Source organism: Antedon mediterranea, chromosome 7, assembly GCF_964355755.1.
Source record: "Antedon mediterranea chromosome 7, ecAntMedi1.1, whole genome shotgun sequence".
NCBI lineage: Eukaryota > Metazoa > Echinodermata > Crinoidea > Comatulida > Antedonidae > Antedon > Antedon mediterranea.
The window spans coordinates 4,174,064-4,318,242 of NC_092676.1; the positions used below are offsets into that span (position 1 = coordinate 4,174,064).

A 144,179-nucleotide genomic window follows, 5' to 3' on the forward strand; every position below is an offset into this window, starting at 1 on the left:
CAAAATCATAATTTGTTTAAGAAATGTATTATCCATTTAAACATATTCATTCATCATTTAATTTTATATCTGTTTATTTCAGTTCATTCAATTTTTACAAAACAGTAGACATAAATGTAAAAAGGTAACAGAAAATAATAAACTAATAATGAAGATAATGTTATTTTAGTGATGAAAGCTTAAAATGTTAAAAATATTTCTAAGGGCAGATATTATCTCATATTAAGATATACCTCATCATTTAAATATCCTTTTTATTGAACAGGTTTTAAATTTAGGAATAAACTGTTTAATAGCAGTAATTAATAATACTATATTAGGTACCCTTACAATGGACGGGCGCCATCTTATGATTATTTTAAGGTTCGGGAATCAAAAACATAGTACAGTAATATAATGTAATGTCCTGAGTTACTAGTGTGTCAGATTTACGTCAGCTGTTCAAATAGACTTAACGAGAGTATAGCTTCACAGTGAGAGATATATCAATATAAAGAAATGATTTTAACTTGTACATTTGTTTCATTTAGTAAACATTAGACTTGTGAATGGCAGCAATATTTATGAGGGACGAGTTGAAGTTTACGATGGCACAGAATGGGGTACAATATGTGATAATAGCTGGGACATCAACGACGCTCAAGTTGTATGTCGACAATTAAGACTAGGACCAGCTATCCAAGCTCCAAGACAAGCTTATTTTGGTCAAGGGATTGGTCCGATTATGTTTGATAATGTTCAGTGTTCAGGAAATGAGACATCTATCACAGACTGTCCTAAAAGAGGAATGAGGGTACACTATTGTGGACATTCTGAGGATGCTAGTGTTGTTTGTGGTAAGTAAAATAGTAACTGTAGAAAAAGGATTAATAAATGCAGACAACAACAATACTGTAAGGCCAACACACTTTTTAAACTAGGAAATGTTAATATGTTTATCTCAGTTTAAAAGGAAAATGTCTTTTTTTTTCATATTTTTGTTCATTGCCACCATTCACACTTTGTATCCATGTCCCAATTATATTACTCATTAAATGTTAAAATAAAAACGTTAAGCAATTTCAAGTTGCTTCTCATCTTATAAAATACTAGGCAGTTTGTCACAGTTGGAAAACAGAACCAGTTAATTTTTTATTTAGTTGCAATCTCAAAATCATAATTTGGTTAAGAAATTTATTATCCATTTACACATTTTCATTCATCATTTCATTTTATATCTGTTTATTTCAGTTCATTCAATTTTTACAAAACAGTAGACATAAATGTAAAAAGGTACCAGAAAATAATAAATAAACTAATAATGAAGATGGCATTATTTAGAGATGAAAGCTTAAAATACAAAAAATAGTATTTTTCTATGGGCAGATATTATCTCATATTAAGATATACCTCATCGTTTAATCATCCTCTATTGAACAGGTTTTAAATTTAGTTTTAAACTGTTTAATAGCAGTAATTAATAATACTATATTAGGTACCCTTACAATGGACGGGCGCCATCTTATGATTATTTTAAGGTTCGGGAATCAAAAAGATATTACAGTAATATAATGTAATGTCCTGAGATACTTGTGTCAGATTTACATTAGCTATTCAAATAGACTTAACGAGAGTATAGCTTCACAGTGAGAGATATATCAATATAAAGAACTGATTTTAACTTGTACATTTGTTTCATTTAGTAAACATTAGACTTGTGGATGGCAGCAATATCTTTGAGGGACGAGTTGAAGTTTACGATGGCACAGAATGGGGTACAATATGTGATAATGGCTGGGACATCAACGACGCTCAAGTTGTATGTCGACAATTAAGACTAGGACCAGCTATCCAAGCTCCAAGACAAGCTTATTTTGGTCAAGGGACTGGTCCGATTATGCTTGATGATGTTCAGTGTTCAGGAACTGAGACATCCATCACAGACTGTCCTAATAGAGGAATGAGGGTACACGATTGTGGACATTATGAGGATGCCAGTGTTATTTGTCAAGGTAGGAAAATTTGACACTAAATACAAACTTCAGTACTAACAGACGGTATTACAATACACTATTGACTAAGAGGGAGTGTTTTGTTTTATAAATTATATAAAAATAAGTTCTATTTTCAATAGTTTTACCCATTTAGAGAAAAAAGAGATTAAAGCTACATTTGGCGTCGTTTATTCTCCTTATATAATATTCCATTGTTTAACACGACGAAATGAACAATACCATTAAATTAAACAGTGTAATAATGAAGCTTAAATATAATATGTTTTTATTTCACCTGTATCGAATTATAAGAATTTATGTTCATGTTTAAATTACTCATTGTTATCACACCACCAGTCAGGGGTGGCGCCAGGATCTTCCCGACGCGGGGGCTACATTCCCCGACGAGGGGGCTATGCGAGCGAAGCGAGCATCACTAGGCTGGGGGACAGGGGGCCGCCAAGGGCCCCCGGTGGGGGTCCAGGGGGCGAAGCCTCCGGAAGCAACGCGTTCTAGCGTCATTTGAGGTCATTTTAATCAGATTTAGGGTAGCCATTTTTTTCCATTTTTTATAATGCATAAATAAAATACTAAAATACTGCGTGCAAAAAAACGATGCGCGATGACTGTTTCAATCTATATTTTTCAATTTAAAAAATAAAAGTTCAAAGAAAATTTAGAAAAATAGAGTTTTGGAGGTCCCGGAAATTGAACTTATTATACTTCAAAACATGAAACAAAATATATAAGTCCCTATAAAGGTTGTGACTGAGCTAAGAAATGTTGAAAAATAGAGATGTTAGGTCCCGGAAAATGCACTTCCTTGTACTTCGAAATATGACCAGCTTTATTGTTGGGGCTGAGCTAAGAAACTGTTTAAAACTAGAGCTGCAGGTCTTCAAAAAATTGCATTTTATACTTCGGAAAAATCAGGCCTAGAGGCTTAAAAAAAGCAAGCGTAGACCTTTTTCAGTCGGGGAAATAAGTTTATTCCTCCCAAGTGTATGCGTGCGTACCATCTGGACTCCCGAGTGGTGAGAAATTCATGACATACAGGACATTGAAAATGTAATAACTTAGCTATAATAAGATGTTGGCTAAGCGAAAATGGCATGTTTTTTTGTTTAGTAATGGATGAAAAATGTTTTTTAGGTGCCCCACGGTACAGAAGGTTACTTGTAAAAAATTGGTGAACATACGAACAATTAACATAATTCGTTTTTGCTGTAGTGTAGCGTACGTCGACGCAGTACACGATGTAACCGTCAGTAAACTTCGCCTGGAAAATAACTACAGTACACATTTTGGTCCCTGGATGGAACATGATATCACGCGTCTCGACCCAACGTTGAACGATTCGTACAAAGGGATACCGCCAGACAAGTGCGAACCTAGCTATTGTTTAGTAGTAAGTTAGATCGCTGGCAATAATGAATGCATATAAAGTGCATAATATCACTCTGACGTGCTCTCACGGTCAATGAAACGTCGCGGTTTTCTAGGCGCTGAAGCTAGCTACGAAGTGAACGCGAACGCTTTTTACTGTATATTATATTCCCCGACAAAAAGTACCCGTGTTCCCTTCGGTAACCGTCGGTAAACTTCGCCTAGAAAATAACTACATTACACATTTTGGTCCCTGGATGGAACTTGATATCACGCGTCTCGACCCAACGTTGAACGATTCGTACTGAGGGATACCGCCAGACAAGTGCGTACCTAGCTAATGTTTAGTAGTAAGTTAGATCGCTGGCAATAAATGAATGCATAAAAGTGCATAATAGCCCTCTGACGTACTCTCACGGTCAATGGAACGTCGTGGTTTTCTAGGCGCTGAAGCTATATGAAGTGAACGCGAACGTTTTTTACTGTATATTATATTCCCCGACAAAAAGTACCCGTGTTCCCCGACGGGGGGGGGCTAGGCTCCCGACGAGGGGGTTAGAGCCCCCGTAGCCCCCCCGCTGGCGCCACCACTGCCACCAGTATTCATCATTATCGTAGTGTTCTACTATGTAAGATAGAAATAAAGTACTTGGTAATGCTGTTGTTTTACATGAATTACTGAATTGTATTATTTACTGCTTGTGTTTTTTTTTAACAAAATCATTGTAGTCAGATGCCCAACATATTGCACCTGTAATGTCCAGACGTGTTACTTAGCAAGTTGTTATAATAACACTAGATGTACTCAATGGAATGCAAATATACATACAGAACTTGTTGACTACAATGTATATGATCCAATAACAAGATTGTAAGTAGAACTAAGTTTATGTCATACTGTGAGCAAAATAAACAATTTATATTTCTTTGATAATATAGGTCCATGCTATTTATACAGCAGAATCATGATAATATTGAACAGATGGGGAGTGGGTGGATTTTGTTAATGTGGAACTACTGGTCTTGTGGCGGTCTACAGTATATTTAGGTCGTTTCAATCAGTTTACGGGCTCATCAGTAATCTGGTCATTTTCCGTATACGACATTTTACGTAAGAATGTGATAGTAGACTAAAAATAACATTTTTTATTTTAACATAGTATATTGTGACATCACTAAAGTACATACAATAGAGTACATGCAGTATAACTACTGTATAATGTACAGGAAATGTAGAAATTTCAACATTTGAGGTGACAGAAAAACTAAAATAATTTAAAAACAGCTTGGATATTGTGATTTACTTACACTGTGCATTCTTTGGGATTTGACCTATAACCAAATTAAGTACATGTTGGTTAAACAATGATAATGGTTTAATATTATATTGATTTCACAATTTGTGATCTTATAAAAATAACTTTAAAAATCAAGTTTTTTGTTCATCCACCATGTAATGAACTTTATTTTTTTTATATATAATAATTCAAAATCAATTTTTATTGTAAATATCACAATATAAATATAATTATATTTATATATATCATCATAACAAATGTTACTAAATAATTAAAATTTGTTTATGTATTAATTTTGTCTTATGAGAAAAAATGTTTCAAAATATAAATATATATTTTATATTTTGACATTAAAATGTTTATGCAATACAGTGAATGCATTGTAGGATCAATTGTAATATTGGACTAATATGCTATACATTATGACTATTTACAGTAAAAAGAATTTTAAAATAAACATTTTTTAAATGTATCCACCATGATTGAACTATTTATTTTGGTAAGATCTAACAATTGAAACTAAATCTGTATTACATATAGATAATACATTTATTATATGGTTGCTAACGAACAATTTGAAATTGGTGTAGAAATTTTGTTTTAATAAAATAAGTTATCAAAATAAATTTACCACATTTTTATTTTAACATAGTATATTTTGACATCACTAAAGTACATACAATATAGTACATGCAATATAACTACTGTATAATGTAGCCTACAGGAATGTAGACATTTCAACATTTGAGGTGACAGAAAAACTAAAATAATTTAAAAACAGCTTGGATATTGTGATTTACTTATACTGTGCATTCTTTTTACTTTTAAGGTCTTTGTACGATAACCAAATAAGTACATTGCAAGCCAATGCATTTGCTGGTTTGACAGCATTGGAAACACTGTAAGTGTATTGCTTATGTTTGCTAACTTTTATCAGTTTGGTTTTAATCTAGAAATTAAATTACAAATTATTTTGAATTGTTGATTAAGCAATTATAATGGATTAATATTATTACATAATTGCACAATTTGTGATCGTATAAAAAATATCTTTATAAATCACAAGTTTTTAGTTCATCCACCATGAATGAACTTTATTTTTGTGTAATACATAATAATTCTGAATTAATCTTAAATGTAAAATTTCACAATATAAATATCATTATAATGATTGTTATACTAATTAATTAGTATTTGTTTATGTAGTGATTTTGTTTTATGATAATAAAAATTATTAAAATATAAATATATATTTTATATTTTGACATCATTAAAATATTGATACAATACAGTGCATGTATTGTAGGATCAATTGTAATAATGGACTAATAATATTTACCTTATGATTTCATGATTATTCACAGTAAAACAAATTTAAAAAGCAACAATTTTGTAATTTATCCACCATGATTGAATTATTTATTTTTGTAATATATAACAATTGAAACTGAATTTACATTACATATTAGATAATACATTTATTATATGGTTGCTATCAAACAATTTGAATTTGTTGACATTTTGTTTTAAGAAAATATGTTATTCAAATAAATTTACCATATTTGTATTTTAACATAGTATATTTTGACATCACTAAAGTACATACAATAGAGTACATGCAGTATAACTACTGTATAATGCACAGGAATGTAGACATTTCAACATTTGAGGTGACAAGAAAAACTAAAATAATTTAAAAACAGCTTCGATATTGTGATTTACTTATACTGTGCATTCTTTTTACTTTTAAGGGATTTGGGCAGTAACCAAATAAGTACATTACAAGCCAATGCATTTGCTGGTTTGACAGCATTGGAAACACTGTAAGTGTATTGCTTATGTTTGCTTACAGTTACTAATTTGGTTTTATATTATAAATTAAATTATAAATTATTTTATATTGTTGGTTAAACAATGAAAATGGATTAATATTATTCTATAATTTCACAATTTGTGACCTTATAAAAAATATCTTTATAAATCACTAGTTTTTACTTCATCCACCATGAATGAACTTTATTTTTGTGTAATACATAATAATTTTAAAAATAATATTAATTGTAAAATTTCACAATATAAATATCATTATAATGATTGTTATACTAAATAATTAGTATTTGTTTATGTAGTGATTTTGTTTTATGATAATACAAATTATTAAAATATAAATATATATTTTATATTTTGACATCATTAAAATGTTGATACAATACAATGCATGTATTGTAGGATCAATTGTAATAATGGACTAATAATATGTATCAACATTTTTAAAATGTATCCACCATGATTGAACTATTTATTTTTGTAAGATATAACAAAACTGAATCTGTATTACATATTAGATAATACATTAATTATATGGTTGTTAACAAACAATTTGAATTTGTTGTAGACATTTTATTTTTAATAAAATAAGTTATTAAAATATATATACATTTTTACTTTAACATAGTATATTTTGACATCACTAAAGTACATACAATATAGTACATGCAATATAACTACTGTATAATGTACAGGAATGTAGACATTTCAACATTTGAGGTGACAGAAAAACTAAAATAATTTAAAAACAGCTTGGATATTGTGATTTACTTATAATGTGCATTCTTTTTACTTTTAAGGAATTTGTACAGTAACCAAATAAGTACATTACAAGCCAATGCATTTGCTGGTTTGACAGCATTGAAAACACTGTAAGTGTATTGCTTATGTTTGCTTACTTTTACCAATTTGGTTTTAATTTAGAAATTAACAAACTTTATTTTTTTGAATAATATTATAATAATTCAAAATACATTTTTATTGTAACTGTCACAATATAAATATTATTATAACAAATGTTACTAAATAATTAGTATTTGTTTATTTAGTGATTTTGTTTTATGAGAATAAAAATTATTGAAATATAAATATATATTTTATATTTTGACATTAAAATATTGATACAATACAGTGCATGTATTGTAGGTTTGATTGTAATAAGGGAGTAATAATATGTACTTTATGATTTCATGATTATTTATAGTAAAAATAATTTTAAAGTGAACATTTTAAAAATGTATTCACCATGATTGAACTATTTATTTTTGTAAGATATAACAATTGAACTGAATCTGTATTACATATAGATAATACATTTATTATGGTTGCTATCAAACAATTTTTAATTTGTTGTAGACATTTTATTTTAATAAAATAAGTTATTAAAATATACATTTTTACTTTAACATAGTATATTTTGACATCACTAAAGTACATACAATAGAGTACATGCAGTATAACTACTGTATAATGTACAGGAATGTAGACATTTCAACATTTGAGGTGACAGAAAAATTAAAATAATTTTAAAACAGCTTGGATATTGTGATTTACTTATACTGTGCATTCTTTTTACTTTTAAGGGATTTGAGGGGTAACCAAATAAGTACATTACCAGCCAATGCATTTGCTGGTTTGACAGCATTGAAAACACTGTAAGTGTATTGCTTATGTTTGCTAACTTTTAACAATTTGGTTTTAATTTCGAAATTAAATGAAAAATTATTTTACAAAGTTGGTTAAACAATGATAATGGATTAATATTATTATATAATTTCACAATTTGTGATCTTATAAAAAATAACTTAAAAAATCAGTAGTTTTTTGCTCATCCACCATGAACAAATTTTAATTTTTTAAATATTATATAATAATTCAAAATAAATTTTTATTGTAAATGTCACAATAAAAATATCATTATAACAAATAATACTAAAACTAAATAATTAGTATTTGTTTATGTAGTGATTTTGTTTTATGAGAATAACAATTATTAAAATAGGAATATATTTTATATTTTAACATTAAAATATTGATACAATACAATGCATGCATTGTAGGATCAATTGTAATAATGGACTAATCATATGTACCTTATGATTTCATGATTATTTACAGTAAAAAGAATTTTAAAGTCAACATTATTTTTATTTGTAATTTATCCACCATGATTGAAGTATATATTTTTGTAAGATATAACAATTGAAAGTGAATCTGTATTTAATACATAATAGATAATACATTTATTATATGGTTGCTATCAAACAATTACATTTGGTGAAGACATTTTATTTTAAGAAATTAAGTTATTAAATTATATTTACCACATTTTTATAAAACTGACAAAATGTTTCTAAGTAGGCCTAATCAATATTTGTTTATGTACATTTTTGTTTATTTTAACAAAATAAGTTATTAAAATATACATTTGTATTTTAACATAGTATATTTTGACATAACTAAAGTACATACAATAGAGTACATGCAGTATAACTACCGGTACTGTATAATGTACAGGAATGTAGACATTTCAACATTTGAGGTGACAGAAAAACTAAAATAATTTAAAAACAGCTTGGATATTGTGATTTACTTATACTGTGCATTCTTTTTACTTTTAAGGAATTTGAGATGGAACCGAATAAGTACATTACAAGCCAATGCATTTGCTGGTTTGACAGCATTGGAAAAACTGTAAGTGTATTGCTTATGTTTGCTACTTTTACAATTTGGTTTTAATCTAGAAATTAAATTACAAATTATTTTGAATTGTTGATTAAGCAATTATAATGGATTAATATTATTACATAATTTCACAATTTGTGATTGTATAAAAAAATATCTTTATAAATCACTAGTTTTTAGTTCATCCACCATGAATGAACTTTATTTTTGTGTACATAATAATTCTGAATTAATCTTAAATGTAAAATTTCACGATGTAAATATCATTATAATGATTGTTATGCTAAATAATTATTATTTGTTTATGTAGTGATTTTGTTTTATGAGAATAAAAATTATTAAAATATAAATATATATTTTATATTTTGACATTAAAATGTTGATACAACACAATGCATCCATTGTAGGATCAATTGTAATAATGGAGTAATATGTACTTTATGATTTTCTATAATTTCACAATTTGTGATCTTATAAAAAAACTTTAAAAATCAATAGTTTTTTGCTCGTCCAACATTAACAAACTTTATTTTTTTGAATAATATTATAATAATTCAAAATACATTTTTATTGTAACTGTCACAATATAAATATTATTATAACAAATGTTACTAAATAATTAGTATTTGTTTATTTAGTGATTTTGTTTTATGATAATAAAAATTAATAAAATAAAAATATATATTTTGACATTAAATATTGATACAATACAGTGCATGTATTATAGGATCAATTGTAATAATGGACTAATAATATGTACTTTATGATTTCATGATTATTTACAGTAAAACCAATTTTAAAATCAACATTTTTAAAATGTATCCACCATGATTGAACTATTTATTTTTGTAAGATCTAACAATTGAAACTGAATCTGAATTACATATAGATAATACATTTATTATATGGTTGCTATCAAACAATTTGAATTTGTTGACATTTTGTTTTCAGAAAATATGTTAATCAAATAAATTTACAACATTTTTATTTTAACATAGTATATTTTGACATAACTAAAGTACATACAATAGAGTACATGCAGTATAACTACTGTATAATGTACAGGAATGTAGACATTTCAACATTTGAGGTGACAGAAAAACTAAAATAATTTTAAAACAGCTTGGATATATTGTGATTTACTTATATTTATTACCAGCCAATGCATTTGCTGGTTTGACAGCATTGAAAACACTGTAAGTGTATTGCTTATGTTTGCTTACTTTTATCAATTTGGTTTTAATTTAGAAATTAAATGAAAAATTATTTTACATTGTTGGTTAAACAATGATAATGGATTAATATTATTTATAAAATTTCACAATTTGTGATCTTGTAAAAACAAACTTAAAAAATCAATAGTTTTTTGCTCATCCAACATGAATGAACTTTTTATAATATATAATATTTCAAAATGATTTTTTATTGTAAATGTCACAATATAAATATATTTTTGTAAATCAACAATTTCAGCCGTCGGGCTGCATGTTTTTTATTATATAAACCTGAATAAATAAATAAATAAATTATTACAATTGATCCTACAATACATGCACTGTATTGTATAAACATTTTAATGTCAAAATATAAAATATGTAATCACTACATAACAAATACTAATTATTTAGTATAACAATCATTATAATGATATTTATTGTGAAATTTTACAATTAATATTATTTTTAATTATTATGTATTACAGAAAAATAAATTTCATTCATGTTGGATGAATTAAAAACTAGTGATTTATAAATTTATTTTTTATAAGATCACAAATTGTAAAATTATGTAAATTATGTAATAATATTAATCCATTATCATTATACAGTTGTTGTACTGCATGTACTCTATTGTATGTACTAGTGATGTCACAATATGATATGGGTAAATAAAAATGTATATTTTAATAACTTATTTTATCAAAATAAAATGTCTACAAAAAATTAAAATGTTTTGATAGCAACCATATAATAAATGTATTATCTATATGTAATACAGATTCGGTTTCAATTGCTATGTCATGGTGGATAAATTTAAAAATTGTTGATTTTAAAATTAGTTTTACTGTAAATAATCATGAAATCATAAGGTACATATTATTAGTCCATTATTACAATTGATCCTACAATGCATTCACTGTATTGTATAAACATTTTAATGTCAAAATATAAAATATATATTTATATTTTAATAATTTTTATTCTCATAAAAAAAATCACTACATAAACAAAATACTAATTATTTAGTAACATTTGTTATAATGGTATATATATATATATGGAAACACAAATATTTAAAAAAATACCAAAATTTATACAAAATATAAAAAAATTTGAAAAATTCAGTTAAAAAAATAAAATTATGTTAAAAAAATTACAAAATTTATATACAAATGCATAGGCCTATATATGTAAATATTTATAACATAGCCATCTTCAGCGTGATCAGTTTAGGTACTGTTTAAATTAAGGATTCTACTTATAGTAAGGGCAGGCGAGGTCTTAAGACGGTTAGTTCTACAAACAGGTATATTAATTAGGGGTTTATGGACTAATATGTACTTTATGATTCCATGATAATTATTTACAGTAATTTTGTTTTAAGAAAATAAGAAATAAGTTATGAAAATATATTTACAAAAGTATATTTTGACATACTAAAGTATACAATAGATGGATTACATGCAGTATAGTGTATTTACTGTACTACAATTTAGTTTTAATTAAAAAGGTAAATTAGAAATTGTATTTTACATTGTAGAACAATTATAACAAAATATTTAATATATAATTTCATTATTATGTGATTATAAGTTTAAACCCCACCTCACCAAAAAAAACCACAAACAACTGGTTTTTCGTATATGATAATATAGGCCTAATAAATCAAATATCAATTTTCAGTTGTTATTTTACAATATAAATATCATTTAAAATATCATTTAAGTTAATTTTACTACATTTAGTATTTGTTTACTTTAACCAGAAAACAAACAAAAATAAAAGGGATAAATGCAGTGTTTATATTACCGTAAATCAATAGATAATTGGCAACTAACTTAATTAACTGCTAAAGCCCAAACTAGCAAGACCATAATGTGCATTATTTATCATATACTGTGTATTTTTTATCATTTAAGGTGGTTCATGAATGGTAACCAAATACACACATTGGAAGCCTATGCATTTGCCGGTTTGGAATCATTGACAGAACTGTGAGTATTTTTTCAATACTTGTACAAACTTCCTTATTTTTAAAAGAAACTTTATTTATTGTTGTTTTAGAACTATTCTAATTACTAGATGGTACGCTTGCTTCGCTCGCGTACCATCTAGGTCGTGCCCACAGATGGTTCTCGAATACATAATAATTTCAGCGTTAAAAAACTGGCGATTTCAAATGTACGTACCGCAGGACAATAATGTCGTTTACAGGAACGGATAAATAGACACTGTGATTTATGTACTAAACTAAAATTAGCACCCTGGGATTTACTTCCGAAAGAGAAACTTGTCACAAAATGAGACCAATTGTTTAAGTCAAATTTAAACAAACTTAATTTGTGTTTTATATGTAACATTAGGGTTGAGGGATGGAAGAGGAACAATTTTTAAATATATTCTTTATCCATTTAGTAACGAAATATTAATTGTTTTCATGTTTTACAAATAATGTACCACTAAACCATGGAGGTATTTATACCCCCATGACTAAACACAAGTAAAACATTGCGATGTAATACTTTGTTGAAACTATCACCGTCCTAGTCGATTGAAAAGTACAGTACGTATAACGATACATCACTACGACGTGTATATGTTTATATAATGTAAAACAATTTGTGAAAACCACCTCTATTCGGGGCAAATCATAAATTCGATTTAATCGTCAATAAATATTAAATTATCTAACTCAACTTAATTAGTAGGCCTAATGGTTTTCAATTGTTTCTTAGAGCTAATTCATACTTAAGTTGGTTCCTACCCTACCCACCAAAGTTGTTCTGCGTTTAGGGCATGTGATGCACTGTAGGCCTATCCTCTACTAAACATTCTAGAAATAACGCGCTATTTACCGAATTTTGCCCTTACGTAAATTTATATATAGATTCCAGTTGATACTGTATGTCATACTGCCCTAATATTGCTGTAACACCGGTGCCAATCAATTTACATCTAACAACATGAATTATATTATTGTTTATATACATGAAAATTTTATTCAAAGATCTCTTTTGTCAATACATTTTTTATTAATGAAAATTTACAATCATACAGTATCAAAACAACTTGGATGTATATGATTTTAATTACTATGAATCATTTTATTTTGAAGACGTTTGAATGGTCACAAAATCAGTACATTGCCAGCTAATGCATTTAATGGTTTGACAGCATTGACAACACTGTAAGTGTTTTATTTAGTTCATAATACTTTTATAATTATTTTTTTTAATTATACATTTTAAAATAAAATTTAATGAGAAAAAAGATAGATGCTGTTAATTTTACTCATTTGTTCTTTAGAATGGTTCCGAAACGTTGATCTTTTTTTGTCATTACATTTTATTTTAAAGTTATGTAGTAAACGTCTCTTAATTTGTAATTATGAATTCCTTTTTAAATTATAGTTAAATGTAAATCATGCAATTTTCTAAATGCAAATTTTAATGTAATGGTCCTATAGAGTAATTGTTTCACTTCATTTAATAATTAATATTTGATTAAAACTCCGAACAATGGGTCTTGATGTCCCCTTAAGGAGGTCCAGTAATATCATTTTCAGTATTTCTATCAAAATTATATTTACTGTCAAAAAGTATTTAGGTAACCGGTTACGGGATTATAAATACATGAAAAACCCCTTATTGTCAAAAATTGTCTGTGTGCCTATGGTACAGTAATATACGTTTATACAAATGTATTGATTTGCAATGAATGGAACATTCCAAATTATTTGGTTTAACCATACTTGCATACCTCTATGGTTTAACACAAGTAGGTAAATTGATAGACCCTTGGAGAATAAACAGAAATAGTACTGTAATGCTATACAATACTGCAAATAGGTATTAACCACTTTTGATCGCCATTTGAATCAAAAGTGTGTTGTACTGTTAGATATAATATAAACAAATATACTAATAAACTTTATCACTTATTATAAACACATAATAATATAATACTTTATTACTGTCAGTTGTTTCTCAACGTTTGTATTAATTAATAATTACAAAAATATAAACGTATTAGTGGTCTTTAAATGTACTTTACTATTTCAATCGACCATGAGACAGTGACAGTTTATAAAGTATTAAATCGGAAATGTTTTACTCTAATTAGTGGTATATTATTTATAGTATTAAGTAATGAAGGAAGAAAGTTTGTGGAAACAAACATATTGAATTTGAATTTAAATAATAGGTGTTTAAGACTATCTTCTGTTAGTTGAGGAACATAGATTTAAGTATTTTTAAAAATTGTATTTATTTTGTTAATGCAAATTTTTAGAATTGTTAATTATACAAAAAAAATTGTTTTTTTTTCCTGTCCTCTTTTGGAAGTCTGTTTAATAAAAGGCCAAGTAATTAAATAGAAAAGACACACAAAGACTTTTGGGCGAGTGTCCGTTATGAGAGTTGTCCATTTACGAATGGTGTCCACACAGGGAGTTTTGGACCATTACTTAGGAAAGATAAAGCATCAAACTTTACAGTTTATTCTTTATTCTTTGTAGAAGGTTGGACGATAACCAAATAAGGAAATTGCCAGCAAATGCATTTAATGGTTTGACAGCATTAAAAAAACTGTGAGTGTATCTCAAATTTATCCCAATTCATTAATTTACGTTTTAGAATAATGACAGATTCATATTATTTAGTTTATCATTTCATAATGTGATCTTGTAACAAACAATTAATGAGAGGCAATGATCACCCAAGATCCATGAAATAACACCTTTGTACCAATAGGGTTACATGCTCTAGCATAATTTTAAAGGAAAAAAATTCACAAGAAAAGTTTAAGACTAATTAGCCGTGGATGGAAGAAGAAATATAATCAGAAAAATAAAGGGGTAAACACAGTGTTTATATACGGTAAGGTGTAGAAATCAATAGATAATTCACAACTAACTTAACTGCTCAAGCGTAAGCTAGCAAGACTATATACTATGCATTATTTATTATTTAAGGCGAATGAATGGTAACCAAATACACACATTGGAAGCCTATGCATTTTCTGGTTTGGAATCATTGACAGAACTGTGAGTATTTTTTCAATACTTCACTTTACCAACTTTCTAATTTCAAAAGAAATTGATTATTGTTTAGAACCATTATAATGTCAAATTATTCCAGTTAATACTGAATGTCATATAGACTGCCCTAACAAACATTGAGTAAACAGTGTCAGTCAATGGAATTACAATGAACAACATGAATTATATTGTGATCCTTTTGATTCCAAGATATTTTTTGTCACAAAAAAAGAAATAATGACATTTTACCATAATACTGTATCAAACAACTACTATATATATATATATATATGATGTATATATTATATGATTTTCCTTAGTATGAATTATTTTATGTTGTAGTCAGTTAAGAAAATAATATCATAAAGTAGTTAAGTGTACTGTAGATTTGAATCCAATTTGTTTGCTAAATATAAACGAAATATTTAACAAAGACACTAAGTTAGGGAAGGGCCGGACATATTGATAACCTTTGTAAAAATACAAAGAAAACAAATAGGTGTTTTATATAAACTAAGATATTTGGTTTCTTTTAAAATAAATATTAATTTTAATATATAACTTCTTTATTTTACCGTTATTATTTATGGTATAGAAGTCTGGGGAAACACTCATATAATGTTACATTTTCTGATTTCATTTTATATAATTGTTTAAACAACTTAATATTATAGATGTTTAAAAGTTATGTTATATGTTTTGTGTTTTAATTATTATCATTTGTATTTATTATTTATATGCTATATTCATTTAATAACTATATCGGCGTCTATTAAAAAATTATTTATGTGTTACATTTCGAAGGCCAAATCTCGCCAACCGAAAGCTTTTTATTTAGTCGTTTTGTCAAATAAGTAAATCATGTAATTATTATTATTTTACATTTTGTAAAAAAAGTCAAAAAGACTATGCATTATATTAAATAAAATAAACAGAAGGGCGTGAAAGATTACTGCAATTTTTGACTAAAAATCATGATCCTAATACATTAAAAGTTTTAATTTCTTTTGTGAGTTGTTGAAGCTTCCATAACATGAACAAGTGTTCGTTGCTATAGGTGTTTAGACAATCTCCTGTTAGTTGAGCAACATAGATTTAAGTAGTTTTAAAAACTGTATTCATTGTGATAATGCAAGTTTTTAGAAGTTAATAATACAACAAAAAATGTTTTTTTCCTGTCCTCTCTTGAAAGTCTGTTTCAATTATTAAATAATAAATTATTTTACATTGTTGGTTAAGCAATGACAATGGATTAATCACAATTTGTGGCTTATAAAAGATAATTTTTAAAAATCACAGTTTTTAGTTCATCTATCATGAATGAACTTAATTTTTTTTTTAATTATTCCAAATCATTTATCCCCAAGTCAATTACAGTTTTCAACAACACCATTACTAGATACTTTGGTTCTGTTTAAGTAAATTGTTGTGTACTAGATGGTACGCTCGCTTCGCTCGCGTACCATCTAGGTCGTGCCCACAGATGGTTCTCGAATACATAATAATTTCAGCATTAAAAAACTGGCGATTTCAAATGTACGTACCGCAGGACAAATACATGTCGTTTACAGGAACGAATAAATAGACAATTTGATTTATGTACTCAACTAAAATTAGCACCCTGGGAATTACTTCCGAAAGAGAAACTTTTCACAAAATGAGACCAATTGTTTAAGTCAAATTTAAACAAACTTAATTTGTGTTTTGTATGTAACATTAGGGTTGAGGGATGGGGAAGAGGATGGGTGCAAAGAGGAACAATTTTTAAATATATTCTTTATCTATTTAGTAACGAAATATTAATTGTTTTCATGTTTTACAAATAATATACCACTAAACACAGTAAAACATTGCGATGTAATACTTTGTTGAAACTATCACCGTCCAAGTCGATTGAAATAGTACAGTACATGTAACGATACATCACTACGACGTGTATATGTTTATATAATGTAAAACAATTTGTGAAAACCACCTCTATTCGGGGAAAATCATAAATTCGATTTAATCGTCAATAAATATTAAATTATCTAACTCAACTTAATAAGTAGGCCTAATGGTTTTCAATTGTTTCTTAGAGCCAATTCATACTTAAGTTGGTTCCTACCCTACCCACCAAAGTTGTTCTGCGTTTAGGGCATGTGATGTACCGTAGGCCTATCCTCTACTGGTTTTACAACGCTACTCATGCCAGTGAGAGAAGGGTGATGATGTGGGTGGTTTAATTGCAATAATAAAGATTTGTACATAATATACGGCGAGTGAAAACTCTAGCTCATTATCCGTTTAAAAAAAAATGTATATCCAACCACTGCAGCACAGATTGAAAAAAAAAATGGATCGAATTTCTGTTATGAGTATACAGTACTTGCCTTTACGACGCCTGAGGGAATAGACACTTGAGGAACAGAGATTGGAATGTTCCATTCATCGCAAATCAATACATTTGTATAAACGTATATTAAATCTATCAAAATAATATTTTTTAAAGAAAATCGGCCTTTCTTCAACATTATGATGCTGTACTCGAGCTGTTCAACCGGTTTTCAGCTATTAAAAACAATTATCGTAGGAGGAAATAGGAAAATGCGAAGCATCCTCGTATTATTGTGTGCGGGTATTTTTCAAGACGGAAATCCATTAGACAGTGTATACCACGATCGAAAAACACCCCTATTTGGGGCAAATCGTTGAACCTAAATTCGTTTTAATCGTCAATAACTAATTATCGAACTCAATTTAATTAGTAAACAGGGTTACATCAAGTGGTTAAAATCAGTACCGAAAGTACGAACCAACTTTATATACCATCGAGTAAACATTCTAGAAATAACGCGCGATTTACCAAATTTTGCCCTTACGTAAATTTATATATAGATAACGTTTATGTGTAGTTTGTATAGCGTGTATAATGTTCTCATATATTTATTCATTTCTTAAAATAGTGTACAAAAAAAAACAGATTTCTGATTTGTTTTATTGAATCCAATTAATGCTGTGAGAGCAGCGAATTATTAATGTTATTATAAAGCAATATGTAGAGACAGCAGACTTTCTTCATCGGCATAATACTACTACTGTAGTTGGAAGCAGGAGTACTTGTTACTCAGTATAACATTTTGATTTTCAATCATTCTGGAAGTATCCATTCATAATGTAATAATAATTTTACATTGCAGGTTAAACAACTATAACAATAGATTTAATATTATTATATAATTTTATTATGTGATTTTATAACAAATTAGTTACAAAAAAAAAACCCAAAAACAACCGGTTTTTAATTAATTCATAATGAATTATTTTTATTTTTTTGTAAGATAGGCCTAATATAAATATAATTTAAGTGAGATTTTCTACATTTAGTATTTGCTTATGTAGTGATTTTGTTATCAAATTATAAATATATTTTTTTAATATTAACAATTACTTTGTATTTCTCTTACTTTGAAGGATATTGCACATCGGGCAAGTCATTGGATATCGGTATTTTTTTTAAAAATTATTCTTATGAATTTCTTTTGATTAATAATTCATTAGTTCAATATATGTACTGCAAAAATGAATTCATATATGCCATGCAGTTGTTTGAAATGTTTAATTTTGATAACACATCTAAGTATAGCATTTAAATATTTCCATTCCGTTCAGGGTTAAGTGGTACTACTATCACTACAGTTTTCCTTAAAACAAATTAGTTTACGGCCATTGCGGCTCTTCTCCACGTTCAAACATTTGAGAGACATCTATTTATTTCCTTTGAGACTTATTATAGGCTAACATTGGCAGAATTGTAAATTGTTATAGAAATTTGTCTTGCGACATCAACATAAAGTCTAAAAAAAGCACAAAAAAAATAAGTGTAATGACAAATATGCTTAATTTTGTATAAAATTTAAAGTAATTGAGTAAACAATTTTTTCTTTCCTTTTCACAACATAATTTAGGTGGCTCTGAGAACAAATTTGTAATTGTTTACTTATAATATTAAATATCAATGAATAAATGAATGTGAACAAAACAAGGCTATCAAATTAAATTAATGAAATCACTTTTTCTAAACCTTAAACCTATTCTTAAAAAAACAAGGCCAACATCCATTAAGTCGCGTGCTACAATGCATAGTGATACCGGACCGACCGACAGACCGACCGACCGGCATAGTGAACAATAGAGTCGCGTCCACGCGACTAAAAAGGCATAATTTTGACGAATTTTTGAACTTTTTCATCAAAAACGTGCGCAAATTATCCAATTCGACGTGCTCGTATGACGTAATTTTAAGTCAAAACTGTTTAAAAGTTGGTAAAATTATTAGAAAAGGCTGCAAAAACATAAATCCCGCGAAAAAAGTATGTATTTAACGCTACGTGCGCACCGCGCGCGTAAACATTTGCGCGCGTATGGGAATTTTTGACATGCTCAAAATGACAAGAAACGCGTAGAAAGTTGATTAAAAATTAATTTTGCGCATTTTAAAATTTTAAATGCGCGCGCGCGCGTAACTTTGTGTAAAACACACATTTTTTTTCAACAGAAAGTTAGCGCCTGATATGAATTAAACTTTTGCAAAGCTTCAATTTAAAATGTTATTTGGTTTTTGCCCTATGTTTAATACGAGAAAATCGTTAAATCGCGCGTAAATCACGTTGCGCAACTCTAACGTCATTCAAAATAGGATGTCCACAATTTCACGTAAATGCCCACATGTTGACAGTTCAAAAAGTACAGAAAAGCAATAAAACCCATAGTAATACCGGACCGACAGACCGACCGACATAGTGAACTATAGAGTCGCGTCTACGCGACTAATAAACTTGCCTAACATTATTCAAATTGCTTCTTATACTTCTACCTTTTTACTAATTCATTTCTTATACTAATGTATAATCTTGTTCCAATAAGCATGATTATTTTGTGTAATCTTCATAATGAAACTTCATTCAGTACCATTTTTTTGTAAAGACCTGTTTCATTTATTGAGTTGCAGGCTGCATTGCAGCGGTGATAACTAATGGTTTTAATATATTGTAGTTGAAAACATATAATTTACATCAAAAATTAAATACTGCAATTTTTAGTCGCGTGGACGCGACTCCATAGTTCACTATGTCGGTCGGTCGGTCTGTCTGTCGGTCCGGTATCACTATGCGTTTTATCGCTTTCTGACCTTATCTTGATATCAGTTTAATCTAGCTAAGTCAATTTTTCACAGTATATTCCTTATGGCCAGGAATCGATGTGGTTATGTTTTCCCGGTGCGCAATAACAAATTACGCGGTCTACGCACGACGATTTAACGAAATCACGTTTGTAATCATATCTTCAAAACCATGAATCACAATTAAATAAAATTTGGTACTTGTAAATTACAGGGCATAAATCATCATATGGCAATACAATTACATGCGTAGCGCATGTAACGCATGCGTACGCGCGCTTACAATTTTCAAAATTTATTTTCGATGAAATAAGAGTACGTTTCAGGCAATTTTAAGCGTTTACAAAATTGCCATGAGTGCGCAGATTTTTGCGCGTTAAATGTTATTGCGCACTCTATTTGCCCGATTTCTGTTTTCTTGACTTACTTTTCAACTCGAAATTATGTTATACGAGCACGTCAAAAGTGTCAGGCTACGCACGTGTAAATTAAAAAAATATAAATGTTTTTAAACATTTCAACATTTTTAAACATGTTCAGTAATTTCGGTCAGTTGGTAGGTTGGTCGGTCGGTAAACACTAATGAGCACGCGACTGCAGCCATCTATATGGCCTTGTTAATTCATACTGAACTTTTTCTTCAGGCCTGGCGTGTGGGACTCTAATCAAATACCTACAATAGAAGCCAATTCATTTAATGGTTTGACATCACTGCTACAACTGTGAGTATTTTTTCAATTTGTATACTTCTACAAACTTCCTAGATTTTTCAAATACAACATGTCATTTTAGAATATTTTTCAGTAGATTTTGTATCAAACAAAAATCAGCAAAACATGGCCAATCACAAGATGGTATATAAAACATCAACATCATCCATGGGTTACCAATGACATCAATCAATTTATCAATATAAAGCATAGACTGTTCAGAAAAGCCAAACGTATTGGTTCTGTATCTGCATGGGATGACTATAAGTCTATTTGTAATAAGGTTAAGCGTCTATGCAATAAGTCGTATTATTCATATGTCAACAAATTATTTACAAGTGACTCTACTCGTAAAGCTTTCTGGCGTTTTGTTAGAGAACGTAGAAGATCACCAGAACCCGTTATCTTTTAATATTAACGGTGTGAATGTTTTGTCACACCCTGTAATTGCTAGTTCATTTAATTAGGTTATATGCATGATATGCATATAACCTCTTGATTCTGTCAAAATCTTTATTTATTTATTTATTTATTTATTTATTTATTTATTTATTCTTTCCTTAGCACTATTTGTCCGTGAATTATCTTGGCATCAGTTTCATCTATCTAAGTCAATTTTTCAGAGTATATTCCTTATGGCCAGGAATCGATGTGGTTATGTTTTCACGATGCGCAATCAAAAATTACGCGGTCTACGCGCGATTTAACGAAATCACGTTTGTAATCATATCTTCACAAACATGAATCACTTTTAAACAAAATTTGGTACTCATAAATTTCAGGTCATATTTCATCATATGGCAATACAATTACGTGCGTAGCGCATATAACGCATGCGTACGCGCGCTTAAAATGTTGAAAATTGTCAGAATTTATTTTCGATGAAATTAGAGTACGTTTCAGGCAATTTTAAGCGTTTAAAAAATTGCCATGAGTGCGCATATTTTTGCACGCGCACTGCGCGTCAAACGTTAATGCGCACTGTTTGTGTCCGATTACTGTTGTATAACCTTTCTTTAATAATATCATCATATTTTATTCACTTTTCAACGCGAAACAGCGTTATACGAGCACGTCAAAAGTGACGGGCTACGCACGTGTAAGTTAACAAAATGGTGAAAATATGCTAAATTTTAAAATTAATATATATCGTTAGAATGCTCGGGAACACCTATTTTTTATTTAATTTTCTTGAAGTGTATGTACCGTATATTTCGGTGTATAAGTCGCACCTGTGTATAAGACGCACCCCCAACTGAGAGTAAAATATCGGTATTTTTTATATCGTCGATGTATAAGACGCACCTTATATTTCATCAAAACAATGTTTTTTTAAATTGTAATCAATATTATTGTAATTATATATTTTGTTATATCTACAACGGCGTCCTTTATTTAGGTTTTTTCTTACCTAGGCTCGGCCGCGCCCAGCCTCAACAAGTTCTTTCTAACTTGTTATTCATGAGTTTCGCCGCAACATCGAGTGCATGACCGTGTGTGTAACACGCACGTGTGTGGGCTAGCCTCGCTCGATCATTTCGAGAGGGCGCACGTTTTCACGGACAATCGTATTCGATTAGTATCTATGTATCCGAGAAGTGTGTACGCTAGGTCCATGCTATAATCACCTGGAGAATATACTAGTCGAATACCGTACACCATGTGCCACCAAAAGAAGGGCTTGCGCTTGGGGTACGGCGATCGTGCGTATAACTACTGTATAAATAAATACTATTCCAATCGTACGACGTAAACGTTTACAAATGAAATTTTATCGGAGCGCCATAATGAACAAATCTTTTCATCATATTTAGTATAACATCATGCTAAAATGACTTGAAAACTAGGCCTAGGCAGAAGCAGGTTGCCGTTACGTTAGTTAGTTACTGTAGCTAGGCCTAGCCTACTCAGGCCTAGCAAACGAGGTGACGATAGCCTAGGCCTATGTACAATTTGTGTGGTGAGGCATTTATGTTCGGTGTATAAGACGCACCCTTAATTTAGAGGTCAAATTTGCGTGTCAAAAGTGCGACTTATACACCGAAATATACGGTATCATATGTATGATTTATTATGAAATTAGAAGAACAAAAGTTGATTAAGTCATCATTAATGGCATATTAAATTTAACAAAATTAATTTCGACAATCAAACAAATTATAACATTTTCTTAGGCCAAAATAACAAACTTAACGTTAACTTTCTTCCTTAAGAATTTCATATATTAAAGTTAAAAGTATATAGTTTGACAGTGCATCATTTTTTTAAATTTTTAAAGATGTCATCATAGTAAAACATTATAATTCATTGCGGTATGTAATAATCTATCTGCACCAAAGTGGTTACTGCATAGTAAATACACGGTGGAATTTTTCTCCAACTTTTAGTCAGTTGTGTATGGCTCGATGGTCTGTGCTCGTGTCAATGGCATTCAAGGTACCGAGTTCAAGTCTCACCTTGGGAAACGAAATAAGATTTTTTTTTTATTATCCGTATTGTTCAAATTTATTTCTTAGTGTATAGATTATACACATGATTTATAATGAAATCTAGATAAAAAGTTACTTTATGTCTTTATTATTATGTAACAACAAATGCGGTTTATGACATTATACGCAGAGGGATCTTTGATCGGATTGTGATACCGGCTATGGTGTTCGCGTTAGCAAGGTCCTATCATATATTATAAATAATTAAAGATTCTGAGAAAATCAATCAATCAATATATCTTTTAAAAATCAATTATCTTTATTTAAATCAATGCATATAACCTATAATTCGTCATAGTGACGAATTAAATCTAGTTATTTTTTTGTTTCTGTTTTTAACCCACCCATAATTCCCAACTGTGAACCTCCGGTTTGTAATGTCCCAATCCCTGAACTTTCTCAACTTAACTTTAACGTCTACAATGTTGAGAAGGTGATTAATGGACTTTCGTCTAATAAATCTCCAGGTCCTGATTCCGTGCATCCATACATGAAATCTGCTTCCGAATTTATTGCTCCACCATTATTTAATTTGTTTAACTTGTCCCTGCGTATGGGAGAAATCCCCGCTAAGTGGAAAATGTCCCATATTACTCCTATATTTAAATCTGGTGATACAAATGCAATTTGTAATTACAGACCAATATCCCTTACCCTATATGTTCGAAACTGCTTGAAAAAATACTGTTTTCAAGTATATCTGATCACGTTGCTTATAATTGTCCAATTACAGAAGCCCAGCACGGTTTTTTTCCCTCCCGTTCCTGTGTACCCAACTTACCAACCTAACACCAGAATTGATGTTATCTTTCTCGACTACGCCAAAGCGTTTAATAAACTGCCCCACCATATTATTTTAAATAAGCTGGCTAGTCACTTCAATATCAGAGACAATGTCTGGAAATGGATCAAGTCATTTCTATTGGGACGTTCCCAAAGAGTCTTGTATCAAGGATCCATTAGCCCATCATCCCCAGTTACCTCTGGAATACCACAGGGCAGCGTACTTAGACCCCTTCTTTTTAACTTGTTTATAAATGACCTTCCCTCATCTATTATTTCTCAATGTGCATTGTTTGCCGATGACCCGATAATTTATAGAAATATATTTACTGTAGACGATGAAGTTGTTCTTCAGTGCGATCTGATCAGGCTTTCCTCTTGGTGTGATCTAAATGAAATGGAGCTTAACTTAAATAAAACCAAGGTTCTCCACATTACAAGATCAAGGAAAGAGTATAGACATGTTTATCGTATAAATGACTTGCCTATTAAATCCGTATCTAGTCATTGTCATTGTCATCTGGGGGTCACGATTAATAGTGAACTTACTGGGGATGACCATGTAAACTTAATTATTTCTCGTTCAAATCGAATGTTGGGTTTTATTACTAGTATTGCAGGAGGATCATCCCCTTCAGCTATTTTCTCACTCTATAAAGCTCTCATTGTCCCCATCCTTGAATATGGTGTCCCTGCGTGGTTGGGTGTCACGAAACCTAAAACCACGAAAGCTAAGACCCCCTAAGACCTAAGATCACGAAAGCTAAGACCCAAGACCTAAGATTACAAATATTTATCTTTCGCACCTGCCTTGTATTTTAACTCCCAACATTTATTCTGAATACCACACCTTAGAATTGGCACTTTTATGAAAAAGAATCACATAAAAAGTAACAAATACATTTTTAAATTGATGATTTTACAGACGTTTTTCTCGCACACAAACTGTTTGCGAATTTCGCATGACTAGCCTACAGTACAGTAGCAGTAGGCCTTCCACCATGTTCAATGTTTTTGTTTCTATGGAACGTCAAAAGAGCAAAAATTATATAGAGGGCTGAAAACTCTGTGGAGTCCATCTACAGTGTGGATGGAACAATGTAATATTAAAATTGTAATGATAATAATATAATCATGCAAGTACGAAGAAATAAATACTGGCAAATAAATTTTAATTTAAAAATCATGATTTGTTTCGTTTTTCTTTCTGTTTTTATACTTGTACTATTATTGTAGCTCTTTTGGCGCTCCATAGAAACAAAAACATTGAGCATGGGGGGAGCTCGAGGAGTTACAGTATACAAAGAAACATGTCTGTAAAATCATCAATTTAAAGGATTTATTATTTTTTTTTTATGTGTTTCTCCGTCTGAAAGTACTTATAAATCCTAATTTTAAAGTGTGGTATTCAGGATAAAGTTCGTCAACAAATTTGGAGTCAAAATACAAGAAAGGCAGGTGCGTAAGAAAAACATCCTCTGAACCAACACAATGGAGTAAATATATACCAACAAACAACCCGTCAAGTTTGTTTGTTGTAAAGAAAAAAATATACATTTACTCAACGGGCGAAAATAATGTGAGTTTATCTATGTTTTGCGGTAGTATTTAATTATATTTATGGTAATAAATGAAACCTACTGTGTTTAAAATTATGTATGGATAAACAAGTATTGTTTTTAAGCTGTAGTATATCTTAGAATTTGTAATCTTAGGTCTTGGGTCTTAGCTTTCGTGATCTTAGGTCTTAGGGGTCTTAGCTTTCGTGGTCTTAGGTTTTGTGACACCCCTGCGTGGTTGCCTCGAACCAAAAAACTTACGGAACGTATCGAGGCAGTCCAGCGAAGGGCTACTAGGCTTGTCCTTAAACAAACAAGAGGTGAAATGGAATACGAGGAACGTCTCACTAAGCTAAATTGACCAACAGTACTCTCTAATCGAAGAAATTATCTTCTGTTATCCTTTGTTTGTAAATCACTTATGGAACGGTTGATTGTAGTAGGCTAGTATTCGTCAATCTGTAGTTGTTAATGGCCGTCATCTTGATACACTTAAGTTCATTCATCACTATGCTCGAACCAATTGTCTTCATCATTCCGCTATTAACATATTCCCTAGGTTATGGGAAGAAATTCTTTAATTTTAGACAGTTTTCCAACATTTTTAAATTCACTTAAATCCCATGTTTTATATTGACTTTGTTGAATCGACTATAAAGTATTTTATCCTTTTATTTTATATTGACACTGTTGATTCGTCTATTTGTTATATAAATATTTTTATATAGTTTTTTATATATCATTGTTGTTACATTTGGGAGTAGGTACGGAACCTGAACTCTTATTATAGTGATTAGGTTCACTTTTAGGTTCCTGCCTACTCCCTTAGTTTCTGTGTTTTTGTATGTTTGTAACTGGTTTTTGGCAATAAATAATAATAATAATAATAATAATATTTCTTAATACATGGTCTGCTACTTGCTTAATACTACATTGTTTTACCTTGAAGGTGGTTGAGAGATTTCAAGATAAGTACATTGCCAGCAAATGCATTTTTTGGTTTAACTGCATTGACATTACTGTGAGTATTTTTTCATGTTATATACTTTATAATTATAATTGAATTACTTCATAACATTTTAATTTATGTTATAAGTAAATTTAATATAGTGCTGTAACAAATAATGTATAACATCTAATTCCTTGATATAAAGACTATTTTAACGTAACAAAGATTTCTGTATTTAAAAAATTGTATTTTATACAAACAAAATGTTTTCCTGTCCTCTTATGGAAATATTTGAGATGATTTAAGATGGTACCAGTACAGGGAAAGTAATTTCAATCTTCCCTAATGGTACATACCAATGCACTATATTGAATAAAAAGGACGCACAGACTTTTACGTGAGTATCCGTTATGAGGTGTCAATTTACAGGTGGTGTCCACAGAACGTTTTAACTGTATTATGGACCATATCTGAATAAGGCATAGGAAAAGTAAAGCGGACACAATTTCTTGGATATTTTAATTTCTTTTTGACTGCGTATTCTTTATTGTAGGAGGTTGGACAATAACCAAATAAGGAAATTGCCAGCAAATGTATTTAATGGTTTGACAGCGTTAACAGAACTGTGAGTATAATATCTTAACCAATTTATCCCAAATCACTACATTGTACAATAAACATGCATGTAGTTTATCATTTTATAATGTGATCTTGTAACAAAGTGTAATTGAATTTTAATGAGAGATGATGAACCTGGAACCACTGGTCAACTTGCCTGAAATCACACTTTTTACTATAAAAGGGTTAATATTCTCTAGCATAAAGGCTAACATTTACATGGTGGGCAAGTAAAGCTTAAAACTACTTAGCGTAGTGGTTTTGGTTGCCAACAAAGCTGTAAATGGAAATTGAACTTATAAAAACTTTAACCTGAACCAAAAATAAAAGGGGTAAATGCAGTGTTTATATTAAATAATTAGATAATTTGCAACTAACTTAATTAACTGCTCAAGCCCAAACTAGCAATACCATACTGTGCATTATTTATCATTTAAGGTGGATGGACGGTAACCAAATAAGTACATTGGAAGCCTATGCATTTGCCGGTTTGGAATCGTTGACGGAACTGTGAGTATTTTTCAATACATTCTAATTTCAAAAGAAATTGATTGTGGTTGTAGAAGCATTTTAATTATTCCAATTAATATTGAATGTCATATGGACTGCCCTAACAAACATTGAGTAAACACCAGTGTCAGTCAATGGAATTACAATGAACAACATGAATTATGTTGTGATCATTTTGATTCCAAGATATTTTTTGTCACAAAAAAAAGAATGAGATCTTACCATATACTGAATCAAACAAATTATATAAAAAAATTCTTTTAATTGTCACATAAATATTTAAATTCAATTTGACCAAAATATATATATATATATATATATATATATATATATATATATAAGCAAAAAAAAATTTGTCTTTTTATAAAGTGAAAACATTATTTTTTTTCACTTTTTTTTCCTACAGAAGTGAATAACTTTATTAAAATTACAAAATGGCCTATTCAAAGACTGATATAGGGGACAATTACATCTTTAAACAAAACATATTTTTCAATAAACAAATATATAATTAATTGTCTATTTATTCATCTTTTAACAGGAACTTAGAGAACAACGCTATAACTATCATAGATGCTGAGGCATTCTCTTCTTTTGCTTCATCACTTTTAATTTTGTAAGTTAACATTATGTAATATATAATTTGCATGTTATTGCCTTCCTGAATGTCCACAACACATAATTACGATGACTTGGTTTGTATCAGGATCAGGGGGACATTCCCCTTTGACTGCCTCAGTTGAATTATTTTTAACAATATTGGTGCGTGTGATTTACCACTAAATTAAAAAATGTTCCCCATTCCATATATCATACAGTAGATGCACACCTGAGAACACATGACTCCGCTACATGCTTATATAATCAGAGCAATGTGTAACTATTAAGCAATAGTAGAATTATAGAAGAAAGGATAATTGTAAAGCTTGGCACTCTTGCCCCTACCGGCATAAATGTACAATTTAGATCTTTTAAACATTAATTTTGCCAGAGACATTCACATATTAACAAAATTCACACTTGAAGTTTTTGTCTTTGTTTAAATGTCCTGCTTTATAAGCAACTATTTCTGCTTTGTACCCCAAAGCTTTTGGAGGCTTGCATTTATAACTATGCCTTTTGTTTTGTTAACATCTTTGATTGGCTGATTTGTTTTATTATGTAATTTTGTGAGTTATATATGTTATCCTTTGTTACAATTCTCTTCGCTATGCCCGAAACATGTCGTAAAAATAAACTTATATTGAGGCAGTTTTAGCTTACTTGATCTTGATTTTTTTCTATATCCTGCCTATATACAGCTCTTTGATTTATATTAAGCAATAGTGTTAGTTATCTTTACATGGTCATGTGACAAAACACCTTTCAAACTACTGAAGCTACCAAAAACTAAAACTCTGTCTACACTATCAAACTAGTTCAAGAACAAAATGTGTCATGTGCCCAAATATGGTAGTAATATGACATAATCGTGTCCACATGGGCACATCAAATTGTTTTCACATAAAGTTTGATAGTTTAGCTTTAACCTATTTTGTGTTGTTCACCCACACAAATCTAAATTATTATTCGCTCTGAATAGTATTATAATATTAATATGTACATCATATATTAAGTAATGAAGGAATTAAAAAGTGTGAAAACAAACTTATTGAGTTTGAATTTATTGGTTTTTTTTTAGAAACTTAAAAGGTAACAAGTTACAGGTTTACAGGGACAGGACCTTTCAACAATTGATAAGCTTAAACGAATTGTAAGTAATGATTTATTAAAATTTGGGCAACCCAAGTAACTCCCTTGTAAAAATAAATTAATTTATAAAAAAAAAATATTTTACTAATCCCAAAACCATCTGTGAAAGACGGTTACCACACTCACTAGTTATACAATCAACATGATGATTGTGGAAACTTACGATGATAAAGATCTGTCTTGTTTTTCAAAATTTAATTTTGCATGTTTTTTAAATTCACAAATGCGCCACTAAATTTGTGCTTAAGTCACATGAGCATTCTGTTAATCTAGTCGCAGTGCAGGACTGGAAAAGAAAAGGGAGATACATAAACTTGAATTAGTTGCGTGTGGGTATTTCAAGAATGCAGGTGGTTGACTAAAAAATGTGCACAAATTTCAAACCTTGAGAATGTTGGTTCTTGAGTATTTAAAAATTTCCCAAAATATAATAACATTTTCTTTTAAGATACAACAAAATAATAACTTGGCACTTATTATGTTGCTATATTTGATTCTTTTAGGTACTCGGAATACTCTAGTCTCTGTTGCCTCGTTGGCGCCATCGATGTCTGCGAGCCTTCAGATGCATTTGCATCGTGTGAAGACTTGCTAAAAAATGAACTTCTCCGTGTGTTGATGATGATTATCGGGTTATCTTCGGTTATTGGGAATGTTGTTGTTATCGTTTCACGAAAGTTTAAAAAAGATAATGATATTAACAATGTTAACAAAGTCCAAACTACACTTATCACCAACCTCGCCGTGTCTGACCTGCTGATGGCAGTCTACCTGATCATCATTGCCAGTGTGGATATACATTACAGAGGAAGATACGGAAAGGTTTCCAGAGTTTGGAGAAATAGTGTCCTTTGCAGTTTTGCAGGGGCTATTTCTACACTCTCTGGGCAATGTTCAGTGTTTACACTGATGCTGCTTAGTGTGGATCGAGCTATTAACATTGTTAATCCATTTAGTACGAAACGCCTCAATCGTACAAAATGTCGAATCATTATCAGCTTCGGATGGCTATTCTGGATTGTGCTGAGTTTTCTTCCAGTGACAGCCAATGAATTAAGCTTATCGTATTTTGGTGACAATTATTATGGAAAGGAAAGTGTGTGCCTTGCACTACCTTTAACCAGAAGTCGGTGGCCAGGTTGGGAGTATGCTGTTGCCATTTTTGTTGCCTTTAATGGCGTCGGCTTTTTTGTAATTGTACTTAGTTATCTGACAATTTTCTTGTCAGTGAAGAGATCGGGGGCCACTGTCAACAGAAGACAGCAGAGAAAAGAACAGTTAAAAATGGCGAGAAAACTAGGCCTGATAGTTTTCACTGATTTCTGTTGCTGGGCCCCGATTATAGTAATGGCAATTGGTTCCGAGACGGGTTGGATGACGATTCCTGATGAAATATATGTTTGGGCAGCGACATTCATCATACCCATCAACTCCTCAGTCAATCCGTATCTTTACACAATTGCTTATATGTTTAAGTGCAAAGTGCGTCAACCGGCACCTGTACAGATTCCACTTAATACATTGTAATTTGGCTATTTATTGAATTCAATCTTTGATCAGAGAGTTTCAATTAATTAACTCTCTGCTTTGATCTTGTTTTATTCACATTTTTATCTACTGTAGACCTGTAAACTTTTTACTAATATCATTTAAAATCATTTTCTTGTACAATTCATATTTTTGTTTGCGCTAAAAAAGAATTTATTTATGTCAAGATTGTAGAAAGTTAATGAATTCATCAATGTAGTTTGATAATTTTAATAAGATTTCAGTATATTTATATGCCCATTTAAATTATTCATCAATGTATTTTGGTAATTTTTTTTATAATTGTCAAGATTTTAGTATATAATTCATTCAATTTATTTTTAAGTTTTGCCATGATTATATTATATATTATTTGTAATTTCATTATTGATATGTGGATGTTTCATAGATTCAAACTAATTTATTCATTAATAGTTGTAAATTATTGTTAATTGGTAACTAGTTTGGTGAATAACGCGAGTTTTATCTAAACCATCTATGGTAATTTGGTTTTTATAAATATTTTTTGTCTGAAAAACTTTTAGTATCTTCTAAATACATAAGTCAATCTAGTCAAGTTTTAGTTTAAACAATGTTAGGAGTTAAGTACTCCATTAAACATGGTTAAAGTTGTCTAACATTGTTTGAAACATGAAAAGAAATCTGATTTTATCAATAAAGTAAAATTAAATAATATTTGTTGAATCCCAGTATTTCATTTTTGTTTGGGAATTTATAAATGCGACAGCCAATTCGTAAACTTCCATTGGTGACAATATGACCAACTTTTACTTTCAAAACTTTAAAATATTAATACTGGAAATGAATGTTTCATGAGGACTACTTCTAAAAGCAAAATTTATATGGCTACGACCTATGACAGACAATTTTGAAAGACTTGATTTGGTGTTTTATACAGATAAGAAAATGGCAGCCATTTTGAAGTATATTTTAACCCATCTTGGATTTTAAAAAGTTGATCAATTTATTTTTTAAACATCTCCAGTGATTTTCTTGCAAAATATATGTTTTAATGACTATAGTTGAACAAGCATTTGCCAAAATCGGATGCTTTAATACTGATATTTGGGTAAAATTGAGAGAAAACGGCTATATTAGTTATCTGCAAATTAGCAATTTTTCTTCCTTTTCTCCTTGATATATGGTTCAGATGGGTCTTACTGTTAGGAGCACAACAAAAATAAATTCTGTTCTAATTTTGTCTAGGTCAAACCGTAGTTTGACCGGACTAATGAAAGGTCTTTCACACCTTCTCCAGTCTGGTGTGGCAAATTAAACCATGTCTCAATGTTTCATTTTCACGACGAAAACGCGATCAGTGCGTAGTCGCATGTCTCGTGTAAACGAATCATGCATGGAAAGCAGCCAGCAGAACATGATGAAAAGGAATTACAATATTACATTATTATACTAACATTTTAAAATGAAAATTGTGTTTAAATAGAAAAATTAAGAATTAGTCACAAAGGTTAACAATTGAGGCTTAAACATTGTATACATATGCCAGTCCTCAGTTGCTGTTAAATCTATTGAGTTGATTGTTTTATACATATTAATTGCTGGTTTATTCCAACCCAGCACTGCCCACTGCATTCTCTGGCAACCTTTCTCTAAACCAATCTGAAAAAATAAGAATGTTGTTATATGAGTTAGAAATTATTTATATTATTATTTATTTATATTTTGCAGTCTGGCTTGCTCTATGTGTGTGTGTGTCAGACTGAGAATGAAACACAATAGATGATATAATGATTTGGATAAATATTTATTCTGAAAAGTCCCGTGAGCACGGATCACGGCAAAATAGAAAATATACCTATTGGGATAAGTGATTAAGTAGAAAATACTGGGATGCTACAAAAGCCAATGGATGCCACTGAAATGGCATCCAGCTGCCCAGCAAGTGAGGCGTGGTATCGGGACTTTTCAGAACAAAAAATGTGTTGAGCTATAATGCGCACAATAATGATTATAATGCGCCTACAAGTGTAGAGCGCGTAATTGCACTGGTGGTCTATTTGGTATAAAATACTTTAGAAAATAAAAGCTACGATGCAACTATAAGTGTAGAGCGCGCAATGACACTGGTGGTGTCTGTTATAAAATAATTCGGACAATAACACTATAATTCGCCTACAAACATAGAAGGCGTAATGACACTGGTGGGCTATTTGATATAAACTAGGTCAAGATAAAGTCATTAACAATATGAGAAAGCTGCTGTTGTGCTGACGCATAAAGATCTCCTGTGGCCTGACCCATGTCATTTGATTCTACGTCTACTATAATGAATGTGTGGTTTATTTATTACTCGCTTAAACAGTATGGGTAGGTCAGAAATGTGTATACCCTGTTTGCCTACAATAACCACATCAGTGTTAGGCTAGTCAATCTAGCAAAAAAAAAACAGCCCAAAGTGAAACAAATTGCAAACAGAGATTTTTCTTTTTTAAATGGTCATATATGATGAGGAGATCAAAATTTGAGCATCACACCTCTGTCACTCATTCCGATGATATGCAAATTAGCTTAAATATGCAAATTAGGGTGAAATTACAGGGTTACCATATCTCAAAAACTACTAGTCCGAGAGAGTTGATTTTTTCACTGATCTATTCACAATGTATATATTTATATTTACTCTAATGAAACATTTTACGAAAAAATGACCGGAAGTACAACATTTGACCTTCGACCCCATTTCTCAATGTTTGCATATACAATGTGACTAAAATGTCTGTAGAGACTTTATTTTGCCCTCAAATGACCCAGACATGGGTTCCTAATAGCCAGCATAGGATCTCTTTGTAATTCCCAAAATCACACCTTTGTCACACACCTCGAAAGTATGCAAATTAGTAGTACAATTTAAATAAAATATGCAAATAAGGGGAAAAAATTACAGTTGTCCTATATCTCGAAAACCACTAAATGCTAGAGAGCTGATTTTTTCACAGCAGTATTCAGAATGAACATATTTCTATTTGCTCCAATGAAACATTTTACAAAACATTGACCGGAAGTATGACATTTGACCCTCGACCCCATTTCTCAATATTGCATATAAATGAAACTAAAATGTCTGTAGAGACTTTGTTTTTCCCTCAAATGACTCCGATACAGGTTTCTAATAGCCAACATAGGACTGTTTAGTAGATCTCAAAATCACACCTGTATCACTCACCTCCAAAGTATGCAAATTATTAGTACAAGTTACATGAAATATGCAAATTAGAGGGTGAAATTAAAGGTTCCTATATATCGAAAACCACTAAGGCTAGAGAGTTGATTTTTTTCAATAACTTGTTCAGAATGTACATATTTATATTTACTCTAATGAAACATTTTACGAAAAAATGACCGGAAATACAACAATTGACCCTCGACCCCATTTATCAATGTTTGCATACATAATGCGACTAAAATTTCTGTAGAGACTTTGTTTTGGACTCAAATAACTCGGATACATGTTTCCTATAGTCAGCATTCGTGAGGTTAATTTCCCGATTGATCGAAATCAAAACGGTACTGGGTATGGTCTACTAGTTTTTCTGCTCCCAACCAGTACATCCATTCATAGAAGCTTTGATGAAGTAAGCCTACCTGGTGGTAACCATAGAACGGTTCCGAGATAACGACTATACTTCGGCTTTAGTCGACAGAAGTTTGAAAAAATTGTTAGAGATAGCAGGCCCGTAGCCAGGGGGGGTTTTTATGGTTCGGGCGAACCCCCCCTTTACAGCGAACCCCCCTTAACCGACTGCGAACCCCCATCCCCGACATGCCCAATACCTCACCCTCATCTCCGAAAATCGTCCAAATACGTGCCCCACAGTACAAAAAGTTGTTCGTAAATTAAAAAATTCGTAAACTCGTTCGGAATAACTCATACAGTACCTTCTTCCCTGTATGAGCGTACTTCGAGCGATATAGTCTGTAAAGAGTTGCAAATGAATTGCGGATTTTAACCTGAAAAATAAATGTTTGGTCCCTGCATGTAACATGATATTGACGCGTCTCACAGCGAGCTGGGGGACGAACGATTCGTACAAAGGACACCGCCAGACAACTGCGTACCAATTGTTTAGATCACTGGCAGTCAGGCAGCATGCATAAAGTATATAGCCTTCCGACATACATCAGTATTTATGTGTGGCTATGAAGTATAATTATATCATAGAGGATTATAGTGAATATTAATATTTTACACTATAATATCTATGGTATCATGTACTGTAGTTCACATTATGGCATCCGATTATTTTTTTCTAGACCACCAGCCGATACGTAGGCCTACTCAAATGTATCAATATCACCTATTTACATTGGCATATTTAATTTCCTCAACAAATTGCTGTAAATAAATATTATAGATAGAGCTGTAATAAGAATTGCATTTGCCTTCACCCAGTGTGCTTTTTTCGGGGCTTCTCCTAGACGTACGTTCGCATTGAACTTGAACGCAAAACAAAATATCGAGTAAATGATCAAACAATCGGCGGTTCCGCACAGAGCACGCGCATCTAACGAGTCCAAGTACGATCGATCGTTTTGCTCATTGGTAGCATGCTGCATGAGAGTGTCTTTTCCGGCCATCTAGGGGTGTCATTTAACAAAATTTGCTTCGCCTCAGGCTCCACCCCAGGTGGGGGAGGGGGGGGGGGGGAGGTGGGTAGGGGTAGGTATGGGGGTGGGGGTGACCCAAATACTTAGTGTGCGAACCCCCCCTTGACAGATCCTGGCTACGGCCCTGGATAGAGTATACGATGTTTGATTACGTACGTGTAGATGTGTGATTTGTTCTTTTTATTCAAATGATGTTATGTATTTAATAATATTCGTGAGGTTAATTTCCCGATTGATCGAAATCAAAACGGTACTGGGTATGGTCTACTAGTTTTTCTGTTCCCAACCAGTACATCCATTCATAGAAGCTTTGATGAAGTAAGCCTACCTGGTGGTAACCATAGAACGGTTCCGCGATAACGACTATACTTCGGCTTTAGTCGACAGAAGTTTGAAAAAATTGTTAGAGATAGAGTATACGATGTTTGATTACGTACGTGTAGATGTGTGATTTGTTCTTTTTATTCAAATGATGTTATGTATTACTTTTTTAAAGCAAAAATGTATAATTTTGGCAAAAAAATCAGCAAAATCTGTGATATGCAATATTTATTATGTTAATTAAGACAAGAAGCCATAATTATTTTTTTTTTACCCAATATATACTAGAAATAATGTGTAAACTACATGTGCTTGTGAAAAGGCAAACATAAGTTATTAACGATTACGTTTGGGTACTTGTAGCAGGGATTTAATAATGTTTAGTAAAATTGTGAAGTTGAGGGCGCTATTTATGTAAGATACAGGTACTCTATTTTCGGTTGTAACTCATTAAATACATAACCGTTTATGATGAAAATTGATTTATTTTATAGATAATTAAACCTTCTTTCTTATTAATTATTTAAAAGTTATGTTAGATAATAAATACCTATGAAAAATGTGCAAAAATCAACAAAAAAATTGAGCCTCATTTCTAAAGAACAATATCATACTCAAACTCAGAACATGGTGTAGTTGGGGAGCCAGAAAGGGGTTACCTGCAACCTCTAGCAAACTATGCCAACAATTTTTTTTGCTTCCTTATATCAAAACAATTTTTTGCTATTGGCCGAAAAAAATTGGGATGCTTGGTCAGTACAGGGGCCAAAATGTCAATATGGTCAAAGTTAAGACTGTGCGTAACTTGGTAAGTACTGGGTGTATTGGAATATTACGGGTCTGTGAGATCCAAGGAGGTGTCTCATGCTCGCCCCTAGCCCATGTTTGAGGGTAAATGAGTCCGCCAAACCGCTGAACTATGGCCTATAATTTCTTATTTTTGGCGGCAATGTTTCTGCCTTAGGCGTAGCCATAATGGTGGTCAATCAGTCAGAATATAATGTATGAATATATATTTCTGTAAATCAATTTTTAAGATACTTTATTAGCCTACTTATACCATGAACATTAAGTGTTAAAGTAAAATTTGTGACGAAAAACTATTGTCGGGTATAATTTAAAAAGTGAAAAAAGAATTAAACTTTAAGAACCTGAGCACAAGCGTGCGTTGCGACTGGCAATGATTTAGAAAAGGGTGTTATATTATTTATTTATATTAATTATTCACGTTTTTCAGTTATTTTTTGACATAATTACCTCAGCAACCCTTCTCATCAAAATTCTTCCGTAACCTCTTTCTATAAAATTTAAGCAAAGAATAACATTGATATTTTCTTTTTTGGTGACATGCTATTGACTTTTTATTGAAATTTGGCTTATATTACCAGAAAGCATTTTTAAAATATTAAAACCATTTTTTTGGTTTTGGTTGGATTTCAACTAAGAATGTTCAGTTTCCGCAGAAAAAAATAATAATAACATAGTTAGAAATACACATCACTTTAATTTTAACTGATTGCAACCAATCAAAATCTTGGGATGCATTCACATACATTAAAGGTCAGTTAGAAGTAGGTCATAGGTCAGTTAGTAGGTCATTTACCTCTGAACTCTTTCATGATATATAGGTCTTCCATATAAACCACCTTTCCCTTCCAAGTACTGTATGTATAGAAGAAAACACTGTAACCAATTACTTCAAATATCTCTACTTCTGGTCTTTTATATTCCGCTACTATGCAAGACACAATGCTTCCTGGCTCAAATATATCCTTCTGTAGACCTGAAAAAAAACAAGAGTTTTAACAAGTTCAATAAACATCTCACAGGAAAGCTACATTTCAGAAAACAAGTGTGCAAGTGGGCGCTTATAGATAGATAGATAGATAAATCTGCGCCGTTGATACTAAATTGGATCTTCCTATGTTTACATTACAGCAGGGTCATACTATAAGTTGGTTCCAGTCCGTGCGTAAGACCCAGTAGTCATATGTAACCCGAGTTTCTAGCAAGAAACTAAAATTTCCAAGAAGTATTAAATAATCAAATCAAGGAAAACGCCTTATAAATTAAAATGTAGATTTATTCCTTTGACATCAACTTGTCAGAATTTACATAACCAATATTATTTATTCACAAGATAAAACATTAAAGTGTCCACAAAACTAAAAGTTTATATTAAAATTGAGTCTTCAGTTGAAACAATTCCGACTTGAAAGGTTCCACAGTAGAGTAAATGTTATCAACGAAATGTTCCGACCAATGGTGTAATAATTGCAATAATGATTCGTAAATTTCAAAAGTAGTGTTTTCTCATCTAAGAAAAGAGAAAATATATACATATACTATATAACTATAAAACAATTTAAATCAAATATCATTTGGTACATAATTAAAATACCACAATGTTTGCAAAATAACCTAGGCTATGATAGACAATTAAACAAAATAAAACATAATCCGTCAATACCGCCAGGTTCGATTAACACTGATTGGTATATGATTATTCACACTACTCATTAAAACATTAGTTACATTATATAGTTAGAGGTACTTCGTTTGGTAAGTATGCTAATACTTGATACCAATATAACTACATTGCAACTCAATGGATAATAGCAATAGCTATTCAAACGTGTGTCTATCAACATATTAACCTGACTATTATAAACTCAGGATGGTTAATGCAGCGCATCCATTCAATAAACTAAATTATAAACTAAAAGGTAATTAAAGGTATAAAAATAAATGTCGCATAAAGCGGAAATCAAAAATAAGTGTATAATACAATAGTCTCAATTCTACAATCACACTCCAATTGTCTCTAGGTCAATCAATACCAAGAGTGTACTGCCATCTAGTAAATGACCCACATTTACCAGAATCGTCCTGATACACTCATACAATTAAAAGTATTAGCAAAAGCAAGTTAATCACTTCAAGACCCTTTAACTTAAAACGGGAGAGAACAATGTGTGATTGCAGAACCTTACTTTACAGTAACATAAATTACCAAGCGCAATTGCAAATGGTATCACAAAAGTTATAAAATATAATCAAAAAGTTAAGTATCACATAACTAATCTAAAGCATTGAGCCAATGCAAACATAATGCATAAACCTAATCTTCATAAGCTTAAATCTCAAATTAAGTTATATTAACAAATTTGTTAAACATAAAATAATACAATTGATAGTTCTTACCTAAGAAAAGAGCCAAAATATGAAAAAGTGACTTCCTTTAAAGTTGTTAAAAATGTATAGATGTTTCTTGTGAGCAGGCACAAGTGGAAGTGAGGTATAATCATCAGAAATGAAGATAATCACCTTAGTTGCCTAGCAACTTGGCAAAACACATTCCTTACTTCCCAAACATTTGTCACTATGACCCACTTGGGGTAACCTTTGTTGCAATTAAGCTGCATTCTTTTCTACTGACCTATAAACTATATTTATATACAGTACATTGTAAAAACAGATACATTCAAATGAAAAAAATCAAACAGAAAGATATAAGAAAGATATAAATGGTAAAAATATATTCATAAAAATCATAGGGTTACAACCTCCCCTCTTGAACTCTGCGTTGTCCCTAACGCACTTAGAGAATTTGCCAGACCATAGAGACTGGTGGCTACTCTGCTATACCAGGTTGGATTTCCAAGATGATCATAGTTGAGTCTTCGAGGCACTTGACGGTTTCTGACTGGCCTGCTGTATTCCTCCGTTTCTACAGTGATGTCGTCACCTTGTTCTGTAACACTTTCTGGTTCATTGGTTGTTTGATCACCATCATCAGACTCGGACCTCGTTGTTGTGTTAGTATCACCACTAGCTGTGTCTGCAGTTTCTACAGGCACTTCAGTATTGTTTTCACACTGAACTTGCTCCTCTTGTCCACTACTAAAATCTGTGATTCTCTTTATAAGTGTTCTAGGCGTGTATTCAGAGGCATCCGTATTTGGAAATGTAGAAGATACTATTATAGGCCTACTTGGAGTTTCTTGTAGATACGGTGGTGTAAGTGAACCAGCTATGCTGCTATCCTCTATTTCAGAATTATCATTTTGTACAGGAGTAGCATTGAGAACATCAATGTGCTCAGTTTCACTGGCCTGATCATTTGCATTATCTACAGGAACTGATATAGTTACATCTACAACAGATTCATCATCTTCATCACTGGAACAAGAATTTTCATTCTCGGTTGTATTCTTTGTTTGTGATCGGGTTTTTGGTCTTCTAGCCTTTTCTGGAACTGGACTGGGTAGTCTCACTTCTGTGATGTAACCAACAGGAAGAATATGATCCCGATGCAAAGTTTTAGCTTGTTCATTACCTTTTTCTGGTTTAAGTCTGTAAACTGGAAGGTCTGCAAATTTCTCTATAATAATAAATGGTTCAGGTTTCCAACGGTCTGCAAGCTTATTCTTTCCTTTAAGTCCTAAGTTTCTGACTAGAACTCAGTCTCCTGGTTGCAGAACTGCATTAGCTATACGGACTTTCTTATCGTACCTCCTTTTGTTAGCATGCCCAGCCTTTTCTGACTCATTTCGTGCCATATCATAAGCTTTCTCAAGACCTTGACGAAGATCTTCCACATATTTGCTATGACTACGATTTTGGTTTCCATCAGGGTGCAAGTCGAAACAAATATCAACGGGCAAGCGAGCTTCCCTTCCAAACATAAGAAAGTAGGGTGAAAATCCGGTACTGTCATGCTTCGTGCAATTATATGCATGCACTAACGAGCTGACATGCTTACTCCAATTTACTTTCTTTTCATTTTCTAATGTTCCCAGCATGTTTAATAGTGTTCGGTTAAATCTCTCAGGTTGTGGATCTCCTTGTGGGTGATAAGGAGTGGTATGTGATTTGTGAATTCCTAATAGACCAGTGAGTTCTTTGATCACTTTACTTTCAAATTCTGGTCCTTGATCAGAGTGGAGCCTTTTTGGTAGCCCATAGTGTTGAAAGTATTGTTGCCATAATACCTTCGCAACTGTAAGTGCTGTTTGGTCCTTTGTCGGAAAAGCTTGGGCATACCTGGTGAAATGATCGGTCACTACCAGTATCGACTTCTTACCACTGCTATCTGGCTCAAGAGACAGAAAGTCCATACAGACCAACTCCATAGGTCCATTTGTTTTAATATTGTGTAGCGGTGCACTTTTTGAAGGCAAAGATTTACGTGCTAGGCAACGACCACAATGCTTGACCCACTCTACCACCTCTGTTGACATCTTCGGCCAATAGAATCTCTCTCTAACTAACGCTACTGTGCGTTCAGTGCCATGATGTCCTAAGTCATTATGGAGCATTGTCAAAGCCTTCACTCGGTAAGCCTTTGGTAAAAGGAGTTGTTCAATTTTACTACCGTCTTGAGGTCTGGTAATAATACGGTACAGTACATTATCTTTCAATGTTAATTTGGCATATTCTCTGCAATAACGAGTAAGTTCCTTCGACGCGTTGTTTGTTATCTTTGGCTTCTGACCTGATTTTACCATTTCTTTCAGTTCCTTTAACACATAATCAGCATCCTGTGCTTCATTCCAGTTAATAACATCAGTGAGGGATGTTTCATTACTATACATCTCTGGAATACACTGACTACTACCACCAAGACAATATGCATAAGGTAGTGTGTCACTTGAATTGGTAACAGCTGAACGTATCCCATATACCGCATTTATGACTTCTTTAGGTGAGATTTCACTCACTCGCGTTTGTAGATTCTCTTTAATTCTCATCTGATCAACTTCATCTGCCGCATTAGCATCAGAAGCGAGAGGTCTGCGGGACAATGCATCCGCATCTTGATTAGTTCTACCAGGTTTATATTGAATGGAGAAGTCAAAGTTAGCTAACGCGGCCAACCATCGGTGACCTGTAGCATCCAATTTAGCTGAAGTAAGAACATATGTTAATGGATTACTGTCAGTCATTACCTTGGTACCTTTTGCATGGTACAAAAGATCCTTAAATTTATCAGTTACGGCCCATTTTAATGCCAGGAATTCAAGTTTATGTGCTGGGTAATTTCTCTCACTCTGGCTCACTGTCCGACTAGCATATGCTACAGGTTTAAATTTGTTGTCAACTTCCTGTAATAAAACTGCTCCAAGACCATCACGGCATGCATCGACATGAAGTTGGAATGGCTTGGTGAGATCAGCATATGCTAAAACAGGTGCAGATGATAATCTAGTCTTAAGTTGGTTAAAAGCCTGGTTACATAGATCAGTCCATTGATTTGAGAATGGTTCAGAAGACTTCTGTAACCCGTCATGACGTACTTTCTTTGACGTTCGACCACGCTTAGGTGAGAAGGCATATTTACTGGCTAATGAGTGAAGCGGAGCTGCAATTTTCGAGTATCCTTCAACAAATCGTCTATAATAACCTGTTAGGCCAAGGAAACTTCGTAAGTCCTTAGCATTCTTTGGTGTAGGCCACTCTTTAACGCTTGAAACCTTTTCAGGATCAGTCTGAATTCCCTCTTCGCTTACTATATGCCCAAGGTATGTTACAGATTTGCAAAAGAACTTGCACTTCTCTGGAGAAACCTTGAGGCCAAACTCTTTTAAGCGATCAAATACTTTGGTGAGACGATTTTCCATCTCCTCTACTGTCTTAGAAAATACGATAATGTCATCCATGTATACCAATGCTTCAATAAAATTCATGCCGGACATACAAGATTCCATTAATCTTTGAAAAGTAGACGGTGCACCTTTAATACCTTGAGGCATCCTTTCGAATTCATAAAAACCAATTGGGCAAGTGAAGGCGGTTTTCTCCTTGTCACTCTCGCGCATAGGAATTTGATAGAAACCGGACTTAAGATCAATTACAGAGAACCATTTGGAACCACTGAGACAGTCGACAGCATCTTGTATCAGGGGTACTACATACTGGTCTGGCACAGTCCTTGCATTCAACTTTCTGTAATCGACGCACATTCGTAAGGAGCCATTTTTCTTTCTGACCAAAACAATTGGTGAGGCATATCTGCTCTTTGATGGTTTGATAATTCCATTACTTAAAAGTTCGTGAATATGTGTTTGTAAGTCAACTAAGTCGCCTGGGGATACCCTTCGTGTCCTCTCTCGAAAAGGAGTAGTGTCGTTCAAGTTGACTTCATGCTCAGCATTAGAGGTCAATCCAAGGTCCCATTCATGTTTGGCAAAAACATCAGCCTTTTCCTGGAACCTGCTAAGCATTCGGCTTTTAACATCTACGGGCACTTCAGATCCCCATTCAAACGGTAACTTACTGATGTCATTTAATTGCTCTGGGATTTGAGAAGAATTAGTTGAACAAGGGTTAGTAATGCTGCTAGGGATAGTGGCTTCTGCTAGTATATTATTTTTATGTACATAAATATCTTTTGAACTGCTGTTTTTAACATCTATATTTACAGTGACACGTTTTCCTCTGGGTAATTTCTTAAGGCAAATGGTTGAATTTAAATGTGCATTGACTTTGTTATTTGTATCAATCAATACTGTGACTTCATTGGTTGGCTTTCTGACTACCGCTTTAACGCTCTTGGTGGTACCAGCAGCAATAAGCTCACTACCAGCTGACCGTATAATCATGGTTTTCTCTTGGTTATCAGCATTGCGATATATAGCTGCACAACGTGTATTAATGAAGAGTCTTCTCAGGTATTGGGAACCAGCCCTTTTCTTACATTCCTGACGGAGTTGATTGAACAATCCTGTGTTGGTACCAATAATTACTTCATGTGAATTTTCAGTGTCTGGAACGACTAAAACTAGAACTTCAAAATTCTTATTGGTGCCAGCAAAAGTTTGAGGGAAAGCAATTCTAACCTTGGTCCATCCGAGATATGGTATTTTGCCACCACCACCATGCCATAAGACTAAATCTGACAAAGGATGCAATGTCTTTGTAAGCTTCATAAAGACTGAATTATTAATTGTAGTGACTTGTGAACCACTATCCAAAAGGCAATTATGTTTTAACCCATCAATGAAACATTCTTCAGTCACACTCTCCCCCACCAGTCCATTGGGAATATCGGTAAAATTTGGAGCTAATCGTTCTTCTTTGACATCTGACTGCCCCCTTCAAATGTCCGTTGGAGTTTCCCTGGTTGTGCAGATGGCTAATCAATTTCTCGTTAACTAATGCAGCATTTACTTCTTTGGCACAATTACGTTTAATATGGCCATTTTCGCCGCAGTTGTAGCAGAATTTAGGGAAGTCAGATGGTTGTCGTCGTCCCCTACCTTGCCATTGGGTCTTTTGTTGATGTGGTTTTGATTCTGGTTGAGATTGTTGACTTTGTTGCTGGGTATGAGTACTGCCTAGAGTCGATTGTTTTAACATTTTCTCAATTCTGCTCATTCGCTCAATCAAATCGTTATTTTGGACTGAATGAGATGCAGCCACTGCGTTGCGGCTTTGCCCTTTAGCCTTCATCTGTCTATTTGATGTTTCTTCCTCCCATCGTCTCACTTTTCCTAGTAGGGTAAGATATGTTGGTGGTGCTTCTTGTAATTCTCTTAAACGCAAGTCCACTAACAGCAATGGTTCGAAGATGTTGCCCCTTATGAACTGCTTCAGAATTGCGGCATTCATCCTGTCTTCTGATATACCTCCCTTTTGCAGAACATGTCGTAAAGAATCCTGCAGTCGTGTGAGGTAATGTGATGGCGTTTCCCCTGTCTTTTGCTCAATCGAAAAGAATTGGTGGAACAATTCTTCACCTGTAAGCGTTGAGCCATACACTACCTCCATAGCTTGGAGATAATCTTTTGCTGAAGCTGATGGGTTTTCTCGCCGGAGGTCATCAATAACATCCAACGCTGGAGAACGGAGTGCTTCACGTAGTCGCCTTTTCTTTTAAGCTTGTGAAACCTCTGTCTCCGATTCTTCAATAAGGGCCTTTGCCTGTGTCCTCCATACATGATATGGGTCTTCGTCTTTCCCTTTGTCAGTTCGGCCAGAGAATACTCTAAGTTTTCGGTAGTTTACTGACAGTCTAGCCACATTTAGCAATTCACTGTGATGAGTTGAATGACTTGGTTCGGGTGACGTGGAGGGAAGTAATGATGAAAACTCTTCTACCCGTTTGACTATAATCGTAAAATTAATCGTGTCATCTTCTTCAGAGATTTCAAATTCTTCTGGAATGTTCATATCTGCTGTTTTCAATGACAGTCTAGCTAATATGAAAGTTTTCTTGAAGTCATGTTTGTCGATTTCATCTCTTCGTTTTATCTCTTCGACTGGCAGAGCACCACACAACTTTCTATATAGCCTGTGAGTAGCCACTGTTGTTCTAGGCGCAGACAGTAAAATTGGGTAACCTACAAGATTAGCCCATTCTAAGGCATACTCTATTAATTTCGACATCTTGGCTCTTTTTAACTACTTAGAAATAAATAAAACCTACTTATCAGAATACTGTAATTACAAGACGTAAATAATGGTGATTAACCACACACACAATAGTAATAAAATATATATTACGTTTCCCGGACGAGCCCCCAATTTGTAACCCGAGTTTCTAGCAAGAAACTAAAATTTCCAAGAAGTATTAAATAATCAAATCAAGGAAAACGCCTTATAAATTAAAATGTAGATTTATTCCTTTGACATCAACTTGTCAGAATTTACATAACCAATATTATTTATTCACAAGATAAAACATTAAAGTGTCCACAAAACTAAAAGTTTATATTAAAATTGAGTCTTCAGTTGAAACAATTCCGACTTGAAAGGTTCCACAGTAGAGTAAATGTTATCAACGAAATGTTCCGACCAATGGTGTAATAATTGCAATAATGATTCGTAAATTTCAAAAGTAGTGTTTTCTCATCTAAGAAAAGAGAAAATATATACATATACTATATAACTATAAAACAATTTAAATCAAATATCATTTGGTACATAATTAAAATACCACAATGTTTGCAAAATAACCTAGGCTATGATAGACAATTAAACAAAATAAAACATAATCCGTCAATACCGCCAGGTTCGATTAACACTGATTGGTATATGATTATTCACACTACTCATTAAAACATTAGTTACATTATATAGTTAGAGGTACTTCGTTTGGTAAGTATGCTAATACTTGATACCAATATAACTACATTGCAACTCAATGGATAATAGCAATAGCTATTCAAACGTGTGTCTATCAACATATTAACCTGACTATTATAAACTCAGGATGGTTAATGCAGCGCATCCATTCAATAAACTAAATTATAAACTAAAAGGTAATTAAAGGTATAAAAATAAATGTCGCATAAAGCGGAAATCAAAAATAAGTGTATAATACAATAGTCTCAATTCTACAATCACACTCCAATTGTCTCTAGGTCAATCAATACCAAGAGTGTACTGCCATCTAGTAAATGACCCACATTTACCAGAATCGTCCTGATACACTCATACAATTAAAAGTATTAGCAAAAGCAAGTTAATCACTTCAAGACCCTTTAACTTAAAACGGGAGAGAACAATGTGTGATTGCAGAACCTTACTTTACAGTAACATAAATTACCAAGCGCAATTGCAAATGGTATCACAAAAGTTATAAAATATAATCAAAAAGTTAAGTATCACATAACTAATCTAAAGCATTGAGCCAATGCAAACATAATGCATAAACCTAATCTTCATAAGCTTAAATCTCAAATTAAGTTATATTAACAAATTTGTTAAACATAAAATAATACAATTGATAGTTCTTACCTAAGAAAAGAGCCAAAATATGAAAAAGTGACTTCCTTTAAAGTTGTTAAAAATGTATAGATGTTTCTTGTGAGCAGGCACAAGTGGAAGTGAGGTATAATCATCAGAAATGAAGATAATCACCTTAGTTGCCTAGCAACTTGGCAAAACACATTCCTTACTTCCCAAACATTTGTCACTATGACCCACTTGGGGTAACCTTTGTTGCAATTAAGCTGCATTCTTTTCTACTGACCTATAAACTATATTTATATACAGTACATTGTAAAAACAGATACATTCAAATGAAAAAAATCAAACAGAAAGATATAAGAAAGATATAAATGGTAAAAATATATTCATAAAAATCATAGGGTTACACATATAATGGTAGTTCATCCAGTGATCAAATTACAAGTTACTAGATGGTACGCGTACCATCTAGTTCGTGCCGCGCCCACAGAGATGGTTCTCGAATACATAGTAATTTCAGCGTAAAAAGACTGGCGATTTCAAATGTACGTACGGCAGGACTATAATACATTGTCGTTTACAGAAACAAATAAATAGACACAATGATTTATGTAGTCAACCAAAATTAGCACCTAGAAACTTGTCACAAAATGAGTCGAAATTGGTTATTTGGACTCATTTAAACAAACCCAATTTTGTTAAATTATTCTTTATATTTCTTTATTATCCAATCAGTAACGAAATATTTTTTTTATATAAGCCTATAAATAATATACCACTAAATAGAGTAAAACATTTCCGATTTAATACTTTATTAAAACTGTCACTGCCTCATGGTCGATTGAAATAGTAAAGTACATTTAAAGACCATTTTTGTAATTATTAATTAATACAAACGTTGAGAAACAACTGACAGTAATACAGTATATATTATTATGTGTTTATAGTCTAAAAGTAGGGGCTACCCACACTCACAGTGATGACGTTTATTAGTATATTTGTTTATATTATATCTAACAGTACCAACACACGTGTTGTTTTGATTCAAATGGCGATCAAAAGTGGTTAATACCTATTTGCAGTATTGTATAGCATTACAATCCATTTCTGTTTATTCTCCAAGGGTCTATAAATTTACAGTACCTACTTGTGTTAAACCATGGAGGTATGCAATAATTTGGAATGTTCCATTCATTGCAAATCAATACATTTCTATAAACGTATATTAAATCTATCAAAATAGTATTTTTTAAAGAAAATCGGCCTGTCTTCAACATTATGATGCTGTACTCGAGCTGTTCAATCGCTTTTCAGCCATTAAAAACAGTTATCGTAGGAGGAGATAGGAAAATGCGAAGCATCCTCGTATTATTGTATGCGGGTATTTTTCACGATGGACATGTATTAGACAGTGTATACCACGATTGGAAAACACCCCTATTTGGGGCAAATTTAATTATCTAACTAAATTTAATTAGTAAACAGGGTTACATCAGGTGGTTAAAATCAGTACTGAGATTCTAACCAACTTTATATACCATCGAGTAAACATTCTAGAAATAACGCGCGATTTAGCGAATTTTGCCCTTACGTAAATTTATATATAGATGAGCACTGAGTCTTAGTGGTCAAATTATTGTCCATGGGTTAGTTCCAGTGGTCAAATCAATGTGCAAGTAAATTGAACAAGTAAATCTCAGTAGAATATTGATTTTTATGGTAAATTCCTTCATGAAAAAAATATTAGAAAACTCTCCAGCTTAAAGATGTATTGTCCATTTGACTAATTCCAAAAATTTGTCGAAAAAAAAAATCATTTAACTGAAATACAGACATTTTTTGTTAAAAAAATAACTTTAACTTGTTGCTTTTGGCTTGAATTTTCGACTTAAAAGTGAATAACTTTAATATTACTTTGATATGGCTAATTTAAATTTAGAATATTTTGACCTTTATTTTTTTGTGTTTCAAGGGACAATACATCTTTAAATTGTGTACATGTAATAATGTTTAATCTGTAAATAAGCATACATTCTAAGTTTGGGATTTCTGCTGGCTTGAAATTTCCTAAATATGACCCCAATCTCCAACCCCCTGGGTCAAAACGCCCAGAGCCAAAATGGTCCTGGGATGAAATGTTTCTAATTCATTAACATACTACTATACTCCACAAAAAGTTGATTTTTAAGTTGTTGTGGCCAAGGATCGGTGATTCATTCTAGGCATCAAGTAATTTGAAAAAAAATATTGAGATTATGGTTTTAAAAAGTGCAAGATTTTAGTTCAGTGGCATGAGAGAGCTTGCAGTTGGGTAAAATTGAAAGCCTCACTAATCCATACTGGACATGTATGGGTAATTTGTGCTTTATTCTAGTAATGTTACAATAGTGTACCCTATTACCTACACCTACACTACTCCTTATTTTGTATATGTAGTGTGCAGTATACCTTCAATAGTGTTTTCTACTTGATCTTCTGAATTTTCAAACACTGCCAATTCCACAATCATCTTCATTATCGCAGCGCAATCCTCCGGTCTTGCATCTCGTATACAGAAGTTGTCATCTTCCATTTTCCTGCTACTGTACTACTGTACTTCTTTTTTATATATAGGATATCAGAATGTTTGTAAATGTTAACAATGCATGACAGCATTAGACATTGAATTTCATTATGTTATTTCCATAAACTCTTTAATACCTTACTTTATACTGTACAGCATCGCTCTATGCTCTTACAGGAAGATAAACTGAAACAATATTTATTTCGCTTACCTGCTAACTAACGAACTCCTGATTTTACAGAATAATGCAAAATATTTAATAACTAGATGAATGATGGGTTTATTTTGATGGATCTTTTATCTTTATAAAAGAAAACTAATAAAAATCTGGCCTACAGTAGCTGCTTTAAACCAACCAGAAATAGGTAAAAATCAGGAGGCGATAGAGAAATACTTAACATTAACCTTTTTACTAATATTAGCAGTCCTGTCCAAATAATGGTGCATATTGATAACGTTTAGTCCATACACAAATTCATCATTAGTGTGCCGCTGATGAAATATTTATTTTCCTCATTTATGACAATGCGGTATGGAAGAACATAGGATAACTACCAAAACCGCAAATGGAAGTCATCTAATATTATATGACGTTTGTCATGAAAATCATGAATCATGAAGTACTGCAGGTACTGTATTTTGGGATATATTTTTTTCTTTTTTGCTTCTGCTGCAGAATCCAATTTAAAAACATTCACCTGCTCGGCGGTAATGCTGAGTGACTGTGAAGTCTAATACTTACAGCAGCGATTTCAAGTTACGAGAGGTGACCGCTTACGGGAGGTTCTGACGATATTGGGCCAAAATCACGTATTATGGCTATGCACAATATTTTTCGCCATTCTTAACGCAACAGGCCTCTTCCCAATATTCTCCAGGTAATTGTATTTTATTGTTTATGATCAGGTGGTTTATTATTATTTATGATTTTCAGACAAATTGGTCAGTCAAAAGCTGTGTAGTTTTCTCATCGCATCTAAAAAACACAGGAATGTTCTTCACAGAAATATATTTAAAACCGCTTCGAAATAAAGCTACTGTAATTTAATAATTAATATATAAAGCACAAATGTATCAAAATTAATACAAATTTTTCTGATGGCCCACTTTATGGGAGGTAATTTACCATACAAAAATCTAATTTGTAGTAAAAAAAAAAAAAGTGGCCGACGCCGTGGCTGCTTACTGGGGGTATAGGCCTAGCCGCTTAATTACAGGAGGTATCAAATGCACTAATTATAATTAGATACGAAGAATAAACAAGCTTTTGAAAGGGTGTCACGAAACCTAAGACCACGAAAGCTAAGAACCCCTAAGACCTAAGATCAAGAAAACTAAGACTCAAGACCTAAGATTACAAATATTTATCTTTCGCACCTGCCTTGTATTTTAACTCCAACATTTATTCTGAATACCACACTTTAGAATTAGCACTTTTATGAAAAAGAATCACATAATAAGTAACAAACAGACGTTTTTCTCACACACATACTGTTTGCGAATTTCGCATGACTAGCCTAGGCCTACCCCATGTTCAATATTTTTGTTTTTATGGAACGTAAAAAGAGCAAAAATTATATAGAGGGCGAAATAGTACTCTGTGGAGTCCATCTATTTTAACGCATTTTTTAGTGAAAATCAGTACGAAGGAATAAATACTCCAAAATAAATTTTAATTTAAAAATCATGATAATAAATTTTTTGTTTCGTTTTCTTTTTGTTTTTATACTTGTACTATTATTGTTGCTCTTTTGGCGCTCCATAGAAACAAAAATATTGAGCAGCATGGGGAGGAGTTACAGTATACAAAGAAACACATCTGTAAAATCATAAATTTAAAGGATTTATTTATTTGTTATTATGTGTTTCTCCTTCTGAAAGTACTTATAAGTCCTAATTTTAAAGTGTGGTGTTCAGGATAAAGTTAGTCAACAAATTTGGAGTCAAAATACAAGAAAGGCAGGTGCGTAAGAAAAACATCCTCTGAACCAACACAATGGAGTAAATATATACAAACAAACACCCCGTCAAGTTTGTTTTTTGTAAAGAAAAAATATGCATTTACTCAACGGGCGAAAATAATGTGAGTTTATTTATGTTTTGCGGTGGTATTAAATTATATTTATGGTAATAAATGAAACCTTCTGTGTTTAAAATCATGGAGGTTTTAAAATTATGTATGGATAAACAAGTATTGTTTTTAAGCTGTAGTATATCTTAGAATTTGTAATTTTAGGTCTTGGGTCTTAGCTTTCGTGATCTTAGGTCTTAGGGGGTCTTAGCTTTCGTGGTCTTAGGTTTCGTGACAGCCTTTACTTACTCTACTACTTTTATTTCCTTTGTGTACAGGGTTCTTTGGTGGTGGGAAGGTGATGGTGGAAGTATACAGTTTGAATAAACTCTGCCACACTACTGCGCGTGTGTCACACGCAAAAGGAGAAGTCTTGATCAGGTGATCAGAACACTTATCGTATCACGTGATATACTCCACAAACAACAATAAATTTCATCCACGATCTGTTTTTTTGGGAATTAAATATAAAAATGCTTTTGATGCTAGACGATGAGCATAAGGACCATCTTAGCTTTCTAACCCAAGTTGAAATAGATGGTGTGTTAATAGTCTTCAGTTTTCTATTAGTATTAAAAACTGAACTCTCTAGCTAGCCTAATTAAAACTAGACTAGGCCTAGGGCCTAGGCCTAGTCTCTAGAAGGAAGATTACAAACATAGCAGCCAGCCAGGGTCTCATTGGCTAAACTCTAATAGAAACACAAAATACATGAATCGACCATAATACGCATGACATGATGACCATTTGCTTGATGGCAAGGAACGGGAATGCGTTGATACATTTCGGCAGGTATTGTTATCTCCCAGAAATGTTAAGGACAGTGTTTAAATTCTGGTACCCTCTGGAATTTCCCCTGGGATGACAGTGTGCGTGACCCCGGGCCCTGGTACCTTGGAATTTCCCCTGGGATGACAGTGTGCGTGACACCCTGGTACCTTGGAATTTCCCCTGGGATGACAGTGTGCGTGACACCCTGGTACCTTGGAATTTACCCTGGGATGACAGTGTGCGTGACACCCTGGTACCTTGGAATTTCCCTGGGATGACAGTGTGTGTAACACCCTGGTACCTTGAAATTTCCCCTGGGATGACAGTGTGCGTGACACCCTGGTACCTTGGAATTTCCCCTGGGATGACAGTGTGTGTGTCACCTTAGAATTTCCCCTGGGATGACAGTGTGCGTGACACCCTGATACCTTGGAATTTCCCCTGGGATGACAGTACAGTGCATTACCCCTGGTACCTTGTAATTTCCCCTGGGATGACAGTGTGTGTGACCCCCTGGTACCTTGGAATTTCCCCTGGGATGACAGTGTGCGCGACACCTTGGTACCTTGGAATTTCCCCTGGGATGACAGTGTGCGCGACACCTTGGTACCTTGGAATTTCCTCTGAGATGACAGTGTGCGTGACACCCTGGTACCTTGGAATTTCCCCTGGGATGACAGTGTGCGTGACACCCTGGTACCTTGGAATTTCCCCTCGAATGACAGTGTGCAAGGCACCCTGGAATTCCCCTGGCATCACCCCTGGCATCTTGTGTTTCTACTATTTTTGTTATACTGTAATATAGAATGCTTTAGGAATCTGTAGAACCAAACGGGTAGTAACAAAGTGCGAGGCAGCGAGGCACGCGAGGCAGGGAAGGCATGCGAGGCAAGTCAGAAATTTATGCGAGGCATCGTTTTACCATCATCAAAAAATGCGAGGCATCATTTTATCATTTCTCAAAATTGCAAGGGAGGAAATCACCGAAATTGAAGTAGCCTAGGCGTAGCTAGGACCGCTAGGCTAGTTTCCTTTTGCACCTGCCTTGTATTTTAAACAACTTTATCCTGAATACCACAGCTTAGAATTAGTAGGCCTACTTTAATGAAGAAAAATCACATAAAAGTAACAATAAATCCATTAAATTGGTGATTTTACAGACGTTGTTTTTCTCTCATTTCGCACACTCAATGTTCAATATTTTGGTTTCTATGGAACGCCAAAAGAGCAAAATTAATTAGAGGGCTAAAAACTCTGTGGAATCAATTTATATTTAACGCATTATTTGGTGAAAATCAAGTACAATTTCAATAGATTTTGTCACTGTCAGTAAGGAAAAATGTTACTGTTCACCGGTGTACTGTTGATAATGTACACGGTTTCGGTAACCTTTTAAAGAATAAAATAGAAACATTCATCATAATATCCTTAGTAGGATGTCCTAGGTCTAGACTAGGTAGTGATGTTGATTTAGGATCGATTATTATTCTTTGAAAACAGAACAGTATCAGCAGTAACATATTACAGCATTTTTATTGACAAATTAACAAATATATTGAAATAAAACGTGTTTTTCACCAATAAATGCATGAGAAATTGACGCATTCCACTGAGTTTTAGTCCTCTATTATCGTTGCTCTTTTGGCGCTCCATAGAAACAAAAATATTGAACATTGAATAAGTGAAATTCGCGAACAGTGTGCGAGAAACACGCCTGTAAAATCATTAATTTAAGGATTTATTTGTTACTTTTTATGTGATTCTTTCATTAAAGTACTCATGAGGTATACTTCTAAGGTGTGGTATTCACACGATAAAGTTAGTTATCAAATTTGGAGTAAAAATACAAGCGAAGGAAACTAGCGCCAGGTTCAGGTATATTCGGACCATCAAAATGAAGACAGGAACATGTTCATGGACATTGATTATTAACAACTTAGAGAGTTTTAAAGGAAGATGTGATTGGATAGTTTGAGGGAGAGCGTCATTTCGACGATCGAGCATTCTCTACTCTCTATTTTTAGAGCATGACGGATTAATGAATAAATGATATGATCAGAACTATGGAGCGCCAATCATTGTTTTGTCTAGTAACCTAAAGAAATTGCCTGTCGTACATGTTTACAACACTAAATGTTTAAAATTTCATTTCTTTAACTCTGACACTACAGATTTCAAAATAAGATTTTTTATGTGGAAAGTCCTGCGTTGCAGTAAAAAGCCGATGGGATGGTAATTGTCTTTATCATTCAATATCCCGTATTTTTTTGTGTAATTAAATTTTTCTAATTAATAAAAGATTTTTTATTTTGTGTATGTACAGTACTTGTATCTGAATATTTGTTACTTGCAGCCAAGTATACCATCATTTTGAGTATATGGAACACAATGCATTATATATAATGAATAAACCACTGTAATAAGCAATGAGGCCGTTTTCCTATGTTAAAGCATTGTGTTCCTGTGGTATCATTTGGGTATATGGAACAAATGCATTATATATAATGAATAAACCACAATACGAGGCCGTTTTCCTATGTTAAAGTATTGTGTTCCTGGGGTATCATTTTGGGTATATGGAACACAATGCATTATATATTCATTATAATATAATGAATAAACCACTGTAGCAATGAGGCCGTTTTCCTATGTTAAAGTATTGTGTTCCTGGTGTATCATTTTGGGTATATGGAACACAATGCATTATATAATTATAATGAATAAACCACTTCAATAAGCAATGAGACCGTTTTGCTATGTTATAGCATTGTGTTCCTGGGGTATCATTTTGGGTATATGGAACACAATGCATTATATATGATGAATAAACCACTGTAATATGAGGCCGTTTTCCTATGTTAAAGCATTGTGTTCCTGGGGTATCATTTTGGGTATATGGAACACAATGTATTATTTAAACCACTGTAATATGAGGCCGTTTTTCTATGTTAAAGCATTGTGTTCCTGGGGTATCATTTTGGGTATATGGAACACAATGCATTATATAATTATAATGAATAAACCACTGTAATAAGCAATGAGGCCGTTTTCCTATGTTATAGCATTGTGTTCCTGGGGTATCATTTTGGGTATATGGAACACAATGCATTATATATAATGAATAAACCACTGTAATATGAGGCCGTTTTCCTATGTTAAAGCATTGTGTTCCTGGGGTATCATTTTGGGTATATGGAACACAATGCATTATAGATAATGAATAAACCACTGTAATATGAGGCCGTTTTCCTATGTTAAAGCATTGTGTTCCTGGGGTATCATTTTGGGTATATGGAACACAATGCATTATATATGATGAATAAACCACTGTAATATGAGGCCGTTTTCCTATGTTAAAGCATTGTGTTCCAGGGGTATCATTTTGGGTATATGGAACACAATGCATTATATATAATGAATAAACCACTGTAATAAGCAATTAGGCCGTTTTCCCATGTTAAAGCATTGTGTTCCTGTGGTATCATTTTGGGTATATGGAACACAATGCATTATAGGCTAATGAATAAACCACTGTAATATGAGGCCGTTTTCCTATGTTAAAGCATTGTGTTCCTGGGGTATCGTTTTGGTTATATGGAACACAATGCATTATATAATAAATAAACCACTGTAATATGAGGCCGTTTTCCTATGTTAAAGCATTTTGTTCCATATAAATGTTCAATATAGGTTGCTCCATCCATATTGCAAAAAAAAAATAACTATCGAGCCATATCACTGATTTTTTAAATTTACGTTTTTACAAAATGTACACTTATGAAAGACCATACAATTCCAACGCATTTTTTAAACCTAATAAAGATTTTGAAAAAAACAACCAACAAAAAACGTTCATGAATGAAATTTTGTTTCTGTAAATAGAGCAACCTATATTGAACATATAAAAGAAGTTTCAAATGTTTTTAAATTCGAAAAGTATTTTTTATCGATGTTTTTTGTATATGTTTTTAAGCAAAATTCTATCCATAACCTAATTTTTAATGTTCAATGTGATATTTATTGAAGTGCTTTGAATACGCTGATGAAATTTGGAGATATGAAACTTTGTTAGGAGTAGAATCAGCTTCCAGCATTGAATGTTAAAAATATGTTTATATTAATCATTAATTAATAATAATTATTAATAAATTAATAGAAAACTAGAGAGGGCGCTTTTCGACAAGGAAATGAATGTTTTTTTATGTGTGTTATTTTTCCGCTCGAGTTTATTCAATGTACTGTTATATACACTGTTACATACTATTTTATTGGGAAGTAATTATTTTTGTGTGAATCTTCTTGGAGTTGTTTGAAAGCCTATCCGCTTACTTCTATTCTTCAGAAAACATCTAATTTAGGTCTTAAAGTGACAAAAATACACCAGATTCTGCCCACACACACTTCATCTCCTGAACTAACATAGTACAGTATAAGTCAAATTAATTGTTTTACATGTTTTTTATTGAAATCAATCTGCCTCAAAAAATATTATAATAGTAACAATAACAGAAAGGTCGATAGGTATTTTTATAATTTTTAAATTTAAAAATGTAAAAAAAAAAAAAATGAATAAATGTTTATACATACATTATAAATGAAATAAAATAACTACTATTTTAGTAATGCATACACAAGTACAGAATATCAGAAATCAATGAATTATGTTTCTAAATATGGCATTATTAGGCTAATTCCATATACCCAAAATGATACCACAGGAACAAAATGCTATAACATAGGAAAACGGCCTCATATTACAGTGGTTAATTCATTATCTATAATGCATTGTGTTCCATATACCCAAAATGATACTCCAGGAACACAATGCTATAACATAGGAAAACGGCCTCATATTACAGTGGTTTATTCATAATATATAATGCATTGTGTTCCATATACCCAATATGATACTCCAGGAACACAATGCTATAACATAGGAAAACGGCCTCATATTACAGTGGTTTATTCATCATATATAATGCATTGTGTTCCATATACCCAAAATGATACCCCAGGAACACAATGCTTTAACATAGGAAAACGGCCTCATATTACAGTGGTTTATTCATCATATATAATGCATTGTGTTCCATATACCCAAAATGATACTCCAGGAACACAATGCTTTAACAAAGGAAAACGGCCTCATATTACAGTGGTTTATTTATTATATATAATGCATTGTGTTTCATATACCCAAAATGATACCCCAGGAACACAATGCTTTAACATAGGAAAACGGCCTCATATTACAGTGGTTTATTCATTATATATAATGCATTGTGTTCCATATACCCAAAATGATACCCCAGGAACACAATACTTTAACATAGGAAAACGGCCTCATATTACAGTGGTTTATTCATTATATATAATGCATTGTGTTTCATATACCCAACATAATACCCCAGGAACACAATGCTTCAACATAGGAAAACGGCCTCATATTACAGTGGTTTATTCATCAATGCATTGTGTTCCATATACCCAAAATGATACTCCAGGAACACAATGCTTTAACATAGGAAAACGGCCTCATATTACAGTGGTTTATTCATCATAATAATGCATTGTGTTCCATATACCCAAAATGATACCCCAGGAACACAATGCTTTAACATAGGAAAACGGCCTCATATTACAGTGGTTTATTCATCATATATAATGCATTGTGTTCCATATACCCAAAATGATACCCCAGGAACACAATGCTTTAACATAGGAAAACGGCCTCATTGATTATAGTGCTTTATTCATCATATATAATGCATTGTGTTCCATATACCCAAAATGATACCACAGGAACACAATGCTATAACATAGCAAAACGGCCTCATTGCTTATTACAGTGGTTTATTCATTATATATAATGCATTGTGTTCCATATACCCAAAATGATACCCCAGGAACACAATGCTTTAACATAGGAAAACGGCCTCATTGCTTATTACAGTGGTTTATTCATTATATATAATGCATTGTGTTCCATATACCCAAAATGATACCCCAGGAACACAATACTTTAACATAGGAAAACGGTCTCATTGTTTATTACAGTGGTTTATTCATTATATATAATGCATTGTGTTCCATATACCCAAAATGATACCCCAGGAACACAATACTTTAACGAGGAAAACGGCCTCATTGCTTATTGAAGTGGTTTATTTATCATATAATGCATTGTGTTCCATATACCCAAAATGATACCCCAGGAACACAATACTTTAATTTTGCTATGGTTAGGCCTACTTAATTTTACTTAATCTTTATTAATACAAATATATTGATTTCCAAAGTGGTTCACAAAAGTTCTACAAAACTAAATGAAAATGATACACATTAATAAAACGCAAATTCAAGAAATGTTTCTACACTTCATACAAAAGAAAACTTTTAGAGGAAATCATGGAAGTGAATTGGATTAACACATCTACTTTGCAGAAAATGTAAACAAATAATACTGTAACTGAATTGATAAGCACTGATCCCTTTAAACTTTACTATAAAACACTATCAATTCAGTGGTGGCGCCAGCGGGGGGGCTAAGGGGGCTCTAGCCCCCTCGTCGGGGAGCCTAGCGCCCCCCCCCCCCCCCCCCCGTCGGGGAACACGGGTACTTTTTGTCGGGGAATATAATATACAGTAAAAAGCGTTCGCGTTCACTTCGTAGCTAGCTTCAGCGCCTAGAAAACCGCGACGTTTCATTGACCGTGAGAGTACGTCAGAGTGATATTATGCACTGGGTGTGTAGAAAGCGACGACCTCGAATTGGACGACCCCAACGACCCGGGCGACCTCGAATTGGACGACCTAGAATTGGACGACCCATAACACGAAACCGACGACCCCTATAATAGCCTAGCCTAGGCCTAAGTATGATATAACATCCCGAAGCCGAACATAACCAAAGATCTTTAAACCATACCGTATATAATACTCGCAAGCAAGCAATTGATTGAAAAAATACAGAAATATCGCCATTTGATACTGAATGTGTCGACACGAACAAACGAACAGATATGGAACGCCAAGAGTGCATCATTAAAACTGCATTCGACTCGATTAGCACACGAAATATCATAAACATGGCAAACCAGGCCCCTTTTTCAGCGGCAGGTAAGGTTTGACCATGGTTTGACCAGCTCCATGGTTTGACCATGGAGGTATAAAAATATTTTTATTATTACCTCCATGGTTTGACCAGCTCTATGGTTTGGTAAAAATATTTTTATACCTCCATGGTTTGACCGTATACAATGCATGTGTGAAATGTAAAGCTTTCTTATGGCCCTCCCCATGCAGGATTAGGCCAAGTTGAGCCGCCGACAAGTTGAGGCGCCGCCAGAAAAACGTTATTTTCTATGAAACGCCAAATGCTTACTTTCGCCGGTGCTCGTTTCAATTTAATAGAAGTTCTATTTATATTAATTATTAGATATAACGATGTATATTCCAAAGTTTATATATCACGGTTTTTAGTATATATTATTAAATATTATAATTAAAGAGAAATAATTATGAATATCTGACTTGTAGATTCCAAAATATAAGGCCTAAAACATGACCGAAAATGATCGTTTTTAGCCAAAAATGACGTAAACATGTTGCCCCCTCAGGCGGCAGTTGATGTAAAATAATTGCATAAAATCACCGTTTTTTAGTAAAATATTTTGTGTATTAACATTGTAAAATTCAATAAAATATGATATTAAAAGATAGTAAATAAAAAATAATAATTATTTAACCTCATTCGAAGAATATCAATACTCTATTAGTCCTGAGAGACAACGTGATTTTACGTGGTAGGCATACACGCGAGAAAAATATTATGGAGTGCACTGCATTTTTACCTTGAAAGATTAAAAACAATTAAATTATTAAATATGACTACTTTCCTTTGCTGTTTCAAACCAACAAAATTGTAGTATGTAATTATTATTTATTTTCATGACACAATAAACCTAAAGACCATGAACTTATGTAGGGCCTACTAGGACACCACTCTATCACTACGCGAAATGTCGTAAAAGACGCACTGGCCGTTTCATAGAAATTACCGGCGGCTCAACTTGTCGGCGGCCCAACCGGTCATATCCCCCCCCCCCCCCATGCACATGTTACGCTGCTTGGTAGGCCTATAGTGTTCGTTATAAGAAGACGAGATGTAATTATACGTCCATGGTTTAACCATGTATTGTATAATATTTATTTCTTTTTAATTTATTTTTAATATGTCGAATGCAGTTTTAATGATGCACTCTTGGCGTTCCATATCTTTTCGTTTGTTCGTGTCGACACAATCAGTATCAAATGGCGATATTTCTGTATTTTTTCAATCAATTGCTTGCTTGCGAGTATTATATAATAAGGTATAGTTTAAAGATCTTTGGCTATGTTCGGCTTCGGGATGTTATACCACACTTAGGCCTAGGCTAGGCTAGGCTATAGGGGTCGTCGGTTTCGTGTTATGGGTCGTTCAATTCGAGGTCGTTCAATTCGAGGTCGCCCGGGTCGTTGGGGTCGTCCAATTCGAGGTCGTCGCTTTCTACACACCCATTATGCACTTTATATGCATTCATTATTGCCAGCGATCTAACTTACTACTAAACAATAGTTAGTTCGCACTTGTCTGGCGGTATCCCTTTGTACGAATCGTTCAACGTTGGGTCGAGACGCGTGATATCAAGTTCCATCCAGGGACCAAAATGTGTAATGTAGTTATTTTCCAGGCGAAGGTTACCGAAGGGAACACGGGTACTTTTTGTCGGGGAATATAATAATTATACAGTAAAAAGCGTTCGCGTTTACTTCGTAGCTAGCTTCAGCGCCTAGAAAACCGCGACGTTTCATTGACTGTGAGAGTACGTCAGAGTGATATTATGCATTTTCTATGCATCCATTATTGCCAGCGATCTAACTTACTACTAAACAATAGCTAGGTTCGCACTTGTCTGGCGGTATCCCTTTGTACGAATCGTTCAACGTTGGGTCGAGACGCGTGATATCATGTTCCATCCAGGGACCAAAAATGTGTACTGTAGTTATTTTCCAGGCGAAGTTTACTGACGGTTACGTCGTGTACTGCGTCGACGTACGCTACACTACAGCAAAAACGAATTATGTTAATTGTTCGTATGTTCACCAATTTTTTAATTTACAAGTAACCTTCTCTACCGTGGGGCACCTAAAATAAAATTTTCATCCATTACTAAACAAAAAAACATGCCATTTTCGCTTAGCCAACATCTTAATTCTTATTATAGCTAAGTTATTACATTTTCAATGTCATGTATGTCATGAATTTCTCACCACTCGGAAGTCCAGATGGTGGTACGCACGCATACACTTGGGAGGAATAAATTTATTTCCCCGACTGAAAAAGGTCTACGCTTGCTTTTTTAAGCCTCTAGGCCTGATGTTTCCAAAGTATAAAATGCAATTTTTTGAAGACCTGCAGCTCTAGTTTTAAACAGTTTCTTAGCTCAGCCCCAATAATAAAGCTGGTCATATTTCGAAGTACAAGAAGTGCATTTTCCGGGACCTAACATCTCTATTTTTCAAACATTTCTTAGCTCAGTCACAACCATGATAGGGACTTATATATTTTGTTTCATGTTTTGAAGTATAATAAGTCCAATTTCCGGGACCTCCAACTCTATTTTTCTAAATTTTCTTTGAACTTTTATTTTTTAAATTGAAAAATATGGATTGAAACAGTCATCGCGCATCGTTTTTTTGCACGCAGTATTTTATTTATGCATTATAAAAAATGGAAAAAATGGCTACCCTAAATCTGATTAAAATGACCTCAAATGACGCTAGAACGCGTTGCTTCCGGGGGCTTCGCCCCCTGGACCCCCACCGGGGGCCCTTGGCGGCCCCCTGGCCCCCAGCCTAGTGATGCTCGCTTCGCTCGCATAGCCCCCTCGTCGGGGAATGTAGCCCCCGCGTCGGGAAGATCCTGGCGCCACCCCTGTATCAATTACGAAGGGAAAAAAACATGTTTCCACTACTTGATACTAGAGAGTAGAGAATGCTCTATTGTCGAAATGACGCTCTCCCTCAATATCCAATCACATCTTCCTATAAAACTCCCTAAGTTGTTAATAATCAATGTCCATGAGCATGTTCATGTCTTCATTTTAATGGTCCGAATATAGCTCCCAGGTTTATTAGTACGTACATGGACAACAATAAATAAAAATCGTTCGTAATATACCTAGCTTACTAAAACAGGAATAGTGTATCATTGTTAAATATTACACCAATTATTATTATATCAAAATTGATTAAATTATCTTCTACATAGGCCTCTTATCTAGGTTAGGGCTAAGCATATTAGCTAAAGTTTAATTTTAGGCCTAGTATTACAATTGTCGGACGTAAGTCTTTTTTCACACGCGCTCCAGAATTCTGTCGCAATTTTTTTCTTTGCGGCATGTTATTGGATCGGCATATCAGTTACCTTTTATTCACCGCCAGTTATTGAACTTGTCCTGGCAATCGCTGTTCACCTTATTTGCGAGAGAGGTACACGTGTTGTTCCTAGAGAATGGAATGTCAAAAATGTCTTTGGCACGCCGCTCAGAGAGAAGTCTGTGCGTTGCTGCTGAAACCACGTGCTATAGGAGGGGAATGCACCACAATCCTCTGAGCTGAGGGCTGAATCATTCCGCTACCTGCTAAATAGTAAAGAGGGATTTTCCATCTCTCGGGTCTACTGGATCTAGGCGCAGGGGTGTGACAAAATATTATTTTCACTCTGCTTTGTTCGAGAGACATGTGAAATGTCAACAAACATTGCAGTCATTTGATGAGTGTGTCGCTATAACAATTATTGTTTATCGAAAGTTGAAGACTGTCGTTCAGATTTTTGAACCGTAGTTTGGGCACTTTTGTAAAAGTAAAATTTGACACGATATGACTTGAATGAAAAAACAATCGTTACATAAAAATAAACAACATGATGAGTGTATACACGAATCTATTTAGATACGCTTGTATCGATTGATTATTAGGCCTATAATATAGCATAATAGCACGTTAAGATATGGCTCGCACCTTTTTGAAATTGTAAACTATATGCCTCGCATGCCTCGCACTTTTGGAAATGATAAAATGATGCCTCGCACAAATATTTGGCATGCCTCGCGTGCCTCGCACTTTGTCAACACTCGAACCAAACCCTCATGCAATAACTGTATATATTAACATAATATTTTTATGTACAAAATAATTCCAAGAAAAAACATTTCTAAACGTCAACTTCCAATTAGTTATAATGATATAACTACTGAAGTAAACACACAAAATTACTGCAGTAATCATTTCATTATAATTGATAAGAAATTAACCTACAAACCAGCATGAGTATCCAACATTTTTCAGATGACCTTTGACCCCAAGTAAGTGTCATATGTTTGTAATATTGTTTTGTATCATTGTGCATTTTTTTCTTCATTTTGCCATTCATTGTTAGGGGTCATGCAAACTCAAGTAGGGGCTAACTTTGATCAAGCCTTTGGTACGTCATCTACCAAAACGTCAGGTAGGTTCATGCAATGGGTATTAATACCCAAAGAAGGGGAGGGTGCAATCTAGAAGTAGTGGTACAATCTAGAATTAGGATACTAACTTGAAGAACGGATATAGCAAAGGGGAAAAGGTCATTCCGAAATTCTAGAAACAGATCGAAAGCCCTGCCCTTTTGTTTCATAAGAGTTCAGTATCACTAACATTTTATTTTTTTAATTCAAGTTCAACTTTAAAATCAGATTTTTTTTTTTTTCAAGCAATTCAAAGAACGGGTCATTCTAAACAAAAAATGAATACTTTAACTAATGATGTTTACTGTATTGCCAAACAAATGCATTTTACTTTAAAGGCCAAAACTCGAGTTGCAAAAGGTGATTAATTTTGGCATTTTTTTGTCACATTTTATTGTTTATTTTATGTGTGTGACAAATAAAGTATTTACACAAATGTATCGTTTCTTGCATTGAATCCAATACAAATTTTAATTTCTGCCATGTTATCTTATATTTTGTTGAATTTTAACAATTTTTAATAACATTTTTAGTTCATTTAGTGTTTATTGTGTTCAGAATGTTCTATTAAGAATGTTAAGCGTTCATGCCGCATGCGTTATTAATTTGCCAGGCCTGCATAATCAATTTACATTAGAGATTATTTACAATAATGTACTATGTATGTGCTGCCCTCTCTTGTTTGATTTACACAAGTTAAGCCTATGTGGGGGCAGTATAATTGTCAAAACCTTCTAACCATTTCAAGATCTTGTCTCGTGTTTAATTTCCCAGGCATGCAAAATCAATTTACGTTAATAGTATATGATTATCTTTAATCCTCTATCTCAAATGTACTATGTTGTTATTTTTTGCCTGCGAGCTTGCAGTATATTAAACTAGATATTAAAATGTATTATGAATATTATTACGAGCACTGTGTTATAATAAGTATAATGCTGTCTGAAAACTAATATAATAATTAACAAAATAAAAAATGATTTCATATTGATAAATTTCAGGCGGAGGTGAATTACTCGGAGAGGTATGCAGCCGATGAACAAGAGAATAGAACCAACACCCCCCGCAGAAAATCTTGTTTCAAATGGAACAAGCAAGGATATTGATTCCACATTGGCACATCTAGCCACTAAATCTAAATATGAAAGGAGGAACACCGAAAAAGTAATTATATATGACCTTTGACTCTTAATTTCAAATTCAGATATTTACACCTCTTAGAAATGTGTATACTCTACACTTATATTTGTTTTATTTCAACATTATTTTACGAGGGTGGTCCATCCAGCCGAAGCTGATCATTAGGGACCCTCACAAAAATACAATATGACAAGACATAAACATGTAACAATTCTCACTGATTGTAAACAATTAAATTAAAATTAGAATTTATAAAGATAAACAAAATCAAATAATGCACAATTTGCATAAATGTAAAATTAGTAATTAAATAAAATAAAATAATGTATTGTATGTATGTATATTATAACTTCTCTTCCCAATCTTCTCCCACACCCCCTCCTCATCCTATCCAAGCAATCTCACTGTACTTTGTGTCTACAAGGATTTAATATTATAACTTCTCTTCCCCATCTTCTCCCACACCCCCTCCTCATCCTATCCAAGCAATCTCACTGTACTTTGTGTCTACAAGGACTTAATATTATAACTTCTCTTCCCCATCTCCTCCCACACCCCCTCCTCCCACACCCTCTCCTCATCCTATCCAAGCAATCTCACTTATGCTATATTTCTTTCTATCTATCCAATGTTAGTTTCATTATGATGCATGACTTATTTCATGGAAAACGTAAAGAATTACTAATAATGAATATTTTAGTGCTAATTGTTTCTCAACATTGATAAGAAATTGAGAATTGAGATTGACGATTAAATTTTGTACATACGGATTTAAATCTGATTGGTTATTTGGTTGTTGGACAAAATTGTAGACAGTTGATTGGTTGGCTTAATAATAGGCAGTTGATTGGCTGGTAGATTGAAACAAGTAAAAGATAGTTGATTGAAAGATGGACAAAATTTAAATAGACAATTGATTGGTTGAATAAGGTGTAAAGAGCCAAATAGAGGACAAAACTTAAAAGAGAGTTTATTGGCTAGTTGATCAAACAAAGTTGTAGGTACTTCATTGGAAGATAGACACATATTTGACAAAATTAATGATGTTTGATTGGCTGGTTCATTGTAATCGTTCTATCTTTGTTCATGCAACATCTAGTATAACTATAAGAACATTATTTACTTTTGGAAAATAAATTTTAGAAAAATAAATATATAAAACAATAAAACATCATGTTCTAATTTATTGATATATATCATTGTAGTGAATTTATCTTTAGTTGGTTCCGAGCTTTCTCAGGCGTATATATTTCCACGCGACGTACACAGCTGTCACTGAATGATAACTCATACAAAAAGTATATTTAACTCAACTAGAACTTTTATTCCTTGAAATTCGATTAATACATCTTTCTACCACTACCAGTCAAGCCTAATATTTTCCTTATCATCTTTCCGTTTATCTACTCTGATCTTATTCTCCCTTCTCCTCTAATATCTATTACATTCTACTTTTATACTGGATATGCAAATTTTAGGCTTCAGAGGAGGATAACATTTTCCCTCCAAAAATTATACGATTTTGATTGGCTAATAATAAGGCGGACCTGGTCTTAAGCATCCTTCTTTAAACACAGAGAATTACAACATACCTAATATGACATTCCCCTTTTTGGGAAAAAGATTGTGTCAATCTTTCCAAAATTTTTAACATTTAAAACCATTTTACTTTAAACTATCTACAAATAACACCTCTATAACATTATTATGCACGGCTTAATCCATCTGCATTTCCAATTAATGATCCTTTCTTGTAAATAACTTTAGATTTATATCCTTGTAAAAACAGAGCCCATCTCATAAGTCTAACATTGGCACCCTTCATTGAGTCCATCCATCTCAATGCCTGGTGGTCAGTATGAACTTGAAATTCACAACCATACAGATAATACTTAAGTTTATTGATAGCCCAAACAATAGAGAGGCACTCTTTTTCTGGCACAGAATATCTCTGCTCATGTACAGATAACTTTCTACTTAAGTACACAATGGGATAATCATTTTAATACCCTCACCATCTATTTGGCTCAGCACTGCACCTATGCCATAATTTGAGGCATCGGTTTGCAATATAAACATCTTATCAAAATTTGGGGCTTTTAATACATTATCATCAGTAAGTCGTTTCTTTAAAGTTACAAAGGCATTTTCACATTGTTCATTCCACTTAACGGTATTACTTTTACTCTTTAAAGTTAAATCAATCAATGGCTTAGCAATATCGGCATAGTACTGTACAAATTTTCTGTAATAGCCCGTTAATCCGAGAAATGATCGGACTTGTTTCTTAGACAAAGGTCTGGGGAACTTTTCCACAGCCTCAACCTTATCAATCATGGGTCTAATTTCTCCATTACCAATCTTATGCCCCAGAAATTCTACCTGTGCATAGGCAATTTTACATTTCAAAGGCTTTACTGTCAATCCAGCACTACTTAATCTTTCTAATACATCATTCAAATGAAAAATATGATCTTTCCAAGTTTGACTATAAATACATATGTCATCTATATATGCCTTAGCATATCCTTCAGTACCTTGTAATACCTTATCCATTAATCTTTGGAAAGTACTAGAGCTATTTTGCATACCAAATGGAAGTACATTGTAACAATACTGTCCAAATTGTGTAATAAATGCTGATTTGTCTTTGGTCTTAGGATCCAGAGGCACCTGGTAAAATCCTTTAGTTAGATCTAACGTAGTTATGTATATCGCGGATGATACCTCATCCAACATTTCGTCTATGCGAGGCATAACATAAGGGTCAAATTGTGTAGTCTTATTTAGTGATCTAAAATCTGTCACCATTCTAATTTGATTCTGGCCTTTCTTCAGGGCAATAATAGGTGCAGCATAGGCACTAACTGTAGGTTCTATTATACCCATAGCCAACATACTATCTAATTCCTCTTTCAATTTACCCTTTAATGCTTGGGGCGTTCTATATGCCCTATGCCTTATAGGCATTTCACCACTAGTCTTAATTTCATGTGTCACTAAGTGAGTTCTACCTGGTACATCCGAGAATACATTCTGTTGGTACTTTAACAATTCTGTTAATTGTTTAGTTTGTGTATCATTTAAATTACTACTAACGTTAACATCTCTCCATGTTTGTGATTGATGATAAGACAATCCTATGTCTATTTCACTATCTAACTCATTGTCATGGACAGTTTCATTTAAGTCTACTTCTTCTATCGACTGAACATTTGTTACTACATAATAACCATCTTTACTTATTTCTACTTTATCATACCATCTCTTTAACATATTAACATGTAGAATTTGTTTTTCTTTTCTTCTACCTCCTATGTATATTTCATAATTTACATCATTGACCTTTTTTGCAACAATGAAGGGGCCTTGCCATTTACTGTCTAACTTACTATTTCCTACTGGAAGGAATATCAACACTTTGTCCCCTTCTACAAATTTTCTATCAATAGCATTCTTGTTATAATTGTGGGACATAATTTCTTGTTGTTCAAGTTTGTTTACATTAGCATCTTTCATTAATTCCTCCATTTTTTTTCTTATGTCTAACATGTATTTGATAACATCAGTAGATGTTTCTTCATCTTCTACCCAATTACTTTTGAGTAAACTCAAGGGTCCCCTCACCTCTCTACCATAAAGCAATTTAAAAGGTGAATGGCCCGTTGCTTTACTAGGAACTTCTCTGTATGCAAACAGAAAGGGGGGTATGTAGTTATCCCAATTTTTTCTTTGCTTAACTGTAAGTGTCCTTATCATATTTTTCAATGTACCATGAAATCTTTCAACAAGCCCATTGCTTTGGGGGTGGTACACTGTAGTCTTTAATTGATTAATCCCCAACATACTACATATAGATTGCATAATTGAAGACATGAAATTAGTTCCTTGATCATGTACAATCTCTTCGGGTAATCCTACTCTAGTAAAGACTTCTATTAGAGCCCTGGCTACTGTTTCAGCTCTAACATTGGGTAACGGGATAGCATCCGGATATCTCGTAGCATAGTCAATTATAGTAAGCATATATTTGTTATTACGGCTTGTTCTAGATAAGGGTCCAACAATGTATATCGCTATACGTTTAAATGGTATACTTATAATCGGTAATGGTATCAAAGTATGTTTCCTTTTACTTTTACCCTTATCTACCTTTTGGCATTCCTTACATACTTTACAATAGACTACCACATCTTTAAATATACCTGGCCAATAGAATTGGTTCAGGATCCTACTTTTAGTTTTCTCAACACCCATGTGACCTGCAAATGGCACATTATGACCTAAGTGTAATACACCCTGTCTACACTGAGTGGGTAATACAATCTGTTCCACTTGGTTATACTTATCTTTAATACTACTCCAATTTCTCATCAATATACCTTGTCTCATAAAGAAACACACCCTATGCTGACCTATTTCTTCTATAGGGACTACCCTGTCAAACACTCCTTTGAGTGAGTCATCCTTAGTTTGCAATTTGATCAGTTCTTGTTTAGTTAGGTTCAGCTTGTGCTGTTGTTCATAAGTTTTACGTTTGACTGTTTTATCTTTAGCTTTATCCTCATTTTCGTCAAACAAATTATTCATTTCTGTTCCATTCATATCATCTAAACACTTAGTTTTATTTACTTTGTTGTCATTTACTACTGTTTTCAACAATTGTACATTAGTTTCTTTAGGCGGCTCTTCTATCGGCTTAAAGTTACTATCTTTCCCTAACAATATCATTTCGTCTTGTATTCTAACATCATTTTCTATTCTGGCTTGCTCCCTAGTTAGGACGAACATTTCTTTAGCCATTGTTTCCCCACAATTCTGGTCCAAATCATGACCCAATAACATGTCCCTCTGTAATCCTTCGATTACGGCTACAATCACTTTTCCTGTCACTATCTTACTTTCTATAGCTACCTCAGCTAAGGGGACGGTAATATCGCCTCCTATACCTCTTAACGTAACCCATTTTCCTGGCAAGTAACATTTGTTAGGCACTAGACTTTCCTTAACAGCTGACTGGGTACATCCCGAGTCTCTAAGCATAGTTATATCCTGTCCTTCTAATTTTCCTGTTATTGTACACTTCTCCATTTTATTTTCTACACTATCCATAACTACTTGGGGTCTATCTGATTTTATTTCTTCACATCTTAAGCCATCTTTCACATTCGGGCCCTTCTTAGTGTCACTAGTCTTTCCTTTTGCTACCATCTTAGGACAATCCCCTATTTTATGTCCCTTCTCCTTACAATTGAAGCATAGGCCATTAATCCATTCATTTGAAGGTTCTCTCTGTTGGAAATTTCTACCATAGTTATGGAATTTGCCTCCCCTTCCGTGATACCTATTGTATCCTTGCTGCCTAGCTCCAGGGTTATTCTGAGTCGTACTATTCTTAGGTTTACTATTTTCTTGGCCCTTATAATACGTAGGCTTATTTTCAGAATTTACGGCTTTCCAATAGCCACGGCCACCTCTATTAGCTATATAATCATCGGCTATCATAGCCATATCATAGCTCTTATTTACTTGTTTATCTCTAAGATAAAGCCTCAGATCTTCAGGCATTTTATCAAGTGCCTGTTCCATTATAATCATTTCAATAATGCCTGCAGCATCATCTTCTTTTACATTAGCACATTTCATCCAACATTTTAAATAATGGGAGAGCTCATTCAGCCATTCCCTGATGGACATATCTTTAACTCTGTTTGAATTTCTAAATTTAAATCTGTAGGTCTCTGCGGACACATCATACTTTTCTAAGATTGCCTTCTTTAAGGTATCATAATCTACACATTCTTTTACGGTTAAGGATGCATATGCTGTCCTAGCTTTACCAGACAGTTCAGGTGCTAACCTAGCGGACCACGTATTCTTATCCCAACCTGTGGCTTCTGCCAAGTGTTCAAATGTTCTAAAATATATATCAATATCATCTTATTCCTTCAAAGTAGGAACCTTTACCTTCATTTCATCTACTATATTCCTAGCATTACTGTAGCTAGACCTATTTTCTAATTCCATCATTTTCACTCTTTCTTGTGATTCTATTTTCTTTTGCTCTATATCTGCTTTTAATCTTAATTGGTCTTGTTGGTATTGTAATTCTAACTTTTTGTTTTCGGCCTCGAACTTCATTCGAAAATATTCGAGCATCATATCTTTAGGCATACCGCCGGGTATTTCGGGCAAATCAATATCCCTAGCCATTTTATCATATATTTCATTGACTTGGTCAACCTCTTCTTGGTCAACCATATCTTCCCTAGTATCTTTGTCTTGATTCCATTCAGATATGTAAAAATATGAAATCCACATAAATTTTTAAATGCAATACAATATAAGACATTAATTTACTTCAAAGTCACAAACAACGTTCCAAGTTCGCTCCGTACAAAAATTTACTTTCGAAATAAAAAAATAGTTTACAAAGTCAGCTTTGCAAATCTTCTCAAAATTTACTGGGCTTTCTTCTGTTACTTCAGTCTTCTTCTTTTCTGATCTCGGTGAATATATATCTCCAATGAATATCCAGCAGTCTTGAGTAGGTACCTTGAGCTCAACAGTACTTCTTCTTCGTTGTAATATCCAAACAACGCACGGTATAAAAACTGTCAGGAATCCAGATCTTCGTAACCATTTAACTTTTTGGTTACTGATTTAACAGGCCCGTAGAGTAGGCACTGTCACTTCTTCTTCTTCTTCTTCTTGATACTTAAATCATGTATCTTAAACAAAAATTTTCACCGCTGCCACCATGTAGTGAATTTATCTTAGTTGGTTCCGAGCTTTCTCAGGCGTATATATTTCTACGCGACGTACACAGCTGTCACTGAATGATAACTCATACAAAAAGTATATTTAACTCAACTAGAACTTTTATTCCTTGAAATTCGATTAATACATCTTTCTACCACTACCAGTCAAGCCTAATATTTTCCTTATCATCTTTCCGTTTATCTACTCTGATCTTATTCTCCCTTCTCCTCTAATATCTATTACATTCTACTTTTATACTGGATATGCAAATTTTAGGCTTCAGAGGAGGATAACATTTTCCCTCCAAAAATTATACGATTTTGATTGGCTAATAATAAGGCGGACCTGGTCTAAAGCATCCTTCTCTAAACACAGAGAATTACAACATACCTAATATGACAATCATGAAATATATTGTCCTCCATAAAAAATAATTTTTTAACATTTTTGTATAGAATAGAATATGTAGAATATGCCATTTTAATGTCACATAATAGTCGGATTGAAACAACATTTATTTACCAGAAAAAAATGTAATTTAATGCCAAAAATAGTCAAATTTGCTGAATTTTGTTATTTTAAAAGTGAAAACATTTTTTCAGTTCTTTTTCCCCAATGGAAGTAATTAACTTTATTAAAACTACAAATACAAAATAATTTATTCAAAGTCTGATTTTATTAATCTTCATTTTTCATGTTTTTGGGGGACAATAAATGTTTACCTGATAATTTTCAGAGCCGATCACCAATGGACCAAAAACCCTTCCAAGAATATGAAGACAGGTGGCGCTAATTGGGCCCCACAACAGACGACGTCAACAACGACATGGCCACAAGGACAACAATATATGGTAAGATATAAATATAAGATCATATATTTTAGTATTACTGTTAAGCGTTTTACAGCATTTATGAAAGTCAATGTTCTAAAGATTGACGATTATGTTTTGTATCTGTACATACTGTATTGAATTGTTATTGGTTGGTTGGTTGTCCGACAAAATCGTAAACAGTTGATTGGTTGACAAAATTACAGACAATTGATTGGCTGATTTGATTGACTCAAGTTATAGTTTGATAGTCACACTGCTGATTGGTTGACAAAAGTATGAAGAGCTAATTGTGTAACAAAGTTAAAGACAGTTGATTGGCCGGTTGAAACACAAAATCATAGACTTTTGATTGGTTGATAACATTGTAGACAGTTGATTGGCTAAATAGACAAGGCAGTTAATTTTGAAACAAGTCAAAGAAAGTTGATTGTCTGGTTGATTGAAACAAGTCAAAGAAAGTTGATTGGCTGAAATTATACACGGTCGACAATACATCATTTACTACTATTGAATTGTTAATATGTTTTTTCAAGATGTTGTTTTCTTCCTATTTTCAATGCTTATCACAGGAGGTACAGTAATATTATGGTTTCAAAACTAATTTACTCTTTAATCTAGTGTGTGACAATGTTTGTAGATAATTTGGGAGAATATAAATATAGGGGAGTCCTTTTATTATATAACCGCATCATCAGTAGGCCCATCATCAACATCTTTAGCTTTATTGTAATCATATCGTTAATGTCATCATCAGTATTGTCATCATCATCATCATCACCATCATTGTCACCATGATCATCATCATCGTCATCATCATCGTTATTGTCGTCGTTATTGTCGTCGTCATCATTATCTCCTTCATCATCATCATCATCACCATTATCATCATCTTTATCATCATTATCATCACCATCATCTTTATCATCATCTTAATCATCTTCATCTTTTTCATCATCATCATATTCATCATCATTATCACCATCATCATTATCACCATGATCTTCATCATCATCACCATCATCTTCATCAAATAACATCATCTGACATTGTTTTGCCATTAAAGTGGAGGTGCTCTCAAAAAATTTCACATTTTTATTTTATTCAGTTCATAATAAAGATTCTGTAAATCAGACTAGGCCTACAGCCCTCGAAATTGGGACGAAATGACCTCGGCAAAAAAAATGCCGATGTAAACGAAGCCCACCTCGGCAACACGTCGGCATTTTTTTTGTTCAGCCCCCAAAGCTATTTTTAGTATTCAATCACACACACATTAACTGTACTGTACCTAAAAATAGCTGTGTTGATAATGTACAGCGCATTTGCGGCGCGGCTTGCTCTCTAAATAATAACCACGCAAACAAACCACTCGGTTTTCAATCCCCAATACAAGTTGGACTCTTCCATTCTCTCAGCCAAGTAACAAGAAGTCATGTGATTTGTCATGCCTCACTAAACTCACATCACACGACGATAGAGCTGAGCGTGGTTCGTTGTTGTTGTAAACGCCGGAGCGGTCGCTGGCCTCGCCTCTCTCTGTCCGGCCCTATCTTGTGTGTAAAATAAAACCAGTGTAGGCCTAGGCCTAATAATAACTCCAACGTACAAATATTTTAAGATATATTGAATTCACTTGTAACGAAGGTAAATTTAAAAAAAACAGTAATAGGCATAAAACTATTTATTTGCTGTGTATGTGGTAGCCTTGAGTTTACTCCAAGGCCTAAATCAATAAAAAGAGCCTCTGCAAATCAATGCCGTGGTAAGCTAGCAGGACCTCGGCATAAGTGTTCGTTTGATCGGATCGGACGTGGACGGATGTCTATTATTATGAGCAGGGAGGAGACGGAAATGATACACGTGTAGTTAGCGCGTCTCGTCAGCTCGAGCGATCCGAGAGATAAAGAGACGTGACGTAACATAACTAGGTAACGTGACCTCAACTAAGGTCATTACCTAACTGCTGAAAAAAATATACAGCGATTTTTCGATATTTTAAAAAAATTTTTTATTTTTCTGATTTCTCAGAAACTGCTTATTTTGATATGATTTTTTATGTTTGTACATACTAATATTAATATACTGAAGTAAATAACAGAAGGAAAAGCCCTGAGTACACCTCCACTTTAATATCATCCTTACACCTAAAATGTCATGATTTCATTAATAACATCATCATCATCATCATCATCTAATATTATCACCAATATTGTCATTATTCTTGCAATATATTTCCATCATCTTATTAATATTATCATTATATTGTCATATCATCCTTCCTATTATTTATGACATCATAATCATTTAGAATCATTATCAATATTGTGAGTAGTAAACAGCATGGTTCATAGCCAACCATTTTGTGTCAATAAGCATGTTACATCTGATGGTTTAAACTGTGTAAATATTGTAATTTTTACATTACACAATAATTAGAAATACTGTAAAAGTATTTTGTTCAGTGAAATTCTGAGTAGGATTTAATTATGAACATTATTGCCATATTTGGCTAATTACAAATACTAATATTATCATTTTTTGATAACCCGTATCGCCCTAATTATATAAAAACACTATACCATTTGGATAAACTTAGTATATCCCACAAGGCCCCACCACAGGAAGCTGAAAACATTATTGGATGCAACTATACAGTAGTCAAACACATGATTGCTAAACAAAAAAATGATTATATTATTTCTTAATTTGTAGCAACATACTAGAAACAACTTTTATGTACAGCTCGCACCATTTAGTTTTATTTATTTATTTTTATTTTAATTCAAATTATCACACAGGCACAAAATAAGAAAAACATAAAATAAACCATGACATTAAAAACGTAGCACTAACAAATTATATTTTTGTATATACAGTACTATAAACTCTTTACAAATGCATGTTTCAATATTATTATTTTTCTTTATGTTCTTCTTGTAATTTAGTATACCTTACATCTGTTATCCATCACTACGTATAAACATATGTTAGTAAGTTAGTTATTTTTTGTAAAATTCTGCATGAGTTCCACTTACATGTAATCCTGTTTTATTTACCTTTGACATTCTTAAAGGAGGGAATCCAGTCTCAGCCACCCAAGCCGGTAAGTAGACACACATATGGCCACTCTTCATACGGACCTCTTACTCGTCTTCGGGTTTTGAAAAATTATAATGTTTCGTTTTTCGGCATGCATGATGTACGAGATTTATTAGTTTTGATAACGTCACGGTGAAGAATTCATATTAATGGAATCAGATAGAATAGAAAACATCACATCATCATCAATGTATTTACTGTAGTTTAATCATGACAACTGGTTGGGTATTGTAGTTGGTTTATAATTAATTCACTATACTGGCTTTGGTATAGCACTCTATCCAATAAAGTATAACATACTGGTAACATACTGAACTCCTATCTAATAATGGGTAACATACTGAACTCCTATCTCATATTAGGGGTAACATACTGAACTCTTATCTCATAAAGTATAACATATTGAACTCCTATCTCATAAAGGGTAACATACTGAACTCCTATCTCATAAAGGGTAACATTAACCGCTTAAAATAATCTTTGTAACATCACCTATTTAGGAGATAATTTCCCATTAAAATGAACTAGAAGCGATATGTGTGCTAAAGGCATGACGGCCGTATTAAGGGTAAACTTTTGGTCCTGGAGTTGTCATATTAATACAGGTTGTACTGTATGAACATTTATACTTTATAACAGTGTGATCAATGATTATTAATAACATTAACATGTTTCATAATGGTGTTGAATATAAATTTACAAAAAACATATTGATAAGTTTTAGTCATCTTATAATATATTCTAATATCATATACAAAATACATAATATTTTAGCCTATAATTATTTTAATATGTTTTATTTGTAATACGCTTCCATTGAGATCAGTGCTACTAAATCAACAGACATTTAGTATATGTTATATATGTATGTGACCCCTTCATTCAGAGATGATGTCATGGTGACCTCTCCCCCCTCCCCCCCCATCCAAAAAAAACCCCTCTATTACTGAATAGTGTTCTATTCTCTATAGTTTAATGCAGGCTTTTTATTGGCTTACATATCAAATTAATAGCAGAAAATATTTTAAACCTTCATTACATTTACTAAATATATATTTCTTCCCGTCGTCTTGTGCGGTTAAGGACTGTAAACTGTAGGTCAAATCTACACAAAAATGCTTGTGTACACTTTAAAGAACTTAGTACATCTTTCGAGACGAGTAGGGGGTCACCCCGGTGTACTAGTTCGCACTCAGCCACTGTGAGTAGGCTACCCAGTGTACTAGTACATCACAGCCACTGTGAGTAGGCTACTGGTCCCTCTAGGAGAACAGTCCTTGATTAAAGAGGTCACTTAGAGGTCACACAGTATAAAGAAGAAACAAAAACTGGTTTTAATAACAAAATGTTAAAAATCAAACAATATATCTGTATACCATATCTATACAACTGTTTATGGTTCTAGATTTGTATTTCCAGTACTTTGTTTCTATTAAAGAAACTAGACCTGCAATTTTTGACGTTTTCTAAAAATAATATATAACTATTATTTTTAAAAACATTAAACCAGGTCATTTCTTTTCTTAAATGTGCGTTCTACGGTTAATTGTGATAAAAAGAGAAAAACAATGCACTACCTATAAGTAGCTCGGGTCGTAAGTTCTCTTGTGTAGACGTGTAGGCCTAGCTTAGTTAGGCTTAGATTTGTAGGCCTAGCTGGTAAAGAGCGGTAATGTACGAACATTGCTCGCTAGCTATAGGCCCAGCCTGACGTCCAGTTGCTAAATTAATTGTCTTTCCTTTTTTGGCAGAGAATTCGATAAAATAAATTGGAGAAGACCTGATATTTTTGCTGATAATTTACGGTTCTTTTATTTGGCTATTTTTCACGCGATCGGTTGAAGTGGGTACATACATCACAATATGAAAATATCAATCCGTGCGCAATGCATGTTGGGATTTATAACCGGCCGCTAAAATGATTAGAATCAACTTATTTTCACATTTTTAACCGTTTAAAGATGAAGAAATATCGCAATAGGTCCATATAATATTTGTGTGTAGTGTGTAACCTTAAATTAGGTCAAAGAGACATAGGGCTAGTGTCTTTAATTACAGTCTGGAGAATCTAATTTTCAAATTTACGTTGTTTTATTTTGATCAAATAAACTACTAGACTTTGTTTGAAATTTAAAGTTCGGATCTTGATGTGGCTTGCTTTGATTGCTATCACAGCAACGGATGTGTATCATATCGCTAAAAGCAACTATAAATAATTTATGCAGCTACCAGGAAAGTGTTTGTTAATTCATATTAATCAAAGTACTGCAATGAAGGTACTGTTAGGATAATAATTATGAATTATGATATGTTAAGGTAAACAATGGACTAATTATAATAATTCAAAAGCTTTCGTTCGTTATTGAATAAACTCTGTTAAGAATTAACGATTAAGAAAAGAAAATACCAATAACAAAACTAAATTAAACAATATTTATATTATTAAAATTGACTTTTGAAAAAATGTAAAATGCAATTTAGGCTACAACTTTTTTTTACTGTATTTAAAGATGTGTTGTCCCTGAAATTTATGAAAAATAAAGATTTATAAAATCAGACTTTTAATAGGCCATTTTACAGTTTTAATGAAGTTATTTAATTCCATATAAAACAAATATTTTGAAAGATAATACTGTATAAGTTTTTGTTCAATCAAATCTTCCAAACATGATTAAAACAATTTTTAAAGTTTATTTACAAATGATAACGTGTCAGAAATCTGGTAGTTAGTTTGAAATGTATTGACATAATAGAGTAAAAAAAGCCTAAAGAATAATCATAAAGTATAGGTTTAGACCTAAAAGCTATTTCTACTAGGACGTAACGCAAGAATGTGAGAACAACGCAAGTGAGTTGACCAATCACAAGTGACAGTTTGGATGATCCATCGCGTCGTGATTGGTCAAATTACATATGTTGTGCTCACGTCCCTGTGTTCCATCCAAGTAGGAACCAAGTGTATGATATTAATATTAATAATAATTCAAAATTATTGTTCAATTTTGCATTAAGGGTTTTATTCTAGCATGTCACTTTTAAACCTTTTTGTATTTGCAACAATTTCTATTTTATCCTTGTGTTTTTTAACTTCTAGTATATTGTATGGCATATTGTATAAACTGCACATATATTAAATTGTGTGTTTATTTTTGTGCTATAATTATGATTTTTTTTTTAATATAATTTATTTTTCTTTTTTTTTAAATTTCTTTTCTAATATTCTTAAATGTTTATAATGTTTTTTAGTTGTCAAATATTTAAATTTCTTTGATGTGACAGGGATGGGTGGGTGAAAACATTCTAAAATAGTATTATTTGTGTGCCTCTCTTGTTGAGAAATGGATTCTTTGCAGCTATGCAAACTACTTTAATTATTACCTCTATTATAGTGCATGGAAGGAATGGACCTATTCTCATTCCTCAGCAATATCTGCACATATTGTGTATTAAGAGTTATTTTAATCATTTTTTCAGTTATTGTGTGTGATCATATTAATTTTATATCGAATATAATAATTTGTTAAGCCTTGAAAATAATCCTTTTTTTTTACTGTACTTTTAATCTTTCCTTTGTAATATTGAATATAAATAAATTGATGTTAATATTAGTTCAAAGAAGTGATAACTATGATTTTAGTGAAATATTCAAGCATATTCAATTGCTTGTTTTTTACATTTTGTAGATGAAAATCCAGTACTGAATAAGATAAGGCAATATGATATAATGATAATATTACTAAAAATTATTTTTAAATTAATATTTTAATGTTTACTAAACCATTTAACATCATGTAAAATAAAATTACAAGTCATCTACCACAAAAACTACTTTATATTCTACTAGTGCTTCTATTGTTACAATTACTTGTAGTTTGTTTGTTAATCAAAATTAGTTTACTAGTATTTGGTACGTTTCATTGTTGTTGCAGGGAGGTCAGCCAGCTGATTGGAGATCAGGAGCTTTTTCTGGACAGTTTGTGGCACCTAATCAACAAATGGTATGTCTCCTAAATAATGTCTAAATTCACAGTTTTGTAGATATAACAAAATAATAATAATTAATATATATCTTATTTCCTATATTCCTTTTGTCATGTAAATGTATTTGTACAATAAAGTTACAATGATTCAAAAGCCTCCCTTCGTTTGTTATTGAATAAAGTTTGACAATACCAATCAATTCAACATAACAAAATAGATAAATTTATACAAATAGTGTTCATGATTTTAAAGTTATGTTGACACAAATATTTGTCCTGCACTGCCCCGCATTGAGTGCATTACAATGATGTGGGAATTGTACTGTACGTGCCATTTTGTAGAAAGTTGCGGGACATTGCATGAAATACATGCCCAAACATCAATATTTACGCCTGCATTTATATTCCTGAACTGTGCAATGATACGCACCATGGTTGCAGCCGTGCATGTTATTATGGGAAATGACACGCATTTCTCGACTAGTTCATGACATGGGGTATAATAATTTGTGCATATTTTACGCTGGTTTTTTAGGTAATAGGTTGCCCATGTAGACCATGTGACCTAAGGTATAGTGTGTAAACTATTTGTGACAACATTAAATGGCACACACTGAATGCGAAACAGTGAGGACAAAATGTGTGATAGTGTGAATGGGACATAAGTAATCATTATAATAAGTGTTGATTACTTCTTCATTTTAGGGAATGAGAACAGGTATGGCATACAATGCAGCAGGAGCACAGCAAATACATAGACCACCAACACAGCAAAATACAGATCCATTTGTAAGTACGGCAGTCACCCACAGAGCACTACATAAGTAAGCGCCACAGTCCATTAAGCACCGCAGTCCAGTAAGCGCTGCAGTCCAGTCAGCGCCACAGTCCAGTAAGCAGTCATCCCAGTAAGCGCCGCAGTCTAGTAAACGCCGCAGTCTAGTAAGCGCCGCAGTCTAGTAAGTAGTCTAGTAAGCGCCGCAGTCCAGTAAGCGCCGCAGTCCAGTAAGCGCCGCAGTCCAGTAAGCGCCACAGTCCAGTAATCGCAACAGTCCAATAAGCGCCACAGTTCAGTAATCGCAACAGTCCAATAAGCGCCACAGTTCAGTAAGCGCAACAGTCCAGTACGCACCACACAAGTAAGTGCCACAGTCCACAAAGTGCCACCGTCCAGTAAATGCTGCAGTCTAGTACGCACCACACAAGTAAGCGCCACAGTCCACAAAGTGCCACCGTCCAGTAAACGCCGCAGTCTAGTAAGCTCCTCAGTCCAGTACGCACCACACAAGTAAGCGCCACAGTCCACAAAGTGCCACCGTCCAGTAAACGCCGCAGTCTAGTAAGCTCCTCAGTCCAGTACGCACCACACAAGTAAGCGCCACAGTCCACAAAGTGCCACCGTCCAGTAAGCGCCGCAGTCCAGTAAGTGCCACAGTTCAGTAAGCGCAACAGTCCAGTACGCACCACACAAGTAACCGCCACAGTCCACAAAGTGCCACCGTCCAGTAAATGCCGCAGTCTAGTAAGCGCCACAGTCCAGTAAGCGCCACAGTCCAGTAAGCGCCGCAGTCTAGTAAGCGCCACAGTCCAGTAAGCGCCACAGTCTAGTAAGCGCCACAGTCCACAAAGTGCCACAGTCTAGTAAGCGCCGCAGTCCAGTATGTGCTGTTTAGAACAAAAAGTTTTTTATTAAAATTGACAATTATTAATTACCAATTATTATATGCTGTAGATGCCTTTATTTGTATAAAATCTTTGATTCGATTTTGATAAAGGGAGAAATAAAGTTATTTCTACTATACTTTTTTTATATTTGCAGGGAAGTCTGTGAAGCTAACTGTGACAAATAAAGATATATATATATATATACACAAGTTAGCTCTTTTAAGAACCAGACATATTCATCTGAAAAAGAAGAAAATATAAAGATATTTAATCATTGCGACATTCAAAATATCAGAAATATCATAATTTACAGGATGTAGCAAAATGGTTTTTAGTTAATAATATTTGTTACCAATGAATTATAAAAATTGTAATTGTCACCCAAAATCATTGTTTTCCTGACACATTTTCAGGGAAGGAAATATATCTTGAAACAACATATATTAAATCATTTTATATGGATAGAGTTACAATTAATTTAATGTAAACAATTAAAATTGTAATTGAGTTGTTTAAATATCTGAGAGAAGTCCTCCTGTTGTCGATCATGCTAGTAATTCTGTAGAAAGTGAGTTTATATTTTTTATCTGGAGATGTGAATTACATTGTATATTATATAATTTTGTTATATAAAATGTTGGTTTATAGATCAACAAATTATTCGTGTGTTTATACTATGATGCTAACACGATACATTGTGAAATGGAAATATGAATACATGTAACAAATATGTATTTCATAATAAATGAAAGAGTAAAACTAAAACATAAATGCATTTATTTAATTAATTTGTTTTTCTTATTAAAATGAAATTAAAATTAAAGAGATATATACATTTGATAAATTTGTATTTCATAACAAATGAAATAGTATAATTACAATATTAAAGGGACAACCATAGGACCCAAGAAAGTGTCCCTTTAATTTGGGGTGTCCCCTAAATAGGGGTGTCCCAAAGAAGGGGTTCATACTTTATGTATATACATTAAATCATATAAGGAATAGCCAACGTCTCTCATACAGTTGTTATTTTATTGTTATGGTCATAGTATAAACACATTTTAGGAATTAAATTTTCATTTTTTTTTAAATAATTCCGAAAATCTTTATTTTATTTATTTCTGATTCTTCATATTTCTTGTTTAATTGCTGCCATTGTTTTAAAAACATGAACCAAATACTTTGCCACCTGCAATACTGACCACATGTGCTCAATATGACCCCAAGTGACCCCATATTAATTAGTAAATTCAGTAACTGATTCATAATTGCAGAATAATTAACAGTTTTTTAACGAGCAATAGACGGGTTACAAACAATTATTTGTTTATGAAACTTATATATAAAGAAAATTATCAATTTTTCCTTCGGTCCTATATTTTTATTTTTGTTATTATATGTTTTTGTTTATTATAATAATATATAATTATAAATGTATAATATTACTGTACTAAGACTATAAACATGTTTAGTATAATAGTATTGCATGCTATGTTGAACTCTATCCGTGTTTATATACAAGTATGTGTACCACTTATACAATAGACTATATGTTCAAACATTGTTGTTATGCCTTCATCTTTTGTAGACATATGGCTACTGATTTATTCTGAATAAGACAATTGAGCAGAGGTGTTTTTATAGTCCTGGTTCACGCTAGAAATTGTAATGGAATCATGGTTCACGCTAAACAGTTGTTATTGGGAGAAACCAATCGTGTCAGTCTGTGTAAGAAATTATCGATGTGATAGGGCGATCTCAATCTTCATGCTTGGTTCCCAAGATGAAACACAAGGACGTAACGCAAGTGATTTGACCAATCACAAGCGTTGGATTATTCGAACTGTCGCTTGTCATTGGTTAACTTGCTTGCTGTGCGCCTCTAGTGTGAACCAATAGTCCACTAATCTTAATCTGGTTATTATGATTGGAAACCGATTTTGATCAGCCCTAGTATGTATTGCAAATCAGGGTTACCGGTAAAATGACGTCAGTAATTTTGTGCGTGTGAACAGGGAATTTATTAATGCCCGTGATTGGTGACCGTGTGTAAACAGAGCCTTGGCAGTGGCATACTCATTGGGCATACGTATGTTTAGCATAATTTACATTAAAGTGCGCAATATGTATTGCGACAACTGTATTATTCACTTACTCTGTTCGCTATCAGATTTACTTTACATTATATCGGATATCGCCCTGAGTTATATCGGATTTATTAATCGGATATCCTGTAAGTGGTCACCTCCCGTACGCGGCCACTTTTCCTGGTACCAAGGGTGGTCGGTTACGGGAGGTTCAACTGTATAAGCCTCATATTGTTATTGTCCGATTTTTGTAACGAATATTACATTTTGTTTGACGAAATCTGGCAATTAAACATTTAATATAATAGTACTATATGCACATATTATTAAGGTATCATTGTCTTATGGAGTCATATTAAGCAATTGTGTCAACAAACAAAATGGTTAAAATTTAATTATGCCATAATATTCTCGTAACATGCGTCTTATATATTATATATATATATTTAAAAAAATTCTATCTACTATAGTATAGAAATTTTCGAAAAATTGAAATACTAAAATGTCGACCCTTTTTGACGTTACATTGACATGCGCAGAATCGCATAAAATTTCGACCTTTTTCTGTTTTGAGAAAAAGTCTGTAAAATATGGAAATATACATGCATATATAGCAATATTAGGGCATATTAAAAGAAATTAAAAAACGCCATATTTTGGGTGATTTTGTTGGTTACTATGACTCTATAAGATGATGATAACGCAATATAATATGTGCATATATGGCAATATTATTGCAGGATAATTTAATTTTAAATAGTCGATATTTTGGCCATTTTAAAAAAAATCCCTGTTTTCGAAAAATTACCAAATTTCGACCCTTTTATTTTCTGCCATAACTAGTTACTATGACTCTATAAGACGATAATAACGCAATATATGTGCATATATGGCAATATCATTGCATAATAATTGAATTTTAAAAAGTCGATATTTTGGGCATTTTTCGAAAAAATTCCTGTACTATAGAACAGGTTTTTTTTCAGAAAATGGCAAAATTTCGTCGATCCTTTTATTTTTCGACAAAACTGTGTATTATGGCTCTGTAAGTTGTTGCAAAGCAATATATGCGTATATATAGCGATATTATCGCATAATTATTGAATTTTAAAAAGTCGATATTTTGGGCATTTTTCGAAAAATGGCAAAATTCGACCCTTTTATTTTTCGACAAAAGTGTGTATTATGGCTCTATAAGTTGTTGCAAAGCAATATATGCGCATATATAGCAATATTATCGCATAATTATTGAATTTTAAAAAGTCGATATTTTGGGCATTTCAAAAAATGACCAAATTTCGACCCTTTTTTTTGGTCTAGTTACTATGACTCTAAAAGATCATGATAACGCAATATATATTGATTTATTACCTTTTACACTACACTGAACAACAACTGTGTTTTTTTTTATGAATGAGATGACTCCGAATCAGGCTTTTTTTCCCCAAAAGTCGTGTCTGGTTATTATAGGCTAATGAAAGTTACGATGTCAAAATTAACATTTAAGTAAAATTGTGTACAATTTATTATCTGGCATAAGATCTTTGTCAATAGTAAGTGAGTAACTAGTCTAGTTACACACTTGCCCCAAGTCCCTCTTTTTTATGTTAGTCCACCAGTTGGCTCTTTCGATGTTTGTCTGAAATAGTTTCAAGTCAAGTAGTATACGTATGAAACGCCAAAAGATATATCCTTTTATTAATATTCAGTAAAACTCCGCCTATAACCTCGACCTTACATTCATCAACTTGTTTCCCATTAATTAAGTATGAAACTAAATAAAAAATTTTTCTCTCTTTGGTTTGGTGTGTGCCTCTCATCATATACATATATATATATATATATATATGTTGGGGCGACTTTTTCTCATTCTCCCAGATTTCCTCATCTTTATCGTTTCAAAAATTAATTAAATAATTTTCAGTGTATCACCGGGCGGTTTGGAATTTATTTCTATGCCTGTTGTGTTTATAATATATATATATATATAAGTTTAGAATTAATGTTCTGTGCCTGATTTGTTTATATATATATATATTTATTCTGACTTGTCAAGCCTCCACTGATTGTGAGGGCGTTTGTTGTATGAGAGAATGTATCTGGTGGGTGAAAATCTGTGATAATACCATACATGGCTCTGTGGTCTAGTGGTATGATACTCGCCCTGTAAGCGAGAGGTTGCAGGTTCGAATCCAGCCAGAGACATTTGTTCATACAACTAAAAAATACGGAACTTTCGCCAATGAGCTATGCTCGACGCGATTATGAGATCATGTTCCGAATATGAGCACTGTTTCTATAATTTACAGTATGATTTATATATAATTTACACAGTGCTACGCAACATCATTGATTTACATATACACAATATTATTTAAAAAACCGTTGCGAATTAAAGTTGGAATTTATTCTGACTTGTCAAGCCTCCACTGATTGTGAGGGCGTTTGTTGTATGAGAGAATGTATCTGGTGGGTGAAAATCTGTGATAATACCATACATGGCTCTGTGGTCTAGTGGTATGATACTCGCCCTGTAAGCGAGAGGTTGCAGGTTCGAATCCAGCCAGAGACATTTGTTCATACAACTAAAAAATACGGAACTTTCGCCAATGAGCTATGCTCGACGCGATTATGAGATCATGTTCCGAATATGAGCACTGTTTCTATAATTTACAGTATGATTTATATATAATTTACACAGTGCTACGCAACATCATTGATTTACATATACACAATATTATTTAAAAAACCGTTGCGAATTAAAGTTGGAATTTATTCTGACTTGTCAAGCCTCCACTGATTGTGAGGGCGTTTGTTGTATGAGAGAATGTATCTGGTGGGTGAAAATCTGTGATAATACCATACATGGCTCTGTGGTCTAGTGGTATGATACTCGCCCTGTAAGCGAGAGGTTGCAGGTTCGAATCCAGCCAGAGACATTTGTTCATACAACTAAAAAATACGGAACTTTCGCCAATGAGCTATGCTCGACGCGATTATGAGATCATGTTCCGAATATGAGCACTGTTTCTATAATTTACAGTATGATTTATATATAATTTACACAGTGCTACGCAACATCATTGATTTACATATACACAATATTATTTAAAAAACCGTTGCGAATTAAAGTTGGAATTTATTCTGACTTGTCAAGCCTCCACTGATTGTGAGGGCGTTTGTTGTATGAGAGAATGTATCTGGTGGGTGAAAATCTGTGATAATACCATACATGGCTCTGTGGTCTAGTGGTATGATACTCGCCCTGTAAGCGAGAGGTTGCAGGTTCGAATCCAGCCAGAGACATTTGTTCATACAACTAAAAAATACGGAACTTTCGCCAATGAGCTATGCTCGACGCGATTATGAGATCATGTTCCGAATATGAGCACTGTTTCTATAATTTACAGTATGATTTATATATAATTTACACAGTGCTACGCAACATCATTGATTTACATATACACAATATTATTTAAAAAACCGTTGCGAATTAAAGTTGGAATTTATTCTGACTTGTCAAGCCTCCACTGATTGTGAGGGCGTTTGTTGTATGAGAGAATGTATCTGGTGGGTGAAAATCTGTGATAATACCATACATGGCTCTGTGGTCTAGTGGTATGATACTCGCCCTGTAAGCGAGAGGTTGCAGGTTCGAATCCAGCCAGAGACATTTGTTCATACAACTAAAAAATACGGAACTTTCGCCAATGAGCTATGCTCGACGCGATTATGAGATCATGTTCCGAATATGAGCACTGTTTCTATAATTTACAGTATGATTTATATATAATTTACACAGTGCTACGCAACATCATTGATTTACATATACACAATATTATTTAAAAAACCGTTGCGAATTAAAGTTGGAATTTATTCTGACTTGTCAAGCCTCCACTGATTGTGAGGGCGTTTGTTGTATGAGAGAATGTATCTGGTGGGTGAAAATCTGTGATAATACCATACATGGCTCTGTGGTCTAGTGGTATGATACTCGCCCTGTAAGCGAGAGGTTGCAGGTTCGAATCCAGCCAGAGACATTTGTTCATACAACTAAAAAATACAGAACTTTCGCCAATGAGCTATGCTCGACGCGATTATGAGATCATGTTCCGAATATGAGCACTGTTTCTATAATTTACAGTATGATTTATATATAATTTACACAGTGCTACGCAACATCATTGATTTATATATATATATATATATATATATATATATATATATACATATATATATATATCCGTCTCACAATGGACTTTTTACTGCCTGTGTGAGCGCACAATGGCATGCGTTCTGCCATTGCCATATATATATATATATATATATATATATATATATATATATATATAAACAAATCAGGCACAGAACATTAATTCTAAACCGCCCAGTGATATACTGAAATTTAATTAATTAATTTGAAACGATAAAGATGAGGAAATCTGTGAGAATGAGAAAAAGTCGGTTTAGAATTAATGTTCTGTGCCTGATTTGTTTATATATATAAAAGTATCTCTTCTGAGATCCCGCCTCGTGAATAAAAATACTGTAAGATGAGGGCGTATCAATTTGATCTCTGGTGCGCGTGCGTACAACCGAGGACTAGTGCTGTTCCGCCGTTCCACGCCGAGAATGTTAAAGAGTCGCTATCCAATCGAGTTCGAACAATACCATGAAAGCCCCAGTGGTCTAATGGTTAGGACATCTGCATATCAAGCAGACGGTCCGAGTTCGAGTCTCGGTTGGGGCGACTTTTTCTCATTCTCACAGATTTCCTCATCTTTATCGTTTCAAATTAATTAATTACATTTTAGTATATCACCGGGCGGTTTAGAATTAATGTTCTTTGCCTCTTGTGTTTATATATATAAAAGTATCTCTTCGGAGATCCCGCCTCGTGAATAAAAATACTGAAAGATGAGGGCATATCAATTTGATCTCTGTTGCGCGTGCGTACAACTGAGGACTAGTGCTGTTCCGCCGTACCACGCCGAGAATGTTAAAGAGTCGTTATCCAATCGAGTTCGAACAATACCATGAAAGCCCCAGTGGTCTAATGGTTAGGACATCTGCATATCAAGCAGGCGGTCCGAGTTTGAGTCTCGGTTGGGGCGACTTTTTCTCATTCTCACAGATTTCCTCATCTATATCGTTTCAAATTAATTAATTAAATTTTAGTATATCACCGGGCGGTTTATTCCCATTATATTCATTTTCTCATTTAGAATGTTCAATTCTTGCAAACATTCTTAAACAATATGTTACCTTCAATTGCATTTATCCTTTGTTCTAAAAAACCTTTCTATACACTTTCTTAGAAAATAATCAATAGTACAAATAGTAAATTCACATTCATTACTGTTTATCTTCAATCTATATATGCAATTACTTAACAAAAACAATTAAATATTAATATCAACCACTAAGCAAAGTAATACACCTGGTGAACTGATTTATCTTAATTATTTAAACTCTTTTGCAACAATACTAAAAGAAACAATATTATGTCAAACGTTGAGATGACTTTGGGAGATAAAGTTTACTACGCACATCACGGTACTGAATTGCGTAAGAAGATGTTTGTCTTTAAAGTGGTAATCATATTGATGGAGTTATCGTTTTCTAGTTGTGCTGATGTTGATTCAAATTCCGGTATGATTACTTCTCTTAATATTTATCATTTCTAATAGATTTTATAATATAGTAGGGCATTATAATAATTGATGACCTTTTCAGAATTTGTGGCAGGTCTAACCATCCTTATTTTACAACATTTATTATTCTATAATGTTTTATTGAAATGAAATGAAAATATTGTTTCGAACTAAACATTTTACCTTTATCATAATTATACTGTGATCAAATTCTTTAGTTAATGTTGTCAATAGTTTACCTTTCAGTGAACAAATAGTAAAATTTGAATTGCAAGAATTTTTCCCATTTGTTCATAAACTAATATTTTGCTCTATTTTGTCCACCTTTCGATGTATTCACACACTTAAGGCCGGTTCACACTGAGCGCTACACGCGCGTCAAGCGTCAAACCGAAACAACTCGCGACTAAGCTTGAAAAAGTTGCCTATGTTGGGGAGCAACAACTGAAAATATAACATACACTATATACCGTATTTATAAGCTGTCTGCGAGCTGTACAGTCTTAAGATCATTTCATAAATTTGTCAAAACACATTAAAGTATTATTGTATTTCCCAGAATATATAACATTTTATCATTATTGTTATTGGTGCAGAATATTTCCCATAGATCTAACTCATTATGCTAAATTAAACAAAACACGTCTCAATTTCCCCGCATCATCATCATCATTTCGTCGTCGGTCGTCGCAATCCGTCGCAGAGACAGTACATTACATTTTCTGTGTAGGTCTAGGCCTATATGGTTACAAGAGACACGGAGACAATGGCTATATGAAACTAATTTACATATTATTCAGGTGTAAGCAAACATAACATCTAACTCATTATTCTAAATTAAATCTTTTGTTTTTAGTCATTAGTTTTAGAACATTAGTTCTTCTCTTATACATTGCAATGCATCTCAACTAAATATAAAGTGAGATATGTCCTCCATGCTTCCACATTTCCATAATGTAGATAATTTTCCTCGGTACATTTTCTTAATAATTTAAAGGTATATATAGTATTGGAACGGACTTCACATTTAAGACAATAAAATAAGTCTTCGATTTTAATTTCACATACAAATTGTTGATTACCTAAAATATTTTGTTTTAGTAAATTAAACAAACATTGGTTCGAATGTTAGTAACAATTAACTGAAGCGAATTTATACGCGCAGAGGCTCCGCAAGTTCAGCATTCTCCACGTTTAGAGTTAAAAATCGACTGACGCTTGTCACATTCGATTTCATGTTCCCCCTGATGATATTGTTTTTTGCCATTTGGTGTGTGTTCTTTCGCGTGTGGATTGCTCAGTGCGTGCACAATACGTAGCAATATGGAGCTTTGATTTGCGACGACCCAATTAGGTCAGGTCAATCGATGTGTCGTCGATCGCCGCCTCCTGGACCTACAAACCATTATAATGTGTGTAGGTGGGGAGCGTCCCAATTTCACCGCATGCGAACAATGAATAAAATGACATCATTTCGTCGTCGGTCGTCGTATAGCTCCCTATACCCTCGCAAAGACAGTACTTTTAATATTACAAGAGAAACGGAGACAATGGCTACTATTATGAAGCTAATTTACATAATATTAAAGTTAAGGTAATACAATTAACATTTTCCTTTCCTTGACATAATTTCATTAAACATCCACATACAGTACAACTCTTCTTAACAACATTTTTTTCAATCTTCTATCAACTAAAAGTCGTAGTTAGTCATGTCTCGGGTCACATTCTATGGTCACCGTACAGATAGGCTACTACATCAGTACTTCTATGAATGGATGACTAGTTGGTGACAAGAACGCTAGTTGGTCATACCCAGTACCGTTTTGATTTTACGATCATTCGGGAAACCACCTCACGACGATACTATTATTCAAATTAAACACTCTCTTTTCGTTAAAGTAATACAATTAACATTTTCCTTTAGTGTCAAATTAAATTTCAACTTCGTATTATCACATACGATTGTTAGGTCACACTTTATAAGATTTGACTGGTTTTAATCGCCGGACATCACTTCCATTTTGTATGCGTATTATCACATACGATTGTTAGGTCACACTTTATAAGATTTGACTGGTTTTGATCGCCGGACATCACTTCCATTTTGTATGCGTATTATCACATACGATTGTTACGTCACACTTTATAAGATTTGACTGGTTTTAATCGCCGGACATCGCTTCCAATTTGTATGCGTATTATCACATACGATTGTTACGTCACACTTTATAAGATTTGACTGGTTTTAATCGCCGGACATAACTTCCATTTTGTATGCGTATTATCACATACGATTGTTACGTCACACTTTATAAGATTTGACTGGTTTTGATCGCCGGACATCGCTTCCATTTTGTAAGCGTAATATCACATACGATTGTTACGTCACACTTTATAAGATTAGGCTGGTTTTAATCGCCGGACATCGCTTCCATTTTGTATGCGTATTACCACATACAATTGTTACGTCACACTTTATAAGATTAGGCTGGTTTTAATCGCCGGACATCACTTCCATTTGGTATACGTATTATCACATACGATTGTTACGTCACACTTTATAAGATTAGGCTGATTTTAATCGCCAGACGTCACTTCCATTTTGTATGCGTATTATCACATACGAATGTTACGTCACACTTTATAAGATTAGGCTGGTTTTAATCGACGGACATCGCTTCCATTTTGTATGCGTATTATCACATACGATTGTTACGTCGCACTTTATAAGATTTGGCTGGTTTTGATCGCCGGACATCACTTCCATTTTGTATGCGTATTATCACATACGATTGTTACGTCACACTTTATAAGATTTGACTGGTTTTAATCGCCGGACATCGCTTCCATTTTGTATACGTATTATCACATACGATTGTTACGTCACACTTTATAAGATTTGACTGGTTTTGATTGCCGGACATCACTTCCATTCTGTATGCGTATTATCACATACGATTGTTAGGTCACACTTTATAAGATTTGATTGATTTTAATCGCCGGACATTGCTTCCATTTTGTATGCGTATTATCACATACGATTGTTAGGTCACACTTTATAAGATTTGACTGGTTCTGATCGCCGGACATCACTTCCATTTTGTATGCGTATTATCACATACGATTGTTACGTCACACTTAATAAGATTGACATCGCTTCCATTTTCGTTGCTTATTATTACTAACCATTGCTACGTCACACTTTATAATATTTGGCTGGTTTTGTCGCCGGACATCGCTTCCATTTTGTATGCGTATTAGCACATACGATTGTCTTTATAAGATTTGGCTGGTTCTGATCGCCGGACATCACTTCCATTTCCGTTGCATAGTATCACATACGATTGTTACGTCACACTTTATAAGATTCGGCAGGTTTTGATCGGCGGACATCGCTTCCATTTTCGTTGCATAGTATCACATACGATTGTTACGGCACACTTTATAAGATTCGGGAGGTTTTGATCGGCGGACATCGCTTCCATTTTCGTTGCATAGTATCACATACGATTGTTACGTCACACTTTATAAGATTTGACTGGTTTTGATTGCCGGACATCACTTCCACTTTGTATGCGTATTATCACATACGATTGTTAGGTCACACTTTATAAGATTTGACTGGTTCTGATCGCCGGACATCACTTCCATTTTGTATGCGTATTATCACATACGATTGTTACGTCAAACTTTATAAAATTCGGCAGGTTTTGATCGGCGGACATCGCTTCCATTTTCGTTGCATAGTATCACATACGATTGTTACGTCACACTTTATAAGATTTGACTGGTTTTGATTGCCGGACATCGCTTCCATTTTCGTTGCATGTATCACATACGATTGTTACGTAGCACTTTATCAGATTTGACTGGTTTTAATCGCCGGACATCACTTCCATTTTGTATGCGTATTATCACATACGATTGTTATGTCGCACTTTATAAGATTTGACTGGTTTTAATCGCCGGACATCACTTCCATTTTGTATGCGTATTATCACATACGATTGTTATGTCGCACTTTATAAGATTTGACTGGTTTTAATCGCCGGACATCACTTCCATTTTGTATGCGTATTATCACATACGATTGTTACGTCACACTTTATATAAGATTTGACTGGTTTTAATCGCCGGACATCACTTTCATTTTGTATGCGTATTATCACATACGATTGGTAGGTCACACTTTATAAAATTTGACTGGTTTTGATCGCCGGACATTGCTTCCATTCTGTTGCATATGATCACATACGATGGTTACGTCACACTTTATAAGATTTGACTGGCTTTGATCGCCGGACATCCCTTACATTCTGTATGCATATGATCACATACGATTGTTACGTAACACTAAGATTCGGCAGGTTTTGATCTCTGCACATCACTTTCATTTTCGTTGCATAGTATCATATTACTATTTTATCTAATTGTCGCATTTGATAATTTAAAGATTATAAGCAGTAATTACTATAATTAAGTAATAATAATTTAATTTAAGGCTTCAGTAAACATTTTCCGCAAACTATATATTTACTTATTTGTAGGGCAGAATATTATTACCCCTCACTTTAAGAATACCGTGCAAAAGTACTACTACTACTGCACCACTACCACCCCTACCACCACTACTACTAACATTCAGTAGGATTAATAGCAGTATACATTTAAATAAAGAAATGTTTTAAACTATATTGTAATTGTTGTTATGCAGACATTAGACTTGTGGATGGCAGCAATATTTATGAGGGGCGAGTTGAAGTTTACGATGGTACAGAATGGGGTACAATATGTGATGATGACTGGGACAATACACACACACAATACAAACTTCGAATTCAAATTCATTTATTGCAACTGAGTAAACATTGTTGAACTTACAAAAGTACTGGTAAAACATTAATAAATATGAAAAATACAAATTCACATACATGAAAAATACATCAACATATTTACAAAGGCAAAAGTAAATTATATAGTTATCTAATAGTTATTTTTATTTATTTATTTTGGTTCAAGTTCCGGTACATTTATTTATCATAATTTAATATATATTATACAGTAATAAAGTACAGGAGGAGTGTTATTTATCTAATTGTCATTATTGGATAATTTAAAGATGATAACAGTAATTAATATAATTAATTAATATTACATTTATAAAGAAACTTGTACATTTGTTTAATTTTAATAGTAAACATTAGACTTGTGGATGGCAGCAATATTTATGATGGGCGAGTTGAAGTTTACGATGGTACAGAATGGGGTACAATATGTGATGATGACTGGGACATTAACGACGCTCAGGTTGTATGTCAACAATTAAGACTAGGACAAGCTATCCAAGCTCCAGGGCAAGCTCATTTTGGTCAAGGGACTGGTCCGATTATGCTTGATAATGTTCGGTGTTCAGGAAATGAGACATCTATCACAGACTGTCCTAATAATGGAATGAGGGCACACAATTGTGGACATTCTGAGGATGCTAGTGTTGTTTGTGGTAGGTAAAGTAGAAACTGTATAAAAAGGATCACTAAATACAGACAACAACAATACTCTAAGGCCAAGACACTTTTTTAACTAGGAAATGTCAATATGTTTATCTCAGTTTAAAAAGAAAATGTGTTTTTTTTCATATTTTTGTTCATTGCCACCATTCAGACTTTGTGTCCTTTGTATCCTTACTTTGTGAGTGGCCGAGCGGTTAAGACAGTCGAACCGTAATTACGTAGCCATAACATCGGCAGGGGTTCGAGGCTCACTCACTCCATGGTTCTGGTGGTAGAACGAGTCTTCTCGGATAAGGACTATAAACCGTAGGTCCAGTGTACACAACTAGCTCGTGTGCACTTTAAAGAACCTAGTACATCTTTCGAGACGAGTAGGGGGTTACCCCGGTGTACTAGTACGTCACAGCCACGGATCACCAGCTGGACACTCTGGGAGACCAGTCTTTGACTGAAGAGGTCACCCAGTATAAATATATATTTCAATCAATCAATCCACGTCCCAGTTATATTACTCATTAAATGTTAAAATAAAAACGTTAAGCAATTTCAAGTTGTTACTCATCTTATAAAATAATGGGCAGTTTGTCAGAGTTGGAAAACAGAACCAGTTGTTATTTTTATTTGGTTTCAATCTCAAAATCATAATTTGAAATTTATTATCCATTTACACATTTTCATTCATCATTTAATTTTATATCTGTTCATTTTATATCTGTTCATTTTATATCTGTTCATTTTATATCTGTTCATTTTATATCTGTTCATTTTATATCTGTTCATTTTATATCTGTTCATTTTATATCTGTTCATTTTATATCTGTTCATTTTATATCTGTTCATTTTATATCTGTTCATTTTATATCTGTTCATTTTATATCTGTTCATTTTATATCTGTTCATTTTATATCTGTTCATTTTATATCTGTTCATTTTATATCTGTTCATTTTATATCTGTTCATTTTATATCTGTTCATTTTATATCTGTTCATTTTAGTTCATTCAATTTTTACAAAACAGTAGACATAAATGTTAAAAGGTACCAGAAAATAATAAATAATAATGAAGATAATGTTATTTAGTGATGAAAGCTTAAAATGTTTCTATGGGCAGATATTATCTCATATTAAGATATACCTCATCATTTAATTATTCTTTATATTGAACAGATTTTAAATTTAGGAATAAAGTGTTTAATAGCAGTAATTAATAATACTATATTAGGTACCCTTACAATGGACGGGCGCCATCTTATGATTATTTTAAGGTTCGGGAATCAAAAAGATATTACAGTAATATAATGTAATGTCCTGAGATACTTGTGTCAGATTTACATCAGCTATTCAAATAGACTTAACGAGAGTATAGCTTCACAGTGAGAGATATATCAATATAAGAACTGATTTTAACTTGTACCTTTTGTTTCATTTAGTAAACATTAGACTTGTGAATGGCAGCAATATCAATGAGGGACGAGTTGAAGTTTACGATGGTACAGAATGGGGTACAATATGTGATGATGGCTGGGAAATCAACGACGCTCAAGTTGTATGTCGACAATTAAGACTAGGACCAGCTACACAAGCTCCAAGGCAAGCTCATTTTGGTCAAGGGACTGGTCCGATTATGCTTGATGATGTTCAGTGTTCAGGAAGTGAGACATCTATCACAGACTGTCCTAATAATGGAATGAGGGTACACAATTGTGAACATTCTGAGGATGCTAGTGTTATTTGTGGTAGGTAAAGTAGTAACTGTAAAAAGGATTAACACAGAAAACAACAATACTGTAAGGCCAAGACAACTTTTTTAACTAGGAAATGTTTATCCCAGTTGAAAAGGAAAATCAATTTTGTTTTGTTCATAAGCTAATCTTTTTAATATTTTTGTTTATTTCCACCATTTAAATTTTTATTCACGTCCCAGTTATATTCATTAAATGTTAAAATAAAAACGTCAAGAAATTTCAAGTTGCTACTCATTTTATAAAATAATGGGCAGTTTGTCGGAGTTGGAAAACAGAACCAGTTGTAATTTTTATTTGGTTGCAATCTCAAAATCATATTTTGTTTAAGAAATGTATTGTCCATTTACACATATTCATTCATCATTTAATTTTATATCTGTTTATTTCAGTTCATTCAATTTTTACAAAACAGTAGACATAAATGTAAAAAGGTACCAGAAAATAATAAATAAACTAATAATGAAGATAATGTTATTTAGTGATGAAAGCTTAAATGTTAAAAATATTTCTAAGGGCAGATATTATCTCATATTAAGATATACCTCATCGTTTAATTATTCTTTATATTGAACAGGTTTTAAATTTAGGAATAAATTGTTTAATAGCAGTAATTAATAATACTATATTAGGTACCCTTACAATGGACGGGCGCCATCTTATGATTATTTTAAGGTTCGGGAATCAAAAAGATATTACAGTAATATAATGTAATGTCCTGAGTTACTTGTGTCAGATTTACATCAGCTATTCAAATAGACTTAACGAGAGTATAGCTTCACAGTGAGAGATATATCAATATAAAGAATTGATTTTAACTTGTACATTTTGTTTCATTTAGTAAACATTAGACTTGTGAATGGCAGCAATATAAATGAGGGACGAGTGGAAGTTTACGATGGCACAGAATGGGGTACAATATGTGATAATGGCTGGGACATCAACGACGTTCAAGTTGTATGTCGACAATTAAGACTAGGACCAGCTATCCAAGCTCCAAGACAAGCTTATTTTGGTCAAGGGACTGGTCCGATTATGCTTGATGATGTTCAATGTTCAGGAACTGAGACATCCATCACAGACTGTCCTAATAATGGAATGAGGGTACACAATTGTGGACATTATGAGGTTGCTAGTGTTATTTGTGCAGGTAAAAACACACACACTAAATACAAACTTCGAATTCAAATTAATTTATTGTAACAAAGTAACCATTGTTGAACTTACAAAAAGTACAGGTATATAAATATGAAAAATATAAATTCATGTACATCACCACCAAAATACATCAACATATTTACAAAGGCAGAAGTACATTATATAGTAATCTAATAGTTATTATTTTTTATAAATTTATTTTGGTTCAAGTTCCAGTATTTATCTATCATAATTTAATAGATATTATAATAAAGTACAGAGTAGTGTTATTTACCGTGATAATCTAAATATAATAACAGTAATTATTATAATTAATTAATATTACATTTATAAAGAAACTTGTACATTTGTTTAATTTTAATAGTAAACATTAGACTTGTGGATGGCAGCAATTTCTATGAGGGGCGAGTTGAAGTTTACGATGGTACAGAATGGGGTACAATATGTGATAATGGCTGGGACATCAACGATGCTCAAGTTGTATGTCGACAAATAAGACTAGAACAAGCTATCCAAGCTCCAGGGCAAGCTCATTTTGGTCAAGGGATTGGTCCGATTATGGTTGATAATGTTCAGTGTTCAGGAAGTGAGACATCTATCACAGACTGTCCTAATAATGGAATGAGGGCACACAATTGTGGACATTCTGAGGATGCTAGTGTTGTTTGTGGTAGGTAAAATAGTAACTGTATAAAAAGGATTAATAAATGCAGACAACAACAATACTGTAAGGCCAACACACTTTTTAAACTAGGAAATGTTAATATGTTTATCTCAGTTTAAAAGGAAAATGTCTTTTTTCATATTTTTGTTCATTGCCACCATTCAGACTTTGTGTCCTTTGTATCCTTACTTTGTGAGTGGCCGAGCGGTTAAGACAGTCGAACCGTAATTACGTAGCCATAACATCGGCAGGGGTTCGAGGCACACTCACTCCATGGTTGTGGTGGTAGAACGAGTCTTCTCGGATAAGGACTATAAACCGTAGGTCCAGTGTACACAACTAGCTCGTGTGCACTTTAAAGAACCTAGTACATCTTTCGAGACGAGTAGGGGTTACCCCGGTGTATTAGTACATCACAGCCACTGATCACCAGCTGGACACTCTGGGAGACCAGTCTTTGACTGAAGAGGTCACCCAGTATAAATATATATTTCAATCAATCAATCCACGTCCCAGTTATATTACTCATTAAATGTTAAAATAAAAACGTTAAGCAATTTCAAGTTGTTACTCATCTTATAAAATAATGGGCAGTTTGTCAGAGTTGGAAAACAGAACCAGTTGTTATTTTTATTTGGTTTCAATCTCAAAATCATAATTTGAAATTTATTATCCATTTACACATTTTCATTCATCATTTAATTTTATATCTGTTCATTTTATATCTGTTCATTTTATATCTGTTCATTTTATATCTGTTCATTTTATATCTGTTCATTTTATATCTGTTCATTTTATATCTGTTCATTTTATATCTGTTCATTTTATATCTGTTCATTTTATATCTGTTCATTTTATATCTGTTCATTTTATATCTGTTCATTTTATATCTGTTCATTTTATATCTGTTCATTTTATATCTGTTCATTTTATATCTGTTCATTTTAGTTCATTCAATTTTTACAAAACAGTAGACATAAATGTTAAAAGGTACCAGAAAATAATAAATAATAATGAAGATAATGTTATTTAGTGATGAAAGCTTAAAATGTTTCTATGGGCAGATATTATCTCATATTAAGATATACCTCATCATTTAATTATTCTTTATATTGAACAGATTTTAAATTTAGGAATAAAGTGTTTAATAGCAGTAATTAATAATACTATATTAGGTACCCTTACAATGGACGGGCGCCATCTTATGATTATTTTAAGGTTCGGGAATCAAAAAGATATTACAGTAATATAATGTAATGTCCTGAGATACTTGTGTCAGATTTACATCAGCTATTCAAATAGACTTAACGAGAGTATAGCTTCACAGTGAGAGATATATCAATATAAGAACTGATTTTAACTTGTACCTTTTGTTTCATTTAGTAAACATTAGACTTGTGAATGGCAGCAATATCAATGAGGGACGAGTTGAAGTTTACGATGGTACAGAATGGGGTACAATATGTGATGATGGCTGGGAAATCAACGACGCTCAAGTTGTATGTCGACAATTAAGACTAGGACCAGCTACACAAGCTCCAAGGCAAGCTCATTTTGGTCAAGGGACTGGTCCGATTATGCTTGATGATGTTCAGTGTTCAGGAAGTGAGACATCTATCACAGACTGTCCTAATAATGGAATGAGGGTACACAATTGTGAACATTCTGAGGATGCTAGTGTTATTTGTGGTAGGTAAAGTAGTAACTGTAAAAAGGATTAACACAGAAAACAACAATACTGTAAGGCCAAGACAACTTTTTTAACTAGGAAATGTTTATCCCAGTTGAAAAGGAAAATCAATTTTGTTTTGTTCATAAGCTAATCTTTTTAATATTTTTGTTTATTTCCACCATTTAAATTTTTATTCACGTCCCAGTTATATTCATTAAATGTTAAAATAAAAACGTCAAGAAATTTCAAGTTGCTACTCATTTTATAAAATAATGGGCAGTTTGTCGGAGTTGGAAAACAGAACCAGTTGTAATTTTTATTTGGTTGCAATCTCAAAATCATATTTTGTTTAAGAAATGTATTGTCCATTTACACATATTCATTCATCATTTAATTTTATATCTGTTTATTTCAGTTCATTCAATTTTTACAAAACAGTAGACATAAATGTAAAAAGGTACCAGAAAATAATAAATAAACTAATAATGAAGATAATGTTATTTAGTGATGAAAGCTTAAATGTTAAAAATATTTCTAAGGGCAGATATTATCTCATATTAAGATATACCTCATCGTTTAATTATTCTTTATATTGAACAGGTTTTAAATTTAGGAATAAATTGTTTAATAGCAGTAATTAATAATACTATATTAGGTACCCTTACAATGGACGGGCGCCATCTTATGATTATTTTAAGGTTCGGGAATCAAAAAGATATTACAGTAATATAATGTAATGTCCTGAGTTACTTGTGTCAGATTTACATCAGCTATTCAAATAGACTTAACGAGAGTATAGCTTCACAGTGAGAGATATATCAATATAAAGAATTGATTTTAACTTGTACATTTTGTTTCATTTAGTAAACATTAGACTTGTGAATGGCAGCAATATAAATGAGGGACGAGTGGAAGTTTACGATGGCACAGAATGGGGTACAATATGTGATAATGGCTGGGACATCAACGACGTTCAAGTTGTATGTCGACAATTAAGACTAGGACCAGCTATCCAAGCTCCAAGACAAGCTTATTTTGGTCAAGGGACTGGTCCGATTATGCTTGATGATGTTCAATGTTCAGGAACTGAGACATCCATCACAGACTGTCCTAATAATGGAATGAGGGTACACAATTGTGGACATTATGAGGTTGCTAGTGTTATTTGTGCAGGTAAAAACACACACACTAAATACAAACTTCGAATTCAAATTAATTTATTGTAACAAAGTAACCATTGTTGAACTTACAAAAAGTACAGGTATATAAATATGAAAAATATAAATTCATGTACATCACCACCAAAATACATCAACATATTTACAAAGGCAGAAGTACATTATATAGTAATCTAATAGTTATTATTTTTTATAAATTTATTTTGGTTCAAGTTCCAGTATTTATCTATCATAATTTAATAGATATTATAATAAAGTACAGAGTAGTGTTATTTACCGTGATAATCTAAATATAATAACAGTAATTATTATAATTAATTAATATTACATTTATAAAGAAACTTGTACATTTGTTTAATTTTAATAGTAAACATTAGACTTGTGGATGGCAGCAATTTCTATGAGGGGCGAGTTGAAGTTTACGATGGTACAGAATGGGGTACAATATGTGATAATGGCTGGGACATCAACGATGCTCAAGTTGTATGTCGACAAATAAGACTAGAACAAGCTATCCAAGCTCCAGGGCAAGCTCATTTTGGTCAAGGGATTGGTCCGATTATGGTTGATAATGTTCAGTGTTCAGGAAGTGAGACATCTATCACAGACTGTCCTAATAATGGAATGAGGGCACACAATTGTGGACATTCTGAGGATGCTAGTGTTGTTTGTGGTAGGTAAAATAGTAACTGTATAAAAAGGATTAATAAATGCAGACAACAACAATACTGTAAGGCCAACACACTTTTTAAACTAGGAAATGTTAATATGTTTATCTCAGTTTAAAAGGAAAATGTCTTTTTTCATATTTTTGTTCATTGCCACCATTCAGACTTTGTGTCCTTTGTATCCTTACTTTGTGAGTGGCCGAGCGGTTAAGACAGTCGAACCGTAATTACGTAGCCATAACATCGGCAGGGGTTCGAGGCACACTCACTCCATGGTTGTGGTGGTAGAACGAGTCTTCTCGGATAAGGACTATAAACCGTAGGTCCAGTGTACACAACTAGCTCGTGTGCACTTTAAAGAACCTAGTACATCTTTCGAGACGAGTAGGGGTTACCCCGGTGTATTAGTACATCACAGCCACTGATCACCAGCTGGACACTCTGGGAGACCAGTCTTTGACTGAAGAGGTCACCCAGTATAAATATATATTTCAATCAATCAATCCACGTCCCAGTTATATTACTCATTAAATGTTAAAATAAAAACGTTAAGCAATTTCAAGTTGTTACTCATCTTATAAAATAATGGGCAGTTTGTCAGAGTTGGAAAACAGAACCAGTTGTTATTTTTATTTGGTTTCAATCTCAAAATCATAATTTGAAATTTATTATCCATTTACACATTTTCATTCATCATTTAATTTTATATCTGTTCATTTTATATCTGTTCATTTTATATCTGTTCATTTTATATCTGTTCATTTTATATCTGTTCATTTTATATCTGTTCATTTTATATCTGTTCATTTTATATCTGTTCATTTTATATCTGTTCATTTTATATCTGTTCATTTTATATCTGTTCATTTTATATCTGTTCATTTTATATCTGTTCATTTTATATCTGTTCATTTTATATCTGTTCATTTTATATCTGTTCATTTTAGTTCATTCAATTTTTACAAAACAGTAGACATAAATGTTAAAAGGTACCAGAAAATAATAAATAATAATGAAGATAATGTTATTTAGTGATGAAAGCTTAAAATGTTTCTATGGGCAGATATTATCTCATATTAAGATATACCTCATCATTTAATTATTCTTTATATTGAACAGATTTTAAATTTAGGAATAAAGTGTTTAATAGCAGTAATTAATAATACTATATTAGGTACCCTTACAATGGACGGGCGCCATCTTATGATTATTTTAAGGTTCGGGAATCAAAAAGATATTACAGTAATATAATGTAATGTCCTGAGATACTTGTGTCAGATTTACATCAGCTATTCAAATAGACTTAACGAGAGTATAGCTTCACAGTGAGAGATATATCAATATAAGAACTGATTTTAACTTGTACCTTTTGTTTCATTTAGTAAACATTAGACTTGTGAATGGCAGCAATATCAATGAGGGACGAGTTGAAGTTTACGATGGTACAGAATGGGGTACAATATGTGATGATGGCTGGGAAATCAACGACGCTCAAGTTGTATGTCGACAATTAAGACTAGGACCAGCTACACAAGCTCCAAGGCAAGCTCATTTTGGTCAAGGGACTGGTCCGATTATGCTTGATGATGTTCAGTGTTCAGGAAGTGAGACATCTATCACAGACTGTCCTAATAATGGAATGAGGGTACACAATTGTGAACATTCTGAGGATGCTAGTGTTATTTGTGGTAGGTAAAGTAGTAACTGTAAAAAGGATTAACACAGAAAACAACAATACTGTAAGGCCAAGACAACTTTTTTAACTAGGAAATGTTTATCCCAGTTGAAAAGGAAAATCAATTTTGTTTTGTTCATAAGCTAATCTTTTTAATATTTTTGTTTATTTCCACCATTTAAATTTTTATTCACGTCCCAGTTATATTCATTAAATGTTAAAATAAAAACGTCAAGAAATTTCAAGTTGCTACTCATTTTATAAAATAATGGGCAGTTTGTCGGAGTTGGAAAACAGAACCAGTTGTAATTTTTATTTGGTTGCAATCTCAAAATCATATTTTGTTTAAGAAATGTATTGTCCATTTACACATATTCATTCATCATTTAATTTTATATCTGTTTATTTCAGTTCATTCAATTTTTACAAAACAGTAGACATAAATGTAAAAAGGTACCAGAAAATAATAAATAAACTAATAATGAAGATAATGTTATTTAGTGATGAAAGCTTAAATGTTAAAAATATTTCTAAGGGCAGATATTATCTCATATTAAGATATACCTCATCGTTTAATTATTCTTTATATTGAACAGGTTTTAAATTTAGGAATAAATTGTTTAATAGCAGTAATTAATAATACTATATTAGGTACCCTTACAATGGACGGGCGCCATCTTATGATTATTTTAAGGTTCGGGAATCAAAAAGATATTACAGTAATATAATGTAATGTCCTGAGTTACTTGTGTCAGATTTACATCAGCTATTCAAATAGACTTAACGAGAGTATAGCTTCACAGTGAGAGATATATCAATATAAAGAATTGATTTTAACTTGTACATTTTGTTTCATTTAGTAAACATTAGACTTGTGAATGGCAGCAATATAAATGAGGGACGAGTGGAAGTTTACGATGGTACAGAATGGGGTACAATATGTGATGATGGCTGGGACATCAACGACGTTCAAGTTGTATGTCGACAATTAAGACTAGGACCAGCTATCCAAGCTCCAAGACAAGCTTATTTTGGTCAAGGGACTGGTCCGATTATGCTTGATGATGTTCAATGTTCAGGAACTGAGACATCCATCACAGACTGTCCTAATAATGGAATGAGGGTACACAATTGTGGACATTATGAGGTTGCTAGTGTTATTTGTGCAGGTAAAAACACACACACTAAATACAAACTTCGAATTCAAATTAATTTATTGTAACAAAGTAACCATTGTTGAACTTACAAAAAGTACAGGTATATAAATATGAAAAATATAAATTCATGTACATTACCACCAAAATACATCAACATATTTACAAAGGCAGAAGTACATTATATAGTAATCTAATAGTTATTATTTTTTATAAATTTATTTTGGTTCAAGTTCCAGTATTTATCTATCATAATTTAATAGATATTATAATAAAGTACAGAGTAGTGTTATTTACCGTGATAATCTAAATATAATAACAGTAATTATTATAATTAATTAATATTACATTTATAAAGAAACTTGTACATTTGTTTAATTTTAATAGTAAACATTAGACTTGTGGATGGCAGCAATTTCTATGAGGGGCGAGTTGAAGTTTACGATGGTACAGAATGGGGTACAATATGTGATAATGGCTGGGACATCAACGATGCTCAAGTTGTATGTCGACAAATAAGACTAGAACAAGCTATCCAAGCTCCAGGGCAAGCTCATTTTGGTCAAGGGATTGGTCCGATTATGGTTGATAATGTTCAGTGTTCAGGAAGTGAGACATCTATCACAGACTGTCCTAATAATGGAATGAGGGCACACAATTGTGGACATTCTGAGGATGCTAGTGTTGTTTGTGGTAGGTAAAATAGTAACTGTATAAAAAGGATTAATAAATGCAGACAACAACAATACTGTAAGGCCAACACACTTTTTAAACTAGGAAATGTTAATATGTTTATCTCAGTTTAAAAGGAAAATGTCTTTTTTCATATTTTTGTTCATTGCCACCATTCAGACTTTGTGTCCTTTGTATCCTTACTTTGTGAGTGGCCGAGCGGTTAAGACAGTCGAACCGTAATTACGTAGCCATAACATCGGCAGGGGTTCGAGGCACACTCACTCCATGGTTGTGGTGGTAGAACGAGTCTTCTCGGATAAGGACTATAAACCGTAGGTCCAGTGTACACAACTAGCTCGTGTGCACTTTAAAGAACCTAGTACATCTTTCGAGACGAGTAGGGGTTACCCCGGTGTATTAGTACATCACAGCCACTGATCACCAGCTGGACACTCTGGGAGACCAGTCTTTGACTGAAGAGGTCACCCAGTATAAATATATATTTCAATCAATCAATCCACGTCCCAGTTATATTACTCATTAAATGTTAAAATAAAAACGTTAAGCAATTTCAAGCTGTTTCTCATCTTATAAAATAATGGGCAGTTTGTCAGAGTTGGAAAACAGAACCAGTTTATTTTTTATTTGGTTGCAATCTTAAAATCATAATTTGTTTAAGAAATGTATTATCCATTTACACATATTCATTCATCATTTAATTTTATATCTGTTTATTTCAGTTCATTTAATTTTTACAAAACAGTAGACATAAATGTAAAAAGGTACCAGAAAATAATAAATAATAATGAAGATAATGTTATTTAGTGATGAAAGCTTAAAATGTTTCTATGGGCAGATATTATTTCATATTAAGATATACCTCATCATTTAATCATCCTTTATATTGAACAGGTTTTAAATTTAGTTTTAAACTGTTTAATAGCAGTAATTAATGATACTATATTAGGTACCCTTACAATGGACGGGCGCCATCTTATGATTATTTTAAGGTTCGGGAATAAAAAATATTACAGTAATATAATGTAATGTCTTGAGATACTTGTGTCAGATTTACATCAGCTATTCAAATAGACTTAACGAGAGTATAGCTTCACAGTGAGAGATATATCAATATAAAGAACTGATTTTAACTTGTACCTTTTGTTTCATTTAGTAAACATTAGACTTGTGAATGGCAGCAATATTTATGAGGGACGAGTTGAAGTTTACGATGGCACAGAATGGGGTACAATATGTGATAATAGCTGGGACATCAACGACGCTCAAGTTGTATGTCGACAATTAAGACTAGGACCAGCTATCCAAGCTCCAAGGCAAGCTCATTTTGGTCAAGGGACTGGTCCGATTATGCTTGATGATGTTCAGTGTTCAGGAAGTGAGACATCTATCACAGGCTGTCCTGATAATGGAATGAGGGTACACGAGTGTGGACATTCTAAGGATGCTAGTGTTATTTGTACAGGTAAAAATACACACACTAAATACAAACTTCGAATTCAAATTAATTTATTGCAACAGATTAAACATTGTTGAACTTACAAAAGTACAGGTAAAACATTAATAAATATGAAAAATACAAATTCACATACATGAAAAATACATCAACATATTTACAAAGGCAAAAGTAAATTATTTAGTAATCTAATAGTTATTATTTTTTATTTATTTATTTTGGTTCAAGTTCCGGTATATTTATTTATCATAATTTAATAGATATTATAATATAGTACAGAAGTAGTGTTATTTATCTAATTGTCATATTTGATAATTTAAAGATTATAACAGTAATTAATATAATTAATTAATATTACATTTATAAAGAAACTTGTACATTTGTTTAATTTTAATAGTAAACTATATTAGATTTGTGAATGGCAGCAATATCTATGAGTTGAAAAGTAAAATCAATTTTGTTTTGTTCATAAGCTAATCTTTTCAATATTTTTGTTCATTGCCACCATTCACACTTTGTATCCATGTCCCAATTATATTACTCATTAAATGTTAAAATAAAAACGTTAAGAAATTTCAAGTTGCTTCTCATCTTATAAAATACTAGGCAGTTTGTCAGAGTTGGAAAACAGAACCAGTTAATTTTTTATTTAGTTGCAATCTCAAAATCATAATTTGGTTAAGAAATTTATTATCCATTTACACATTTTCATTCATCATTTCATTTAACTAAGTACAGAGTAGTGTTATTTACCGTGATAATCTAAAGATAATAACAGTAATTATTATAATTAATTAATATTACATTTATAAAGAAACTTGTACATTTGTTTAATTTTAATAGTAAACATTAGACTTGTGGATGGCAGCAATATTTTTGAGGGGCGAGTTGAAGTTTACGATGGTACAGAATGGGGTACAATATGTGATGATGACTGGGACATCAACGACGCTCAGGTTGTATGTCGACAATTAAGACTAGGACAAGCTATCCAAGCTCCAAAGCGAGCTCATTTTGGCCAAGGGACTGGTCCGATTATGCTTGATAATGTTCAGTGTTCAGGAAGTGAGACATTTATCACAGGCTGTCTTAATAGAGGAATGAGGGTACACAATTGTGGACATTCTGAGGATGCTAGTGTTATTTGTGGAGGTAAAGTAGCAACTGTAAAAAGGATTAACACAGAAAACAACAATACTCTAAGGCCAAGACACTTTTTTAACTAGGAAATGTCAATATGTTTATCTCAGTTTAAAAGGAAAATGTGTTTTTTTCATATTTTTGTTCATTGCCACCATTCAGACTTTGTGTCCTTTGTATCCTTACTTTGTGAGTGGCCGAGCGGTTAAGACAGTCGAACCGTAATTACGTAGCCATAACATCGGCAGGGGTTCGAGGCTCACTCACTCCATGGTTGTGGTGGTAGAACGAGTCTTCTCGGATAAGGACTATAAACCGTAGGTCCAGTGTACACATCTAGCTCGTGTGCACTTTAAATAACCTAGTACATCTTTCGAGACGAGTAGGGGGTTACCCCGGTGTACTAGTACGTCACAGCCACTGATCACCAGCTGGACACTCTGGGAGACCAGTCTTTGACTGAAGAGGTCACCCAGTATAAATATATATTTCAATCAATCAATCCACGTCCCAGTTATATTACTCATTAAATGTTAAAATAAAAACGTTAAGCAATTTCAAGTTGCTACTCATCTTATAAAATAATGGGCAGTTTGTCAGAGTTGGAAAACAGAAACAGTTGTAATTTTTATTTGGTTTCAATCTCAAAATCATAATTTGTTTAAGAAATGTATTATCCATTTACACATTTTCCTTCATCATTTAATTTTATATCTGTTCATTTCAGTTCATTCAATTTTTACAAAACAGTAGACAGAAATGTAAAAAGGTACCAGAAAATAATAAATAAACTAATAATGAAGATAATGTTATTTAGAGATGAAAGCTTAAAATACAAAAAATAGTATTTTTCTATGGGCAGATATTATCTCATATTAAGATATACCTCATCGTTTAATCATCCTCTATTGAACAGGTTTTAAATTTAGGAATAAACTGTTTAATAGCAGTAATTAATAATACTATATTAGGTACCCTTGCAATGGACGGGCGCCATCTTATGATTATTTTAAGGTTCGGGAATAAAAAAGATATTACAGTAATATAATGTAATGTCCTGAGATACTTGTGTCAGATTTACATCAGCTATTCAAATAGACTTAACGAGAGTATAGCTTCACAGTGAGAGAGATATCATATATCATATAGTACAGTAGTTGTATTAGTGTAGTCGCTAACGTCCTGAATTGCTTACGTCAGATATACATCAGCAATTCAAATAGACTTAACGAGTGTATAGCTTCACAGTGAGAGATATATCAATATAAAGAACTGATTTTAACTTGTACATTTGTTTCATTTAGTAAACATTAGACTTGTGAATGGCAGCAATTTCTATGAGGGACGAGTTGAAGTTTACGATGGCACAGAATGGGGTACAATATGTGATAATGTCTGGGACATCAACGACGCTCAAGTTGTTTGTCGACAATTAAGACTAGGACCAGCTATCCAAGCTCCAGGGCGAGCTTATTTTGGTCAAGGGACTGGTCCGATTATACTTGATAATGTTCAATGTTCAGGAAATGAGACATCTATCACAGACTGTCCTAATAATGGAATAAGGGTACACGATTGTGGACATTATGAGGATGCTAGTGTTATTTGTCAAGGTAGGGAAAATACACACACACACAATACAAACTTCGAATTCAAATTAATTTATTGCAACTGAGTAAACATTGTTGAACTTACAAAAGTACTGGTAAAACATTAATAAATATGAAAAATACAAATTCACATACATGAAAAATACATCAACATATTTACAAAGGCAAAAGTAAATTATATAGTAATCTAATAGTTATTTTTTATTTATTTATTTTGGTTCAAGTTCCGGTACATTTATTTATCATAATTTAATATATATTATACAGTAATAAAGTACAGGAGGAGTGTTATTCTAATTGTCATTATTTGATAATTTAAAGATTATAAAAGTAATTAATATAATTATTTAATATTACATTTATTAAGAAACTTGTACATTTGTTTAATTTTAATAGTAAACATTAGACTTGTGGATGGCAGCAATATTTATGAGGGGCGAGTTGAAGTTTACGATGGTACAGAATGGGGTACAATATGTGAGGATGACTGGGACATTAACGACGCTCAGGTTGTATGTCAACAATTAAGACTAGGACAAGCTATCCAAGCTCCAGTGCGAGCTTATTTTGGTCGAGGGACTGGTCCGGTTATGCTTGATGATGTTCAATGTTCAGGAAGTGAGACATCTATCACAGGCTGCCCTAATAATGGAATGAGGGTACACAAGTGTGGACAATATGAGGATGCTAGTGTTATTTGTGGTAGGTAAAGTAGTAACTGTAAAAAGGATTAACACAGAAAACAACAATACTGTAAGACCAAGACAACTTTTTTAACTAGGAAATGTTTATCCCAGTTTAAAAGGAAAATCAATTTTGTTTTGTTCATAAGCTAATCTTTTCAATATTTTTGTTCATTGCCGCCATTCACACTTTGTATCCATGTCCCAATTATATTACTCATTAAATGTTAAAATAAAAACGTTAAGAAATTTCAAGTTGCTTCTCATCTTATTAAATACTAGGCAGTTTGTCAGAGTTGGAAAACAGAACCAGTTAATTTTTTATTTAGTTGCAATCTCAAAATCAAAATTTGGTTAAGAAATTTATTATCCATTTACACATTTTCATTCATCATTTCATTTTATATCTGTTCATTTTATATCTGTTCATTTTATATCTGTTCATTTGATATCTGTTCATTTTATATCTGTTCATTTTATATCTGTTCATTTTATATCTGTTCATTTGATATCTGTTCATTTGATATCTGTTCATTTTATATCTGTTCATTTTATATCTGTTCATTTTATATCTGTTTATTTCAGTTCATTCAATTTTTACAAAACAGTAGACATAAATGTAAAAAGGTACCAGAAAATAATAAATAAACTAATATTAATGAAGATAGCATTATTTAGAGATGAAAGCTTAAAATGTTAAAAATGTTTCTATAGGCAGATATTATCTCATATTAAGATATACCTCATCGTTTAATCATCCTCTATTGAACAGGTTTTAAATTTAGGAATAAACTGTTTAATAGCAGTAATTAATAATACTATATTAGGTACCCTTACAATGGACGGGCGCCATCTTATGATTATTTTAAGGTTCGGGAATCAAAAACATATTACAGTAATATAATGTAATGTCTTGAGATACTTGTGTCAGATTTACATCAGCTATTAAAATAGACTTAACGAGAGTATAGCTTCACAGTGAGAGATATATCAATATAAAGAACTGATTTTAACTTGTACATTTGTTTCATTTAGTAAATATTAGACTTGTGAATGGCAGCAATATCTATGAGGGACGAGTTGAAGTTCACGATGGCACAGAATGGGGTACAATTTGTGATAATGGCTGGGACATCAACGACGCTCAAGTTGTATGTCGACAATTAAGACTAGGATCAGCTACCCAACCACCAAGGCAAGCTCATTTTGGTCAAGGGACTGGTCCGATTATGCTTGATAATGTTCAATGTTCAGGAAATGAGACATCTATCACAAGCTGTCCTAATAATGGAATGAGGGTACACAATTGTGGACATTATGAGGATGCTAGTGTTATTTGTACAGGTAAAAACACACACACTAAATACAAACTTCGAATTCAAATTAATTTATTGTAACAAAGTAACCATTGTTGAACTTACAAAAAGTACAGGTATATAAATATGAAAAATATAAATTCATGTACATTACCACCAAAATACATCAACATATTTACAAAGGCAGAAGTACATTATATAGTAATCTAATAGTTATTATTTTTTATAAATTTATTTTGGTTCAAGTTCCAGTATTTATTTATCATAATTTAATAGATATTGTAACGAAAATCCGTCCTCGGGTTCGTTCCCTTTTGGGGAAAGGTCTGCGGTACCACGAATGAACGAAACACACAAATCAATTACTGTACAATCTTAGGAGTGGCCTCCTTTATTCTTCTATGATTTCTAATTTATTGGTACAAGTGATTATAATAATTATTCTGATTAGTTCTGTTATTACGCCGGACTTGGAATAGTAGCGTAACCACCGCCCGCACGTAACCTCCACAGCAACGCACACCAACACAATGGTGTAACCTCCAACTGCACGTAACCACCAACACAATGGTGTAACCTCCAACTGCACGTAACCACCAACAAGGGTGTAACCTCCACAGCGCGTAACCACCAACACAATGGTGTAACCTCCATAGCACGTAACCACCAACACAATGGTGTAACCTCCACAGCAACGTACACCAACACAATGGTGTAACCTCCAACTGCACGTAACCACCAACTATGGTGTAACCTCCAACTGCACGTAACCACTAACTAAGGTGTAACCTCCAACTGCACGTAACCACCAACAATGGTGTAACCTCCACAGCACGTAACCACCAACACAATGGTGTAACCTCCAACCGCACGTAACCACCAACTAAGGTGGAACCTCCAACTGCACGTAACCACCAATAATGGTGTAACCTCCAACTGCACGTCACCACCAACTAAGGTGGAACCTCCAACTGCACGTAACCACCAACTAAGGTGTAACCTCTAACTGCACGTAACCACCAACTAAGGTGTAACCTCTAACTGCACGTAACCACCAACAAGGATGTAACCTCCACAGCGCGTAACCACCAACACAATGGTGTAACCTCCATAGCACGTAACCACCAACACAATGGTGTAACCTCCACAGCAACGTACACCAACACAATGGTGTAACCTCCAACTGCACGTAACCACCAACTATGGTGTAACCTCCAACTGCACGTAACCACCAACTAAGGTGTAACCTCCAACTGCACGTAACCACCAACAATGGTGTAACCTCCACAGCACGTAACCACCAACACAATGGTGTAACCTCCAACCGCACGTAACCACAAACTAAGGTGTAACCTCCAACTGCACGTAACCACCAACTAAGGTGGAACCTCCAACTGCACGTAACCACCAATAATGGTGTAACCTCCAACTGCACGTAACCACCAACTAAGGTGGAACCTCCAACTGCACGTAACCACCAACTAAGGTGTAACCTCTAACTGCACGTAACCACCAACTAAGGTGTAACCTCCAACTGCACGTAACCACCAACTAAGGTGTAACCTCCAACTGCACGTAACCCCCAACTAAGGTGTAACCTCCACAGCACGTAACCACCAACACAATGGTGCAGCCTCCACAGCAACGTACACCAACACAATGGTGTAACCTCCAACTGTAGCGTAACCACACACAATGGTATAGCCTCCAACTGTAGTGTAACCACCAACTATGGTGTAACCTCCAACTACACGTAACCACCAACACAATGGTGTAACCTCCACAGCACGTAACCACCAACTATGGTGTAACCTCCAACTGCACGTAACCACCAACACAATGGTGTAACCTCCACAGCATGTAACCACCAACTATGGTGTAACCTCCAACTGCGCGTAACCACCAACACAATGGTGTAACCTCCACAGCACGTAACCACCAACTATGGTGTAACCTCAACAGCAACGTACACCAACACAATGGTGTAACCTCCACAGCAACGCAACCACCAACACAATGGTGTAACCTCCACAGCAACGTACACCAACACAATGGTGTAACCTCCAATACAAAACAGTGAGCGTTGCCTCGGGCTAACCTGTCACTTTCTCACTGTTAATTTTGTAACAAGAAATCACGAAACAATACACTTACTACTTACTGTTTCTGTAATTCTCTCTTTTATTACTCAACTTTAGTTTCCTCATGGACACTTGTTTTCTTTTTAATCTCTCTAATATCTCTGCTCTAAATTATACGTCTGCTCTCTCCTTCCTCTCCTTTCCAACTCCCAGCTCATCTTTTCTTCCACTCCCTGCTCCTCTGCTGCCCTCTATGTTTTCTATCTTCCCCCAAAATCATTACATCACCCCCCTCCTAAAATGATCGGTCCCCGATAATAATCCAAAATAATCACCAAAAACAAACAACATTAGGTCAAACATAGAACATAGCTGGTTATTGTTCGTAACGTGCAGGTCTCCGCCTTACACGTCTCCTGGGATACCTTTTCTCTGGGGGGGGGGGGGTCTGTGGAGATACAGGCGTATTGCCCTGATCACCGGGCTCCTCTGGGATAGTAAGCAACGGGCCTTCTTCAGGCGTTTCCGGCCGTTGGAGTTCTTCGTCCATTTCCTCCGGGACTGTTGGCGTCTCGTTACCTCCGGCAAGGGTCTCTTGTGCCACCCGAGCCAACGGACTCTCGTCTCCGGGGAGGATGTCCCAGTGGGCGATCTCCGCGCCCTCATATGGTTTCAGTCGATCCACATGCACGACCTTTGGTTTCTTTCTCGGTCCCTCTTGGATGCGGTACACCACTTCAGATAGTTTTGTTTTAATTATGTATGGTCCATGCCACTTACACTGAAGTTTCGGCGATTTTCCTACGGTCTTCGCCGAATTATATAACCACACATATTTCCCTGCCTTGAGATCCTGCTTCTGGGCCTTCTGGTCGTAAGTCGCCTTCTGACGGCAGGCACTACTCTTAAGCGTTTCTCTGGCTCTCCCGTGGGCCGCCCGAAGCCTTGCCCTCAACTGCTCCGCGTAGTCGGTCCTCATTTCTCTGTCCTCTGTCTCCATTATCGGCATGGTCAAATCAACAGGGAGGGACACCTCTCTCCCAAGGACCATCATGTTTGGTGTCTCTCCCGTCGAGGCATGCGGAGTGGATCGATATGCGAACGTGGCATACGGCACGTGAACATCCCAGTCTTATTGGTTACAGTGGGGTTCTATCATTATCGCCACCATGTTGACCAAAGTGCGGTTGAACCTCTCGATCATCCCGTCTGATTTGGGATTATAGGGCGTCGTCCGAGTCTTGTCTATTCCCAATATCTCGCACAACTCCTAGATTAGGTCAGACTCAAAGTTCCTCCCCTGATCGGTGTGGAGCTGTCGAGGAACTCCGAATCGCAAAACAAAATTGTCCACGAAACATCTCGCAACGGTTTCCGCCCTCTCGTTGGGAATAGGGTATGCTTCTATCCATTTCGAAAAATAGTCGCCTACGACTACAATGTATTTGTTACCTCTGTCGGTCTCAGGCAGTGGGCCTAATATGTCCATAGCAACCCTTTCCATAGGGTTTCCTACGGGTTGTTGCTGGAGGGGGGCCTTCTTTCTTGGTTGTGTCTTGGTTGTGTCTTCCGCCGAGCACAACCGTCGCATTTACGTATCCAGCTCCGGACCCAGGCACCCATTTTTGGCCAGAAATAGCGTTGGACCAACCTTCCGGTAGTTTTAGCCACTCCCAAGTGTCCACTAGTCCTTCCTCCATGGAGCTCTTCGAGAACCGTCGGCCTCATTGCTTCAGGAAGCACTAGTCGCCAGGTTATTTCTTTACCATCGTCGGATTCCCACCGGCGATATAACACATCATCTCTTACTTCCAACAGGTTCCAGTTCTGCCAGTAACTCTTATAATCAGTTTGCAACCCGGCGATCTCTTCGAACTTTGGTTGGGGCTCTCCTCTCTCTAGGAATCCCATGACCCATCGGATGGCATCATCTGTCATCTGGGACTGTCGGATGTCTGCGTTCTTCCACGTCGGCTGAAATTGGACTAGCCGTAACGAGGACCGTGCTCTCGCTTCTTCCTTCCAGGCCAGCTCTTTTTTTCTCGCCATCGTCTCGTCAATTCCGCACTGCACACACGGTTTTCTGGACAGCCCATCTGCATTGCCATGTTTTAACCCGGGACGGTGGACGATCTTAAAATTATATTCTCCTAGAACTTGAAGCCACCGGGCAAGCTGTCCTTCGGGTTCTTTGAAACTCATTAACCAACGCAGGGAGGCGTGGTCCGTGCGTACTGTGATCGATTGTCCATACAAGTACTGTCGGAAGTGTTTGAGGTAAGTCACTACGGCCAGCAATTCTCGGCGCGTAGCGCAATAGTTTCTCTCCGTCTTACTTAGAGTCCGACTTGCGTAACATATTACATGTTCCTCTCCGTCCTGTTCCTGGGATAATACAGCGCCGATGCCAACGTCACTCGCGTCGGTGTCGAGAACAAAACGTCCCTCGGGGCGAGGGTAAGCGAGAATTGGTGCCTGTATTAATCGGTCCTTCAGTTCTTGAAAGGCCTGCTCACACTCCAGGTCCCAGGAAAATCGTCTGGACTTCTCTGTCAATTTGTGCAGTGGGGCAGCTATGGATGCGAACCCATTTATGAATCTCCTATAATAGGACGCCAATCCTAAGAAGCTGCGAACGTCCCGGACGGTAGCTGACGTTGGACATTCTTTTACAGATTCTATCTTCTCAGGATCGGTCATCACCCCGGCATGGGAAACTCTGTGTCCGAGGTACGAGACCTCCTGTTTAAATAAGGTGCACTTCTTGGGCTTTAATTTTAATCCGGCCGTTCGTAAGCGGCAAAACACTTCCTCCAGGCGGTCGATCTCTTCTTCCACCGTCTTTCCATAAACAATCACGTCATCCAAATACACAAGAAGCACTTTCCACTGCAAGCCGGACAGCACCCGCTCCATGAGCCGCTCAAACGTAGAAGGGGCATTGCAGAGTCCAAATGGCATTACCTTCCAACGATATAAGCCGCCTTGCACGGTGAACGTGGATTTATCCTTAGCATCGTCATCTAACTCCACTTGCCAGTATCCCGAAGCCAAGTCCAGCGTCGAGAACCATTTGGCACCCGAAAGCGCATCTAAGGAGTCATTGATTCTAGGGATTGGGTAAGCGTCCTTGATCGTAACCGAATTCAGCCGCCGGTAGTCCACACAGAACCGCTTGGTGCCGTCTTTCTTGGTGACCAATACGACGTTTGACGCTCACGGACTGTCGGAGGGTTCGATGAGTCCTCTCTCTAGTAAGTCCTCGACTTGACGTTCTATTTCCTTGCTGGCTTTTGCCGCCTGACGTCTTGGCTGTTCCTTGACTGGCCGAGAAGTTCCAACGTCAATGTGGTGTTTTACTTTATTCCTCCTTCCAAGGTCCGAATCTCCTTCCGAGAAGACGTCTTGGAACCTACTTAGTAAAGACGCCACCTGCCTGCGATGTTGCGGCTCTAAATCGGTTACGCTTCGGCTTAAGAGGTCCACCAGGTGTTCTGGAAAAGGTCGCTGGCAGGGCTCGGGGTCCTCCGGATGAAGGGCATTGGCTTCGACCTGGTCTGCAGATACCGGATACAGCTTTCCGACTTTAGTCCCAGCGCGTAGTACCCTCTTTTCGCCACCAGGATTAAAGATTCTTAGTGGTAGCGCCTGTTGCTTTGCATTCACTAGCGTTCTTGCCATAATGAGTCCTTGTCCAGCTAGTTCTCCTTCACGATCCGGCTCTATCAGGCCTGTTTCCGTGTTGGTAGGTTGGGACTGGATTAGCCCCAGGATTATGTGTTCGTGCCCTGGCAGGATAACCGAAGTGTCCCGTACGATTGTGTTAGGCGAGAACCGTGTCTCATCAGATCCCAGCAGTTCGATCACCTCTCCACCCACCTTCATTTGTAGCCTACAAAGTAGTCCAGTCAATCTAGTGATATTTAGAGGTAAACCCACCACAAATTGCAATAGTAACGAAACATTGATTTTTTCATTCCAAATGTACTTTAGAATGACATATTAAAAGTCACCGAAAATTGAAGCATTGGAACACATTATTTTTTACGTAATCTCAACAACTATATAGCGATTTTATTCCGTAAATATTTTTGGGGTAGGGGGTAACATTTATGCCCATAACTTGTGGTTTTTATAATCCAATCTCAATAATCTTGATATCAATGTGTAGAATATATAATTATTTCTTTCTGATATGCAATTAAAAAAAAACAAAATACAACACCTATTTATATAACTAGAGGTCAAAAGGTTATTGACCTTTTAAAAAAACTCATTTTTTCCATAAAAAAATGATTAACTGTAATATCGTATGCCATAATTGTGGATGCATTTAATCAAAATTGTGTTTTTTCTGTACCTATCGATATATAAAATAGGAAACATGATGTTAACTAGAAAAATTTTAAAAGTAATGATGTACTATTCTTATTGAAATTGATTCTTGATCAAATGTAATGTAAACAATTTTGTGGTAGGGGGTAGCGTTTATGCCTATAATCCATTGTTTTATAATCATATCTAAATAGCTTTAGTACCAATGTGTATAGTATATATATCCTACTAATATACATTAAAAAAACAATTAATACAACAGTTATACGTAACTAGAGGTCAAAGGGTCATTGACAAACAAAAATTATTAACTGCAATGTCTTATTCCATAATTGCCAATACATTTGATGAAACTTGTGTTAACATTTATGCCTGCCAATAACATCTAAATAACTACAAATGTGTATAATATGTATTTCTTACTCTAAAACCTAATTGATACAACAGTTGTTATGTAACTATAGAGGTCAGTGACCGTTTACGAAAACTCAAATTTTCTTAAAATAGCGTAAAACTAAATTATGTTTATTTATATATTGGAAGTATTTGGTGAAAATAATGTTTTCCTGTACATATTGTATCGTCATGAAATAGGAAAAATGCTAGCTAGAAGAACATTGAAATTCATTAGCGGTATGTACTATTGCTGATTAATTAATGAGTCTTGATAATTTGGAATCAACTCATGATTTACTATAGATAGATTTTTGATGATTTTAGTATCAACGAATGTACGTAATGACAAGTATTGGATCTCCCCAGGGTTGCGTTCTCTCTCCTCTCCTGTATATTATATACACGGATGAATGTCGCAGCAAACAGGACAATATTCATCTTGTCAAATTTGCTGACGACACTGTCTTGCTGTCTCTCCTTAAAAATTCACAGGACGGTCATGGTTCCACATTAGATGGAACTCAATGTGACCAAAACCAAGGAGATGATTGTAGATTTTAGGAAGGAGAAAGGATGCAGCCCTCTGGTATCCCTCATAAATGACGAACCAGCAAAATTGTCCATTCCTTTAAATACCTAGGACAATATCAGCTGGGAATTAAATACAGAGGCAATAGTAAAGAAAGGGCACCAGAGACTTTATCTGTTAAGGAAGCTGAACCATTTTAATGTCGATAAAGTAATTCTCAGGGTTTTTTATAATTCCTTTATTGAGAACGTTTTAACTGTTTTACTTTATATGCTGGTTTTGTATTCTTAGGGCCAAAGAGAGAAACTCACTACAAAGAATTGTTAATTTAAGTTCTAAATTAATAGGTTGTCAACTTCGTAGCTTATCTTCCTTCTGTGACATGCAAACTCTAGAAAAAAGTAGAGCTATTCTAAAAAATGTTAACCATGCCTTGTTCAGTGATTTCGAGCTCATGCCTCATGGGCGTCGCTTTCGGTACCCGGCATGTAGAACACACCGTAAAAGTCATTCTTTTTTGCCAGTTGCCACCCGACTCTTAAATTCTTGAACTTTGACTCTTGTTATATTGTACCGTGTATTGTGATATTTTTTTATATTTTGTAAGATCATTTTAATCCAGACTTTTTTATTTCAATTGCCCCGTGTGGGATGATATTGATTAATCCTTGAAATAGAAAAGGACTCAACTATGTCATCAGTATCACTTTCTTGTTCGGGTATCAGTACAGTGCAATGACGTTGCATTCACCACATGTAGTTATAGTTACCCCTGAAGGCTTCATGAAGATACTCAGGTGCTGGCTTTAAGTCTGTGTGTAGAGGAACCATGTTTCCATCATCTGATCTTCCATCCCCAATCCTCGGTACACATATCAACCCCACTCTCCATTGCTAAAAGATAACTTGAACTTGAACTTGAACATGATGTTATGTACCTTGGTTGTGGTACGATTATGAAGTTATTATGCGAGGTTGTACTTTTAGATGGGATGGAGTCAAAGGCATTCCACGTTGTCCAGGTCGTCCATTGTACAGACACACTAAATCATTTTCTCTAGCAACCACAATGTCATCCTTTGTAGCTTGTTTGCATCTGAAGACTACAGCATAATGTCAGAAATAAGTGCAATGACAAGCCACTTGTTTTCCAATTCCGAAACTCTGGATGTTTTGTCACCAGTATCGCATGAGCAAACAGAAGGTTATCACAGATGTCTCTCAAAAGTACTGTTTGAACCAGTTTGATAGTCCAGCATCTCAGTTCCAGTCTAAAGAATATCACAAGATTTTTTAAATGATTGACTGCAGAGGAGCACTACTAGATAGATCCGTGTCATCGGATAATGACCGATGTTTTCCTGTTTGCTGATTCAATGGTTTTTTGTACTATCCGAAATAACATCTGCATCAGCAGCTGCATTCACTCATTGCCATTTTGTTCAAATACTAATTACGAAGATTTATAAATTGTTGTTTGTTACAGAAAGTGATCCTATTTTGTGGAACATGTCACTGGTAAAATGTACAGGGATACTACCACCTGACCCGCCTTACCATGTGCGCCGTCTTTGGTGGATGAGCCACTTTCATAATCATCAAAGACTATGATGGCAGAGCAATATTTGTTACAGATCGCATTATAAGTCTCTACACTATTCCATGGAATGCTGTGCAGTAGAGCACTACCATCTAGAATGTAGGCCTACTGGACATAATTCAGTGAGTTGGATGTGTTAGACTATTCATTGTTTCCACATGGCATCATGTTGGTTTATTAGCTGAAAGTATTGTAAGTTGGTTGTTTCAAAAAGTGCTGGTGGATAACAAAGTTCATGTTCAAAAACTTCCTTGTTATCACCTCGAGTCTTCTCTGGAACTGTAGGATCGATGCACACATATTTATGTATGTACTTTATTGCCAGGATCTTGAATACATTGCAAGACTTTCTGGCCTAACATCCGTCCAAAATATTCAATGAGTCACCTGCAGTAACTCCCGTACCAATGGTATGAAGTCTCTGAGTCGTAACCAAATGGATTTTTCCATTGCTATTGTGTTCCTGACGTGTGGCCATAAGTTCTTATGTTGGCCGCTGCTGGAGTAACGCCCTGATACTATTGCGAGGCATTACATTCAGCGCAGATTTTGTCTGGATGTACTCATTCCTAAATCTCTTGTCAAACCTCTGGTTTTCTTTGCGGTTTCTCATAGAAACCTTTTCAATCACCAGGTCTGTTGACAATCCAGCCCAGATGGTCCGAACGTCATACAACATGGAGGTCATTGTCAAACTGCTGTTGAACATCTTTGTATTTCTACTGGTTAAAAAATCGTTAAAATACTTACACATCCCAATATAAATACTGTAACCATGGCAACATAAATGCCATCTGGAAAAAATGGAATGTAGATCATCCAGAAGCAACAGAAACAGGAACTCATCTGCATCTTGAGCTGGTCATGTGTATCGCTTTGGACTGAAATGTTCACCCCAGGGTATCCCTGTGTGTAAACCATTGTTGTTTACAGCGAAAACAACATTTTTAGCCAAAATTGACACATTATGTTGTGTTTTTCCGCAAAAATGACATGCTAAATAAAATTTTATGACTATAAGTTTGATATCACTGAATAGGAAATTTAATAAGCTTTTGGATGACATAAATCACACTTGTATATAATGTATTTCAAATGGTTAAATATATGTAATTAATGGGGCGCAATTAATTTTGACTTAAAATGACCTTTATAGACCTCTGACCCTTGACCCAATGCTTGGATTTTCGGTGACTTTTAGTATGTCGTTCTACACTTTATATGGAATTCAAAAATACTTGCTTTGTTACTATTGCAATTTGTGGTGGGTATATCATTAGATTGACTGGACTAAAGGTCTAGTGCCGCTCCTGTTCCTAGTAGATAATTCATCCCAAGTACTCCTGAGACTTTTATATCTGCAAACACCACTTCCGTCACCCTAAAAGTGTGGCCAACCTGTAATCCCACCCAGGTACGTCCTCTAGTGTTTAAGCGACTGCCGTCCGCTTGTTGGCATTCTCGAGAATCTCGTCTGAGCTCCGGTCGGCGTTCCGTCGGTATTTCGTAGTACAATCGGGATGATAGAACTGTATCCGACGCTCCAGTATCAACCAGTAGTGTTGTTCTTGTCCCGTTGACAGTGGCTCCTACGTAATGACCTTCGCTAGGGTGGTATTTGGAGTAATCCGTTTTTTCAAGTTGGTTTACTGTCTGGGTGGGGGTGTGGTTTGTGGTTTGTGTGGAGGAGTAGCTCCTCTTTCTCTTTGGTTCACTGGGCCTTCGGTCTCTTCCAGCCTCCTCTCGACCCCTTGAGTCGGCTGTTCCTCGTTTCCCGAATCTGTCGCTCTGTTACGGCACTGTCTGGCGAGATGGCCCTTCTGTTGGCAATTGTAACAGACACTCTTACGCACTCTCTCCTGTCTTTCTTCTCCCGTTTCCCATGGTTTGTCCCGCCTCCTCGGCGTCTGCTGTTCTGTCGAGTGGGGCAGCATGCGTGCCTCTACCCGTGCCATCCATCTCCCCATTCTTTCTTCAAAATCGTCCTGCCTTTGACGAGGCTCGTTTGTGATCGGCCGTAGGTATTTCGGGGGTGCTCGTGGGTTCCGTTGCTCCTCCAGCTTGAGGAAACTGTCCGTGGATAGTGCTGCTCTGAGGGCATCATCCAGCGTGGCCGGAGACGCTTTGAAGATTCCTTCTCCAATCTCTGCTCTCCCCACGGCGTCGCTAAAGTGTCCTTTTGCCAACCGTTCTACTCCTGCTTCTGGAAACTCCGGGTATGCCAGGTAGGATAACTCTCGGATGGCCTGCCCGAGCTCTTGTAATGTCTCGTTGGGTTTCTGTCTCCTAAGGGCCTGTTTCTGCTGCAACTGCTCAAAATACGGTATAAAATACGGTATTTTTATACCGTATTTTTTAGTACCCCGTTTCTGCTAACAATACTTCTTGGGTGGTCGTGTTAAATTTCATCTTTTTTACCCAAATTGCCATTCATTTATTTGATCGATAATTAAAAGTCGCAATAAAGGAAGTTTTACGTCTCACTTTCAACAGCCTAGCCCTAGTGATAGAGATGTTGTGAGAGCACAGAAACATCGTAATGGGGACAATTAATTCGTTCCCTCCCCGAGTTATTGTATTTTGCAATGTTGTACTGCTTTCGCAGGCTCTTCAGCTTTGAGTTTACTTGCTTTGGAGACAAGTCTATTCCATACTCCTGCTTTTTTATTTTAGAAATGTCTTTATAAATGTGGTTGTTCCTTTTATTACCTTTTAGTTGGCCAGACATTTTAGCTTCCCCACACAAATTTATTTAGTAAAACTGTGACGTCTTCGCTTCATATTTTCGCCGAATATATATACACGTGTGTAAAACAGCTGACAGCGACAGAAAATAAAAACACGAATGTTGACCTTTTGTCATGTAAAAAAAAAAAACGGTATTTGTTATTGGCAGCAGAAACGGGTACAAAAAATACGGTATAAATTTGTAAATACCGTATTTTATCCACAAATTTTGTGGGGAAAATACGGTATACAAAATACGGTATATTTTTTATGAGCGCAGTTTCTGCTGCCAAAAATATACCGTATATATACGGTATTCAAAAAATGGTTCTAGGACACCTACCCCCTAGACAGTTACCCCCCGGATGTTTACCACCCGGACAACTACCCCCTTAGGACAACTACCCCCGGACAACTACCCCCCGGACAACTACCCCCTTAGGACAACTACCCCCTTAGGATAACAACCCCTCGGACAACTACCCCCCGGACAACCACTCCCTTAGGACAACTACCCCCTTAGGATAACTACCCCCCCCCCCCGGGTAACTACCCCCCCCCCCTGGGGGTCAACTACCCCCTTCCCCCATCCAAAAGTAGACAAATATATAGGACCGGTTTCTGTAAAAATGAAATCATCTGTTTTTAACGGGTGTTTCGAAACTAGAGACCCGAGACCAGAGACCTGACACGAGACCCAATACGAAAAGGGAGACCTATATTTGGGTCTCCCTTTTCGTATATTAGGGTCTCCCTTTTCTTATAGTGGGGTCTCCGTTTTCTTATAGTGGGTCTCCCTTTTCGTATATTTGGGTTTCCCATTTTGTATATTTGGGTCTCCCTTTCGTATAATTGGGTCTCCCTTTTCGTATATTTAGGTCTCCCTTTTCGTATATTAGGGTCTCCCTTTTTGTATAGTGGGGTCTCCCTTTTCGTACGTGGGTCTCCCTTTTCGTATATTTAGGTCTCCCTTTTCGTATTGGGTCTCGGCTCTCTGGTCTCTGGTCTCGGGTCTATAGTTTCGAAACACCCGTTTTTAACCGATTATTCTGTTTAACAGCACGCTAGACCCTAGATGTGCTAGATTTAAAGTACCGTATTTATTGAAAAAACGGCCTGGGCTGTTTATTGTTTAGGTGGTTTTAAGGTGGACATTTATTGGAAGAAAGTTGTTTATTCAATGGGAGGGGGTATAATCTAATGGAAATAGACGCCGATTATTCCATATGATGTTTCATGGGAGTGACATGGTCACCGTTTATTTGACGGGAATTTATTTAAAGATCGACGTTTATTCGGTGAGTGAACATTGAGGTCAAATATCAAAAGTGATATTATTCTTCTAGTGTACAAAAATACATATATGACAAATTTGAGACAAAAATTAATTCTTTTAAGACCAGTGGTTATCGAAGCATTGTCCTGACGCAAAAATTATTATTATTATTAGCGAACCCAGTCTTTACAGTAAATACAGGGAGTACTATATAATACGTTCAACTATCCTATGATCATGTGTGACAATCTTCAGTTTATACCAGGCTATATTTATGTTCAATCTTTTACTTTTGTTTACAATAATGAATAGTAATTCGTCAAAGTAACGAATTAAAATATAGTTATTAATTCCTATTATACACTGTTGCAGAGTCAGGTTGTTGAATGGTCTGGGTGGTTAGGGTGTTCTAAAGGGATAGTTTTCTGGGTGGTAATTATCCGGGGGGTAATTGTTCCTAGGGGGTAATTGTCCGGGGGGTAGTTGTCCTAAGGGGGTTGTTGTCCTAAGGGGGTAGTTGTCCGGGGGGTATTTGTCCGGGGGGTAGTTGTCCTAAAGGGGTAGTTGTCCTAAGGGGGTAGTGGTCCAGGTGGTGGTTGTCCGGGGGGTAGTTGTCCGGGGGGTAAATGTCCAGGGGGTGAATATCCGGATACGCAAAAAATACCGTATAATATACGGTATTTAGTTGGCAGCAGAAACAGGGCCTAAGTCTCAGTTCCATTAGGAAGTTTTTTGTTTTCTTTTCTGGACCGAATCTGTGTTCCAAGGCCGCAATCAGTTCTACGTAGGTTAACTCCCGCTCTGGGGCCACAGCCAATACCTTCAAGGCTGGTCCTTTTAGGCTGGCTTTGAGGAATGCTCCAGCTTGTTCCTCCGTCCATCCGTTCGCCTCCACGCAGGCCCGAAAATGTTGGAGATAATCCCTCCAAGGCGCCTTTCCCTCAAACCTATCGGGATGTATGACTGGTCTTTGGCATCGGAGGTTCTTTCCAAACCTCTTCTGCATCGCTTCTGCTCCGCTTATCCTCGGTTCCTGGGTCAACGGCCATGGTGGAGTAAAGGTGTCAACTTCGGTCGACTGCGACCTTCTCTTTCCTGTTGACTGTCCAACAGGGGACCCTAATACCTCCAGACTATCGGTTTCCTCCGCCCTCTGCTCCGAACTATCTCTATCTAAAGGTGCACGTCCGCTACCACCAGTACTCCTCTGGGGCGGGGAGCCGTGTCCAATACTGGAGCTTAACGGCTGCGCCGGGTCCATGTCCGTCACCTCGTTCTCCAGTCGGTTTATCTCCCTCTGGATAGCATCTAATGACTCTTGTAATTGTTCCATCGTGTGAGTAATTCCTTCCGCAACACGACCAAATCCCACCGCTGCCACCAATGTAACGAAAATCCGTCCTCGGGTTCGTTCCCTTTTGGGGAAAGGTCTGCGGTACCACGAATGAACGAAACACACAAATCAATTACAATCTTTGGAGTGGCCTCCTTTATTCTTCTATGATTTCTAATTTATTGGTACAAGTGATTATAATAATTATTCTGATTAGTTCTGTTATTACGCCGGACTTGGAATAGTAGCGTAACCACCGCTCGCACGTAACGCAATGGTGTAACCTCCAACTGCACGTAACCACCAACACAATGGTGTAACCTCCAACTGCACGTAACCACAAACAAGGGTGTAACCTTCACAGCGCGTAACCACCAACACAATGGTGTAACCTCCACAGCACGTAACCACCAACACAATGGTGTAACCTCCACAGCAACGTACACCAACACAATGGTGTAACCTCCAACTGCACGTAACCACCAACTATGGTGTAACCTCCAACTGCACGTAACCACCAACTAAGGTGTAACCTCCAACTGCACGTAACCACCAACAATGGTGTAACCTCCACAGCACGTAACCACCAACACAATGGTGTAACCTCCAACCGCACGTAACCACAAACTAAGGTGTAACCTCCAACTTCACGTAACCACCAACTAAGGTGGAACCTCCAAACTGCACGTAACCACCAACAATGGTGTAACCTCCAATTGCACGTAACCACCAACTAAGGTGGAACCTCCAACTGCACGTAACCACCAACTAAGGTGTAACCTCCAACTGCACGTAACCACCAACTAAGGTGTAACCTCCAACTGCACGTAACCACCAACTAAGGTGTAACCTCCACAGCACGTAACCACCAACACAATGATGCAACCTCCACAGCAACATACACCAACACAATGGTGTAACCTCCAACTGTAGCGTAACCACACACAATGGTATAGCCTCCAACTGTAGTGTAACCACCAACTATGGTGTAACCTCCAACTGCACGTAACCACCAACACAATGGTGTAACCTCCACAGCATGTAACCACCAACTATGGTGTAACCTCCAACTGCGCGTAACCACCAACACAATGGTGTAACCTCCACAGCACGTAACCACCAACTATGGTGTAACCTCAACAGCAACGTACACCAACACAATGGTGTAACCTCCACAGCAACGCAACCACCAACACAATGGTGTAACCTCCACAGCAACGTACACCAACACAATGGTGTAACCTCCACAGCAACGCAACCACCAACACAATGGTGTAACCTCCACAGCAACGTAGACCAACACAATGGTGTAACCTCCAATACAAAACAGTGAGCGTAGCCTCGGGCTAACCTGTCACTTTCTCACTGTTAATTTTGTAACAAGAAATCACGAAACAATACACTTACTACTTACTGTTTCTGTAATTCTCTCTTTTATTACTCAACTTTAGTTTCCTCATGGACACTTGTTTTCTTTTTAATCTCTCTGATATCTTTGCTCTAAATTATACGTCTGCTCTCTCCTTCCTCTCCTTTTCAACTCCCAGCTCATCTTTTCTTCCACTCCCTGCTCCTCTGCTGCCCTCTATGTTTTCTATCTTCCCCCAAAATCATTACAATATTATAATAAAGTACAAAGTAGTGTTATTTACCGTGATAATCTAAAGATAATAACAGTAATTATTATAATTGATTAATATTACATTTATAAAGAAACTTGTACATTTGTTTAATTTTAATAGTAAACATTAGACTTGTGGATGGCAGCAATTTCTATGAGGGGCGAGTTGAAGTTCACGATGGTACAGAATGGGGTACAATATGTGATAAAGGCTGGGACATTAACGACGCTCAAGTTGTATGTCAACAATTAAGACTAGGACAAGCTGTCCAAGCTCTAGTGGGAGCTTATTTTGGTCAAGGGACTGGTCCGATTATGCTTGATAATTTTCGGTGTTCAGGGAGTGAGACATCTATCACAAGCTGTCCTAATAATGGAATGAGGTTACACAATTATTGTGGACATAATGAGGATGCTAGTGTTATTTGTGGTAGGTAAAGTAGTAACTGTAAAAAGGATTAACACAGACAACAACAATACTGTAAGGCCAAGACAACTTTTTTAACTAGGAAATGTTTATCCCAGTTTAAAAGGAAAACCAATTTTGTTTTGTTCATAAGCTAATCTTTTCAATATTTTTGTTCATTGCCACCATTCACACTTTTTATCCACGTCCCAGTTATATTACTCATTAAATGTTAAAATAAAAACGTTCAGCAATTTCAAACTGCTACTCATCTTATAAAATAATGGGCAGTTTGTCAGAGTTGGAAAAAAGAAACAGTTGTAATTTTTATTTGGTTTCAATCTCAAAATCATAATTTGTTTAAGAAATGTATTATTTACACATTTTCATTCATCATTTAATTTTATATCAGTTCATTTCAGTTTATTCAATTTTTGCAAAACAGTAGACATAAATATAAAAAGGTACCAGAAAATAATAAATAAACTAATAATGAAGATAATGTTATTTAGTGATGAAAGCTTAAAATGTTAAAAATGTTTCTATGGGCAGATATTATCTCATATTAAGATATACCTCATCATTTAATTATTCGTTATATTGAACAGGTTTTAAATTTAGTTTTAAACTGTTTAATAGCAGTAATTTATAATACTATATTAGGTACCATTACAATGGACGGGCACAATCTTATGATTATTTTAAGGTTAGGGAATCAAAAAGATAGTACAGGAATATAATTTAATGTCCTGAGTTACTTATGTCAGAATCACATCAGCTTTTATAACTTAACGAGAGTATAGCTTTACAGTGAGAGATACTGTATATCAATTATAAAGAACGGATATTAACTTGTACATTTGTTTCATTTAGTAAACATTAGACTTGTGAATGGCATCAATATTTATGAGGGACGAGTTGAAGTTTACGATGGCACAGAATGGGGTACAGTATGTGATAATGGCTGGGACATTAACGACGCTCAAGTTGTATGTCGACAATTGAGACTAGGACAAGCTACCCAAGCTCCAGGGCAAGCTCATTTTGGCCACGGGACTGGTCCGATTATGCTTGATGATGTTCAGTGTTCTGGAAATGAGACATCTATCACAGACTGTCCTAATAATGGAATAAGGGTAGGCCTACACGATTGTGGGCATAATGAGGATGCTAGTGTTATTTGTCAATGTAAGAAAAAATTGACACTAAATACAAACTTTAGTACTAACAGACGATATTACAATACACTATGGACTAAGAGAGAGATTTATCAAAAATTATATAAAATTTAAAGAAAAAAAGAGGTTAAAGCTACATTTGGCATTTTTTATTCTCCTTGTATATTAACCAGAGGAAACAAACAATACCATTAAATTAAACAGTGTAATATTGAAGCTTAAATATAATACGCCGTGGTTAGGATTCCGGCACCGGAACTCAACTGCCCAGCGTTAGGGATTCCGACACGCTATTGCGCATGCCCAGAGCGAGGTAATCGGCGACTCTATACTTATCAACAGCGATGGATTATTTCATAGCTGCGCCACACGGCGAACTAGCCTAGATGCCTTCTAATATGGGATCCACTAATCTAGGCTAGGGCTACCAGTTAGACTACGTGACCAGTGGGCCTATAGTATTTATTTTGTAATTAAAAAGTGGTTGCTTCATTCATATATAAAATTCATATCATTATGAATTATATAATTACATGACTAGTTTTTTGATTTTTCATAACGCATTATACTGTACATATACAACATGCAATCACAAGTTGATTTGTTGACGGTGTTCTAAAATTTTAGGTACCCCCGTAACTGAGTGCACCCCCTATTGAATTACAACAGTAATACGTTGCATGCTCCGCCTACTTTATGTTTATTCAACGAATTTTATGCATCACTAACTCTCGCTTCTTTTCCGGGATACAGAATATTTTAGCTTAGTTAAAATTTTCAGTACCCCGTGACAAATTGCACCCCCTACTCTACGTATTATAAAGTTTTGTCTACGTACTCCCACTTGCACTGATGAAGGGGTAGTGTTTTCCAAAAGCTCTGCTAAGTGTTCAGGCTGTTTTAATTTATCGTTTTGATTTAGCTTTTTCTTTATTTTATTTTGTATCCAGAGATCCTGTCACTGAAACCCACAACAATTCAGTAATTGTCCGATGTATTATATAACTCGATCCTTGGACTATACACTTATTAGGCCTATGATTATTCATTATTATTATTTATTTATTAATAATGAAGTCATGGCCTGTATACGGGCCTGTATACTACGGTTATATACTGTTTATTTTTCATATGAATCAATGATTTTGATTTGAATGTTCATAACCGTTCTAAGCACCCTAGCGCTCTCCTAATTTTATCTATAATATATTTATTTAATCTCAAGTTGTTTTAGGCCCATATAACATTATGTTTAGTTGTCTTATGATTATTTTACGAAGGAAAACGGACACACGCCAATTGAACAGGAATACAAGCCCAAAACACCGGGCATTATGCACCAAAAATAAATCACATTGCACCCCCTATATTATAACAGTTAATAACTATATACTATAGGGGTTGCAATATATTACGGACTGTCTAGAATATTAGGTACCCCGTGACAGATTGCACCCCCTATATTATAACAGTTAATAACTATATACTATAGGGGTTGCAATATATTACGGACTGTCTAGAATATTAGGTACCCCCGTGACAGATTGCACCCCCTATATTATAACAGTTAATAACTATATACTATAGGGGGTGCAATATATTATGGTCTGTCTAGAATATTAGGTACCCCGTGACAGATTGCACCCCCTGTAATATAACAGTTAATAACTATCTATTTTAGGGGTTGCAATATATTATGGGCTGTCTAGAATATGAGGTACCCCCGTGACAGATTGCACCCCCTATATTATAACAGGTAATAACTATAGGGGGTGCAATATATTATGGTCTGTCTAGAATATTAGGTACCCCGTGACAGATTGCACCCCCTGTAATATAACAGTTAATAACTATCTATTTTAGGGGTTGCAATATATTATGGGCTGTCTAGAATATTAGGTAACCCGTGACAGATTGCACCCCCTGTAATATAACAGTTAATAACTATATACTAAAGGGGGTGCAATATATTACGGACTGTCTAGAATATTAGGTACTATACCCCGTGACAGATTGCACCCCCTATAATATAACAGTTAATAACTATATATTATAGGGGGTGCAATATATTACGGACTGTCTAGAATATTAGGTACCCCCGTGACAGATTGCACCCCCTGTATTATAATAGTTAATAACTATATACTATAGGGGGTACAATATATTATGGGCTGTCTAGAATATTAGGTACCCCTTTACAGATTGCACCCCCTATATTATAACAGTTAATAACTATATATTATAGGGGGTGCAATATATTATGGGCTGTCTAGAATATTAGGTACCCCCGTGAGAGATTGCACCCCCTATATTATAACAGTTAATAACTATATATTATAGGGGGTGCAATATATTATGGGCTGTCTAGAATATTAGGTACCCCGTGACAGATTGCACCCCCTATATTATAACAGTTAATAACTATATATTATAGGGGGTGCAATATATTACGGACTGTCTAGAATATTAGGTACCCCCGTGAGAGATTGCACCACCTGTATTATAATAGTTAATAACTATATACTATAGGAGGTACAATATATTATGGGCTGTCTAGAATATTAGGTACCCCGTGACAGATTGCACCCCCTATATTATAACAGTTAATAACTATATATTATAGGGAGTGCAATATATTATGGGCTGTCTAGAATATTAGGTACCCCCGTGAGAGATTGCACCCCCTATATTATAACAGTTAATAACTATATACTATAGGGGGTACAATATATTATGGGCTGTCTAGAATATTAGGTACCCCCGTGACAGATTGCACCCCCTATATTATAACAGTTAATAACTATATAATATAGGGGGTGCAATATATTATGGGCTGTCTAGAATATTAGGTACCCCGTGACAGATTGCACCCCCTATAATATAACAGTTAATAACTATATACTATAGGGGGTGCAATATATTATGGGCTGTCTAGAATATTAGGTACCCCGTGACAGATTGCACCCCCTGTAATATAACAGTTAATAACTATATATTATAGGGGGTGCAATATATTACGGACTGTCTAGAATATTAGGTACCCCCGTGACAGATTGCACCCCCTATATTATAACAGTTAATAACTATATATTATAGGGGGTGCAATATATTATGGGCTGTCTAGAATATTAGGTACCCCCGTGACAGATTGCACCCCCCTATATTATAACAGTTAATAAATATATATTATAGGGGGTGCAATATATTATGGGCTGTCTAGAATATTAGGTACCCCGTGACAGATTGCACCCCCTATATTATAACAGTTAATAACTATATACTATAGGGGATGCAATATATTACGGACTGTCTAGAATATTAGGTACCCCGTGACAGATTGCACCCCCTGTATTATAATAGTTAATAACTATATATTATAAGGGGTACAATATATTATGGGCTGTCTAGAATATTAGGTACCCCGTGACAGATTGCAACCCCTATATTATAACAGTTAATAACTATATATTATAGGGGGTGCAATATATTACGGACTGTCTAGAATATTAGGTACCCCGTGACAGATTGCACCCCCTATAATATAACAGTTAATAACTATATACTATAGGGGGTGCAATATATTATGGGCTGTCTAGAATATTAGGTACCCCGTAACAGATTGCACCCCCTGTAATATAACAGTTAATAACTATATATTATAGGGGGTGCAATATATTACGGACTGTCTAGAATATTAGGTACCCCCGTGACAGATTGCACCCCCTATATTATAACAGTTAATAACTATATATTATAGGGGGTGCAATATATTATGGGCTGTCTAGAATATTAGGTACCCCCGTGACAGATTGCACCCCCTATATTATAACAGTTAATAACTATATACTATAGGGGGTGCAATATATTACGGACTGTCTAGAATATTAGGTACCCCGTGACAGATTGCACCCCCTATAATATAACAGTTAATAACTATATACTATAGGGGGTGCAATATATTATGGGCTTTCTAGAATATTAGGTACCCCGTGACAGATTGCACCCCCTGTAATATAACAGTTAATAACTATATATTATAGGGGGTGCAATATATTACGGACTGTCTAGAATATTAGGTACCCCGTGACAGATTGCACCCCCTATATTATAACAGTTAATAATAACTATATATTTTAGGCGATACAATACAATACAATTTTGTTGTTTATTAATTTCATACATGCATTTCAAATTCACAAATGTCCCGCCCGCGACGTTTTAGGTGGTTTTTTATATTTATTTAAAAAGTAATGATGCAAAAATCATATTTCAAAAATATATTGTTACGGACGGGACATTTTTTTTACGGACGGGACATATGATTTAAATCCTAATTATTTCACAAACCATGAATGTTTTAAACATTTTTTGACAGATATAGTTACACTATGACCCTATATTGTACATAGTCAAGCATTTTATAACACATATTTTGTTTATTAAATTTTATATATACATTTCAAAATTCATAATTGTCCCATCCACGACATTTAATAGTAGTTTTATGGTGTTTTTTACATTTCAGTTAACGTATTGATACCACAATTTAATATTTAGTTTTTTCCTTTTAAAAACTATATGCAGTACATTATAAACAAATATTTTGAAACTTTTGGTGAACATATCGTATTTCAAAAATATATTGATGACATTTTTTGTAGGAACGGGACAGACATTTTTGTTAAGGACAGGACATATCATTTAAATCCTTTTCATTTAATAAAACCATGCATCTTGTTAACATTTTCCCCATAAATATACTGTAGTTAACTTTTTATTTCACAGTAAGCTCCAATTGTTCATAATCAAGTACAGTATTTTATTATTGTTTATTAATTTCATACTTGCATTTCAAAATTCATAATTGTTACTTCTGAGACATTTCGATTGAGGTTTTTTCCTCACTTGTGTTTATTGAAGTAATGGCTCCAAAATTGTTATTTAATTCTTAATTTTCAATTGCAATAGATTTAAACAAGTTTTTTTAATATAAAAAACATTACTATCAAAATTTAGTGAATGTTACGGATGGGAAATTTTTGTTAGGGATGGGATGGCATTATTTTAAGAATTAAAACGTGTTTTTGTACTGTAGGCTGGACAGTACTGTACAAAGGTGTTAACTGCTGTTTATTAATCACAAAACATTGTGGTCTGTATTTAAAAAAACAATCCACAAAAGAACAATACCGAAATCCAAAACAACATGAAAAGTATGAAAGGGAGTATTGGGTGTGGTCATCACTTTGTAGATTTTGTGAATTTGCAACCAAGAATCTTTAAATATCAGATACTAAATAATTAAGATTGAAGTTTAATAGAAGTAGGCCTACAGTAACATTAAATCCAAGCAAGGATGCAACTTGGATCCACTTTCTAACAAATTCAGACGTCAAATGCCAACGACAATTTTTAAAGATTCTCCTTAAATGTGTTAATAGCTTGAAGTCTTGTGTAATATGCCAAGCACAACTTTTAAATTAGTGTAAATATTATTTTGATAGCATTTAACAGTATTGCTTCTCTTTATAACTCTTCGAATAATTAATTTTATAAATAAATATTTCATATTTATGAATTTTAATATTTTCACTTGACATAAACTTTTATACAGTGTTTCAAAGGTTGAATTATATTTTGATTTGTAAATAAAGGAGTAAATTGATGTAAAAAACCTCAGAAAAAACTAATTATAAATTTTGTTTAACCTGGACAAAAGTGTCCTGTCCGCGATGTTAGAAATGTCCCGTCCGTAACGACATATAAATCATTTTATTAATAAATTTGCAGTTAAAATTTTATAATTAACAGTCAGTCATCTAAAACAACTATCTGGCAACATAATAATACAAAACAAATTTTAAAATCTCTTTTAAATGAGGAGAAATATTACAATACGTAAACCTTCTTAAAACTCATTTCCAATTTGCCGTCATCCACGACGCATACAATTTTCATAATAAAAATATTTTTGTACAGTTTTTTTTTTCTTTTTTTTTGACTTCATAATTAACATTGGCCACATATGTATACATTCATTCTACTTTGAATCTTGTATTGTTTTTAATTTAAAGATAATGTCACAACAACTAGTTATATTCTCAATTCCCTAATATATAGTTATTAACTGTTATATTATAGGGGGTGCAATCTGTCACGGGTTACCTAATATTCTAGACAGGCCGTAATATATTGCACCCCCTATAGTATATAGTTATTAACTGTTATATTACAGGGGGTGCAATCTGTCACGGGGTACCTAATATTCTAGACAGCCCATAATATATTGCACCCCCTATAATATATAGTTATTATTAACTGTTATAATATAGGGGGTGCAATCTGTCACGGGGTACCTAATATTCTAGACAGCCCATAATATATTTCACCCCTATAATATATAGTTATTAACTGTTATAATATAGGGGGTGCAATCTGTCACGGGTTACCTAATATTCTAGACAGCCCGTAATATATTGCACCCCCTATAGTATATAGTTATTAACTGTTATATTACAGGGGGTGCAATCTGTCACGGGGTACCTAATATTCTAGACAGCCCATAATATATTGCACCCCCTATAATATATAGTTATTATTAACTGTTATAATATAGGGGGTGCAATCTGTCACGGGGTACCTAATATTCTAGACAGCCCATAATATATTGCACCCCTATAATATATAGTTATTAACTGTTATAATATAGGGGGTGCAATCTGTCACGGGTTACCTAATATTCTAGACAGCCCGTAATATATTGCACCCCTATAGTATATAGTTATTAACTGTTATATTACAGGGGGTGCAATCTGTCACGGGGTACCTAATATTCTAGACAGTCCGTAATATATTGCACCCCCTATAGTATATAGTTATTAACTGTTATAATATAGGGGGTGCAATCTGTCACGGGTTACCTAATATTCTAGACAGCCCGTAATATATTTCACCCCTATAGTATATAGTTATTAACTGTTATATTACAGGGGGTGCAATCTGTCACGGGGTACCTAATATTCTAGACAGCCCATAATATATTGCACCCCCTATAATATATAGTTATTATTAACTGTTATAATATAGGGGGTGCAATCTGTCACGGGGGTACCTAATATTCTAGACAGCCCATAATAGGCCTATATTGCACCTCTATAATATATAGTTATTAACTGTTATAATATAGGGGGTGCAATCTGTCACGGGTTACCTAATATTCTAGACAGCCCGTAATATATTGCACCCTTATAGTATATAGTTATTAACTGTTATATTACAAGGGGTGCAATCTGTCACGGGGTACCTAATATTCTAGACAGCCCATAATATATTGCACCCCCTATAATAAATAGTTATTATTAACTGTTATAATATAGGGGGTGCAATCTGTCACGGGGGTACCTAATATTCTAGACAGCCCATAATAGGCCTATATTGCACCTCTATAATATATAGTTATTAACTGTTATAATATAGGGGGTGCAATCTGTCACGGGGGTACCTAATATTCTAGACAGTCCGTAATATATTGCACCCCCTATAATATATAGTTATTAACTGTTATAATATAGGGGGTGCAATCTGTCACGGGGGTACCTAATATTCTAGACATTCCGTAATATATTGCACCCCCTATAATATATAGTTATTAACTGTTATAATATAGGGGGTGCAATCTGTCATGGGGGTACCTAATATTCTAGACAGTCCGTAATATATTGCACCCCCTATAATATATAGTTATTAACTGTTATAATATAGGGGGTGCAATCTGTCACGGGGGTACCTAATATTCTAGACAGTCCGTAATATATTGCACCCCCTATAATATATAGTTATTAACTGTTATAATATAGGGGGTGCAATCTGTCACGGGGGTACCTAATATTCTAGACATTCCGTAATATATTGCACCCCCTATAATATATAGTTATTAACTGTTATAATATAGGGGGTGCAATCTGTCACGGGGGTACCTAATATTCTAGACAGCCCATAATATATTGCACCCCTTTAATAGATAGTTATTAACTATTATATTAGGCCTATAGGGGGTGCGTCACGGGTGTACCTAATATTCTAGACAGTCCGTAAAATATTGTATCCTACTATAGTAGGCCTATTAACTGTTATATTAGGGGTATAGGGGTGCAACCTGTCACGGGGTACATAATATTGTAGACACCGAGGTTATAGGCCTACCTAAGCCTACTAGAGTGATTACCGTACTGTTATATTGTACCCTGTCACGAGGGTACAGACATTTGTCACAATATTGGGAATATTAACTCGTCAATTGCCGTGTATTAGATTATGTCATTCACATGGTTACAGATTAGTTTTTACGGTGCGTTTTTTATATTGTCTATCGTAGGCCTAAAGAATTAGCCACAATTCATGATTTATAGTAGGCCTATAATAATGTATTACAGGATGTGAGAAAACTGTTCAATTTTATATTCTTAAGTTGGTCTATTTCGTAGGGAGGCGTGGATCATTATTTTAAAAGAGTTACTATAAATGTATCTCCACAATCGGTCGCTATTGGCCAGGCTAGCCAGCCTAGTTCACATCACAGCTATATAAGCAGCTACAGCAGGCTCGGCTGTTTCGATTCAGAGATATCGGACTTCCGCGTCAGAGGCCTAGGTTATTTTCTCGATAAACAATCATTGCATGGTACATTTATGGATAATGTAGGTACATGAACAGTAGTATTTTTGTTATTATTACTGTACTAAAGACCTATAGGCTACATAAGTTGTGCGGGAGCGGTAGACATCTAAATATAAAATGTTACTTAACATTACGTACGAGCGAGAGGGGATACTAAAAATTATGGGCGGATACAGTATGCTAATTATGTTGTGACGTTATTTGTAATTCAATAGGGGGTGCACTCTGTTACGGGGGTACCTAAAATTTTAGAACAACGGCAGCCACCGCGTGGATGTGAAAAAACTGTTCGGGAAGTCAGGGTCACAACGCTAAAAACAGCATTACGATTCTTAGATAGATAGGCCTACTGATACTTATTAATATCATTATAATTATTTTAACGCGTGGCGTAGTCATATTTTAATTATTAATTCATGTATGGCATAGGCCAAGTTTCATCCATCGCTCTCTCGCTCGCGCAACGACTATCTAGGCTACAGTAAATCCCTATAACACTCCGACTCTCCGTGGTGTGGCACTATTAATTATTAGTGCAAGCTATAATTCACTTCCCAGAGCTCTGGACATGCGCAATAGCGTGTCGGATTCCCTAATGATGGGCAGTTGAGTTCCGGTGCCGGAATCCTAACCACGGCGAATATAATATGTTTTTATTTCACCTGTATCGAATTATAAGAATTTATTTTCATCTTTAAAATACTCATTGTTATCACACCACCAGTATTCATCATTATCGTAGTGTTCTACTATGTAATTGTAATATAGAAATACATGAATTACTGAATTGTATTATTTACTGCTTGTGTTTTTTTTATACAAAACCATTATAGTCGGATGCCCAACATATTGCACATGTAATGTCTGGACGTGTGAAGATGATTGTTATAATCTCACTACATGTACTGGATGGAATACAAATATACATACAGAGCTTGTTGACTACAATGTGTATGATCCAATAACAACATTGTAAGTAGAACATTTTTTATCGATATTTTGAAATCTAACTAAATTTATGTCATACTGTGAGCAAAATCTACAATTTATATTTCTTTGATAATAGGTTCATGCTATTTATACAGCAGGATCATGATAATATTTAACAGAGGGGGAGTGGGTGGATTTTGTTAATGTGGAACTACTGGTCTTGTGCCGGTCTACAGTATATTTAGGTCGTTTCAGTCAGTTTACGGGCTCATCAGTATTCTGGTCAATTTCCGTATACGACATTTTACGTAAGAATGTGATAGTAGACTAAAAATTAAAATTATTTATCCACCATGATTGAACTATTTATTTTTGTAAGATCTAAGAATTGAAACTGAATCTGTATTACATATTAGATAATACATTTATTATAATATGGTTGCTATCAAACAATTACATTTGGTGAAGACATTTTATTTTAAGAAAATAAGTTATTAAATTATATTTATATTTATAATAATATACCACATTTTAATAAAAAATGACAAAATGTTAATAAGTAGGCCTAATCATGGATTAATAATATGTACCTTTTGATTCCATGATTATTTACAGTAAACCCAATTTTAAAATCAACATTTTTAAAATTTATCAACCATGATTGAACTATTTATTTTTGTAAGATCTAAGCATTGAAACTGAATCTGAATTACATATAGATAATACATTTATTATATGGTTGCTATCAAACAATTTTAATTAGTTGTAGACATTTTATTTTTTAATAAAATATACATTTTTATTTTAACATAGTATATTTTGTAAATCACTAAAGTACATACAATAGAGTACATGCAGTATAACTACTGTATAATGTACAGGAATATAGACATTTCAACATTTGAGGTGACAGAAAAACTAAAATAATTTAAAAACAGCTTGGATATTGTGATTTACTTATACTGTGGATTCATTTTACTTTTAAGGATTTTCCCCACTGAACAAATAAGTACATTGCAAGCCAATGCATTTGCTGGTTTGACAGCATTGGAAACACTGTAAGTGTATTGCTTATGTTTGCTTACTTTTACCAATTTGGTTTTAGATTAGAAATTAAACTAAAAATTATTTTACATTGTTGGTTAAACAATGATAATTGATTAATATTATTGTATAATTTTACAATTTGTGATCTTATAAAAATATCTTTATAAATCACTAGTTTTTAGTTTATCCACCATGAATGAACTTTATTTTTTCTGTAATATATATAATATAGGCTTAATATATATTAATTCAATATATTCACAATATAAATATCATTATAATGAATGTTACTAAATAATAATATTTGTTTATTTATTAATTTTGTCTTATAAGAATAAAAATTATTAAAATTTATATATATATTGTATATTTGTATACATTAAAATGTTGATACAATACAATGCATTGTATTTGTAGGATCAATTATAATAATGGACTAATATGTAACTTATGATTTCATGATTATTTACAGTAAAACAAATTTAAAAAGCAACAATTTTTTAATTTATGCACCATGATTGAACTATTTACTTTTGTAAGATATAACAATAGAAATTAAATCTGTATACATATTAGATACTACATTTGTTATATGGTTGCTAACAAACAATTTGAAATTCGTGTAGAAATTTTCTTTTAGGAAAATAAGTTATTAAAATATATTTATCACATTTTTATTTTAACTTAGTATATTTTGACATATAAGACATGCAGTATAACTACTGTATAATGTACAGGAATGTAGAAATTTCAACATTTAATTTAGAAACAGCTTGTGATTTACTTGTACTGTGCATTCTTTTTACTTTTAAGGAATTTGAACAATAACCAAATAAGTACATTACCAGCCAATGCATTTGCTGGTTTGACAGCATTGGAAACACTGTAAGTGGTGTATTGCTTATGTTTGCTTACTTTTACCAATTTGGTTTTAATTTAGAAAATAAACTAAAAATTATTTTACATTGTTGGTTAAACAATGATAATTGATTAATATTATTGTATAATTTTACAATTTGTGATCTTATAAAAATATTTTTATAAATCACTAGTTTTTAGTTCATCCACCATGAATGTTTATGTAGTGAGTTTGTTTTATGAGAATAAAAATTATTAAAATATAAATATATTTTATATTTTGACATTAAGATGTTGATACAATACAGTGCATGTATTGTAGGATCAATTGTAATAATGGACTAATATGTACCTTATGATTTCATGATTATACAGTCAAACAAATTTTAAAATCAACATTTTTAAAATTTATCCACCATGATTGAACTATTTATTTTTTAGATTACCGGGTGTCACGAAACCTAAGACCACGAAAGCTAAGACCTCCTAAGACCTAAGATCACGAAAGCTAAGACCCAAGACCTAAGATTACAAATATTTATCTTTCGCACCTGCCTTGTATTTTAACTCCCAACATTTATTCTGAATACCACACCTTAGAATTGGCACTTTCATGAAAAATAATCACATAAAAAGTAACAAATACATTTTTAAATTGATGATTTTACAGACGTTTTTCTCGCACACAAAATGACTAGCCTACACTAGTAGGCCTACCCCATGTTCAATGTTTTTGTTTATATGGAATGTCAAAAGAGCAAAAATTATATAGAGGGCTGAAAACTCTGTGGAGTCCATCTACAGTGTGGATGGAACAATGTAAAATTAAAATTGTAATGATAATAGTATAATCATGCAAGTACGAAGAAATAAATATTGGCAAATAAATTTTAACTTAAAAATCATGATAAGTTTTTTTGTTTCGTTTTCTTTCTGTTTTATACTTGTACTATTATTGTTGCTCTTTTGGCGCTCCATAGAAACAAAAACATTGAGCATGTGGAGCTCGAGGAGTTACATTACAGTATACAAAGAAACACGTCTGTAAAATCATCAATTTAAAGGATTTATTTATTTGTTATTATGTGTTTCTCCTTCTGAAAGTACTTATAAGTCCTAATTTTAAAGTGTGGTATTCAGGATAAAGTTAGTCAACAAATTTGAAGTCAAAATACAAGAAAGGCAGGTGCGTAAGAAAAACATCCTCTGAACCAACACATTGGAGTAAATATATACCAACAAACAACCCGTCAAGTTTGTTTGTTGTAAAGAAAAAATATACATTTACTCAACGGGTGAAAATAATGTGAGTTTATCTATGTTTTGCGGTAGTATTAAATTATATTTATGGTAATAAATGAAACCTACTGTGTTTAAAATTATGTATGGATAAACAAGTATTGTTTTTAAGCTGTAGTATACCTTAGAATTTGTAATCTTAAGTCTTGGGTCTTAGCTTTCGTGATCTTAGGTCTTAGGGGCTCTTAGCTTTCGTGGTCTTAGGTTTCGTGACACCCTTAGATTACCAATTGAAACTGAATCTGTATACATATAGATAATACATTTATTATATGGTTGCTAACAAACAATTTTAATTTGATGTAGACATTTTATTTTTATAAAATAAGTTATTAAAATATACATTTTTATTTTAACATAGTATATTTTGACATAACTAAAGTACATAACTACTGTATAATGTACAGGAATGTAGACATTTCAACATTTGAGGTGACAGAAAAACTAAAATAATTTAAAAACAGCTTGGATATTGTGATTTACTTATACTGTGGATTCATTTTACTTTTAAGGTATTTGGACAGGAACCAAATAAGTACATTACCAGCCAATGCATTTGCTGGTTTGACAGAATTGGAAAGACTGTGTATTGCTTATGTTTGCTTACTTTTACAAATTTGGTTTTAATTTAGAAATTAAACTAAAAATTATTTTACATTGTTGGTTAAAAAATGATAATGGATTAATATTATTATATAATTTCACAATTTGTGATCTTTTAAAAAATATCTTTAAAAATCAATAGTTTTTTGCTCATCCAACATGAACATATTTTTTTTGGAATAATATTATAATAATTCAAAATAAATTTTTATTGTAAATTCCACAATATAAATATTATTATAACAAATGTTAATAAATAATTAGTATTTGTTTATGTAGTGATTTTGTTTGATTTTTGAGAATAAAAATTATTAAAATTTAAATATATATTTTGACATTAAAATGTTGATACAATACAGTGCATGTATTGTAGGATCAATTGTAATAACGGACTAATAATATGTACCTTATGATTCCATGATTATTTACAGTCAGTCAGTCAGTCAGTCAGTTTAGCTGTATCATCCCCTGTCGGATGTAGCCCTCCTCATGCTTCTGCCAATCCCGTCTGTTCTGTGCTGTCCTCGCCCACGTGATACCTGCATACTTTGTGATGTCGTCCCTCCATCGCCGTTTCTGGCTTCCCCTTTTTCTTGTGCCGGTTCTTGGTTGCCATCTGTCATACGTTTTGTCCACCTGTTGTCATCCCTTCTTGCCAGGTGTCCCGCCCAACGCCATTTTGCTTCTTTTATTTTGTTCATTATATCTTTGACTTTAGTCAATTTCCTTATTACTGTGTTTCTGATTTTATCCCTATTTGTCACTCCGAGCATCTGCCTTTCCATAGCTCTTTGTGCAGTGGTTAGTTTTTGTTCCAAAAATGTTTGTTGTTGTCCATGTTTCACAACCATAAGTCATTGTAGGGAGTACACACTGGGTGAAAACTCTTCTCCTGTGAACTATTGGGATTTTCTTGTCGCAAAGGATTTCTCTATATCTGCCAAAGCAGCTCCATCCCGCCTTAATTCTTATGAGAATTTCGTCTCTTGTGTTGTCAGCCATTTTCACTGTTTGGCCCAGGTACTTGTAGCTATCAACTTGTTCGATCCTATCATTTTCAATTTCTATGGACTCATTGTTATGAAAGTTTGTCATGAACTTTGTCTTTCCTTTGTGTATTTTCAAACCAATCTTCTTGCTCTCTCTGTTCAGATCATTTAACTGTTCCTCCATGTCTTTGACTGTTTTGGTTGTCAAAGCAACGTCATCTGCAAATCTAAGGTCAGTTAAACTCTCTCCATCAATGTTGACGCCATGTCTTTCCAGGTTTAAATGTTTGAAAATTTCTTCCTCTATGGTTGTAGTGAATATTTTTGGTGATATTGTGTCCCCTTGTCTGACACCTCTGTTTATGTGGATGAGTTTAGATACATCTTTGTCAAGGTGTATTGTTGCAGTGGCATCTGTATAAATGTCTTCAATTATCTGAACATAGCCTTCATTTACTACAGTTTTCCTCAGGGCTCTAAACAGATCAGCATGTTCTACTGAGTCAAATGCCTTCTCGTAGTCTATGAACCCTACGCATAGATGCAGTTGGTATTCATTTGACTTCTCTATTAATTGGTTTAAAGAATGTAGATGGTCTGTTGTTGAGAATCCCTGCCTGAATCCAGCCTGCTCTCTTGGTTGGTTTTCAT

General features: G+C 34.0%; 7 protein-coding genes, 1 long non-coding RNA gene and 1 other non-coding gene across 10 annotated transcripts; 8 read left to right on the forward strand and 1 right to left on the reverse strand.

Annotated features, from left to right (window-relative positions):
* Positions 1-1,937: 1,937 nt before the first annotated feature.
* LOC140054109 (uncharacterized) lies at positions 1,938-5,559 on the forward strand. Its single transcript, XR_011846485.1, has 3 exons — positions 1,938-1,991; positions 4,089-4,230; positions 5,487-5,559. It is a non-coding gene; the product is annotated as an uncharacterized lncRNA (long non-coding RNA).
* A 185-nt stretch (positions 5,560-5,744) lies between these two features.
* On the forward strand, positions 5,745-31,485 carry LOC140054949 (uncharacterized). The gene is made up of 17 exons (XM_072100091.1): positions 5,745-5,761; positions 6,409-6,480; positions 7,285-7,356; positions 8,068-8,139; positions 9,107-9,178; positions 12,309-12,383; positions 13,505-13,576; positions 14,906-14,977; positions 15,362-15,433; positions 18,881-18,913; positions 21,233-21,310; positions 27,079-27,150; positions 27,632-27,703; positions 28,135-28,206; positions 28,748-28,822; positions 29,888-29,959; positions 30,462-31,485. Exons 1-17 carry the CDS (start codon positions 5,745-5,747, stop codon positions 31,483-31,485), a joined length of 2,094 nt encoding a protein of 697 aa, XP_071956192.1.
* A 66-nt stretch (positions 31,486-31,551) lies between these two features.
* LOC140054106 (thialysine N-epsilon-acetyltransferase-like) lies at positions 31,552-39,649 on the reverse strand. The gene is made up of 4 exons (XM_072098978.1): positions 38,591-39,649; positions 38,057-38,236; positions 37,711-37,751; positions 31,552-33,126 (listed from the first exon to the last, which is right to left on the reverse strand). The coding sequence occupies exons 2-4, from the start codon at positions 38,088-38,090 to the stop codon at positions 32,956-32,958; spliced, it is 246 nt and encodes an 81-aa protein (XP_071955079.1). The 5' UTR covers positions 38,091-38,236; positions 38,591-39,649; the 3' UTR covers positions 31,552-32,955.
* Positions 39,650-65,150: 25,501 nt separating this feature from the next.
* LOC140054104 (uncharacterized) lies at positions 65,151-82,349 on the forward strand. 2 transcript variants are annotated; one of them, XM_072098974.1, is made up of 6 exons: positions 65,151-65,266; positions 72,741-72,855; positions 75,911-75,940; positions 79,866-79,934; positions 80,622-80,705; positions 81,736-82,349. In XM_072098974.1, exons 1-6 carry the CDS (start codon positions 65,244-65,246, stop codon positions 81,745-81,747), a joined length of 333 nt encoding a protein of 110 aa, XP_071955075.1. In that variant the 5' UTR covers positions 65,151-65,243; the 3' UTR covers positions 81,748-82,349. The 2 variants fall into 2 exon arrangements, with proteins under 2 accessions (XP_071955075.1, XP_071955076.1); XM_072098975.1 differs by lacking the exon at positions 75,911-75,940 and having other exon boundaries at positions 65,154-65,266.
* A 5,997-nt stretch (positions 82,350-88,346) lies between these two features.
* Positions 88,347-88,418, forward strand: Trnad-auc (transfer RNA aspartic acid (anticodon AUC)). Its single transcript has one exon. It is a non-coding gene; the product is annotated as a tRNA-Asp (tRNA).
* Positions 88,419-89,187: 769 nt separating this feature from the next.
* LOC140054952 (scavenger receptor cysteine-rich domain-containing protein DMBT1-like) lies at positions 89,188-100,096 on the forward strand. Its single transcript, XM_072100094.1, has 7 exons — positions 89,188-89,320; positions 94,040-94,186; positions 94,520-94,825; positions 96,266-96,571; positions 97,419-97,727; positions 98,100-98,405; positions 99,783-100,096. The coding sequence occupies exons 1-7, from the start codon at positions 89,188-89,190 to the stop codon at positions 100,094-100,096; spliced, it is 1,821 nt and encodes a 606-aa protein (XP_071956195.1).
* A 247-nt stretch (positions 100,097-100,343) lies between these two features.
* On the forward strand, positions 100,344-108,214 carry LOC140054953 (scavenger receptor cysteine-rich domain-containing protein DMBT1-like). The gene is made up of 9 exons (XM_072100096.1): positions 100,344-100,380; positions 100,936-101,244; positions 101,617-101,922; positions 103,300-103,609; positions 104,418-104,761; positions 105,134-105,439; positions 105,647-105,665; positions 106,606-106,904; positions 107,739-108,214. The coding sequence occupies exons 1-9, from the start codon at positions 100,344-100,346 to the stop codon at positions 108,119-108,121; spliced, it is 2,313 nt and encodes a 770-aa protein (XP_071956197.1). The 3' UTR covers positions 108,122-108,214.
* A 405-nt stretch (positions 108,215-108,619) lies between these two features.
* On the forward strand, positions 108,620-110,032 carry LOC140054956 (scavenger receptor cysteine-rich domain-containing group B protein-like). The gene is made up of 3 exons (XM_072100100.1): positions 108,620-108,656; positions 109,340-109,648; positions 110,013-110,032. Exons 1-3 carry the CDS (start codon positions 108,620-108,622, stop codon positions 110,030-110,032), a joined length of 366 nt encoding a protein of 121 aa, XP_071956201.1.
* A 59-nt stretch (positions 110,033-110,091) lies between these two features.
* LOC140054105 (scavenger receptor cysteine-rich domain-containing group B protein-like) lies at positions 110,092-111,575 on the forward strand (the record flags this gene model as incomplete). Its single annotated transcript, XM_072098976.1, has 2 exons — positions 110,092-110,347; positions 111,364-111,575. Coding segments are annotated over exons 1-2 (324 nt in total), but the record flags the coding sequence as incomplete, so codon positions are not given.
* Between the last annotated feature and the right edge of the window lie 32,604 nt (positions 111,576-144,179).

Bases quoted from the DNA above. Each gene is read 5' to 3' on its own strand.
- LOC140054952 (XM_072100094.1), top strand. From the start codon at position 89,188: ATGACTTTGGGAGATAAAGTTTACTACGCACATCACGGTACTGAATTG. The intron at 94,187-94,519 runs GTAAACATTGTT...TAATTTTAATAG, and splicing joins AATTCATTTATTGCAACTGA to TAAACATTAGACTTGTGGAT. The intron at 94,826-96,265 runs GTAGGTAAAGTA...TGTTTCATTTAG, and splicing joins GGATGCTAGTGTTGTTTGTG to TAAACATTAGACTTGTGAAT.
- LOC140054956 (XM_072100100.1), top strand. From the start codon at position 108,620: ATGGGCAGTTTGTCAGAGTTGGAAAACAGAAACAGTT. The intron at 108,657-109,339 runs GTAATTTTTATT...TGTTTCATTTAG, and splicing joins GTTGGAAAACAGAAACAGTT to TAAACATTAGACTTGTGAAT. The intron at 109,649-110,012 runs GTAGGGAAAATA...ACATTTATTAAG, and splicing joins TGCTAGTGTTATTTGTCAAG to AAACTTGTACATTTGTTTAA.
- LOC140054953 (XM_072100096.1), top strand. From the start codon at position 100,344: ATGGGCAGTTTGTCGGAGTTGGAAAACAGAACCAGTT. The intron at 104,762-105,133 runs GTAAAAACACAC...TAATTTTAATAG, and splicing joins TGCTAGTGTTATTTGTGCAG to TAAACATTAGACTTGTGGAT. The intron at 106,905-107,738 runs GTAAAAATACAC...TAATTTTAATAG, and splicing joins TGCTAGTGTTATTTGTACAG to TAAACATTAGACTTGTGGAT.
- LOC140054104 (XM_072098974.1), top strand. From the start codon at position 65,244: ATGAAAGGAGGAACACCGAAAAA. The intron at 65,267-72,740 runs GTAATTATATAT...GATAATTTTCAG, and splicing joins AAAGGAGGAACACCGAAAAA to AGCCGATCACCAATGGACCA. The intron at 75,941-79,865 runs GTAAGTAGACAC...TTGTTGTTGCAG, and splicing joins AGTCTCAGCCACCCAAGCCG to GGAGGTCAGCCAGCTGATTG.
- LOC140054949 (XM_072100091.1), top strand. The intron at 13,577-14,905 runs GTAAGTGTTTTA...TATTCTTTGTAG, and splicing joins TTGACAGCATTGACAACACT to AAGGTTGGACGATAACCAAA. The intron at 21,311-27,078 runs GTGAGTATTTTT...TTTACCTTGAAG, and splicing joins TTGACATCACTGCTACAACT to GTGGTTGAGAGATTTCAAGA.
- LOC140054106 (XM_072098978.1), bottom strand. From the start codon at position 38,090: ATGGAAGACCTATATATCATGAAAGAGTTCAGAG. The intron at 37,752-38,056 runs GTAAATGACCTA...TAAATTTTATAG, and splicing joins TATCATGAAAGAGTTCAGAG to AAAGAGGTTACGGAAGAATT. The intron at 33,127-37,710 runs GTAATTATGTCA...TTATTTTTTCAG, and splicing joins TGATGAGAAGGGTTGCTGAG to ATTGGTTTAGAGAAAGGTTG.